General features: G+C 44.5%; 1 protein-coding gene across 1 annotated transcript; it reads left to right on the top strand.

The window, feature by feature from the left end:
- Window positions 1-57,020: 57,020 nt before the first annotated feature.
- Window positions 57,021-118,590, top strand: SDC2 (syndecan 2). Its single transcript, XM_076329376.1, has 5 exons — window positions 57,021-57,297; window positions 106,825-106,936; window positions 113,993-114,126; window positions 114,935-115,070; window positions 116,337-118,590. Exons 1-5 carry the CDS (start codon window positions 57,238-57,240, stop codon window positions 116,498-116,500), a joined length of 606 nt encoding a protein of 201 aa, XP_076185491.1. The 5' UTR covers window positions 57,021-57,237; the 3' UTR covers window positions 116,501-118,590.
- Window positions 118,591-120,741: the final 2,151 nt, after the last annotated feature.

Here is a 120,741-nt window from a genome sequence, read left to right as displayed (position 1 = left end):
GCCCATAAATCTGAGGTTGTAGTAAAATTTGGAATAGCCAGGAGTTAAGTTTTTTCACCCTCTGAGAAGAACAGCTAAGAGGCAAGTGTTGAGTTTGTAAATATCTTCTAAAGGGTGGGAAAATACCTGATTAAATGATTTATAAGAGCCACCTCTCTCACAGGACAGTGCTTGCTACATTGGAGAAGGCTTTTTTTAATGTCTTCATTGTGATCAATTAAAGCATTAAAAATACTGGGAAAAAACTGAAGCATTGGAAGAAACTTCCTTCAAGAAGCAACACTTGAAAAATGTGGTCCTTTGTAAGCATGGGGCTCTGCTACTTTTGAAGGATCACTCTTTATTTTGTGTCTTGGTAGTTGCTGTTGTGGGTAGAACTGTAATCAGCAGTGTCAGGGTAGGGCCAAATGAGCCAGACGGCTTCATTTCTGCTCAGTCGTCCTGTGGCACAACTTGCACACTATTTTGATAATATGATTTGGCACAGACTGGAAACTAGAGCGAAAGGCTGGCATGGTACTGATTGAAATGGGTATTGGTGTTCGTGCCTACTTTGATGTCTGAGTGCTCACATTCAACTACATCCCATTAACGTGCCCATAGGCCTAGGGACTACTCTCCTGTGCCACTGTTTTCCCACTGGTATTTCTCCATCTGGCCATGCTGGAGCACTGTAAGGACTACACCATCAGGGGTGGGGGTTTAACCAGAGGTATCTGAGCTGATTTTAAGCCTCGTATGTTCAAAATACCTGTTGCAGTACTCCGTCTCCCTATCCCTCCAGGTCTGCTCTGCCTTCTTATCTACCCATTGCCACCACATAGGTTTGTTCTCTGGAGCCCTGGCAGGGACTGGTCCTACTTCAACAAATTAAGGTAGTTCCCTAAAGGTGCAGTTTCACAGTTGGATGGAAATGTGTTTTGGACAAACACACATCCCACATTACTCACTTTGCTTTTGCTTTTTGCATGGCTGGTCAGGAATTGAGAACATACATTGTTATTCAAAGAAAGTGGAACTAGAAAGCCACAAGCTCTTTATACACTGGGCTGAAAGCACAAGACTGACCAGCCTCCTAGCTTGTGCCCAGCAAGTTACATGGTCTGTTATCTGTATGCCTGCTCACTCATCTGTCAATGCTGTGCCTGTGGCTGCAGGTGTAGCTCAGGTGCCTCCCCCTGTGCTGGTTTCGCGTGTACCAGCCCCTGCTGAAGCCAGCTGATATTCAAGCTCTGACTGCTCCCAGCTCTTTTTGGAGTTAGTGATACACCTTTCACACTTCTCAGCACATCTGGGTCCAGGAGGGCTTACTATTGAAAGTGTGAAGATAGATAGTAGGCTTTCAGGCTTTCTCACATTTTATATGGTACCAATCAGGCCAATAACCTGCCGGTACGTGAGAGTTCTATGCATAAACCACCAGGCTGGCTCTAGAAACCCAGTTTGGGTCTTGAAGAAGTACTCTTACTTGTTTTTTCTGTTTTCTGGAGGATTCCGGACCTGCTGTTGCCTTTGTACAGTTTGCTGTACATCAGCAGAACATCACGAAGAGCAGATCCTGCACAAATCCTCTGTAGTGTGTTTTTCACCTCTCTGTTCACTCTGGACAGCTGCTCAGCAAAACTTATCAAGTTCCCTCATACTCTAAAGATGAGTCCAAGTCATGGTTATCTCAAAGGACTTTGGATATTTTGGGGATCAATTTTTATTTCCAGCTCCTTCCTATGTCTTTAATTTGGACTGTATCTTCTTGTGTTCCCATCACCTCTCAGTAAAAGACCAGGATTAGTCTCTCATGCTTGGACTTTGCTTCCCTCACAAAGGAGCAGTCCTGCCCTCAACAGTCTAAATTATATTATGGTAAGACCAAGCAAGTTTTTACTTCAATTCAGACAAAAAGAAAGTCTGGGAAAGAATGTAAATTGTAAACATTGAATTCCTATAATCAGCAACAACATAAGTGCCAGACTATACTAAGCATACACATGGGTTTAATTTTCATAGTTTTCAGGGATCTCAGTTTGCAGATGATCATGAAATAACCGGACAGCTTATTTAATGTTTTTTAGACTAGGGGAATTTACAGCAGTGGCATTCCTATGGCCGTGATCCAAAGTATGTTCTAGAACTGCTGTGCCCTCCAGTTCAGTATTTTGGTGGTTCTTGCTCAAAAAATGCATAAAATACTTGTGTGTATGTATATATACATATAAATCTACCAGATGAACTTTCTCATCAAAACGCTCAGGGCCTGGTTGAGTGTAGTCTCTGTGACAATGGCTGCTGTGCGCCTGGACACTTGGAAGCGTCCAAATCTGTATGTACCTCTATAATGTCCAGGACAATAAGCATTAATCTCAGTTACAGCCCCTAGGTGATGCTGTAACACAAACACACAGAGAACGTGACCTGGATTTTCAAATGTTGCTTCTAATTTTGGGCTACTGGCTTTAGCCACCCTGGCTCCGTTTTAAAGACTTCGTAACTCCTGTTGACTTTAATTACATGTGCCGTACACACAGCCCTGCAAAGTGCCTGTGTTGTCAAACTTGCTGCAGAACAACCAAAGCAAAACAAAATCAAATTAGTAGCTTTGAGGAGGCTTTTAATTAAAACCTTAAATGATAGCTCTAGTCTTTGGAGGGCAAGAGCGAAAGGCTTCTATTTCGGTTCCTACCAAACACAGACTACCAATTTGTTGTCTAAGTACCTTCCCCGTTTGAAGGGAGCACTACTCTCTCCAGAGGATCTTTGGGATGAAGCTCTGGGCAGGATTCTTCTGGCTTTCCTCCTGTTCCCACTGCCTTTTGTGTAGGGCATTGGGGTGGGACAGGGTGACCGCTGTTTGAAAAGGTGGTTTGGTTTTTGCTCCCAGGAACTCAGCTGGAGCAGGCCACAGTCTCCAGTGCTGCGCGCTCGACTGAGTTTCTGGCTGTAGCCATGAAGCCGTGAGTTTACCTGCTTGCTCAGATGAGCCCGTCCCTCATCCCTGCCGTCCTGTTTGGGAAAGGGAAGCCACTGTGTGCGGATTATTATTGCTTCATGTCTTTATGTGGCTCAGAGTTTAGGATGGTTCAGTATGTTTCAGTAAGTGTTCAGAGAACTTCATACCGTCTGCAAAGAATTCCCATTTTTCCAGTAAGAGCCACTGATTTTTTTTTTTAAGATTTGGAAAATCCTGTTAGTCACAAACCTCAACAGGGCACCGACCTGTACCAATTACTATGACTTCTATCTGTTAACACTGAGATGTTCCTATTGGCTTAGGAATAAAACCTCCAGATCATTTAACTTGCATGTGGCCAGCTGAGAGAAGAAATTGCAGCCCTCATTCCTTGCAGGGGGAAACACGGTGTCCTTGCTTTTCTCAATCCAGTTCTGTACAGGGTCACCACCGGTAGAAACCTGTAGCCTGACTTCAGTACTTGCTCTCACAAAACTATTACTGGAGAGCAAAAATAAAATACAGTGAAAAATACCACTAAAAGAAACATATTTCCATTAGTCAAATAAATAATCTGGAAGAAAACCAGGACCTTTTATTAAATTAGCTGAGACATTTAGGTTTGGGTGTTTTTCCCTATGTATGTGCTGTAAGAGCAGTAGGTGACGCATAATGATGATTACAACTTTTTAAATATTCCTATTTCTGCCCATTTGCTGACTTTGCCATATTTGGATCCCCGATCTGGATCTGTGCATTCCATTTGCCCACATTTAAAATGCATTTGGAATAGCAGGACAGAGATTGGGGCGGAGAAACCAGATAGAGCTGAATTGCAATTTCCTGGTGACATGTTCTCTAAACATCCCAAAATATCTCTCAGGGTGACGTGTTCCGCTTGTTGACTTCAGGTTTCAGCAGCACACACCGTTCGTTCAGTCCCGGTGCTTTTAACAGGGATGGTAACATGATTACCAGTAATGATCTTTCATGCTGTAGTTTTCTTCTCGCACTGCTTCCATGTTGAAGGAATTTCTTTGAAACAATGCATAGGACATCATTGCAAACTTGATTGGGGGGGTGGCCAGTAAGTTCATGTTAAAGATTAGAAATGGGGACAAAGGGTAAGTGACTTGTCTACAATTCCTCAGGAAGCTGAAGGCAAAGAGAAGAGTAAGATCCCAGACCTTTGGTTCCCATGCTGTTACCAGAAAATTATCATGGGACTTGCTAAAAAAGGGCTTCTGTAGTAAATCCAAGAATGTTATCTGCATCTCTTAATCCCTAAAAATGAAAACATACTGTGTTACACAAAGAGGGAACAGGAGTGAGGTGACACCCTCCCTCCGTTCATACATTCTAGTCTTCATTTTATTTTGCTGGCTTACTTCAATTTACCTGCCTTTTCCAATGAGCTTTCATGACCAACACCTTGGCTGTTGATTTAAAATTACTAACGGTAGGTCAAGACATGTAGGGCAAAGTAGAAGATCTTTGGATCTCCAAGGCATGCTGGGGCACCGTGGTTCTGAACCAACCTGGTGGCTCTCTGCTTTTCTCGATAATACTTGTACATTTGACTTCCCAAGGGATGAAACACGCAGACCATTTTGCCTTCTTCACAGTTCACCAAGTCCAGCGATCCTGGTTGAACCAGGGCTGCAAAAGGGACAGCAGCCAGAGGTTGGGAGCGGGGTTCTCACCCTGTGTTTGAATCAGAACCGATTTCAAAGGGAAATCTTAGTAATTTGGAAGACTGTTCCTCCACATACATGCAAAAATAGCAGCTGGAACTGTTCCAAAATAAATAACATGACAAACAATGTTTTGGTTTCATGGGCTCCTTGCTGCTTGTTTGGGCACATGCAGGTGCCGTACCCATTCTCCCTGCAGAGCCGCACTCTCCTTTGAAATGCTCCACATCTGTCTTGAGGTATGAAATTATTTCCGACCTTTTGCTCCTCTCGGGTGTGTCCATTTCTCATGAGCCAGAATCAGTTTTGTCTCTCAGCTTACTGCAAGGTTGTCCTTATTGTGGGCTTCCATAATGGCCATCACTCTCTTTTTGCTTATCTGACCATCTGACTCCTAGCAAGCTTCCAGAGGACCTTTCCAAGAAAAGCTGCTGTGATTAGCTGGTAGCACAGTCCTCCTGGGTCTCTCTCAGCAGCAAATCTTTCAAATTTAGCTCTCATTAGCTTGGTTATGGAGATGACTATGAATACTCCTCATGCATCACTGTCTGTTAAAACTGGCATGGAATCCAGGCCAAGTACATGGGCCACGACTCCATGCCGAATAACCACGGTATTTCCAAGCAAATGCTGACTCAGAAATACACTGCTATAAATACACTTGGAGTGTCAAGCACTGAAACATCAGTTGCCTCTCTGAAGACCTTGATGTCTCCAGAGCCCAGAGCTGGGATAAGGTAGGAGTTTGGCCACCACATAAATTTAAACTTTTTCTTCTTTTCTGATGAACAACAAACACCATGTTGTTGCAGAGAAACCTGTTTGCTGTGGGTTTGTGTGCCGAGGCACGCATTGCCTTCTTGCACCTGCATGAGGAAACTGTAATTTGTAGAAATGGGTGATTTGGCACAGTCCTGCCACTAATACCAGGGCCTTAAGGCCCTCATGGTTTTGGTTTTGCATTTATCAAAATTGCTGGGTGAGCTGATGACCTTTGTATTATGCTGTTTTCCCTGTTTTGTAGAGCAAGAGTAAAGGAGATGATGACCCAAGTGAGTTTGTACCAGGCTAAAAAGTTTCAATTTCTGCTCTTTAAATACTGTTCTTAAACCTGTCCAGGCCCTGGTGTTTGCTTCCATCAGCCACGTTCTTCTGCCCTGACACGTCAGAGATCTTTCATCAAGGACTAATTACTTTTTGAACTCGCTAGGTGGATGCCAACCATTTTACAGTGAAAAGAACAAGGAACCAAAATACAGCTTTTCTTTTGGAGCTGGGTTCCTGGCTCATCTCTATCCTTCCATCTAATGTGATCCCACAAGGCTTCAGTTTTCAGCAGGTGACAGAGGTGTCCTGATGACAGTCTGGTTCAGCCTCTGTGCTGCTTCACTCACAGTTATTTTTTACCCCTCTCCCTCAGCAGCCGTATCACTTTCCCCAACGCAGCAGCCAGCCCCTCCCCTTCCAGCAGCAGGATGGGATGCCTGGATTCGTCTCCACTTGGGACAATGGATGGGAGAGGCTAAATTAGGTGCAGAGTCCCCATAGGCTTCCTTGCCAGTCAGTAATATTCAGTAGGCACTTTCAAAGAGCAAGGCAGTTTGTAGATGGTTTAATCACTCTCTGGAGTTGCAGGTGACCTCCGAAGGAGCCTCCACTGCCAGCAGCAGGGATGTAGCTACACCAGCCTTCTCATTGCAGCACCTTCTGGAATCGCCTAAACTACAAGGCATGAGTCCAGGCCCTTGTCCCGTGTTGCTCCACTGGTTTGAGCCATCCATCTCTTTTCCCTGTTGGTCCTCACAGTGTGACGCTGTTTTCCAAATGCAGAAATACTGTACGCCAGTGATGGATAATTCCCATCCGATGGGATGGGAATTATTTGTCACCCCTCTTCCCGATGGCACGGTGTGCTTTTAGGATGCCTCTGATACTCTGAGCCCATTACAGGGTCAAAAAGGAAACAAAGGGATCCATGCCGGAATGAACGTATCGTTCACCTGCTTTCTTACAGGACCTTCTAAATTTGAGGCTGTTTTCCTGCTAGTATGATAAGCGATATTCAGCATGGGAAAAGATAAGAGACAAACCTTTCTTTCTTTCTTCTCTCAACTCTCCCAAGCTGTAATTCATATTCCCCAGCTTCTTTCTTCAGGAACTAGCTGCAGCTGTTAGAAGAGGGTTAAACAATCTCACTAGGAAGCAGAGAACTTTATCATAGCTAAGAAGGATTAGCACACGCGTAATCCCCTTACAAAGCCACTTGCCTTCCAATTCCAGTGCGTAAAAATAAAAAAAGGGTTGGATCAATGTTATTTTTCTCATATCTAATTCGAGAACAATAGAGCGCATTAAGTAATTAAAATGTTCACCTTTAAGGTGCTTAAAAGCAAGGCTGCTGGCAGATATATATAATTAACTCCAGTTAGGTGCTTTTGCCTGTTTACTTCAGTTAATTTATCTAGTGTGGGGTCTTTGGGCTTGGAGCTTTATTTGGAAAACATTTTGTTGTTGCATAAGGTAGTGCAGTGGATAGGCAGGGACCAAAGACGGAAACATAGGAAAAAGATAATTTACTGAGCCAACATATATGCTAATATAGGACATTTCAGGTCCTCTTTCTTATGCCATCTGCAGATGGTGGCAATTTGTCTTTTGTCAGAAGTATAGTTCTTAATAGGTTGGGTAAAATCACCCCAAATGTTACTATTTTTCTTGTGTTGGACCATTCATTTTGCTTGGGTTTTATAAGGTGTCTTAAAAAAATCTGACAGCACTGGGAAAACAAACCTTGGGGAATGATTTGCAATGATTTATTGTTTGGATGTTACATGTGAATGGGTGACTTTGCAAAAGAGCCCACAAATGGTTAGTGTTTATGATCTGGATAAGACATATGGGAGGCTGGAAGATAATGACTGACACCAGGGAGGAGGTGGATATATTATTATACTGATGTTGTGTGAGCGCTGTAGAGGAAGTGAGCCTTTAAAACGTGAAACCTCCAGCACTTGAAATGATAAGCAGTGCCTACAGAAATCAGCTTGTGGGATCTGTTTCTCTTGCTAAGCTGCCTTTGAAGGTTGTGGGGTTGTTTTTCTTTCAGTTCCCCCGGGGAAGTTTTCCTGCCTTTCTAGTCTTGCTTGCTGATCGGAGCTACACCCCCGGATCTGTAGGCGTCTGTATTCCTGTGGCAGGCTATGATAAAGCCCAGTGGTTTTTTGCACAGTATAAATGATTGTACTTCCCTGTAGGTCTCGAGTTCAACAGCCACAGGAGACTGAGCCTGTCAGCAAATGAGCCCTTCATGGCTTCTGCTTTCTCAGTGAAGTGTTGGTTTCATGGCTCCTGACAAGTGCATCTCAATATAAAAATCATGTGTGCAAGTTGACTTTTTTCCCCCTTTTCTTTTCCTGTGGAAAACTTTTCTTTGCCTTCCTGTAATTACTCTCTTGCTTAGGGACTGGGGACTAAACACCCGCCTGCCAGCTCCCCTGCCGAACCCAGGGCTCTCCCTTCCCTCCAGGGCACGTACTTTCAGTGACCGGTTGATGTTCAAGTGGCCTTGGACAGACTAAAGATCCTGAGAAGCTCTTCCATCACAGCCTGCTTCAGCCTTTCCTGCTGTCACCGAGCTGGAATGAGATGCGGGCAGCTGCTGCTCTAGGATAAGGCCACCAAAGCTGGGGGAGTTTTACCAGAGATGGATCCATGCATCCATTTAAGTGAACCTAAGGCCAAGTTACTCAGGTTACCTATTTACGCCCATGATTTACTAGGTTTGATTCAAACAATGACCTAGAACACTGCCTTATACTGGAGACAATCTGGGTACCCAACTCTTTTAAACCCCAGTTTCTCACCTGGGGGGGTGTTGCTTTATGCAAGGCTGGCACCTGGCCCCTGTGACACTCGATTGATATTGCAGCTCAGTATCTCCAGCAATATTAAACCTACCAGCTCAACAGGGACGACAAAATCAGCTCCCCCAGCCTACAGCCACATAAACGCCTTTTCCTTGCAGAGCTGCCACTGCCTTCCTGAGCCGGCCCGGCCGGAGCACAGGAGCCACCATGCCAGGAAAGCACAGGACCTGCTCTTCCCGCGTTGCCGTGGAGCTTGCACACCACCGGCACTGTGGAATGCCACAGCCCAGCTGCCACTCCTGCTCTCATCTGGTGGCCAGGCACTTGTATGGAGCCTTGAAACTCAACTCGGGCAACATGCTCAGGGGTGGAAAGAGGACAAATCCCAGACATATGGCATTCGCCTTCTTTTCTATCCCCTAATCTTTCCTCCGGCAGCCTGTATTTGATCGCTAGCAAGTCCACATCAGCTCATCAGCTCTCACAGTGTGCCATGAGTATCTCCAGCTGGTCCTTGCCAAATGATGAAGGAAGTTGCGGAGCTTGGACCTCATCAGAAAGAACCCTGGGCCCCCCTCGGCTTCCCTGCTAAGGGATGGAGGCAGCGAGCGGCATGCTCAGCCGCTGTCTCAGGCAGACAGGCTCTCCCCAGCCCGGCACACACAGCACCACATCAGCGATGGGAAGTCCTACCAGGGAACCCCAAACCAGGCTTGAGTTGTTCTCCAAACCTGCCGGAAGCTGCAGGAAAGAAACAGGGTCTTGTGTCCACCAAGCACAGAACCAGCTACCTCCAGGGGTGGGCAGTGATGCTCTGAGTGCTGGATAAGTACAGCCAAGAGCAGCCAAAGAGGACACGAGCTCCAGAAATGCCTACGTGAACAGTCGGGACAGAGCAGGAGCTTTAAGGCACATCTCCAGATGAGAAACTATAGACCTTGAGAGACTGACTCGGAAATGGGACAAAAGGTAGCAATTGTGTTTGTTTATCATTGTAAAGATCTGCCTCACCCTCTGACTTCACCCTTCCTGTTTCAGATGGGTCACCCTGACCTAAATTTCAGACAATATTTTTGGATTTCACGGAGCCACGATGAAGTCTGGATAAGGAAGAGCACAGAGGGCTTTCCTGGTACGTTTGCAAATGCAGGTGGGCTTGGATTCAGGTCTGGAGAACAATGTGGTGGAAAAAGTCCTCAACTGTATTTCTTTCTCCTGGAGTACAGTGTTTTCTTTACAAACCCCTCCGTTACAGAGGTGGCCGGTGGCAAGTTGCAGTGGTGTGACTGAAAGGGCCAGTACGGGAGTGTGTGGGGCTACGGCTGGAGAAATCTGACCTGGGGTTTCCCGTTTAAGCTAAATCTCTTCCTCCCCGACAGGGATAAAGGTTAACTCAGCTGTGCAAACTAATTTATATTCAGCTGCACATGGCTGTAAACTGTACTTCTTGTTCCTGACAAATATGAATATGGTATTTGCTCTGAAAATTCACCGTTTCTCATGCAAAATCTTTCCCCTTGCCGTTTGTGATGTAGAGTTTTGCTTGGCAGATGGACAGCGCAGGAGGGTGGCCAAGCTGCGTGGGAAAGAGTGAGTGCCCAGGATACGGGGTATCCTCTTTTCCTCTGAACTCTTATGCAAGTTTTACTCAGTTAATATGGTGAAATGCAAATGGAAAAAAAAATGTTCTTCCAAACTGTTGAGTGCGAAGGGAAGACATCCTCCAGTGCGAGGATGGACAGTGGTGGATACAGCCCGTGATAGAAAACTTGTTTCAAGTAGTTTTCAAGCTTGGAGATTGGATTTAAATAAGGGAGCTGTCAGGACTCAGAGCTGTTATTGAAAGGTGTAGCATATTTTTTCAGCTGCCCTCCCTGTATTGCTGTGTCTTTGCTCTGGATGTAAGGGCCTGGCATACAGACTTTCCTAACTAACTGGAAAGAAGGACCCACCTTCACTCGACTGATGGTTGTTACAAAAGAGCATCCATCATGACCAGTATGTCACAGGACTCATCGTACAATTTTTGGTAGCCTTAAGGGAGGCATATCAGACACATCTCTCAGTTACTCAGCCAGCTTTGCCACTGTCTCAGTCTGGAAGTCACTCCATGAAAAATTTTTCTAGGATTTGAAAATTTAATTTTTAAAAGCTTTCCACTCTCTCCCAAAATTGGCAAGTGCTGGCACCCTCTTTTTCTGGAATTATCATCGCTATCCTGTAAAAACTATGAAATGACCTACATAATGTCAGTCAGACAAACTGTTCTAAGAAATTTCTGCCTGAACTTGGGAAATAATGGAAAACCTCTCCACGTGAGTATTTTATGTTGCAATGTCAGAAAATTCATATATGTGTGTGTGTGTGTGTGTGAACATTTGCAAATCATTTCCCTTGCTTTGTGAGCTGGGAAAATAATGAAGAAAAATTATTAGATAATATTATGCTGTTGGCCACAGAGGTGTTTCGAGGTTATTATCCAGCCTGTTGCCCTCAGCACAGAAGAGCTGACTTTACATTCTGCCTGTTCCCAAACCCGTCACATTAAACACAGGACTAAACCACAGGCGCAGAACTGAGGAGCACGGGAGAAATGGAAAAGCTATTCAAGAAGCTGGCAGTTGACCACGGGATCTTGAAAAATTATTTCCTTGGATTCAACAGAATTTCTTCTTCCCCCGCTCCAGACAGGGCTCTGCTAGGAGACAGTTTGGGTCACTGTGGTTGAACCAGTTGTTGAAATCCCAGCCAGCTCCTGAGCGAGCGAAAAACTAATCAGAAACTGCCTTCAGCAATCTCTGCTTTCCCGAGCACCGCCATCTCCTCGCCCAGGCAATGTGCTGCCCATCACCAAATCAACAGGCAGCTTATTCCTCCTCGGGCCTCGAGCACGTGCCTCTGTCTCCTGGCCCCATGCTGTGCCCTGATAGTAAGACCCCTTGGTACTCATTTAGCAGCACACCCATGCCTCCAAATGTCATTGTCCCTTAGCATGGGGATCTTACCACACTGGTAGAATCACACCTACTAGTTTGATGAGTCCTGTTTGAGATGAGATGATCAAGGGACGTTGGGGGGGTTTGTATCAGCATTTTAAGACTCCAGCAGGTCAACCCTTGAGGCTCAGTTGCAGCAGAGCATCTTTAGGATGCATGTCAGGGCTAGGGCACCATTTTCAAAAGCACCACAGGCATGAGGGGCTCAGCTGGAAAGCTGGAGGAGAAGTCTAATCTGAGAGTGTCTCTCCAGGGGTACCTTTATTCAGCCAGGGAAGCTCTCCTGATACTGGTATAGCTCTATTGCAAAAGCTCGGTGGTCTACTACGCTAGTAACAGGAACATGAGCCAAATCAGCTACACCAGGGAAAAGTTTCTGATGTTCCTTGGTTTACCCACTAGCTTTCTGCCAGCACAACACTATTGACCTAGGACCAGGGCTGTTTGCAGACCTGGCCAACAGTCATGGCTGGCTCATATCTTTGACAAAGAGACCAAGGGGCCAGGAGGCAGAGTCACTTGCTCCAGGCTTTGATTTGATGATGGGCAGTGTATTGCCTGGGCGAGGAGGCGGCGGTGCTCAGGAAAGCAGAGCTTGCTGAAGGCAGTTTCTGATTGGTTTTTAGCTCGTTTAAGAGCTGGCTGGGATTTCAACAGTAGGTTACAAAAGCTATTCAGAAGACCTCAATTCTGTCTGCTCCTTCGCCTTAGTGTTAAGTATGGCTACGCACCCCAAACACCAGCACCAGCTCCAAGGCAACCCTGGGTTCAAAGGCTGAGACAAAATTCAGGTTCTTGAAGTACAGGCTTTCACTCCCGTTAGCAGTTTCTGGCAATGCCATCCCCACATCCTCACCTTTAATCAAATGCAGGACACTTCAAGGCAGAGGGACGACAATGCGTATCCCTTCTCTGTGCCACTGCTTGCAAGACCAATCTGGATTAAAAGGGACCGGTGTTTTCCTGGTCGGCTGCCCACCCTGGCTCCCTGCACAGGTGTCCCTGCTGTGGCAGAACAGGGCACTGCGAAGCCACTCTGTCTCTTCCAGCTGTACAAAGAGCTGAGCTCAAGCTTGCCCTGCCATATGGCTCTGATTCTAATCCTGTGGAAATGGCAGAGATGCGGAGGCTGGACACGTGGTTTTAGCAGTTTAAACATAAGCCCAGCTAGGGCTTACGCTGAAGTCCTGGCCCTGACATAGCAGCTGACATGAGGATACCTGTGGCTGGCACACTTGGGGTCCTTGTGCCGCAGAGGTGGCCCCAGCTGAAGCCCTCCAGCAGTCCTTCTCGCTCACATGTGCTGCAAACTCTTCTCCGATGATTAGATAAGAGGAATTGCCCATTTACTTTCGTTTCAGTTGTGCGTGACTGGATCAAAGGATGTACTCTCTCTTTGCTTCAATTACACATTTTGGTCTAATGTAGGCCAGATGGCTATTACATCTCAGCCTTTATATTTATTCATGGCCTTTCTATTTAACTTTCCTAAAACAAATACTTACTCATAGGCGTATATTAATTCAGGGACAAGAACTGACTCAATCGATATGTTGAGGTTAAGTTTCTATACCACAATAGGTCCTATGTACATAATTTCTATTTTTATTACCCCATTGCTAGCCTCAAATATATGAGCAATTTCTTTAAAGAGTTTACTTTGGCTTTTTCCTAAATTTAAACAAATCACAGCTCTCCTGATTATTAGATTTACAATATGCAGATATTCTTTCATTGACCTTTCAGTTAAACCCTTCTGCAAACTTCGGCTGAATAGTAGTAAATTTGCAAAAATACCAAGGAGTCCAAATGTTTGACAACATGATATTGCACCACCTCTGACTGTGGCTCGGGTGTCCAGCAGAGGATAAAATTTGTTGACAAATTTAAGTGCAATCCTGCAACCAACGTGTAAACACAAAGAGTGGAAAAGCTCCAGAGACCAATGAGACAAGATACCGAGACTTTTTCAGTTTACATCATTTTTCAAACTGGAGCTGAAGGTTGGGTGCTGTGAATTGACTTAGATGCTGCTGGTGGAGAGCCGAAGGCAACACCCGGCAGGAGGTGTCTGAGGAGGGGCAGTGCCCAGCTCTGGGCTCAGCAGCGAGATGGGTGCGTGTGTCGGAGGCAATGTGGGAAGTCACTGATTAATCTGTCTGGCATTTGATTTGGGCTTTTGATCCTTGTTTGGATAACGGGATTGCAATTCCTCTCGGTACACTTGCCAGAAGAACATCTGAAACTCAGCTGCAGCCAGGCAACAGACTTTCATTTGGGATAATCTGATTTTAGCTTTGGTGATTAGCTGCTCCATTGTCAATGGCCAAATCTAATTGTCATTGTAGTTTCTCTTCTGGAGCCAATACGTGCTAATGTCTTACAAGCCGGGTTTTGCGTCACGCCTTCTCTTCTCAAGCAATGTCTCCCAAGGCATTCGCAAACAGAGGGGAGGTGATTTCAGACCTAAGCATGAGGAAGCTGGTAGCAATCACTTGTCAGTTTTTCTGTTGCATAAAATGGACACAGTGAGCCAACTTTTAACATTCTGGGCATTAACATTGGCCTGAAAATCTTATATATATAAAAATATATCTATATATTTAGCATTCCTAATATAAACATACTTTTCATGACATATGTTAGATGAAGTTTTCCAGAACCAGATTCTCTGCAGCATTTTACACACGTATTTTTATGTGTGTGAGTGACTGCTCCAGAAATCAGTGTGAAACTGGGACTAGATGGGTCTCCAAGTTTCACCGGAGATTTTTTGTTTGTAAAACAGTTTCCTCCAGCATTTGTTTGTTTTAAAAAAAAAAAAAGGATGGTGAAACAATTTATGACAGCTTTTCCCTCCCCTGCCAACCCTGTTAAATCAAAAAGCCAGTTAGAAATCTAGAGTTAACTTAAATACAAATCCTTATCCTGGGAGGAAAAGGAGACAGCAACAATAGTATCAGGTAAGTTTCTTCTAATGCCACTTTCCTTTTGGTTGGACTTCTGCACCGAATGAAGCTTTAGGTTTAGATTCGTAGCCCAGCTTCCAGGCTTACCGGCTGCTCCCAGGAGAAACTATTCCAGTCTTTTCCTTGGCTAAAAGCAGAAATAAAATGTTGTGATGTCTCGGTAGGGCAGATGAAAGACAGTCTGCTCTGTTGCATGTGGTGGTATAGCATTGCTAACACCACATGTGTATGAAACAGCACCTGTACAGTGCCGCTCAGCAGCCTTTGGACTCTCCACCCATGGAGCTCCCTTTGGGAAACCCTTAAAAGCTGGTTAAAAGTCACCCCCAGTCCATGCTTCAAAGAAAACCCCAAAAAACCACACGTGAGAAAACAAGTGCTTTCTAATGAAATTACCTCAGACTAACTGGAAAAGCGGGAACAGTACGCAGTCACCCTCAATACAGCGACATAAGAGTTTGCCTGCACAAATTAAAGTCCATCCATCTGTCAATATTTCTCCAGTTTCTAGGCCATCGGTGTGCTTGCTTATCCCCAGCTCTGAGCCGCGCCAGCCGCCGTGGGCGAGCACACGCTGTCTGCGGCTGCCGGGATGGATGGAGGCAGGACCTGCTGGGCTGGGCGCTGTCCCCACCAGCCCGCTGAAGTTTCTAGGTGGCTAAACCACTCCTACCCCGCTGCTAACAAACTTGAATGAGGCATCTTGTTTGTTTATAACGGTGTGGGTAAGGCTGGGACTGGCCTCAGGTGCTTGAACCTAGGCAATATTTTCCCCATCAGTTGGGACGTGCGCTCCCACCAGTCCCCCGTCAGCGTTGGCTGCCACAGGCAAGGGTCCATCAGTTTTGGTGGCAGCATGTGCAGAGATGGTGTGGGAACAAGAGGGAAAAGAGGAGAAGATATGGGATTTTGAGGGCTTATGAGATAGTCTTTCCAAAGGAAGGACGGGGAGATTGTTTCACTCCAAAACCCCCATTGGCAAAGGACTCAGCAAACTGTAGCTTGGCTTCAGAGTCACTGTGCATGCCCTGGGCAGTACAAATACTTTCAGTCGCTGTGGCTATAAGAAGAACTGTTAATTAGCCAATTTTCTGGGTAAATGATAAATACATATGTTACGATAAAATCTGACCACAAATTTGCTGGTTAGAATTTCTGTCCCTTAAATAAAATCTTTGTGAACATGTTTTCCAGATCCCTCCCCAGACTTACCCATGCCAAACCACCCGATACTTTGGAGGGCGTAGGCTCTCGCGGGGCCAGCAGCACGGGAAGACAGCACAGCATTTTGGGTTACTCTCACCAGTCCCTGCATTAACAGCTGAAACCTTCTGCAAGAACTTGGATTACAACTATTTGGTGCATCCTGCACACACACCTGTAATGATTGCACAGAAATTTAATAACCGTTAATGGTGTTGAAAAGAGGAGCTAGGTTTCTTACTGTTTGCTGTTATAGAATGCTTGGATTCACTTTCCTTTATTGCTATGATTTTCTTTCCTCTGTTTTAACTCAGCCCCATGGGCCATCTTTAGCCAGATTACTGACAACTGATTTAATCGGTGTTATAGGGATGAACTCTGAGAGAGTCTGATGGCATAGCGTGGAGCTGGCAACCAGTCGTAACATACACCACTAAATTTTCCTTGTCTATTTATTTTTGTAGTGTTGAGTGACAATGCTCTTCTTCATAAGTGGATTGTTTCTGGACAGCAACAGGATGCTACACAGCTTTGAGAGTTTGTTATTGTTTTTAATAAACATCACTGTAGTGCCAGATGGGAATTTAACTCTTGGTTGGAAATCAAGAGACCATCAGTCCTACACCCAGCTTGGCTGGACAGGCTGAGCCAATTCTTCTTTTGGGTACCTCTATGTGGAATAAGACAGTGCGAGCGCAGCGCTAAGGAGCCGGAGACAAAGCAGGTCATTAGAAGCCACGTGCAGGGTGCTGGGGAGTGGACTCTGTGCTGGGCCAGCTTGAACCTAGGGGCAGGTTTGACTCCTGGCAAGGTGTTGGCTGGGGAGAGCGATGTATGCAGGTGGCACTGAGTCAGTGGTGTTACCAGCTCTTCTGGCATGAGATCAGTATCTAGGAAGCATTAATTTTAGCAACAGAAAGTGACTTTGTGTTAAGGGGAAGTACACAGAGAGCTTTGAGTAAAAGGCACATGACTACAAAGGAGGGCGATTACTTCCGAATTGTGAAATAAATGAAAGTGGCTTGTATATTGTCTTTCTTTGGTGGTACTTATAGACAGCAGTTGCACAGCAGCACTTGAGTTTCCTCTCTGGAAATATGCTGTAGACCACAGGAAATTGCTAAGTCTAAATAAACAGGCTTATTAACTAAATAGGAAAGCTACCAAGTCCGGACTCCTTGTGATCACATTTCCCATTACATTCTGGTAACTGTTTGAAACTCAGGCAAAAATCCTGAAACTTCAAGTAGCTGGAGCCACGTGGTCTGTCTCTGACTTCAGCACAGCTGCACGAGGATGTGAAGAGGGACTGAAGCGTTGAGTCATGCAGCCTTACTAATAGATATCTCGCCCAACCTTCACAGCGTGGGATCTCAGATGGCTCTGAGAAATTTTGGATTGCAACTCTCCCATTTCCTCGCCATTTTCTCACTTCCCTTACCTTGTTACCAAGACTAACTTTACACTGCGGAGCTAATTGCTGCTGGCACGTTGGAATGTGGTGCTTGTCATGTGCCAGAAATTGCTGCAGCTGAGCATGCCTGCTTCTGAAATCCCACCGAAATGACTTGACTCACCTGGGAAACGCTGCAGGTAATGGCAGGATTGTATTAACTTAATACTGCCATGAGGGGAAAAACGAATCCCACGGAGACAGGCACAAGAGGCTGGTAATAGCAACTGCTGCCCACAAGACATATTGGAAAAATATCATGCTGAAAAAATGTTGTTTTAAAGCCATTTGATTCATTGGTTTCCTCCTTGGAAATGTAAAAGAAGTGGAGAAAAATACCCTAGAAATAGAACAGAACTAGGCAATACTCAAGTTCAGGAATAAGAAGGAACCTTTTGCTACCATAGCGCAAGCGAGGATTGACTAGATCCCATCATCAAAGGTTAATATCTGAAAATGGTACTGGCCAGCACTTCTGTAGCTCTGCACAACACTAGAAATCAGCTGTTTGATGCTGCCAGCGGTCCTCTGGGAGTACAGCTGGTACTGTACAGATGGAAAAATATAGAGCCTATAGCTTCCTAGGAACTTGGGGCTCCCAGGTCACTGAGAAGTGGTCCAACAACTCATTAAAGTCCTTTACTAAATGGATCAAGCTCCATCTTAAAACCCATCAGCTTCTTTTGTCCCCACTGCCCTGACTGGGAAGCTGACTCACAGCCTCCATGCCTCTAGCCTTGGGTGACTAGAAAAGGACTTACAGACAGCAGTTTCCCAGGCCTTGCCTCGGTAGGCTGGAGGAGCCAGCCCGACGTGGTCCTGTCTAGTAAGAGGAAACTGGGGCAGCCAGAAAGCCAGAGGGGTGGGAATGCTTTTCAAGAAGCTCTTGAGGTGTCGTTCTCCTCATTACCCAGGTCAAGGAGCTGCCCAGCTGTGCTGCATCTCCTCTGACCGTGCTCCCGGGTTTCACTCTTCCAGGTGCGTGCTGCCAGCTCCTGCCTTGCTGCGAGTCGGGATGTGCCTGGCACACGCACCAAGGCCAGGAACGGACGTCCTCCTGGTTTGGACAAGTTAGATGCGGCCTGCTGCTCATTCCTTGCATTTTTCCCAGGCTCAGTTCATCCTTTCTGACTGCTGATAGCCAGAACTGAACACATACCTCTGGGTTACATCTTACTAGCGGCTTGAAAAATAGTATCGACAATTCCCATTTCTACTGGAAATGTCTCACTACTTACTGCACTGTCTGTCACATTGCATTGGTGATTTATAGCCTGACAATAACTGAGGCACCTACATCTTTCCCTTCCTTTATTCCTTTTAATTCCTGGTTTATTGTAGGAATCCTCATTTGTTATCCTTGAAATCCTGAATTCCCACTTTTCATTCCACTTCTTTAAGTCCCATCTGTTACCTGTGCCTTCAAAGTCACCTCCTTCTCCCCATCTAATATCCCATTCCAACCTGGCAACGTTCTGGAGCTCTATGTCACAACCAGATTTTTTTAAGCCACTTGTGTGTTTTGTGTCAAGACCATTTATGAAGATACCAAAAAAAAAAAAAAAAAATCAGTTCTCAGTCTAATCTCTTAATTCTCCATTCATACTTTTCTGTTACCTATTTGTAAATTTGCAAATTTGCAAATCAACTCCTGGCTTCATGGCTGGTGCCGTCATGAGGATTTTGGCTTTTCTGACAACGGGACATTCTTGGGTGACTACAGCCTGTTAGGGAGGGATGGGATCCACCTGTCTAGAAGAGGCAAGGGAATCTTTGGCAGCAGGCTGGCCAGCTTGGTGAGGTGGGCTTTAAATTGAAGGACTCGCGGGGCGGGGTCCAAAGTGGCAACTCTCGTGCCATTGCAACCAACTGGGGAATAAGCCAGGCCAACCAGAGCAGCGACAAGTGTTCCTTAGCTGCCTCCCAAGATGAGAACCAGAAGACCAACCACCTCAAGTGTATGTATACCAATGCACGCAGCCTGGGGAAAAAACAGGAGGAACTGGAGCTCTGTTCCCAGTCAGAAAGTTATGATATCATTGGAATAACTGAAACATGGTGGGACAACTCACATGACTGAAGGATCGCAATGGATGGCTATAGGCTGTTTCGTAAAGATAGGCAGGGAAGAAGAGGAGGAATCGTCGCATTCTATGTGTCGTGTTTTAACTCCAGCTGGCAACTAAGCACCACACAGCCGCTCACTCACTCCCCCCACAGAGGGATGGGGGAGAGAATCAGAAAAGTAAAAGTGAGAAAACTCATGGGTTGAGATAAAGACAGTTTAACAAGTAAAGCAAAAGCTGCGCATGCAAGCAAAGCAAAACAAGGAATTCATTCACTACCTCCCATCGGCAGGCAGGTGTTCAGCCATCTCCAGGAAAGCAGGACTCCATCACGCGTAACGGTTACTTGGGAAGGCAAATGCCATCACTCCAAATGTCCCCCTCTCCCTTCTTCTTCCCCCAGGTTTATATGCTGCACATGACATCATATAGTATGGAACATCCCTTTGGTCAGTTGGGGTCAGCTGTCCCAGCTGTGTCCCCTCCCAACTTCTTGTGCACCCCCAGCCTACTCACTGGTGGGGTGGTGTGAGAAGCAGAAAAGGCCTTGACTCTGTGTAAGCGCTGCTCAGCAATAACTAAAACATCCCTGTATTATCAACACTGTTTTCAGCACAAATCCAAAACGTAGCCCCATGCTATAAAGAAAATTAACTCTACCCCAGCCAAAACCAGCACACTATGTTAAGGAGAACCTTGAATGTATAGACGTCAGCTATGGCAATTGTGGAAGCCCTATCAAATGCCTCTGGGTCAAGATCAGAGGGGTCATCTCCAAGGGGGATCTTACAGTAGGCATCTGCTACTGACCTCCAAGCCAAGACGATAAGGCCAATGAAGCAATATTTGGGTCACTTAAGCAAGCTTTGGGTCAACAGAACCTGATTCTTATGGGTGACTTCAACTACCCAGATATTTGTGGGAAGAACAATACATCAGCTCACATGTCATCCATCAAGTTCCTGGAATGTGTAGAAGACTGCTTCCTCGTACAAATGTTAGATGTGCCAACCAGGAATGAGGCACTGCTGGACTTGCTACTCACAAACCAAGAAAACCTGCTTTGTAATATCTTGGTTAGTGATAGCCTTGGCTGCAGTGATCACAATATTGTGCCATTTGGGATCCTGCTGAGCACACTGAAGGTTAGTACTAAGACAAAGGTTTTAGATTTTAGAAGAGCAAACTTCAGCTTACTCAGAGCTCAGAGTTGGGAGGGATTCCATGGGAAGCTTCCATGGAGGATAAAGGAGCTAGCAAGTGCTGGGAGTTTTTCAACAACACTCTCCTGGAAGCACAAAAACAGTTCATCCCCTTTAAAGGTAAGGGAAGTAGGCAGAGCAAGAGACCCCCTTGGCTTAACTGCAAGCTTCTGAGTCTGCTCAAAACCAAAAGAAAAACATACCAGAGATGGAAAGGTGGATGAATACCCATTGAGAAATCCAAGGGCATTGCCAGGGTGTGCAGAGATGCAGTTAGAAAAGCAAAAGCTCAGCTCGAATTGAAATTGGCCAAAGATGTCAAAAACTACAAGAAAGGGTTGGTCAGGTACATAAACAACAAGCAGAAACAGAAGGAAAATATTGGCCTGCAGTTAAACAAGAGAGGTGAATTTGTCACCAACAATGCTGAAAAGGCAGAGGTTCTCAACACTTTCTTCACCTCTGTCTTTACCAGCACTGTTGGGCTTTTTGTTTGGGAACAAAAATCCAGGTTAATGCACAGACCCACCATCGGTGAAGGAAGGGCTGGTATGTGAGCTGTTACAGGAGCTTGACCCCTACAAGTTGATGGGCCTTGATGTTATCCACCCAAGGGTGTTAAGAGAGCTGGCTGATGTTGTTGTGAGACCACTCTCCATAATCTTTGAGAAGTTGTGGAGATCTGGACATCCCAGAAGACTGGAAGAAGGCTAATGTCACCCCCATCTACAAGAAGGGCTTAAAGGAGGATCCAGGAAATTATAGGCCCATCAGTCTTACTTCAGTCCCTGGGAAAGTTATGGAATGAATCCTCCTGGGGGCTATCACAAGTCAAATGAAGCACGTGACTGGGAAAAGCCAGCATGGATTCACCAAGGGCAAATCGTGCTTGACAAACCTGATTGCCTTCTACGACAAAGTAATCTGCTTGGTTGATGTGGGGCGAGTGGTGGACACTGTCTACCTGGATTTCTCCAAGGCTTTCGATACAGTTTCCCACAGCCTCCTCCTAGAGAAACTGATGTGTTATGGTCTAGACAAATGGTCTGTGCGGTGGGTGGGGAACTGGCTGGCAGGCCACACCCAGGGGGTGGTGGTAAGTAGCTCCTTTTCAAACTGGCAACCTGTCACAAGTGGGGTCCCCCAGGGATCGATATTGGGCCCAACGCTGTTTAATATCTTCATAAGTGATCTGGATGATGGGATCAAGTGTACCCTGCTGAAGTTTGCTGGTGATACCACACTGAGTGGGGAAGCGGACACTTCGGAAGGGAGAGCCACCCTGCAGGAAGACCTGGACAGGCCGGAAGAGTGGGCTAACAAGAACCTTATGAAGTTCAACAAGGACCAGTGTAAGGTCTTGCACCTGGGAAAACATAATCCGGGATTATGTGCAGCACAGGCTGGGATCTACCCGGCTGGGGAGCAGCTCCGTGGAAAGGGACGTGGGGGTCCAACAAGCTCAATATGAGTGAACAGTGTGCTGCTGCGGCAAAGCAAGCCAACAGGGTGCTGGGTTGCATCAACAAGGGCATCAGCAGCAGAGATAAAGAAGTCATTATCCCACTCTACTCAGCGCTTGTCAGGCCACACTTGGAACACTGTGTTCAGTTTTGGTCCCCACTATGCAAAAAAGATGCGGACAGGCTGGAGAGGGTCCAGAGAAGGGCCACAAAGATGGTCAAGGGACTGGGAAGCCTGCCGTAAGAGGAAAGGCCGAGAGAACTGGGTTTGTTCAGCCTTGAGAAAAGAAGGCTTAGGGCAGACCTTATCGCCATGTTCCAGTATTTAAAGGGTGGCTACAAAGAAGATGGCGACTCCCTTTTTACAAGGAGTCACATGGGAAAGACGAGGGGTAACGGGTACAAGTTACTCCTGGGGAGATTCTGACTGGACACAAGAGGAAAATTTTTCACAATGAGAACAATCAGCCATTGGAATAATCTCCCCAGGGAAGTGGTGGATTCCCCAACATTGGACACTTTTAAGATTCAGCTGGACAGGGTGCTGGGCCATCTTGTCTAGACCGTGCTTTTGCCAAGAAGGGTTGGACCAGATGTCCTTGAGGTCCCTTCCAACCTGGTATTCTATGATTCTATGATTCTATTTCTTTCTCATTGAGATTTCTCATTGAGATCCCCTCTTCCCCATTTCAACAAGTAATTCCCCTTGTGTCCTCCCATCTGTTGGTTCACTGAAGTCCAGACAGATGAGATCCATGATCTGTAAAATTTCCATCATCCATATGATCAGCTCCTTATTAAAGAAAAATCTCTACATCTACCATTTTATCCCATTTTCCAGTTACCTCCATGCTTGTAAATACCTTTCCCCACAAAAGTATTTTAAATTGTGCAGAGCCTTCCAGACTGGACTTTATGGGGGTTAGGGAAACAGTCTGGGGATTACCTAGATTGTTTTCCTCTCTGCTCCCTTTTTAAATATAGGGCTTTCATTCTCTTAATTCACAAGCTGTCCAGTGCGGTTCCTGATGTGAGGGTTTTACTACAACTCATCACTATCAAATCTTCACTTTCGCAGAGGAGGTCTTGGAGGAAAACTTGAGCAGACTGATCTCTCCGAATATTGCTTCTCCCCTGATACATGATAATCATCAGATATCATTTGATAATGCAGGTGGCTAAATGATACAAAAGGTGGATTGACTGAGCATCTTGGAGGAGATGTCTACACCCTGCAGGGAAAAGACAAGGCACAGAGCGGGTGGGAAAGGGCATGGCTCTGTCAGGATGGCAGGGGGCCAGCCAAGAGGCTGCCCCAGGTCGCCTTCAAGCATCTGCCGCTTCTGCTTGTTGTCCTGGGCTGAGCTGTGCTGGAGACTGATGTGCCTGGCCCTGCGCCATCCCATGCAGCACATGGCCGTAGAGGGCAGAGCCAAGCCCTGTGTCGCCAAATGAGAGCAAGTCTCTGCCTCTGCCAGGGAGGAAATGAGTTCAGGCCTTAAAGCTGACAGTGGCAGGTCACTCTTCCTTCGTGGAAAGGAGCTTTGATGTGCAGCTATCTCTCTGTCCAATTAAGAAGCAAGGCTAATGAGAGTTGTCCTGCCAGAAGGCTGCTGGCCATTGCCTGGGCCGCTGCACAGCCCAGAAATGCAGCTCTGGGGATGAACCCGAAGGGACTTGGCTGATGTTCACCTAAACACCCTGCAAACCCCTCCAGAGTCAGCCTTTCTTTAAAGAGCTGGATCTTGACATTGATTCCAAAGGGGGTTTGAATCACTTGAAATTTTGTATTACAGCCACGTTAAGCTTGAAGGCAGAAGTGTCCACGAGGGTTGTTCAAATGCTATTTTTGCTTCTGCAAACAAAGGAGCCCTTGATACCAAATGAGTGACTATATCCCCCAAGTATGCTGGCCTGTCTAAATATGGAGATATTAGTAAGCATTTATTTTCATTGTCTGAAAAAGGAGGAATTACTGTTTCCATTTTTTTTCTAAATTTTAATGGGGACAGGAAAAAAAAGCCTTTTGGACAAGGACACTTTTTTATTTTCCCAAGAAAAATTACTTCTCTGTGTGCAATACTGGCCTTGCTTCTGCAACAAAAATATTCTTTCAGGATATTTTGATTATGTCCCTTGGGGGGACATCATCATCAGCTGTTTTCCAGATGTTTTAGTCTTTCTTAATCATACTTTCTCACTAGCTGCAAGATCTGATTCAAAGCCGAAGAACGTCATTCCATCCGGCACAGATCTTCTGAGTCTCCAGGAAGTGTTTGGTTTTTGCAGCTTACAGACACGGATTTAATTAAAAGATAAACTGAAATAAATCTATTTACAGCGTAGTTATACATATGACACACCATTGGCAGTCTAGAGCTACCAGCATTGCCACTAGGAGATATACGTTCAGGAGTTTCTCTCGTGTTTTATGCATCAGGTGGAACTTTATAACTCTGCCCTGGGGAATGCAGGGTGCCTTGCTATCCTGAATACTTGCTATCATCAGAAAATGTTCTCACCTTGCTGCCCACCTCTTTGTCTAGGTCATTTATGAGTCTATTGAACAGCAGGTGCCAGCACAAATTGCAAAAGTCTCTTGGTGACCTTCCTCAGTTGCAAAAAGGTATGTTTTGTTTCCTCTCTTGTAACCAAGCCTGCAGTTTCCCCAGGGCTCTGGTGAGGAGTTTTGTCAGAAGCCTTTGGTCAAGGAGCCCCGGCAAGGCGGTCTGATTCTCTGCATCTGCCAGGAGTCAGTGCGCAGCAGTTCCTCCACCAGCTCCACGACGTAGGGATCTGCCTTTACCCCAAACACCAGACTTTAGCTTTTGGATTGAAGTTCTCCATCAGAAAGACTGTTTTCCCCATTGCCCCACTCTCTGTGTAGTCATTTATTCCTGCATGTAATAGAGGTAAACTGCTCCTTAATCAAAACCGTACCCTCCGCATTCATTTCCTATTGTATAATAATAACAACTCGTTGTATACTTGCGCTCTTAAAAGTAAATTGGCTGTGCATGTCTCAGGAAGTTTATGCAGGGCCTTGTTCGGTGGGGTCCAAGCTGTGAATGAGGCCTCTGGGATCCCCCTGAAAGCCTAACGTGCAGATGACAGCCCTTCTGTGCGACTCAGATCGCGTCTGCTGCACACATTGCTATCCTGACATTTTCCTTGCTCCATCGAGGGATGTAGTCCCCAACTAGCAAAACAAAATGTAGGAGAATTTTTGAAAAATTAAGCTCTGACTATTTCTAGAAAAGCAGGTTGGGGATTTTTTGGAAAAGTAGGTTTTTTCCATTATTTTCTGTAAAAATTGAAATATTTTCTTTTCGTTGTTCTTATATTATTCCTCCAGGAATCTTTGTTTTGAGGCATGTTGAGTTCAATGAATTTCTCTTGTTTTCATTCATAAAGGACCAAGTACTACAAACACCTGAGCACGGCAGAGCTTTATGGGGAGCGGACACATACAGCTTTGCACGCACTCTCACTCTCTGTTAGCTTCCTAGAAACTTATCAGCCGATATTTTTTTTTTCTTTCAGAAGGGAGGGGGAAAAAAAAGATCCTGTCTATGTGGACACTGAAAATAAATATTTTTTAAATGGATGCCAAATGTTAGGCTAACAACCTTGAGAGCTTGGTCACGCCTCTTAAAAATGCAGATGAAGGGAAAACTCTCTAAGAAGTTTCTCCATGTTTTACTCTGGATTTTCCCAGTTATCGGACTCCTGGGATTTGCAGTTTTGGGAAGAAGGATGTGGTGTGGCCCCTTGGTTTCGCGGAGCCTGAGAGCGCATGAGGTGTCCTTTTGCCAGACTGAAGACAAGACCTACCACCTCCTTCCCACTCCCCCATCCCCTCCACTGGGCAGAGCACGGCAGAGCGATCACAAATCGGGCTGAGGTCACGATGCCACCAGCGTCCCGGGATGAGCTGAGAAACCCTGGCGCTGACTGTAATCACCCACGTGCCTGGGCTGGGGAACTGGCTGGGAAACATGGTCCTGCTGGGCTGGTCTCAGCTAATGTGGTTGCTCATGTTTCTCTTCTTTTCCTCCACCATATGTAGACACATGCGAATACCTTCCCAAGGCTCATTACTAGCCTGTTCTGAGCACACGCATTGTCAAGGTTTCATCCTCCCCAGCCATCCCATCGTTTCTTTCTCTTCAAATGCATGTTGCCAGCCAGCTGGGATAGTGGGTCTTATTTGTGTGTCCATACCTCGGCTTTTTGCTACTGCACTGGGATTGTGAACCCATCCATTCTTGCCTTCCCCATGACAGAATCAGAAAGGAGAAAAGACCCCAAACACCAACATTCTCAAAAATATAAGGTAGAATAATTATTTTTCTGCCATTTATTTTTGTCTCCAGTCTACCACTGCCATGGGAGGAGAAGCCCGCAGAAGTGGACAGCAGAGTAGGTGGCTTATGCGAGCCCGTGCACAGCTCCCATTACCGCCAACCTACCTCCAGGGGCTGCAGAGTCCCACAGAGTCAGAAAGGGAAGTTTTCCTGACGTGGGAATGCCTGAAATTGTTTGGGCACCTGCTCACATACTTTCACAAGTCTCAGTTAGGGGGAGAAAGAACCACAAACCACAGGAAGAAAACATATACATTGGAAAGTAAGAATTACTGGGGGATTTTTGCTTTTGCAAAGGAAGTGGATGCAGGTAAGTGAAGAAAGGAATGCAGTTTCTAATTTCTTGACATTTGATTATTCAAGTGCATAAGAGGTACAGCAAAAAACTAACCTGCAGCTTGGCAGAGTACAATACCATTATCCCATAGGAAGCATAGGCCATTTATTTTGGTGCTATCTCTTTCTGATTTATAACTCCCATGTAAACTCTGTGCAGACTTCACAGAACAGGACTGTGGCAAGTTCAAGGACTAAGGTCTTTACTGTACAGTTACATTAAAACAAACCTCATATTTGCCAGGGGCAGCCTCCAGTTTGTTTTCATAAAGAGGAAGTGCAGTGAACTTCTTCATGGAGACTTCACTTACGATCTTCCTCATTTTATTTCCCCTTCATCTTAAAATAGACCTTTTAGGCTGAAAGTTGATGGTTCCACTTTGTACATGGAAAGCATAACAGAACAGTGTGAGATGAAATGTAGAAGCTAGTCCAGAATGACGCAAGGAAGAAAACAGCTTCAGCTGCAAATGCTGAACCAGTCAGGATGTGAAAATCATTTCTCCCCTTCAAGCCGAACAAAAACATAACTGAAAATATCATTTCTGGGCGTCATGAGCAATAGTCCCGGGATCAGCTGTAAAAAAAAGGAAATTGTTTAAATATATGAAGTTTGTGTTAGGAGCTTTTGGAGGGCAGACAAGAAGAAATTATTTGCTAATCGTGCCATACATTTTAGAGGTTCTCCTCATTTATTCTAGTCACATACATACGCACTGATTCTTTTACTGTGAAGATCTATTTAGCCCACAGAGAACCACATTTCAATGTGCATGCATTGTAAAAACACTATAGGAAGAGTGTTTAGTGAACAGTTAATGACTTCCTTAAAAGGATAATACAGTTAACAGTTCAGAGGATGTACAGCTAAATATGGCCTTTATAAAACTTAGCAGATTCCATTAAAAAACAGACGTGCAGGAAGTGTCTAGTTCCTATTAGAACTGATTGTACACAGTTGCATGGGAAGAAATAAATTTAGTGTACAGAATTTTACATCACATCCTTTGAAAGCACTGAAATTCTCTGGGGTCCACAAATCTGTGCATCTGGTCCACATACACATACGTACACACACAAACAATTAACTGGCGTGCAATTACTTTAAAGGAAAATGTGCATCTAGAAGTCAGAGCCTACACATCCTGAAGTGAATGGCAACGTCCTACTGACAGCAGCAGCCCTGGGTTTGGTTGCACCCGAATCTGTAAGTTAGGCTCTCCTCTTATTGATACTGCACTCACCCAGGGGGACTCCATGTCTGTGCAAAGGAGGGGGAAATCCTTGCCTGTAATTTCTGTGTTAGAAAAGTCATTCCGTTCTCTTTGATCTAATTTTCTACTTTGGAAATTAAAACAGAGCTAATGCCAGGATTTCCTTCATTAGATTGATCATTTATTATGAACAGCAACTACGCATTCAATCTTACTCAAGTTAACCGATTTTATGGGATTCTGCATGTTTATTTTCAAGGTATTTTCAAGAAAAAGATCTGGAGCCATAATCATCTAGCATTGAAAGACGGCTGTTCACAGGAGCCTGAAAAACCTTTCTCAACTGTATTTGAAATGATTTTTTAATTAATTTGCAAGGACATCAGAGAATCAATTTGCCTCTAGCCACAGTTCTGACGCCAGCAGGTAAAGCCAAGGAAATGACCCAGAGAGCATCAAGACAAATCCTCGATGAAATCCAAGGCAAAATTGCCTTGGACTCAGAACTGGACTCAGAGGATGTTCATGGACCCAAACCTGTGGTTTTTATTCCCATCAACACTCAGTGAAGCTTCGAGCCTGTGCTGTGAGGATGCCCCAGCTGGGTTCAGGACCTGAGGAGGAGGGAGGTTTCAGGCATTCGGGCTGCCTGTGGACAGTGTGGGCTCTCACCTTCGAGCGGTCGCTTGGGCTGCTCTGCAGCCCACACTGGGGACAAGAGTCATGCGGGGCTTCCTTGCTCCTCATGCTGCCCTGTGGCCTGGGAGCTGAGGAGTCATCAAGGAAAGAAATATTTAAAACCAAATATCCTTGAAACCCCTTACTCTGCAGCACCCCAAAATAATCCCCATCCTTTGGTGCCCAGTCCATCATAAAGAGAGACGTTAAAAATTCAGATTGACAGAAGAAAGCAGCAGCCATCATACCATGGAAAAGTTCTTCTTTGGCAGGTTGATAACGACGTATCTCCTGCAGCGAATTTTTTTTCATATTCTAAGAAGAAAATTAAACCAGTGTGGCAGGCCCATCTGGGCTCACAGTACCAGTAAGCAAGAGGGAAGTGAAAAGTATCACTATTGCGAAGGTTTAAAAAATGAAAAGAAGAGGACTTTTTCATTGTGACGTCTGGGTTTTATGTTGTATTTTTATTACTACAGATGGTTTTGTGTGGAATACGATGGCTATCCTGCTGTGTTGGAAGAATTATGTTCAATTTAAAAGCCTGGATTTCCAGTCTACAGGTTTTGTAGGAAATAAATAAACAGTTTCACACAGGAAATGAGCGGAAGTCTCTCTGCGGCACACAGCATTTACAAATCATTGATTTGTCGTCTGATATTTAATGGACTACTTTGCATTGAGAATATGGAGACAAGAAGTGAAATTAAGTGAATGATACTGTCCTGTACCTGCTACCAGGGCAGAATTAGTCTTTGCTCTGACCAAAGGTGCCTGTTCCAGCCATGACAAGTCCATTAGCCAGCATACGGGGCTGTTTCCATTGGCATCTGCTGGCTTTGGTAAAAGCCTGCACAGTAAAGCCTTCCTCCATGGCACTAGCAGGCATTTCTTTAAAATGATGTTACTTCAAAGCTCTGGGATCATGCTATGTTATGAGAATTCAAAGCAGCAGCAGAACATTATTGAACACCATGCCTAACTCATTGCTATTATTTACCATGTGGTAAATATTAAATATTACTAATAAATATTATTATTTACTATGGATTTCAAGAGCCCCTGAGAGCCACAGGAAAAGAGCTGCAGCAAATTTTTTTATGTTCTTCATAACTGTTGCCTTACAAAGCCTAAACAATTCTCCTGTTTAATACTACCCAAGCAACAGAAATGTTCAGTAACAGACATATGTATCATTTTGTACAGTGTTTCTTAGAGGATTCCTCAGTTGAATTTATCAGGTGAGGACAAGATATTGCCATGTTAAAAGTATGACCTCCCTACATCAGCTAACCCGTGTTGCTTCTTGGGACATCAGTAGATTGGAAAGAAATTTTAGTTTTACCCATTAACAGCAGCATCAAGCTTTTAATGAGCAAGCTTGTCTTCACAAACAGCACTGACAACCAGCTTCCTAGGAGCCCGTGCAAAATGAGTGGCATCCCCAGCATGTCTTGTCGCATTCCTTTTCCAGCTCTGTTGAAATGCTTGGGCTATCAGCCGCTCTACCTATGACTTCTGCATAGTTTGTCCTGAGCTGGAGTGATACATTTATGTATTTACATATATAAAAATATAGGCAGGTTGTAGAGGTGTTGCTTAGGAACCTCTTTTAGCAACAGAATTGGCAGAGATCTGCTTCTGCTGAGTCTGAGTCATAACTACTTAACAAGGGCTAACGTGAGCCACTGCACGAGACAGCAACTAGCTCTGGCGTGACTCTTGTAGGGCTGTCACCAGCTTCTTCCTTGCCCTTCCCAGCCTAACCAAAAGCTTACTAACATTGCTGTTAGCACAACAGAAGTCCTAGCACATATGAAAAACCTTATAATTTGTGATATTTGCCCAAGATGTCAGTGCAAGCTCAGGAGTTTCTTGCCTTTTCCTCCCCAACATTGGCATTTCTGGTGTGATTCATGCTCCTGGTCCAAGGGCAGGCAGCAGCTGCCCCAGTCCCATGGCAGCGTTGCTGCCATCCACAGTCCTCTGTCATAGCTTAGACCTGTGAGGTTTCCCCGGTGTCGTCAGGGAGGGAGTTCATTAGCTCAGTTCTGTAACGCCACATCGCATCATCTTCCCAGGCACAAGGACATCTGGACATCTTCCCAGTGGCCACGACTCTCTCTGAAGCCTTCTCAGGCAGAGTGGCTGTCTCAGCAGCATTTCCTCCCCCTCTCGGGGTCTGGAGAAGTTGACACTTTGCCCACCCAAGGTGACATCCTCATACAGTCTGAGCAAGGTCCCCCAAGCACTTTCTCCATTTTCAGTGCAGGAGTTGTCCATCTTCTTTCCAGCTGATGGTTTGTTCATCCTGTCTTGCATGATTGTCTGTTGCTTCAAGCCAGCAGCCCTCTGAGCGGACACACGACAGCCACCCTCCAGGCTCATGTCATGCTCTTCACAACGCCCTTGATCTGTGGAGAACCTGTTGTGTCCCTTCTGTTTCCTACAGCTCTGTGTAGGGCAATGTGGCTTTTCCCAGCGTGTACCATTTGGTACCGTTTCTGTGTGCAATTCCAATTGAGGCTCCCCGGACTCTTCTGCCTGATGCCTCTTTTCTGACAGAGCCGTGGGGGTGCCTGCTCTGGTTGCAGGACCAGGGCAACGCCCGTCCTCTGTAAAGTTAATTCTACATTGAATGATTTCCTTTGCCTGTCACAGGTTAAACCTGGGGCTTCCAGCTCCCTATTACAAATGTCTTCAAGACACAGGTCCTCTCAGTAAAGGTGAAGATCAGAAAAAGCCGGTAGAGGTAAGTTTTATCTTTATAGCAAGGACTGAAGAAAAAAATCATAATTGTCACCTGAAGTGGCTTTTTCTCACAGCCATTTTTATACATTAATGCAGTGACGTGTTGAGAGCCATGTAGTTACACCACCACACTATTGCATTAACACCACCAAAGAGCCATCAGCCAGCGGTCTTCTCTGTAGCAGTGGTGGATCAAGGGGAGGGTCAGTCCTTCAGGACATGCCCGTGTTACCCTCTGGCAGCAGGAGCTGAGGGAGGCAGCCTCGCAACTCACATTGTCTCTTAAGAGCAAACCCTTGGGCTGACTGCCTGAATGACTCTTAGGCAAGGTTTAAGATGACCCAAGTGATGTAATCCTAGGAAAATCTCAAGTATATCTTCAGGGGAAGGGTATTCTCCAGCAGCCCCAGCAGACAGCATGGGGGCCCATCCCTCTTCCAGACTAATCCACCAAGATTTTCCTGAATCCCCCCAATTCACCTGGACACTGAGGCCACTACCTTCTATCTTTACCATGCCACCACTGTTAGCAGGCCTCTTTTACCTATGGAGATGGGCTATACCTTCTCAGTTATTGATTTGGCAAAGCTGTGGGACCACAAAACACCTTCTAGAGGGCTGTTTTCCTAAGAAAGGCTCCAGCAAAAGAAGGATGCAGCCAGGCCTCAGCCAGGCTCAGGGCACCTATACCTGGCTGGGAGGTGCTAGGTGGTAGGAAGGCTTGGGAGATCACACAGAGGGCTTGTAATCGTGCCTGTGACCTCCTTGGAACCAGCCACAGTGGGTGAAGATGTTGACTAAAGCAGTTGTTGCAAAGCCAACATAAAGCAAACTGCCCATCTGAGAACACCTGTGAAATGGGATGAATAGAAGGTGCTGGCAACTGGTGGTGGTCTGTACAGCAGAGGCTGTCCCAGCATCCCAGGCTCTGGGGCTTGGCTAAGGAGAGGCTGGTACCTGAACCAGAGCCTTGCTCTGTTCCCTGAGGAGCTCCAGGAGGATGAGAGGAGCAATGTCTGAGGTCTCCCCCAGAGACTGTATCCAAAAACCAAACCTACGTGCCACCATGAGTCTCCACTGGCAGTTTACTTGAGAAAGAGGTTGGAAACGTGGTGCAGCAACAGACCCTGACTCTGATGGCAGATATATTGACTGTGCATAAAGTGCGGTCATCTCTTCTGTCTTCATCTTACTTTTATATTCACTCTCTCGCTTATAATCCCTGAATAGAGCCAGCCTTTGCTAGACTGGGAACATAAACACATATTTTTATGCATATAAACTCAAGGCCAAAGCATGTGGCCATGAAATTGGAGACAAACAGGACAAACTGTCGCAAGCAAAGAGATGGGACCCCCACTCAACTCCTCAGAGGCCACTGGCTCCCGCGGGGACTAACCAAGAGAGAGGTGGCACGTCTATCCAGCCACCCTCCGGACGTGCCCCAGGACCAGCAGCAGTATCAGCCCTCACCCCAGGATGGCTGGGGCTCCTCTCTTTGCAGCAGCCACCCGGCCTCAGTGTCCTCAGCCCTGTGTGCCTGGCTCCTTGCACCTGAGCGCAGGCAGCTGGAGCCGCGCTTCGCCTTCACATTTCAGAGCCCGAGCACACACAGGGTGCCGAGGGTCTCCCTCAGGGAACTGCTAATGACATTAACGGGTGTCTCCAAGTGGAAAATAGCTGCAGCAATGCAAATTAGAGGCAGATCAGCCACTCAGGTGCTGCAGCTGCACTTCTGGCTTGTCACCCACACCAAATCCCCAGGGAGCATGTCAGGTACAGTCCTGGTTAATTACTGGTGACATCTGAGCTTAAGACGGGTCAAGCCCTAGCCCTGCCTTTCTCAAAACAGGCTTAATAATTAACTTCAGGCTGGATGAGGAGAAAATAAATGTTAACTAATAACCTTGATTTCCTAGTATACACAAAACCATTTTTTTTTTAATGTTGGCTCTGCTTGACTTTCTATTTGCCTGGGAATCACCAATCTGATGCTTTGCCCCCTTCCTGCAGTTTTATACCAGGGAAGGACAGAAAGTCTGGAGTGATGAATCAATGACGCGAAGTGAAGTCGGAGACGTGCCCAAGTCAGCGGGTACGTGGCCGTGCTGACGGAACCGGGGCTTCTTTTCTTCCCCTTACCTTATGAATTAATTTGCCATCATGTCAGTTCAATTGTATCTAAATCGGCTTCTTTTCTTCTTTTTTTTTTTTTTTATGATGCACTCTGCAGTGTTTCGCATAGCCTGAGGGTCTCGAATGGCATGTAAATGGATATTGCCCTGCAAGCTGCATTCTGCCATACAATCGCCATCATCTCCTAAGTCTTAAAAGCCAGAGCATGATGTGAATTATAGGCTTTTCTTCTCCATGTGGGGCTCACAGCTTATAGTCCTAAATTACATTTTGTCAGCCTGTTAACAAAGCAAGATAGAAGACCATTAAAAATAAGCTGCAGTTATGTAAGTGTTCATGAGTATCTAAATATTAATGTCAGGACTCTACATAATGGAAGTGCTCTGAATAATCCTTTTTAGCCTTTGTAGTTTAATCTTTATTCATATTTTATCCATTAGTTACCTTTAAATAGCATGGTTCTTTTGATAAGTAAGAGGCTGTGAATAACATTCACTGAAATTTCAACATTCTTGTCTTTCACTGCTGCAGTCGAAAATGACTGTATTCCTGGGGCCGCTTGGCCTTTGCTATTTTAATTGCAAATGAACTACACAACCTGCAGCAGTTTAAACAACAACAACAACAAACCAAAACAAAACCAAACATCCCAGTGCCCATCTCCTGACTCTATCTACCGTCTGCAGAGGTATTTGAAATCTCAGCCCACTCGCATTATCAGTGCTTAAATCATACCACTTTTCTACATGGTGTTATTTACCGGCTTCCAAAGCTTACCAATAAAATGCTGCCTCAATGATGTCAAGGTGATGAGATAAAATGATAAAAGGCAGGAATTAGAAGCTTTCATGCTGTGCCTAACTAGCTGCCAGTGTCCACAACTGATCTATTGTGTCAGTGAATTGCTGGGCTTGGCTGGAGGCCCCAGCGGTGGGCACCACATACGCTGTAGCATCCAGCTGCGGAAGAAGAGGGTTTCATTTATTTTATGTGTTCTCGACACAGTAAAATCCCTGACCTACCAGGGCTTTCATCTAAAAAAACATACATGAGCAATACCCGAATGCAAGGGGTGTAATACCTGCACATTAAAAAAAGGAGCTGAGGTGGTAATTCACCATGTCATGGTAGCAGGCTGGACCCTATGCATGGGCAGGCAAAGCACCTCCTGGAGCCCAACAGATCCTTCTCCTCCCGTCCTCCTTACCTGTCAGCACATCAATTTACCGTATGGTAGCTGCTCTGCCATGATGAGAGGCACGTGCAGGCTTCATCCTGCTGCATAGGCAAAGCATGTGGCCACCAAGGAGGGCTTCCCCCTGCCCACCACCCAGTGCTCTCCACCACGGCACCTAGAGACGTGCCAAGACCCCTGCTGCTACATGAGGGTTTCTGGCTGGAGGCTTGGCATGGGAATGCATGGGAAGGAGTAGAGAAGGACCTGGATGTGGCCAGGGGATGGGTCTACGGGAGAAGAGCTGAATTTGGCTCACGGCCCCATTTGCAGCTCTCGCTCGCAGCCCCCCACGGTGAGGACAGAGTCTGTGGGGCGGTGCTGTGAGCAACTGGCATCGAGTACTCATGGTTTTGGTAAGACAAAAATAAATTCCATAAATACCCCAGCCCTCCATTTCTCAACAAATGCAGCGAGAATCTCATTGCTTCAATATTTTGTAAATAACTGACTATATCAGCTGGTTATAAAGTTTTGAAATCTGTTTCCAAAATGCTCAGTAATTTGTTTGTTAATTTGGATTGCACTTACTTAAATAAAAATAGCCAAGCAAGAGGGATTGAAAAACTGCAAGAGGACTTCCAGTGGGAGAACTGATGCTGTTTAACTCACTCCATCATCATTGCTTAGGGCCATAGCCTTTCTCGTGTTCCTCCAGTGCCACAGGAATGCCATGCAGCCAGCTGAGAAACAGCTGTCATTAAGGAATTCCTCACCATTAGATTTATGGACAAGGATATTTTCTAGGTTGAGACACAGTCTCGTGTCTGAAGATCCTATTGTGAAAGCTTTGCCATTGCGGTTGGGTTTCTGAGGAAGTTGTGACAATGATACGCGCTGATGAGAATGCACTACACGCTGCTGCCAAATGATTCACGGTGTCACACTGGAGCCTACTGCAGAAATAGCTACTGGTAGCAGAGAGCATCCCAAACTCTGGCCTACAAAGCAGATCCTACAGCATGAATCACGTGGGAGTGATTCTCTCTCCTTACTTCCAGCTGCTCAATTGCTTAAAAGGTTGCTAAAAATATGACTGTTGCTTAATATTACCCTTATATGTAGTCTTTCTGCAATATCATCTTGCAAGCTGTATGGGGAAATCCTCCCACCCATGTGACAAAAATATTTGATAACTCTTCAGAATCTAAATTTTCCAGGGGAGGCATCCACTTTCCCTATTTTAAACACATCCTTCCTCGTTTGGTCGAATGAACATGATCATTAGCTCATCAACGAGGTGAAAAGGAACCCTCAAAAGAAAACACACCCAAACCCTCACTTTTTGTTAGCCCCGAAACGCGCTGGGGGTTCCTGCAGTGCGGGGAGGACTCGAGGGGAGGACTCACTGCCAAGCTTTGCTTTTCCACAGCCTCAAAATCATGCTGGGCACTGGCGCTGCCCAGCCCTCAGTGGAAAGAGTCGTGGAGCAGCGAGGGGGCACGGTGCGTTGCTGCCCTGCCCCCAAATGCCTGGGATCAATATCACCCTTTTTTTGGAAATATCCATGTGGATGGCTGGTTTTATGTTATATCAGGGCTTCTGTTGATGGTAATAACTTTAAATGACAATATAAATTTTCACTCTTATTATCCAGGCTCTCTAGAGCACCCTAACATCCTGAATTAAAGTAGAAATAATTAGGAACCATTGCAGTTTCTAAATGTTATTTGATTTTGAATACCGATTTTAAGAAAATCAATGACAAATAAAAACTCAGTGCTCTAATTTTTTCTGCTGAGGATTTTGGGCCGCTAACTGAGCACTAAATCAAGGCAGCATTCAAAGATTTGGTACTGTAATGGGTGACACTAAACATTTTTTCAAACTTTGCAGAGGGGTTGCAAAATGAGATATTTTCACAGTAAAAACCTAGAAACTATTAATTCATACAGTACTTGCACAAGGTTAATATTTTCTTTTTACGTTTGTGTGTCCACACGTGCTCCTACACAAATGTATATGCACACACACAAGGTTAGTTGGTAAAAGAAATCTACATTTTTAATATACATTTTAATACCCTGGGTGCAGTTTGCTATGAATGGTGGAATTATGTTACTGACACTTTGACAGTGTTCGGACCACTGTCAACGGCTACAAAAATCTCGTGGAAGTTTGATGAACTGTAGAAGAAATGTGTCTTTGCAGCAGAACGGCATTGTTTTCTGTCTGTCGCTTTCACCTCTTCTCTTTAAAATACTTCAACCATCTAATCTGGGATCAGAAATGACACCGTGTCACTTAAATTGCCAATCGCACAAAACAAGTCCTGAATAGGGAGCGGATGAAACAAAAAAAGTTGGTGCACAACCCGTAATCTGCAAATCATCTGTCCAAGCAATTCAGTGACTGCTTACAAATAACAAATACATTGGAAGAAATGGGTGGGGGCTCATAAATTGACCTGATAACCATCATCCAGGGCGAAGTATTCACAGCCCCCAGCAACAAGTACCTTATTATCGTGGCAAAATTGGAGTGTGGTACCTAGGAAATACTTCTAGGAGAGTCTGCAGTGACCTTTCTGGGATGTCTAATATTTTGAATTGGGCAAGGTTTTTGCGGTCATCTCCTATGAAGCTCTGATACCTCCCCGATGTGCCCCTGCCTTGGGGAGCAGGGCTGCGGGAGAGAGGACAGCCAGCCACCATGTGCTTCAACACAGCTGAAAGCAGAGGAAAGATGATGCTTGCCCCGCGCTTTTGGATGTTTCCAGCACTGGCCAGGAAGTTTTGCTGGGAAATGCTGGCAAAAAGGTACTGGAGACTTTTGCAGGACACACTGGGAGGGACGGCGAGGGAGGAGGGATGCAGGGAGAGGTTCAGCGGCGCGGCCATGCGAGCAAGAGCTATTGGCAAAGCAAGGGCTGAGGCACTGTGCCTTCTGCGTGGCTCTAACCCACACCCCAGGGCAAGGAAACTGCTCCCTTTCTTATCATCATGTCTTACACACTGTCCTGGTTTCAGCTGGGATAGAGTTAATTTTCTTCCTAGTAGCTGGTACAGTGCTGTGTTTTGGATTTAGGGTGAGAACAATGTTGATAACACCCATGTTTTAGTTGTTGTTAAGTAGTGCTTACACTAGTCAAGGACTTTTCAGCTTCCCATGCTCTACTGACTGAGAAGGCTGGAGGTGCACAAGACACTGGGAGGGGGCACAGCCAGGGCAGCTGACCCAAACTGGCCAAAGGGACATTCCATACCATGTGACGTCATGCTCAGTACATAAACTGGGGAAAGCTGGCCGGGGGGGGCCGCTGCTCGGAGACTGGCTGGGCATCAGTCGGCGGGTGGTGAGCAATTGCACTGTGCATCACTTGCTTTGTATATTCTATTATTATTATTATTATTTATTATTATTATTTTATTTCAATTATTAAACTGTTTTTATCTCAACCCATGAGTTTTCTCACTTTTACCCTTCCAATTCTCTCCCCCATCCCACCGGGGGCGGGGGGAGTGAGCGAGCGGCTGTGTGGTGCTCAGTTGCCGGCTGAGGTTAAACCACGACACACACGGCCTGTAAAAAGCATACGTGAAGAAGCATGGAGTAGTTACGTTTTTCATCAAATGCTGTATGCATGCCAGAAATAGGCTTTAGTTCTTTGCTGGCTTCCAGTTCATGTTAACAAAATACAGTGAAAGCGATTGCTGAGCAAAGGCAGAACTGGAGCGAGCCACAGAAGGTTGAGACACTGTGAAAAATGAATGGCATCCCTGCCCTGCTACCCAGCATGAGTGTGGGCTGCACGGTACCGCTGGGGTCCTACCAAGTGCAATCACTGACCAGGCATCACATATTTTCCACCTCCCTAACCGAAAAAAAAAACCCAATTTGCTATTTTCTCTTTGAAATCCTTGGAAACTCTGCTAGAATAAACTCTTTAATCCTGTTTGAATAAGTGTGATTTTATATTCTCAGTGTTTGCTTTGCATTGCATTACAAAACCCCATAGCCACTCACTTGGAAAAATGCTTGTGGCTCAAATATGTTGAATAGCTAAAAACAAACACTGTTTACTCTTCTGATTGAATTAAAAGCATTTTATTTAAAGAGTTTACAAAATCTTCTACATGTAATAGGAATTCACTGCAAAGTTGGAACAGTGTTTTTAGGACTTTTTGAAATCATTGCCGAGTAATCATGGTAATTTGATTATGTTAGCAAGACTGTTTAAAAATTCAGGAAATTGGGTCTCTATTCAGTAAAATGAAAATAGGTTGTAGGAAAGAGATACTCAGGCATTAAATGCTACAAGACGTTCTGCTGTAAATTGCCAGATGTTCCCATGCGGCATACTGAACGTAGTGAAAAGTTTTGATTCAGGATTGCAACACGCTGTACGGAGTAATCAAACCACCCTCGGGCAACGGGTTGAAACTCCTCATACCCCGCTGGAATTATCCAGTGCAGCAAGTTCCCATAATCTCCTGGCTCAGTGCATGGAAGCGGCTCACACAACCGACTCAGTGCACACGTTTAGAGTTTGTCACTTTGGGTTTCATCAGTCTGTGCATGTGCTTGGCAACAGATACCGGTTCTGGACAAACGCTGCTCGTTGGAAGTCTTGTTTATGTGACTGCATGCCCTGTGCTTTGAGTTCACCTTCTGTACCTGCCCTGCCTGCATGCAGGAGCTGCTTAAAATTAAAATTGCTGTGAAATAAGTCCTGAGAAATTCGGCTTTTATTGCATTTTTCCTGGGGTATGTAAAACTGTGGTGGAAATTCATCAGATGGTAGCAACCATACAACCATGTTGCATAGGTAATTCTTGGGCACAGCAGCTCCGATGGCTCTGGATGCCTATTTCAGCTTGTTTAATGATCAGAAGGAATTTTGGCGACATCGCTGGGGTTACACATTCACTCTTCTTTTTTCAAGAAATGTCATGGGATTGATCTCTGACCTGGAGGGTGACACAGAGGCGACCTCCACCTCTGACCTCCCTTCCTCCAAAGGACCCAGCTGAGTGACGGTCAGAGCAGCAACCCGCCAGCCCTGGGCTGCTCTGCAAGTGCTGCCCTCAAGCACAGTGATCTTGAAGCAAATTTTCCCACTTGCCTATGCTTCAGTTTTAGCAGCAGATACACTGATGCAGGCCAGTCCTTTCCCCTGGAGCTGCCAGAGGTCCCTGGCAGTTTGGTCAGGATGTATTGCCACAGGAGTAACAGGAGGATTTTTTTATGCAATAGGCACAGTTGGAGAAGATACCCCTGCACTGCGCTCACTGTGGTTTTGGCCCCATTTCCAGCTGGGATAAATAACAGAGCTTCTGGGAATGCTCTGCACCTGCACGGTGTCTGGAGGGGCAGCACCAAGGGCAGGGGAATGCCCAACAGGAGAGATGTGGTGGTTTCAGCTGCCCTCTTGAAGACACTCAGGATCTGGCGTTGGTACTAGAGGGTGAGTGAGGACTATATGAGCTGGAATACCACTGAAATCCAGAAATCACTAAGAAAAGGTGATTCTTCCCTGGGATAGCTGTGGCCATGGCCTGCCTGGGTGTCCCTTGAATCCTTCTTGCTGGTGTCCATTTCCATGGGAGGCTGAACCTTTCTCTCCCCTCAGGTGTACAGATTTTGGGAACCTCTGCAGGAAAACCTCCCATTTCCCTTAAGTCAGTGTGTCATCACTTGTACCTTCCCCATGTCCACCGTGGTGTGAGCAGGCATTTCTGCTCCAAATGATGCTTGCCCACTCTCTCTAATCTCAGTTTCTATCTGTTTATCCCTCACTTTTGGGAAACTTATTGTGAAGCTGATACAGATGTGAACCTCCACCCACTAGGTCATAACTCTGATGAAAATGCCTACACCATTTATACCTCCCAAGGGTTTTTCTTTAAGCACTCTTATCAGCAGCACATTTGGGATCAATTTCAGATTTTCATTAAGAAGGCATACTCCTTATCTGTTATATTGTCACTACTCGGTACATCTTTTAATACTCTTCAAAGAGCAGGTCCAGACTAGAAATATGTGATTTTTGTAGTATGTAGAATACCCTTTAACAGTTTCACCACAGAGTTGTATCACGGTGGGGTTACTTTTCTTATTCCTTTTTGTTGCTGCTGTGACCATAAACTCCAGCAAACTCTTGTGAGAGGCACACAGGCAGGGAGGGCACCCCAGAAGAGCACGCTGGCTGAGAAGGGCAGGAGGCCCAGTCTCCATGGCTGTTTTCATATTGTGCTGCACCGTGGACCATGCAATGCCTGGGCGTCAAAAGTGCAGTTACAGAGGCAGCAAAATACAGCAAGAACTTACGAACACGAGTGTAGCTGCATGTTGCCGTCACAGAGAGCTGGGGGTGCGGGGAGCTGCTCTCGGACGTTGATGTGGAGGAAAGCACCATCATGTGGCATTCGTGGAGTTCATCCATCCTCTCTCCTGCCATTGACATCAACAATTCAGCAGGTATAAATTCAGGGTATGGGAGTCTCTTTAGACAGAAAGGACCTGTACTAACCTGTAGTGGAGAAGGACTCCCTGCAGGGGCTTGCCTGGCCATTGCACGGCAAGTCAGATCCTCAGCCAGCTACAGGTGGAGGAACTGAGTCCATCTTGGTCTCCCTCCTTTCCTGTAGCCTAAACCCAACATTGATCCTGGCAGCAGCTCATTCTGTGCAAAGCTCTTCAGCTGCCAGTACCTGAGGGGGTTTGAAATCAGGCTAAATGTGCTCATTCAGTCTTGTCTTCTCCAGGCAGGACTGACTGCAGGGGTTGGAGCCATGCACTGCCACTGCCCAACGCCATGACATTAAGGACTCGGCACTTCACAAAGCCCTTTGAAGGCGTTGGTTATACAGTGCTCCTCGGGCACAGAGCGATATGCACGCAGCTTCTTATTGATGTGGTGCTGGAACACCAAGAGACAGCAAATTGAATTTAGCTTCTTAATAGCATTTATTTAGATTTGCTTTAGTAACGGGCAAGAATAAGGGCCTAAGAGCCCAGGAGACTATAATCCTTTTAGACATTCAAGCTCCCGAGCAGAGTGAGGTGAATCACCAAATGTCATGTAAAAGACATGAGTGACTCGGGACTGTGCCCTGACCACGGGAAACGCAGGGAATCCTGTTGCCTCTGAAGGAGGCGAGCAGATGACGGCTCAGAGCTGTTTTCTCCCCTGGCTTTTGGGTACTACAGGGCTTAAGAACAGGGGTCATAAAGACAGGGACTTGACCAGCATGAAAATTAACTTTCTACATATCTACAACAAACTGTCTCTCTTTTACAAAAATTTTGTGAGAAGCAAGGGAGATTTTGCAAAACCCATACCTTGACTATCAAGGCTTGAAGACGCAGTGCTCTAAGCTGCTGGAAAAGTGTCAAATCCCTCAGCAACATATTTATCAAAATGTTTAAGTGAACTCTTTGTAATATGAAGTGGAGCTAGTATCCTCGATAATATGGTTTGTTACCGAGTTAAATAATAACGTAGGATTTTTGAAGCAAATCCACTCTTAGACCCTACTACTGTCACTGTGTTTTTTCATCTCAGGAAATTCTGGGGACTATAACTGGTGAGGATTTATTTCATTGTGTACTTCTGAAGAAAAATCCATGTTAGAAAACAAGGGCTGGAGCTGTGACAGATGGTGCTTTTCTGGAGAAGAAATTAGTGTTTAATAAAGATTGTAATAGTGTGAACCAGATGTTCATCTCACATTTTATCTTTGAAAAGATTTGGGAGGATGCCAGATAGATACATATGTGCATCACAGATCTTGAAAAAATACACAACTGGATCCCCAGGGGCTCATTAAGGGAGGAGTAACTTTCTGCGAGCCATCAAACTCAACTGAAAAAGCAAGGCCTGTTTAAGCTGTGACTAAGTATCTCCCAGGAACTCCCTTTAACCTTTCACATGGACAGAGCAGCACTCCAGAAGAATAAGGGTAGCAGTAATCTGGTTTTCCAAGGAAAATGGTGACTCTAGTTTCATCAAGGATTTTGGAAAATAATACTTAACTAAATAAGGAAAGCTCATAATGAAATGTTACTCTTATCGGGCTTTGTCTAGCTCTCCACTGCGATGCAGAGGTGAGTCCCCGGCTATACAGGACAACATTTTCAAGTGCCCTAAGTATTGGGTCTTCCAGCAAAGCACGGCTATATTTATTGTGTCTGAATTGCTCCTGTTGTGTGACAGCCTCCAAGTCTTCAGTGAGCTGTCCCAATTTCTTCCCATGCAGCGGACAAGTGCTCCCACCCCTGCTCTCTCCACCTGCAGCTGAGCTACCCGAAGGCTCAGCCTCATAGTAGGTGTTGTTATATTGACCTTGTTTCCCTTTTGCATTTACAGTAAACAAGTCCTTGATTCCAACCAAGATCTCCTGCCTTACTATCTTCACTTAGCAAAAATACACCTTGCTGTAGTAAAGGAGCTCTGGATGGATAAATGCCTACAAATGCCTCTCCATGCCGCTTGCAGTCCCAAGCCAATGAAGCTCCCGTTGGTGTCTCTAGGAGTCGGATGCGATCCCTTTATTTTTAGGTGGAAGGTCATTCCCAAAAGAGCATGTGCAGTAAGTACCAATGATGGCAGCCGTGTTACTGCAGTTAGAGCAGGTGCCCATCATAGGATGTAGTATTTATTATCAGCTCCTGTTGTTACTGTAAAAGCTGTAAGCTCTATATATATATCTGTGAAAGGTGAGGTTAATCAATGACCCATAAGGTGGTTATTTAGCATTATCATCTCTGTGTGTGTACATGTGTTTATCCACCTGGGAAAAATCCGATTAAAAACGCAGGTGGCAAATATTTCAGCTGCAGCGCAGCCGTGCAGCGCCAGCGGCTCCCCGCAGTGCTGGAAGCAGCGTCCCGAGAGCAGGCAGCGCCGGGACAGAGGCACCAAGGCACCCTCTGAAGCAGAATTACTCCTTTGGTTGGGCTGCAGGCCTGGCTCTTGGCTCCTCGTGGGGTGGGGACAATTCAAGGGTGTTGTCCTATGTCGGGGGCCCGGCAGCACCCGTGGCTGCTGACCTGGGAGCAGGGGGAGCTGGGAGCCCTGTGGCAAGAGGCTGCTCCTCCAGCAGCGGCTGCCGACCTGCTTCGGTCCTTCCTGCTGCAACAGCAAGAGCTGTTCTTCGTTCCCAGTTTTTGGAACAAGGATTTTGTCATAGCACTAAAATAATGACCAAGGGACTGTGTGTTTTAGTTAAGCCTGCTGTGATTTCGGGTCTCTTTCCTGCAAGTCAACAGGGAGACCAAGTGGGTACGTGCAGGAGGGTCTCCATTATGTTGAGGGAGAACCTCTGAGTTCCTGCTGCCCTCCTTTAGCATATCTCTGCAAGCCTGCCTCAGCATCCAAACAAACTCAGAAAGCAAGAATGCTCAAATTATGTGAGGCACATTGGAGAAGCACATGGGAAATTATCTTACCTTAAGTCAACAGTGGACATAATTGCCAGGATCTTTTTTCTGGGCATGGCATTTGTACTTCTGCGTATTGCTGGGGGATTCAATGTCATGGCCATTTTTGCTGTCAGACCTCAAGGTGTACTATCTGAAGAACTTTGCAATATGCTTTGTATAAACACAAGAACTGCATTAATTAATAGGATTTTAATTAAGAGGATGAGCTACATTGTGCACACTTAAATTGCTTTAGAACTGATTTACATCAATTTCTTTGCTATTAGTCAGTTGTAAATCAATTAAATATGTCCACACAGAGGACCTGACTGGTATAAAACGCAAGACTGATTCACAGATTGCTTGTACTTACATTCCAGTTCAAGGTCTCCTCGCAGTGGGGCCAGACGCTATCCTGTAAACAACACGCTTATCTTTTCCAGCTTATTGTTTTCTTGTGGCTCAGATACAAAACTGAACTACTGTCATGCAGTTGTGGAGGAAACGCTTTAGCTTAAAACTCTCCCACCAGAGTTCATGCTGAGTTGCCTCACCTTGCAATTAGGTGAGGAGTGCACACAGATGATTATTGACTTTTATGGGGGCTCAGCTGACGCAAGGTTAGTTACTTAACTCATTTGTCTGCTGAAGCCCTTGAACTAAAATAAGGTTATTCTCACTGACAGCATCTTTTGTGCATGCAAAAGCACACGAGAACTCATTAAGGACTTTATTCTTTGAAATTCTTAGGAGTCACACCAAACCCCCATGGCTGCTAAATGTGTCCTTCCAGAGTTGGAAGTTAATGAATTTAAAATGTTGTTCATTACAGAAAAGAAGAAAGAGGGAAAAATCATAAGTGTCATTATCTAACATTAGTGAAGAATTTGGAAGGGAAATAAAGATATTTTTTTCAATGTGAAGATATTTGCAAGGTTTTCCAGCTTTCCTGTGCTACTACAGAAGCATTGCAGCTTGTACCGTCAAGCCAACCCTACTTCTGTGAAGAATTTCATAAGAATATTAGAGTAAAAGCAGCTGCGATCTCTGAAGTGAGGTTCACTTGAGAGAGAGCACACCGATATTCAGAGCCTTCCAGCACAGCTCAGGAACACAGGCTCATTGCTGACCAAGGCACAGCTAGCATCACTCCCAGAAATCAGCAACATCATCTACCTAAACCATCTGCATATCTCTAAGGCTTCAGAAGGACAATGTGATTCTCCTTTGTGCCCATTGCCAATTGTTAACATGGGAAAGTAATACCGAATTTAAACTAACTGTTCCAAACTGTCCAGACATCCCTCTCTGCTCGTTCTTGCTAGTTGCAGTTGTCCATTATCCCCGATCCTTGTTCATGCAACTTCTAAACAGAGAACCTTGTGGGACAGAAACAACAACTTTCCTTGTGCCTAAAGAGCTGTTGTAGCATTTCAGGGGAAATGTCTAAGCAGATAATTTGAATAGCACGTGTGTTTACGATTTTCTTGGCCACAGAAGACCTCTTCTTCACCTTTGTCCCAGGTTCTGTCCTGAAGAACTCCAACACTGTCCAGTGTCCCTTGCACATTAATACGCTGGCAGGGCCAGCTACTGCAAGCCAGCATGCAGAGGAAGTCACTCGCAGAGCAATCCCAATGGCACACACATGGGAATTTTCAAGGGACTTCTGTTACTCATATGGGTTGCCATCAACAAAACTGGGCCTTTATGATAATGTTTATGACTGTGCCTACTGCCCCACATGAAGAAAGAGGGGAAGGAAGAAAGCACCCACCGTCTGTGTCAAGGTGCAGGAGATAATTCCCACTCCAGTGCATGTTACTCTTTTTTTCTCCCCACTGTTTGCACCCTTCTCCCTCCCTCCTATCCTCCCATTTCCTTCCGCCACTACAAAGCCCTTCAAAGATCAAAGTCATCATTGACCATGAGTTTGCACAATGTTTCTGCTTCGATGCTGGCTGAGAGCCAGCTGGCATGTGTTAAAAACCATCATCAGAATCTGTTTAATTACTGTTCCCAATGCAGTATTTTAACAAAACACTGGAACGGACACAGTTCCAGCAAGCTGATGCCCAGTGATGGGACACTGCAGCAGTGCAGCCGTGACTTTGATGTTGGCTGTTTTAATTATTTTTTATTTCATACTATTAATCCACTTTTTGGCCTGCTTTGAAAAGTTGTCTTTGCAAACACAGCAAAAGCAGATCTCTCAGATTTTCCCCAATTAGGTATAAATTTATTACTAAAAGAAGTCCTGTGTAGATTTGGACTCAAAATATATCACTCACAAAAAAAGATGCTCTTTCTGCTAGGGCTCCCCCCACCTATGACTTGCTGCTGGATAAGGACACTCTCCTGGCTAGCCTTGGAGCTGAGGGTTAGCACAATGATCGGCTGCTCCAGGCAGTGCTTGCAATTAATCCAACTGTTAATGATATAAACCCGTTGCAGCTACTTCTAAGCCTTTTCCTGACCTTTGATATATGTCTTGACTTCTGGTCCTGCCCAGAACCACTGAGTGGTTCCTCTGGCTCACACCTTCTCTGGATTCTTCCCCAATCCATGACCATGTATTCTTGCTGCCTCCGGGGGATAACACACAGCACAGGGCAGGCCAGATGTGCCCCAGGTAGCCAGCGGTTACCTGCATTGAAGGACCTCATGCTGTACATCCCTATAGCCAATGGCACACACTTCCCTGACACCCACGGTCTCAATCACTTGTAGTCAGCCAGCCTGGGCACATGCCACCCTGGTGAGCAACGCAGTCTGGCACAGAGGTGCTCACAGCTACTGCTACCAACCAAAACATCTACCCTCCTCAAACTGTGCAGCTGGACACCCTGCAGGTCATTCCCCAGTTTGTGTCTAAGACGTTGCACCTCTGGTAACTCTGCCCACAAGCCTCTGTGGTCACACTCACTTGATCAGACTTGATCTCCTTGACTGGAGAAGGAAAGATCCAAAAAATCTGCGGGTGTATCATCTGCACTATTGCCCAGAATTATACCACAGGATTGACAACCACAACACTCCAACCAAGTGCAGCCAGACCATGGAAACGCAAAGACTACATGGGGCAGGAGAAGCCTGAACTATCTGGTAGCAGAAGAGCATCCAGGCCAGTGTGCAAGGGAAAGGTGACAGCCTTGCTGTGCCACTCAAGCTGGAAATGATATCTGTAAGGCTGCAGCACAGTCCACTGAGAGACATAATCGGGGCAGTCTCTGGCCAATGCACAAGTTGTCCCTGTTTTGAGGAGTGAGACTGTGTTATCATGACCACTTTGACCACGGCCAGGTACCTGTCAATCTTCTTGGCACCCAGGAATCTGAACTGCAAGTGCCCAAGCCTGGCTGGGGATGACAAGGCAAGTCCTGCAGCTGAGGACGTTGCTGTCCTGGCAGACACATCCCACAGCCAAGGCCGTTGCTGTCCTGGCAGACGCATCCTCCCGTGAGCCAGGGAACCACTCCTGGCTCTGCAGTGGACGGCCTCTTTGGAAGCTCAAGGGACTGTGAATAATCCTTTTGAGCTCCTGCCACCAGTCCCAAAGTATGATCAGTACGCAATGACGCCAATGACATAGTCTGAACCTTCTCCCGCTTCGAGTGGCTGGGTTTGAACAACAGTGACAAGAAAAAGCCGGGATGTAGGGGACATTCAAAAGGACTCTCCTTCACACAGATCCTGTGACAGAAATGCAGTCATCCCAACAGATGACAGGACAGTGTTGCACACAAGTCGTGTTAGGGACATACTGTCCTGGCATACCCACCTTTTCCCTGGCTCATGTGACAAGTGCATCTTCTTGTCCTGCTTCCCACAGCCTGACGCAGACCTCAGCCCTGAGAAGCCTGACTCCCAGTGTCTTGCTGCAGGGCTTTTGCCCATGCCCAAAGCAAAAGGAAGATGGGGCAATTATTCATCCTGCTCATCACTGCTAAATCCTGGGGCAAAAATGTGCCTTCAAGATCTCCAGGATGCAGGACTGGGATCCTCAGCATCCAGGGTCCCCCAGGAGGACACAGCACATGCGGTGGCTGGGGCACACAACACTGTGTCCTGTGATGTGGTCATGTTTTCACTTCTCACTGATAACTCCTCTGCTGTTCTTTCTTGTGATTTAATAAGCTTCATCTCCTCCATGGTGGATTTGCTGGAGGGTTAACTGCTTGGGGCTTTTGTTCAAAAAGACATCAGAAGCTTCAAATACTCAGTCACCCTATCTCAGCAACTGGGGTCTGCAAAACTATCTGGGGATTATCCTGAGGATGAGGGTAAAATCTTGCCCTTGGAGAGGTCAAGTGAGAATTTTATCATAGATTTTATCATATCCCTGGAGCTGGGATTTCCCCCAGTGAGATTTCCAGCACTTTAAATGGGTGTTCAGTTAGAAAGACCGCACATGATGCTGTCAGACTGGTGTTTAGCTTTTCTGCTTCCAAGCCTGGCTTGACCTAAGACGAGAGCTGGCAGTGGAGGGGAGGAAGGGGAGACAGGCTGGGCAGGAAACAGAGTCCAGTGAACTTTTACAAACCTTAAACAACTGCAGTTGGCTGGGATTCAGTGTGTGAGATGGACCAAGGTTCAGGGTGATTTATTTTATCTGGAATTGTTTCACGTCTCTGGATGTAATGTGTGGGGTTGGCTCCCCCTCCAAAATAAAGTAGGCCTTCCGAAGAAGGCTTTCAAAACGATCATCCATTTATCTGTAGTGCAGCATTTGCCTTCTCTGCATTCACAAATTTGGAACTAATTCCCTGTAGGACATAGCATTTAATGAGTTTGTCTCCTGAGTTCTGCAAAGCATTTAAAATCCTTTTGATGGCATTTTCTCTTTAGTAATTAATGTCTTATCAGTGAGTTTTGCAGAGAACAATGGCCTGATTCTCCTCCGATGCCATTTTACATCTCTGTAGCTTCACTGACTACAAATGAGTTACTCCTGCTTTGCATAGTGTGAGAGGAGAATTAAGACCTTAAGCCCACCACTATTTAGTCACATGTTTTGAACTAATTTTCTCTCATTCAGAATTTGTCCTTTGCTTGCAGCCCTGCATAATTCCCGTTTTACAATCATTAGGAAGCTGGTCATTATCAAGAATGCGTGTACTACCCTTTGATTTCAGAAACCCCAAATGAGGGATGCTCCAGCCAGGGGAAGCCCCACACCACGTCGTCTCATGGTGCTAAGTGGTGGCTCTTTTCCTCACCTGTGTGATGGACTTCCCCCGGGGACTGCTCTACAAGCACGGAGGGACACTGGTTATTATTTCATTTCACCGCTAATAAGCAGCCTTTTCTACGTACCTGATGAGTTTGCAATTGCACTCAAAAAAAGAAAAGCCTGTAACATGAAAATGAAGCTTTTTCTCTAGCATGAAAAGTCCAGCTGCATTTTCTCTTAGAAACAGTCAGACCATAGACTCTCCTTGTACTGCAGACTAATTTGTTTTGATGATCACAGGATGTATATCCTGAGATTGAAATAAATACGCTGAAACATGTATGACCTGGACACATCTTTATTTTATTCTTTTGGCTCCAGATCCGGTTCCATCCTGAGAAGGTAAAAACACCACCAACAGAGAGAGAAACAGAAATGCAAAAAACCCAAATAGCTGTGATAAGGCTTGACATAGACAGATGCTCACTCGCTGTTGGAATATATGTTTATTTTAAATATATTTATATATTTATATCTGAACAATAAAGTATGAGCAGGCAAGAGGTAGCAGACACTGTTTTAAAATACTTTCATCAATTACACACAAATCTGGACTAATTTTGGCATGCTCAGTATATTATATGGGCAAGTCCTGCAGTATCTGTTTACTCCCATAAGTTAGGAGGTGATAAGTGGTGTCAATTAATCCCAGTGATTTTTTCGTGTCTGCAAGCATTACTCATATGGGTACAGATTTCCAGGGCCAGACAACAGAAATCAGTTAACCCAAGTGGACATGCATTATATTTTAAGAGTAACATTAAGAAAACCTTTGCTATAAAAACATTTAAGCTACAAAGCTAAGTGCTCGGAGTTGAGAAACATCAGAATTAAGGTTGTCCTTGCAGCTAATGCCTTATGATACCATCTTTAATTACAGTCGTCTTTGTCATTGTCTCCATAGCTTTCAACTTCTGCAACAAAATGCTGCATGGATCTTACTGACAACATTATCTCTCACTACACAGGCTGATATATGCTGATCAGCCAATGCAGAGTGTCGGGGCAGACAGACATCTTCCCATCGCTATTTGCTGACGGCAGAGGAACGTGGAGCCTTACGTCCGGTGGTGGTACTTTTGAGGTCTGGAGGAGAACGCAGTTGCCCAATGATGGGCAGTTATCATGTTGTCTTCAGCAGGACCGTCTCCCTCCCCTTCTTCTCCTGGCCACCCCAGACACTGCATCGCCCTGCTTTCTGCCCTTGCTGCCCCTGCATGTATCACCTACCGTAGGTCTGATGCCCTAGCGCTCGCCCCTCTGTGCCAATGCCTCCCTCCACCCTCGCTCTTGGCCTTCTCCCACTGTGCTGCTCCCCCCCCCCCATCTCCCCTCTGCCTCCTCACTCTCCAACTCTTACAACCACTGCCCCTCTCTTTATTCCTCCACGAGTACATCAAATTCCCTTCTCTTCCCCCCTCGCTGCGCAGGCACACACAGCAGACCTTGTCTCGCAATTGCCGAGAGGAAATCTACAGCCAGCCCTTCTATTTGGAGACCAACCACAGAGAGATTTCTGTGGCTCTGAGCTGGAACATGCCCGGCCTAGATGGGATTTTTAGATGTCAGAATTTAACAAGTCTCTACCGAGCATGTGCAAACTGCAAAGACAGTAATGCTTAGACATGGTCCAAATTTGGGAATAATTTCCCAAATGTGTTGAAAAGCAAATTTCTGGTGTTTGGTTGACTCCTTTTGCCAAATTTTTGCTCTTTGCTTCCATGCACGGAGGTAAAACATCTTCTCAGAGAAATGTTTGAAGGAATTTGGTTTACCATAGACAAAATAACATACTTTCTCCTAACCTTGCTCTTGGATACAGATGCACCATTCTTGATAAAACTTGCAAAACAAAAATAAAACGAAACAAATAGAGTCAGCCGGAGGCCGATACCCAGCATAGGAAATTTCAGCTTGATGCATTAAACTTTGGCAAATGTATAAGCAACTGACAAGAAGATATAATAATGAAAAAGTGTTGGGAAATCTCTGCACCTATAATTCATAACTCCTACACGTTTTAAGATAATGGAAATTACTCATGTTCATCAGGAATTGAATAGATGCCTCTGTTATTACTTGTATTATTCAGTTAGCAACAGCAGCCAAGTGTATGTCTAACTGACTTTCATTAACTTCAGCAGTATACTTGGCAGAACTAAAATCTATTTCAATTCAACCCTTCTGTATTTTTCTCCTGATGTACCGCATACAAACCTTAACCACGATATCATCTTTTGGGATAACAAACTAAATCAACAATGCATTTCATTTGCAGGGATCATCACGTATGAGACACTTCCAGGTATGCAAATGTCTCAGGCAAATATTGAGCCATGGCTCTAAATGAAACTTTCAGAGATAAAGAATTATCTTTTGTATTTTAAAGGTACATTTTGTCCTAATGAAAAGAAAGAAAGTGTAATAGCCTTGGCTAGAATGGCAGAGTGGTAAATTTTACCCTGTTCCGGAGGCCAGCACGAAGTGACACTGAATTTCTTACAGCAGTTAACATCCGGAGCCAAAGCTGGGAATATAATGTTTCTTTGGCCAAATTTAATAATTTTTTGGTGATCCTAGCTGTCAGTATTGTGTCATTCGCTTTGCTTACGGTGCTTGGTAGGCATCTCCCCTGGAAAAGAGACCCTCAAGTCAGGAAGATATTTGAGGCACATATTTTACATTTAAAAGCTTCAGCAACTTGCTGAATAGCAGGGGATAAGACCTGCTCTAGGAGCGCTGCCAAAGCCGGACTTTAATGCCAGGTGTAAAGGCCATCTTTGAATCTGGATGAGTGACTGGTTCAGATGTTCCCCTCTAGGCGGGGGCCACGACTTTCTGAACGTAACTCTTCTGGAAAGCTGGCTAACGCCATTCTTGCCAAGCAGGAGATTACTCCAGATCCCCCCTGCCTGTCCCACCTGCAGCATCCCCCTCTGCAGCCATCGCTGGATCAAAGCCCCCAGCCTAGGTTTATCTCTCTGCCTCTTTGCATTGATACTCACTCCTTTTGTTGCACAACGACAAACACAAACTAGCTCCATTTTCAGGCTGCTCCTGGACTGCTTCACCCAACCCACCATCTCTTAGGAGGCTGCTGCTTGTGCTCTGCCCGCAATGCCAGCCTTTTATTTTCTTCCTTATTAGGCCTCCCTACCACTATTCTTTTCCAGAGAAAATGAAAAAAAAAAGGTTTGTTTGCTGCAATTTTTTCGTTGTCAGTTGTTGCCCAGCTAAGTGGCAGGCCAAGCTCAGACTTTCTGTTGCTTTCATACAAAGCCCAGCATTATAAACCACCTTATAAACCACATACAGTCCAACCGTATGGCCCCGGCGGTGCCACAGCAGACACAACAAGCACTGGTTGCTTAATGGTGCCCTTAGCTCCTGTCATCCTGTTGTTTCAGCTATCAGGGAGCGCCCGGTTCTGTGCAGACATATTTTGTATTTCATATCTAACCAAAATAAACAGACAGATGGAATAAAAAATAAATAACCTGCCTAAGTCTGTGATTCAGAAGCTGCATAACAGAAGAGGCCTTTGAATCAAAGAGAAACAAAAATGTCCCAGGGTATTTTGGGGATGCTTAGAAGAGGTACCCTTGGAACAAGAGCCTGTTGAAGAAGGATGCATGTTCATATAATTACACTGTTAAGAACTGATGCAGAAAAGAACCATTCAGTGACGTGTTACCAAAAATTGCTGCCACCTCTCCTGTGGTTCAATGGTCCCATGAGCACCAGTCCCATCCTACCACATCCCTGAATTCAGATTATAATACAGAAATGAACACGACTGCACTTGCAAATATTTAGTGAGACATTTTTATAGAAGAGATGGGTAGTTCTACTGTTTTTAAATTAGAAGCATAAAATTTGGGAGTTTGGGGATGTAGTAATAAATCTCACTCTGAACTGTCCTACCGACATATTTTAGTAAGTTTATTTCAGATCATTGCTGGCATGGGTTCAGACAGATTTAATGTCAGCTGCTTTCTTCCTTTTCACAGGTTCTGCTCCTCTTTCAGTAAGCTATTTGGGAAAATTTGCCACCTCTTATGACCTTTGAATGTGATGCCAAGACTGTCCCATCCTGGGCACAAATACAGCCACCGATCATTTGCACAACAAACATCAGCTCCAGCCAACGCCACCTCATCACCCACTTGACTGCAGCGTGAGGCTCAGAGTTTTGCTGTGTTCTCTGGTGCTTTGGGCCAAGCATTCTCAATCATGCCTTGTATTATTGGCCAAATCTTAATGGAGAAACGGCATTATTAGGAGCTCTCCTCCCCACGTAGATCTCTTTTGTTAGCCCTGCTGGTTGTGCAAGTCACCTGGAGGACTTGGCCATGCAGAAATGAATGCTTGGGAAGCACTCGGGTACTTGTTAAGCACACTTATCCTTAGCGGTGCCTTGGCAGCCATAGGCTGGAAATCTTGTTCCCAAGATTTCCAAACTTGCCTTTTGCACAGCTCCCATCTCTTTCTAACGATGGCTCTTCCCTAAAATTCCGGTAACTCCATGGCACATCCCACTAAAAGGGTCCTGCAAAGCCCTGTCTGTGCTCTGTGGTACTCCTAGCTTTAGAAATGTTTGCGTTTGTGTGAAGTCACTTGGTGCTTTGACTGCACAGTGCAAATGAGCCAGAGCCGGGAACACAGGCTACAAATCCAGGTTTATTTCCCCCTACGAGAGACCCAGAGCTGAATTTTCAGATTTGGTGGACATTTGTGTTATAGTTGGGGCTTTTCTGTAGTTGATAACCACATTGCACATGCTACACGTGAGGTCCTCTTGCATCCTTCCAGCATACAACACATTTTGTAAAAAAATGGCCTTTGGTGAAGTTTGTCCCTTAATCCCACCTTAATGCCACTCCAGTCTGGCTTGATTCGACATCGGGGTTGTGATCGGGTGGACGGTGCCCGTCGGGAGGGCTGGGGAGACTTGGGGTGGCACAAAGGCAGAGCGGTGATCGTGGCCTGACAGTCTGCATCAGAAATGCCCAGGCCTGAAGCTTTCTCTTGGCAGCTCTGTCTCATTACCTGGCTCCAATTACCCTCTCATTGCAGTTCTTATTTCGTAATTCCTTTGGGTTAAAAAAACTTGGTTTCAGCTTCGTGCTGAGCTTTCCACTTGCCTCTGTCCTTATAAAATCAGGGTGACGAGAGAAGCAGGTGGCTGTGATAAGGTAGCGCAGCCGTTCTCTGTGGGACCATGTGTGGAAATGCTGCTACTGCAGTACGGTGCTCCCAGCCAGAGGGCTCAGGAGTGTGGGGAGGCAGCAAGTGGGTCCCAAGACAATCTTTTGTTATTTCTGTGGCTTACAAGGGTTATTTCTTTCCTCTACTTTCCTCTTCACACTCATTTCTATCTTTCCAAATCATCTGTCTGGCTTCTGGTCTTCAGTTCTGCTCCTTCTAGTATTAGTGCATGTGCTTATCTTCCTGCTTGGCATCAGAGATTGCCCCCACACAGGTTTAAGGATGTGTGTAGGCATTTGGAGGTTTTGCAGGTCTTAGCCCCAAGTCCTTCATGGGCACTGCCCATACGGACACTCGTGGTCCATGAGGAGCCCATTAGCTGCTGTTGTCTTTGCCTGAGGAAGGCCTTCCCTTAGGTGGTTGCAGATGATATTTCGGTCTTTGATAGATTCTACCGAGTACGTAAATCCCTGATAATCATGGATTGTAACATGAAAGAAAAAGTGAGCTTGGTTTATTTATTAAAGACATGCCTGAAAGGTCTGAATGCTAAAAAAATACCCTACTGTAGTAAATCACCTGCCCTGGTGTCAGACCTGGTGTCTGACAACCCTTAGGATGCTTCCTGTACTCAGCTTCTCTGTCTTCACATTTGCTCTTTTGTGTTATTTGTTTCTAATGTGGCGTTCACTTTTCCTGCTGTTAGGGATCCTGCCAGCATAAGGAATGCTATTTCTGGTTTCCGCTTTGACTTGGGGCAAGTTGCAACCTCTTTATTTCTCCCATCCCTGCAGATGGGGGTGCCTGTAAGACCCCGTGCCTATGTGAGGTCCTACAGATTAGGCCCAACTGGAGTTTTCCTCCCTTTGCTTCACTGCACTTCACTCACCCACATCAAACAGCGCTGAAATTGTTGCTTAGCTGGATTGCAATCTTGCTGCCTACCAAGGAAAAGGATACACAGTATTGGGTCCTAAGTATTTGCAACATACTTTGAAGGAGGAGGATTATATTAAACAATCTGTTTAATATAAGGAATATATTAAACGATCTGTGTGTGACACCCACAAGGAGCAGACCATTGAAAATCTGGTAAGATTTCAGTGGGGAATACAGCCTAAAAATCAATGACACGGCATGTCCGGAAAGTGGATCTAGAAATAGCAAGTGTGGTAACTGTTGAGAGGTATCACGTTCCTGGGACTGGGTCGCGCGCAGCGAGAGTGCTCCAGGCACGGTTACCTACCCCTCTGGGGACAAGGGTCCTGCCACTTCTCAGCACAGAGCCAGCCTCTGCACCCACACCGCACAGGGATCTCCAGGGATGCGTGTTTGCCTGGGAGAGGCTGGGAAGGTGATGAGTGGGGTGAGGGATTGCTTGTGCCAAATTAAGTTTATTTTATTTTCTTACATGGCATTCCTGTTTTGATAGGAAGGCAACCAGAGTGGGAACCAAAGGTGGTTGGGATCTCAACAGCACCCGTCAGTCAAAGCGCTCCACAGAGCACAGGGCAAGCAAGGCAAAGGGTGTGGAAAAACATCTGCCTGGGAAAACATCTGCCTGGGGGATCTCCCTGGGCTCTTCTTGCCCTCTCCAGGGCCGGGGTCCTCTGAGAGGGATAGGTTTTGCTAAAACAAAAGAGACCATCATGTTCTTGTGACCATTTGACTCGGGCTATAAAACGCTGCCTGCAGCCTTCTGAATTAAATCACAAGTCGTAGTCTGCAGGAGAGACAGATATATTTCGCTTTCCTGGTTATTGCTCCTTTCCCATGTCCAACGACTGATGTAATATATGGACACGTTCAGGAGTGGACACATGCTGGCATAGGCAAGTATATCGGGCTGAGGCTCCTAAGCTCTGCAATACCACCATTTTCCCCAGTTGAGAAATACCATGGACTAGTCATAGCAAGACTTCTTGTTTTGGCTTCTGGAGCACACATTCTTGGGGCTGTCAATTCTTGCACTATTTATTTTGAAGACATAGCTCCTGGATCCATGTAACCAGGTGCAGATCGCAGCCCTCTCTGGCTTGCCACCCCCTCGCCCCTAAAAGTTTCTAGTCTTCTTGCCGAGGGAGAAAAGCCCGAAAAATTGAACCGTGGGGCAGAAAGCCAAGTGGGGATCCAAAATGGACTGGCATTTTGCGATATCCCCCTTCCCCGTCATTTTTAACTCCCCCCAGTCCTGTTTTTTCCGACACTTGATGCTGCCACCCAGGCTAACGCGGGAGGGTGGCGCGGAGCAGCGATGCGAAATCCGGCGGCAGAGCGCGAAAAACACGCGGCAGCGGCCAGAGTTCCCTTGAAAAGGGGGAGCCTTTCCACGTCCCCGCTTTTATACCGGGCCAGCCCTCGCTCGGTCGGCCCGCGGCGCTGCTCATGTTTTCCACTGGAGGGGGGAGGACGAGAGAGGGGAGACCGGGGCGGAGGAGGAGGAGGAGGAGGAGGAGGAGGAGGAGGAGGAGGGGAGGGGGGAAAGTTGCTTGAATTTGCGAGGGGCGAGAGCCGGCGGCGGCGGCGCGCCGCCTCCTTCCACTGGCTGGGGGAGCTGCCAATCTGTGTTGTAATCCTGCAGGAATTTCTGCGGGGTTTAACTGGGAGCCGCGCCGCTGCCGCCGCGCACTCGGGGCGGAGGGAGGACGGCGGAGCCGGCAGCGCGCAGCCTGCAGCCCGGGCGCCCCAGCGCCGCGCAGCATCGGGCCCGCCGGGCAGCGGCGGAGCGGAGCGCGGAGAGGAGCGGAAGGAGCGCGGCGGGCCGGAGGGCGCCCGCGGCCCTGCCCCGCGCCCCCCCGGGCGCCGCCGCCCCTCGGTTTCTCCTTTGTGCCCGGCCCCAGGCGGCCGCCGCGGGAATAATGCGGGGCGTGTGGCTAGCGCTCACCGTCAGCTTCGTGGCCTGCGCCTCCGGGCAGCCGGTGAGTGCCGGGGCGGGCGGAGGGGAGGGGGGGCGGCAGCCCCGCGCGGCGCGGCGCGGCGGGACGGGACGCGACGGGACGGGACGGGGGCGGCCGCCTCGGCTCCGTCTGCCGAGTCGGGGGCGCGCAGCCCCCGGGGCAGCGGGCTGATTTGCGGAGGCATCTGTTGATAGCTGAGCGCTCTGCAAACAGCCGGATCCTCCCCCCCCAAAAAAAAAAAAAGAAAAAGACCCCCTAAAACCGACGAAGCCAAGCGGAGCACCCTGCCGCCCTCCAGCGAGCCTTACCCGAAGTTTGCCGCGACGACCCCGCCGCCTGCCGGCTCCGGAGCCCCCCCGGTGCCTCTTTCCCTGCTTCTCCAGGTGGGGGGGCTGCCCGGAGGCCGTGGGGCGCCCGAGGGGCGGCGGCGGCGCGGGGTGATGTCTGGGAGCCCTCGGGGCGCTCCGTCCCGCGGGGCTTTGTACCCGTCCCGGTCCAGCGCTGGGAGCCGCGTCCGAGCGGCCGCCCGAGGAAAACGCCGCCTCCGCCCGGCTCCGCGGGCGGTGAGACGGGAGCGTCTCCTTGCAAAATCAACCCGCCCCGGCCAGTCGCTAAAAAGAGCAGAAAAAGCTGTAACTACCCTTGGCTGCGCGGCTCGGGACCCGCCAAAACCTTCGGGTACGCCGCGCTGCTGCGCCTCTCCTTGCGCGGGTGCGCAGCGCAGCGCGCCTGCCGGCCAGCCGCCTGTCCCGGCCGCGGAGCCGCCGCTGCCTAGTGCCGGCCGCGCGGAGTCCGAGCCTGCCGCTGGCCCCGCCAGCCCTTCCCGCACGGGCTTGCTGCGAGATGCTCGGGATAATGCCGCCGTTGACACTTTTTCCGCGCCACAAGTGTATTTGCTAACCGGGGACCTCTGCTTAATGCAATTAACTCGGTTGCCGGGATTGGTACCTCAGGAAAAAGCAACTCTCCGGCGAAGCGCTCCCACCCTTTCGCGGCACGGAGCTGGTGAAGGCTGGCCAGAGGGTTTTAGTCTTTTCCATCGGTGGATCTGAGATTGTCTTGAGGGAAGGGGGCATGCAAATGACACGGTTGCAGTGTTTGGACAATATTAGGAAATAATAAATTGAGGTTTCAGTATGAAATTGAAAAACCGTGACAATTTAATCCAATTAAAATGAGCTGCTCCACTGAACTAAATAATGTCACTAGCTTGGGTTAACTTTTGAAGTTGTCTAGCTATTGCATAAATTAGCCCAGTCACAACCTTCGTGAAAACTGGCTCATCATTAGGGATTTCTAAGGATACCATTGCAAAACACTTTTCTTAAGGACTAATTAAAAAAGGGTTGTGTAGAACACCGACTCCTGTTTCCGCTAAATATAACTGCACTGCAGAAACACCCTTGGCTAATGAGGTACAATATACTTTAATTTTATAGAAATGCTGTTATTATGAAGTTCTCTGATGGTGTAGTAACTATTAAACTGCCACAGTAATTAGTAAAGTATTAAGTTTTATGGTTTTTTGCCTTAGGATGAACATGCTGTGGCAGCGTGAAGTGGGTTGTCGGGGCATATTGGGGCAGCGCAGTTCAGAGGGCAGAGGGGAGAGCAAGGCGGGGGGGGAGCCTGCCTGGCCCTGGTGCAGCGCCCTTGCTGCTGCCAGAAAGTTGTGAAGAGATTGGAAAAGTAAAGGGAGGGTGGGTTTTTTCCTTTTCTCCCCCCTCCCCCTTTTTTTTTTTTCTTTCACTGTGTCTGGCAGCAGGTACATGGTCCCTTAGAGTAGGATTTTGTAGACTGGTCTCTGGGAAAAGATAGATGCCAAATCTGTCATCTCTGCAGAAGGCTGTCCTGGTTGTAAGAGGAATTTTATATGGATGCTTAATAAAACCTGCTAGCTCTCCGGAGCACTGTCAGGTAGTTTCAGCTCTAAATTTTTCTCCTTTGTTTGATTCTGCTATTTAGTATTATTATTACCTAGGCAAAGCTGTAAGGTAAAATTCTCATTTCTGATAAAGTAAATTATCCAGGAGTTTTTTGAGCAGGGGAGGGGAAGGCAGCAGGAGATTTTGTTTCCTAAAGCAGTGAGTTCCCTGTGTTCGCTTCACGTAACCAGCAAACCCCTTTATTGGGGTGGACCAAGTAGATGTCAGAGCCGTGTTAAAAATGTACTGGAAATGAGACCTGCCACTGAACCTGGGAGCGGTTTGTCGGTGCTGGGTGCATGCTTTGTGTGCCCTGACATGGGCTGTCGCACCGCAGATGCGCTCCGGTGCGCCGTGCCAGCTCCCCTGGGGGAGCAGCCGTTTGAGGACATGGTGGGGATGCAGAGGGTGAGGGGCAGCCCGACCTGTCCATGCCAACTTGCGCGTGGTGGCAAGCGTTGCCCACATCAAAGCTGGTGGACCACAGCCAGGGCTTGTGGGGTGATTTGCTGCCATCAGTGCAGTGTGCAGTAAGACGTCAGATTAGAGTGGGGTCCGGTAACCCCGGCGAGCCTGGAAGGACATGGGGGATTCACGCAGGCTTGGCTGAATGGCAAAAAATACGCTTTTTAGCTACCTTGAAGGTTTCCTGGTTTGCTTTTAGGAGAGGGAAAGACAGCGACTTGAAACCGCTGGAAAGAAAAGGCAAACTCTGTAAGTGAGAGGCCTGATGTGCCTTTTAAAAGATTGGGTCCGGTCCTGATGATAGCGGGAGTCAGTTCTTGCTGATTTTAATAGCACCAGAGAGCAGCGCCAAGCATCCAGCTGTACTTGTCAGCTCTCATTCGGAAGAGGCTGGTAAACCTTTCCGTTTCATCCTGGTTCACAGCAGCAGGACAAATGGTTTTCTAGAGCTTGTGTGATGGTCTAATCCTCTCTGCAACCCCAAGCGCGTGTTGGGAAACTTTGCTGGCTAGCAGGTTGTTCTGCGTACCGCTGCGTTATAGTGCTGCTCTCCTAACAGAAGGTTAATCGCAGCTCTCCTCTTCCTCAGTGATGTTTCTGGAGTCTGGAGACTTTGCTTCATGTCAGCAATGCGTGTATGGGGTTGGTTTTTAGGCTTTCAGTAACATAGAGCACTGGGGCATCAACATCAACTGGGTGGTCTTTCTGGTTCTTCTGTAAGCGTCTGAGCACTGATTTGTTGGCATAAATGTAGTTATTGAAGGATGATCCGAGGGTAATATTTGGTATATTTTTCAGAAATATTTAGTATATTAGAAACACGATGCTGTAATTTTCCTGCATTTGTTTCTAATGGTTATTTTGGTTTTGGAATTTGGAAAATTAATAGTGTGTTGGAGAGGAGGAATGTTGTTTTTTTTTAAAAAATGCAGCTAGACTTTGGAGATAGTAATTAGAGGAGAAGAGAGAAGAAGGGCTGAAGATAGGTGGCGTTTCAGATTTATATGCTGTGCATGTCTCTCCTAAGCGTGTTAAATCTGCATTGCCAAGTAAGTTCCAAAGAAAGGTAGGAAATTTTTTAGTCTTGATTTATTTCCACCCTTCCTCAACTCACGTGAGCTTTTTCTTCTCACTGTAGAATTAATAAATATCCGTCCATTGCTTTTTGTGGCTTGGCAGCGCCTGGAATCAGCCAGCAGCATCTGCCATGGCTGCTTCCCTTGCTCTGGCTGAACATCTGGGTGCTCCCATCCAACAGCTGCCTACACTGCCGTGCACTGGAAATTCGGGGGAGCTCTGGGTTTTGCCACCAGTCTCGGTTATTATGATTCTGGTGCTGCAATGAAGCCGCCCCTTAACAGGAGCCACTTTCTGGGAATAGGTTTCCCTCCCAGGTTAGCTTATCTTTTAAAAATTAAAGAACAGATGATTCTTGACCCGAGATCAAACACTGAAGCAGTTTCTCTTTTTAATATCTTAGCCCTGAGGTCTGCATTGGAACTGCGTTAATATTCAGGCCTAAAGTGCAGAGATGTTTTCTCTGCATTTTTCTCTAGATCCTTATCGAGGAAGTAGATGAGAGCCTCGTCTTCAGGAACAAGTCGGGACAAATATCTCGGGGTTTGAAGTCGGGTACTGGGATTGTGTTCTTGGGCAGATGATACCTCTGTAGTAGGTTTGAGGCAATTGCTGCAGCTAATGGGATAAAGATGGTGGACTTTGGAGAATGAGCCGTAAGCTTTGGGTTTGTTTGAAGTTTTGATGGATCTAAGTCTCTGTGGTCCTATTCGTAAGTGTAATCTCAGGATGACCAGATCAAGGCCTAATTTCTTAACTAGCAGAGGTCAAAGCCTGATTTCTTGGCTAGCAGAAGTGCAAGTTATGAAAAGCCCCACTTCAAACACACAGCTATGTTCTAATGCCTCCGGAGGGGATGGTGGAGAGCTACCTGCCGTCCTTGGTGGGGAGCATGGTGTTTTGGCAGGGAATCCTGAGCCTGGAGAAGAGCTTGTTCCTCCCTGCAGCAGCTGAGCTCCTCGCGGAGCAGCCGGTCGTTTGCAGAGCTCTCCGTTTTGCCCTGCTCTTCATGGCCAATTGTCTTTATAAAACGTCAAGCAGAGGCATATGGATGGCATTTATTAATTACATTATCTCACCAAATTGACTTTTGCCATTGACCAGTTTAAACATTTTCTTTATGGCAAAGAATTACAAGCTTTAGTAAGGCTCAGTGGCTGAACAAAGAGCTCTTGTCTGGTTATGGAAAAGTACTCTTTTGTCTTCTGAATAGATTTGACTGACTATGATTTTTAACAGAAATGTTGTGATTGAGACTGGCAAGCTTATTCAAGGCCCCATGTAAGACCCTACTTGAATGTAAGTCATAAAGATGCCCTCTGTGCTGCCGCATTTGAGAGAGGATGCACAAGTCATGAGCAAGCAATTTGGTCCATGTTCAAGTTGTTTTGCTCTCTGTGCTGTAGCAAGTATGAGAGAATTACTTCAGGTTGTTCTGCGAACAGCTTGTTGTTTGGTTATCTTCGGTTCACGCTTACAGGATGATAATAAACTGCTATCTATAATCTTTTCAGGACTAGTAATATATTCATAGGTTACATGGCACTATTCAGTGATCTGGGAACAAGATTTCTCTTGCTCACATTGAAGTATAATTGGCAATCTCTCGAGTAAAGACTGCGTTAGTGTTTGACCCTGTAATAATGACAGTTCTCTGTATGTATGTTGTTTTCTTTATTAGCTCAGCCCTGAGGGATGCTTTCAAAAGCATACTAGATATTTAGGCAGAAATACAAAATACATGTAATCCTCAAAGTATTGGAAAACTGATTGCAGTAGGAGAAAAAATAGCATTTAACAACCATTTGCAATAAGTTCTTTTGCACTGAACAAATCATTTTTGTTGACGTCTCAAGTAGGGGGTTCATTTAAAGTGAAATAATGACTAATAGGGCGGCGATGAATCTGCAGAACTTGGCCTTGTCTGTAGATAGGCTATTAGTGTGTCACGTAAGCCGTGCTTAACTAAAGCCTGAGTTGGACACTCCATCTGAAATCACTATTCTTAGTTTATATATAAACAACTTCTTCAGAAATCTCCCTTCTAAACTAAATTGTTTTGTTCTAAAGGTGAATTGATTTGGGGAAGTTCAAATAAAAAACTGTTTGGCTGTGTTTGAGTTGTGAGCGTGAAGATAAATACATACTTTGTACTTCTATTAATGGTAAGGAGACAAAGGGGCTTGTAGAAGGTCAAACAGCCCGTGGTATATGCAGGAACTGAATCAAAATGTTCAGAAACCAGCATTGTGATTAACAACCAGAATGTATTGTCTGTATTTAAATATTATGTTGTCAGACATGTTTTGTTCCTGCTTGATTAACCATAATAAAGCATAATTTTCTCTAGAGGTGCTTCCACACTAATGGAGGTCGCTTGTCACCTTTCAATGATCAGTGTGAAGTGGCCCATCCTTATTTTTTGAAGTGTATTTCAGAAGTGTGACTGTAATGGTCTCGCAGAGCTGTAGGAAACAGTGCTGCTAAAGCTATATAGCCTGGGAGGTGAAGTAGTTCTCGAGGAGCAGTCGGGTGTATGACCAGTCTGGCCTCAAGACTAAGGATGTTTCAAGAGAGAAGGAAAAATTCAGTGTGCTTGCTGCCACATGAATGAATAACCTAACTAGGTCTTCCATCTCTCCTACCTTCCCCAGGATCCTCTCTGGTATGTCTGCTCATGTCCCTCCATTAGTTATGTCGGTAGAAGCAAGCTTTCCTCTTTCTCTGGGCTGAGCTGCATTAATTCCAGCTATGATGACTCTGGGGTACCTGCAGGAACAGCTGGCTGGACACAGCAGCTGGAGGGCACAGCTATGACCAGCCAAGCCCTGTGTGCTTGATCTCTTTTGGCTTTAAGAGCTGAGTCTTGTTTGCTTTTTGCACTGGGGTCTGCAGGGGAAGGCTAATAATGGGTTTGAATACATGGCATATCTTGCAGGCTGTGGAGAGGAGAGATGTCCAGGAGACAGATTCTTCCTTTGCTGGGTTGTTTATCCATGCTCTCTCTGGATGTGGACATCCCAGAATCAATGTGTCGCTTAAACTGATTACCAGGTGAAAGCCTCCACAAAGCCTTTCCTTTTGAATCCCTTTCAAGTATTGTGCAGTTCTGCATTCAAATATGCAGGTATGGAGGTGTGACATTGATAGTGTTCTTATTATTTAAAATGGAAACCTGCAAGGGAAGCAAAGCGGAAGGGTGAAGCTCGTTCAAAGTAATGGAAATGCATCGTCATTGGGACATCCGAAAACCAAGCTTCTGTTGAATATAAATTTGTGACATTGCATAAATAAAAATAGGTATGGCTTAGCCCTATAAATAATAATAGTGTATAATTCCTGCAGCAAGGATGTGCATAAAATAATGTTGCTGAGAAGCAAGATTCTGAGTTTTCTGTGGAAGGAGGGCTGCAGAACATCCAGGTCCTGTCCTGGCTGTGGAACTGCGTCTCCTCCCAGTCGGGAGCTCAGGGGCACTTGGTACTTGCCACTGGTGGCAGTGCAAGCACAGTGAATGGAAGCGTGCAGCCAGGAGAAGGAGCATCCATGAACAGGGTATGTGAAATTTGGTTATGTTAGTAACTGGCTTGCATAAGTCTCATTGTAAGAAGGTGAAAAGTTCTCAAGAGCTGCAGTGGCAGCATGCAATGTTAGAAGATTAATGCTTTAGGATCAGTAGTGGCTTAAGCATCTGTAGCATGTGGAACTCACAAATCTCTTTCTCCGTGCTAGAACAAGAAAGATGACTGGTACTGGAGGTAGATAGGAAAAGTTACTGAAGTGCAACGTATATTTTCTAAATTCTTGTCTTTGGTGGAGTTGCTTATAATTTTCCAGTCATGTGCTCTTTGATTATTTTTTATCTGTGAAGGCTGATTTTTTTTAATGTAACATCTAAAATGCCATGAAACAAGAATTCTTGGAGTATGTTTGAAATTATGTGTTCATAGAGACTGTCTTCCACAGAGCATTCAGCACTGAGCTCTCTGCAGCTGTTGCAGTTCTAGCTTGGAAGGTCTTTTAAACTTTGTGCGTGTGTGTGTGTGTATATTTTGCATAAATCTTTATTCTACATAGATCTCTATTTTACATATATTTTTATTTTATATACTTTTGTGTGTGTGTCTTTTACGAAAGGCAGTGTGTCTTTCAAGTGTTAGGAAAAGAAATGCCCTGCAGAACATGAGGAGGACTCCCAGTTAAATAAAGAGAACAAAATTGCTCTCAAAATTGTCTTAATAATTCTCCTGGCCTGAATTAGGACGGGAAGAGCAGCTTCTCTGACCTTACTTACTAGGAAAAAAAAGCCTTAAACAGAAGATGGTCTTTACAAATGGTTTTCCTCTTGTTTCTCCACTTGTGATTTAATATAGCAATTTCGTAACAGTTTTCCACCCTAAGTATGATTTGATCCTCCATAGCTCCCACAGGTGCTTTTGGTTTGATTCTCCAGCACAGCCTTCCCTCTGTCCTCAAAGCCCTGGTAAGAGGACATGCGTGGTCGTTGCTGCAAAATGTGAATGAGTTGGAAAAATTTTGTTGTAAAGAGAAAAACTGGGAATAGTGGTTAGCATAGGTCTGTACCTGGCCTGGCCAGGCTGGGAGGTCACACCAGAGCTGTTGTGACCCGAATGGACTCCTGGCTCAGCTGAAATTGTCTGTCCGTGTTGCAGCTTGGGCCAGTTGAATTTGCCTTTTCCTCCCTTTTGACCAAAATGCTTTGGTGGACACGTCTGTCTGCTGCGTGAAGACGTGGCAGAGGTCTCCAGAAGTTTCCAGAGAGTTTGGCAGTGAGCAGGAGGTGGGTGAGAAGGCCCTATAGCAAACCATGAGACGGTTTCTGCTCTTCTGGTAGGAGCTGTGGTCCTTCCCGCGGAGCAGCATAGAGCATCTGTTGGCGTGCAGAGGGGAGGGATGACATGAGGGCATTGAAGAAGCGGCAACTCTGAAAACTGACTATAAAAAATATACTGATAACATTTAACAGCCTTATCTCCAACCTATTAAATCATGTTTGGATACCTCATCGCCGCTTAATGGCCTGACTGCAGGGTTTGAGGGTGAGGAAAGTAGGTACCATGGCCACCTGTTAAAAGCAGACTTACCTCCTTAAAGTGTGCAGGTACAGGGCATTAAAGTTGAGTATGACTGGCTGTCTCCAGTCGTGCTGCCTATTGGAAATGCTTTTTTCTCTGGTGGTGTTTAGCCCAAGCAGCCATGCCCTGTTGAAGAGCAGGGCTATGTTCTGCAAGGGGGGATCTCTGTGCCTTTGCCTAGGCTCAGGCTCAGTAATAAATAGCCTTTTTGCTGGGGTGGGGAGGCAGAGGTGTGCCCATGCCACCGTGCTGGGGCTCACTGGACAGAGGGAACTTCTGAGCTCCTGATAACGCAAGAGCTTTGGGTCTAAAATGGTTTGAGACAGTACTCTTAATAGTATTGCTGTGCTGAAAATGCCATTTCTTGTCTGTTTTCTAACTGTGGGGCATTAGAAAGGGGAAATGACCTTTCTTTCCTTTTGTTCCTGTTCTTACTGTGATTCACAACCTGAAAAGCTTATTCTACCCTTGGCTGGTTTGGGGTTTTGTGTTTTCACTAATGCTGCTTTCTTAACCATATCTCTCCCACTTAAACAAGAGCTGGTGACTTGGCAAGTCTCTTCTGGTGTACACCAGTAATTGGTCTTCTGCCTGGTGGCATAAATTGTCATATACCAAAAGCCAGATAAACTTAATAGGGGTGAAGGTTTCCTGATACTTTTTTTTGAGAACCGTGAATCTTGTCTGTGGGTTAAAGAAGTCTTCTGGGCTTCTGAATATATAGTAATGCTACCAAGGTCACGTGCCTATCATTTTATTTTTTGTTTTTCTGACCTTCTCTATCTGCATAGGAAGAATTAGGCAGCTTTCGGTCATGACAGAAAAATATCTTAGTTTGGGAAAAAAATGAGGTGCTTCTAAAATACACAGATAGGAGTCTCTGTGATACTTTCTCACCATGTTACCTCTTGCTGTTTCACATTAACATCTGAGGATCCTATCTCCACTGGTTTAAATGTAGAGGCATTTGACTTGAGGAACCTGAGGAAGACTGAGGAGAAAACTACTTCTGGCACACGCTGTCAGTCTCAAAAAAAGTAGGCAGGATCCCTTGTCATGAAGATTGTGTCTGTACAGAGTGTCAGAGCTGGCACAGTTCCCGTGTAGTAGAGTAGCTCACATGGCATTTCTGTATTTGTGATCAGAGATGAAGGGGTCCTAAGGGAGGATTAATGAGAGTATTTTGGGGGTTTCTCTGTGGCTTCCTAGAGATGCACAGAAAAAGCTAATCGTGCTCTCTCTCTTTCTCTCTCTCTCTCTCACCCGCTCTCTCGTTATTAATTCAGCTAATCTAATTGGAAAGCCTCCTTAGAGCAGTCTCCGGCAGCTAGCTGTAGCAGCTGTACAATTAGTAGTGTCACCTAACGGGAGAGCAAAACAAGGAGCGGTAGGAAACTGGAGGTGGATGTTTCTGTGTATCTTAACAACCCTCCCAACAGCCAAGCTTGCTAGAGTGAACTCAGCTGTGAATTTTAAGAGCTTAAAAAAAACCAGGAAAAGTCTGAGTTTTTAAAGACTTAAAATTCTGAATGCCTCGATTTTCTTACCGCCAGTCTTGTTACGCTGTTAAGCTCCACAAAAGGTGGATTTGACCCCAGAGTTACTGTTTTGGCTATATAACCCCCTTTTACTCCTTGAAGCATTCAGTTTTGGGGTTTTGGCATTGTTGTAGTTAACTTACAGATTAATTTATTAATGAAATTTTACACAAACATGACTGGATGTGGGGGCTTGTGGGCTCTATTGCCCATTCCTCGAGGTGTGAGCCATCAGACTGCGTGGGGAAGAGGTGTATAATTAACTGCTTTATATATCTGGGGACAGTTCTTTGGCCTTTGCCCTCCCAGCCTGACTACTGAAGTATGCTTTATTTGGGGATTACCCTGAAGCCCATTAAGAGCAGGAGCTGGTGTGGAGGACAGCATCAGCCCCGGGGCTGGCCGTGCTCCAGCAGGGCAGGAGGTGACGGAGCGGGTGGCAGTGATGCTCCCTGGCCACATGGTTCAGGGCTGTACGTAGGCACCAGAGGGCAGAGACAGGTTTGCATTTGAATCACCAACTTGGCACTTTCCAGCTTCACATCATTAATTACCGTGATGCTAATGTCATTTAGCTATACATGTATATTCAGGGAGTGTTTAGTTAAGAGTATGTGTGGGGCAAGTAATAATTTTGCAATCCTTGCGGAGTTATGTGGTCATCATTTGAAATGTGTGACCCATGGTTAGAAAGGATGGGTTTTGGAAGTGCTATTAACCGAGTGGCATATGTCAGGGACTGGAAAATGTAGGCTATTTATAATTATCCACAGGTGGAGAGGGAGGCAGCAATGCACGGTACTAGTAATAATTATCAGCAGTATGGAAGTTCATCTCTTAAGCCGTTGGGTCTAATGCACTAAAAAGTATTTGATCTGAAGTCTGGCACAGCCTTCAGATGGAGCCGTTCAAAGGCGTCCTGACCTAATTTCGCTGCGGAAGTGTGCGAGCCTTCCTCATTCCCCTAATTTCTTGCAGAAGGTTTCAATGATAAAGTCTTCCTCCCCTACACGTGCATATATTTTACTGCAGAGCATTTGAATAAAAGCAGCCGTTACAAGCCAGGTGGTAAATATAGCATGCAGCTTAACAGAAATGACCTTCAATTAAGCAGAGGCGGGCCCTTCTCCTGCGCTTTGCAGTTGTCAATTAGTTTTTCTTAAGACTTTTTTTTATTTGCTGGGTCTTTTTGTGACTAATTGCAAAGCCTGAGGTGCAGTGCTGGCTCTGAGTGTATGAGTAAAGACTTCATGTTACGTTGAACATCTCTAAAATGTGAAGCAGCTTATAAATAAAAGTTTGCTTTCTTTTCTAGGGAAATAAATCATTAAATTATAAAACATTGTCCACAGAGCTGTGTAAGTTTATCAGTTAAAGTATATAGCATAAGTGCTTTGACTTTCCTTTGGATAAATCAAAGCAGATGTAATGACATTATGTCTTAATGGGCTTTTGTCTTCAAAAGAACATGGGGAGAAAATAAGTCTATGTTTCAGTGGTGCTACGATAGAGCGTACTGCAGTGATGGGTAGTGCTCCATGTTATTGTCTGCGTAGGTGTAAACTGTTTTTATCAGAAGATAAAAACAAACAAAGCAACCTGAACTGAGAGCTTTTAAATTCTGTCTAACCTGTCACTTGTACATTTTCTCATGCCATTATTACCGCAGTGGTGGTGTAAGACTACCGGTTTCCTACCAGAAATGTTGCTTTTTGTTCAGTGTGGGTTTTTTGACTTGTGCTAATGGTATTTTTGAGCAATGCTGTGCAGTACATAGTAACTATAGTGCACTTAATTGTAATTTCTATCTTAAGTTCTTTATTTGCTCTTTTCCTTTGTAATCTCTTGTGCTTCCAACCTCATTAGACTGATTTTTTTTTTTTTTTTCTTTCTCCCTGCTGCTTTTTTGCTGTCAGGCAAGCCAGGTAACTGTTAGCATTGGCACTGCTCTTCAGTCTCGTGTTGCAAGTACAAGATCCAAGAGCAGAAGAAAAGGTAGATGAAAAACTGGGCCTGCTCTGGTCCTTTGCCCACTCTCAGGAATCCTTCTGCTCACTCAGCTCGCGGTTGTGAGAAGGGGGGAGTGAGGAGGGGATGGTTGGGAGTGACCAAAGTACTGGCAGAGCTCCTGGGGGGGAGGAGATGCTGGATTGTTGGCACGTCTTGGCCAGACCATAATTCAAGGAAAAACCTGGAGGTGACTGGTCTGGGGTGGAAAAGAGTCCCTGTATCAGGGATACTAGCTCCATCTTTGACTCGTCAGCTATGGCTGTTTGACAGCACTGGAGCATGAGAACCAAGTGTTTAAGCAGACGTGGATGATTTGAGCACTGCATCCCTTATCCCCTTTGGTTTTTGGAAAGTGAGTGTGTGGAGCCAAACTTTGCAGCTTGGCATTTCTGCTCTTCAGGTTTTCTTGGAAGCCTTTGTATTCTCCTCTCAGACTGGGGAAGGATGGGAATGGTGGGTGCAAAGTGCTGATGAAGCTGGTGCTCCTCCTCTGACCGGCAGCATCACTTCAAAATTTACTTTTGCACGAATCACCATTTGACTGTTTAAGTGATCAGTAACTGCCCTCGCTCAAAGGGAGGGGGAGCCGGCTGAAGTTAGGATTAGTTGGAGAAGTATCAGGTTTCTGAGGGCACGATAATCAAGGTGACAGCTGCTTTCCGTATTCTATACTGAAACAAAATATCCCAAACCCTTCGACAGAGCCTCACCAAATACGTTAACCTCAGTGCTTTTACTCTTTCCACAAGTTGGTGGAATACTTAGCACTGTTGGCTAATGAAATATTGGAGCGCTAATCTCTTTCCATGGATACCAGAGGAGAAAACGTTGAGTATTGCTACCCTGAGAGCACAGGCGTATGCTTGCACCAATGAACATTTCCAAGGCAGGCAGCGCAGGGAGGGAAGCGGTTTCTCCCTGGGGTGCTTGTGCACCCGCTGTAGGTGCTGAGTGTGGTGGGGGGGGAGAGGAAGGGTGGGCTCCAGCGCACCCGGGGGGATTATCTGTGGGTGCAAAGTGTGCAGCAGCTGCTGTCTGGATGCTTGCTTCTCCATACCCTGCATGGTGAGCAACCTGTTAACACAACCCTTTCTCCCTCCCATCCTTTCCGAGGTATTTACACTTGCCCGTAAGTAACCATTTCTTTCTTCGGCTATTTAAGCTGACACACCTTGAGATACTCAGGAGTGAAAAATGGGAGGTGCTACTTGAAATAGCATTGATGTGCTGTTCGGGAGAAGCATGTTTGAGGAGCAGGCTATGAGTCCTCTCTGAGCTCTATTTATACCTCCCTTCTAATAATACTAGTTGATTTATTTTATTTTTGAACAAAACCTCCTGTGGGTGTCTTAGCTACAGAAAAAAACAAAAATACCTTGCTGGGTTTTGGGTGCAGTTTGTTTCCAGTGATGAAGGGCAAGCATGTGTGGGGAAGAGGTTTATGTGAAAGAATAAGATAAATGAAGACCACGAGAAATTACTAGTCCTGGGCTTTATTGTGGGATTGTGACTGAAGTTTTAGGAATCATCCTCTAGTAGAAAGTCTTTTCTTAATAGGTTCCTCTTCAGAGAAAACTAGTCTTAGGCTTGGTTTTTGGATTGCCAGGGCCGTGCTCCCGGAGCAGTCAGAGGGCTGTAAGCCCTGGTTTCATTCAAGGAGGGAGGGGTCCTTTTCCCAGGCCTCTGCGGAAGGGTCTGCTGCAACAGACAGCATCAGAGGTTGAACTGGGAAGCTTGAATCTGTAAAGACAACAGGGATGAGAGATTTAAAAATTGTGGCGGGGAAAGGCAAGAATAATCTTCTAATTGCTGAGCCTCACTGTACAGAAAGTGTAGCTGTAGGTGCTTCATGCCGACTACCACATCCCCTTTCTGGTTAGGACAGGCAAGAACAAGGAGCAAAAGGACTCTGAGAAAATCAACTTGATTAAACTTGACTCACACAGGTCTGATAAAGTTCACCAGGAGTTTCACCGAGTGCATTTTAAGAGATGGCTATTAAAGCCTGAGGCAGGTGGAGCTGCAGCAGGAGGGAAGGTGGGCAGTCTCCAGCTGCAGGATTTGCAGGAGGCTCCTTCCCCCCCATGAGCTCCCTCCATGCAGCCCTCCTGTTCCACCGGGCTGCCAGCATGACTGGAAACCTCCCCTTTCCCTGGCCACAGAGCCTTCTCCAGCTTACGGAAAAGCATGTCTGTGTCTCACTTCATTTGTGGTCAATGACGTGAAATGTTTCCAGAGTTGAGAGTACGCGCTGAGCAGTGTTGCTCAGCTCCCGTCAGGGCGAAGAAATGGGGTGAGAGTTAAGGTATTGGTAGAGCATGAACTCTGTATTTCCTGGCTTGCAGCTGCTTGGTTATTTCAAAGGACCTACTTTATCCTTTTATCTTTTCTCAGTCATGCCTAACTTAGGTGAAGCCTGTGCTGTGTGGGGACCGTGTTGGAAGACGTGCATTTTGAAGCGGAGAAACTGCTCAGTAGTGAGGAAGCATGAATATCTGACAAACAGCTTTTCTACCTCGTGATTTTTACTCTTAGAAGGTCTGGAGCACTAGGTGCCCCAATAACAAATCTCCCATGAGCAGAAGACTAAGCAGCGTAGGCCACAACAGCCACGGTTGCATCCAGGCTTACCCAGGGGGACTGGGTAACCTGAACCCTCGCAGGAAGGATGGCTGGGGTGTGCCAAGTCCCCACTAGTGCAGCAGAGATCCCACATGCCTTTGTTTTCAAAATTCCTGATGTTTTTTTTCCTTACAATGCAAGTAGAGGCTGAAACTAAGGATGATCTCTTGCATGAGGTGGCAGCTTCTTCCAAGGGAGAAGGAACAAACACCAAGGAAATTAAAGGGAGAAGTGTTCCAATATGAATTTTTTAGGGCTATTTTGTTTTCTTTTTCCATAATTATTTTTAATCCTGTCCTGCTGGCGGTGTAAGAGGCATCGGAAGAAGGCAGTGTGTTCATTAGGTGTGGTGCAGAACTTGTGAAGCCTGACCAAAATGAATAGGCTTCACTGGATGGGCATTGAGTACATACTCTGGAAATAACTCCTTCATTCTCTCTTGGGGTTTGGGAGATGAAGGGGGACTTTCTTTCAGCCTTCCTACTTATTTTAAATAATATGCTGGCATGCCAAGCAGAGCACGATTTATTTTTTCTGATGCTGGGAGAAGCAGCCCATGATTAAGAAACTCTGGCGGTTTGTGACTCTTAGTTTGTTTTCTTGTATTTTTGATGCTTGTGTTTGTATGCTAAGGTGTTCACAAAAGCATAAGAAAGTGTATTTTCGGGAAAGTTGTGAAATGGATGACATTTTCTGAAAGGACAGTGTGTCTCTTTTGGCAGCATCATGGTCAAACAAGTAAATATGTGTTTTGGTAAGGAGCCTAATTTTGAAAACATCTATGGATCTGTCCCATCGTATCTTCCTTAGTGTGTTTGTAATTCCAGGCAGTCTTGGAAACACCACAGATGTCAAATCCAAGTATTTCTGGTTGGGTTTTTTTTTCATATTTCATGAATTTAAAATTACTTTTTAATTCTATGATAAAAGTCTGGATTGCTGCACAGTAAATACACTGGATTTCTAGTATAATTAGCACAAGTTAGGGATGAAGTAGCCCGGAACTCCAGTAGTGGTGTCTCAGCACTTTCTCTGGAGGAAAAGGTAGCCGAGTTCATTTTTAACCTCTCAGCTGAAACTGTTGCTAGCAGAGTTTATTTAGGCATTTGTATTTCCGATGTGGAGGGATCTGCCCTCAATTAATGAAAAATGTCAAACCTTCGTCTGCTGAAAATTTGGTAGAGGGGATGGAGTAATGCTGTGCTGCTGCTGCTGATTTCTTGTGGGTACGGAGGGCATCGAGAAAGACAGGGAGACACAGGGAAAGAGGAGAGAAGAGCCACAGTATGATTTTACATGCTGAAAATCATCCTGTGACTGCTCACAACCAACTAACGCCATTCCAGAAAATTATGCATGCTTTGGAAGCGGCTGCAGCAACGGATGGAAGAGGGGCAGCTTTCCCTGAAAAGGAGGAAAAAACCCCAAGAAAACCCATTTGCTGTAACTTTTGATTCCTTCTGCTTTTGTTTTTGTTGGGTTTTGGTTTTCTTTTGTTACGTGGAGGATGTGACTACAGTCAGTAGTACTCTACCCAAGACCCACGTGAAGCACTGACGGAGAGTGAGCGGGTAACTGGCACCGTCGCTCCCGGCAGAGGTGCCAGGAGGTAAAGGAGTTGCATCGTCTTACCAGTTCCTGAGCCGCTCGCCTCCTCCAAACCGGTGCGTCGTCACGGAAGCATGATAGTGTTGCAAGTAACGTTGTGAGAGGTGAGGGCGAAGGTGATTTATTTGTGGGACTCCAAAAAGATGATCTGGGGAAGTGGAGGTGCGTCTGCTACTGTAGCTGCTCTTGTGAAAGCAGAGGACCGCTTTCACTAGGAGAAGCGGGACAGAGTGGCAGATTATTCAGGTGGAAAAAACCCAAATACCTCTTACAGTATTCCACATCTGAACTGATGTGAAAATACACAAACCGATATGGCTGTTATGTCAATACTTCAGCATAACATAAGAAATTTCTAGCTCCTATTGCAACACCAGCAAATCAGTTACTGCTTTGTTCTGCTCATGTGCGAAGTAAAGTATTTTATCGGTTTTATCTTTGGAAATCTATGTGATTCAGGACTTTCAGCATATGAATTAACCAAGTTAAGGGTTATGCATTACAGTGCATATGGTTATAATGCTCTTACATGATGAAAATTAGCTAATATTTTTTATGAGCTGTTAAAACTTATTTAGCTTTTATCTAATAAATATTTATTAGCTTCTAAATATCAGTCATTCATGCCTGATAAATGAGCTTCTCCAGGAGCCAGCTTCAGCTGGGAAGGCATCTCTCTCCTGCCCTCTCTGTACAGTTCTACATTAAGTGACGTCTCTCCCACCTGCTGCTTTTTGCCTGCGGTTCAAATGTCCCTTTTCAGTGCTTGTCACCGAGTCTGGATGGAGATGTGGATATCTTGCACTTCCCAGCACTGAAAAAGGGGCCAGTTCTCCAGGACAAATCCTCTTAGAGATGTGAATTCGTTTGCTTCGCAGGGAAGATTGAAATGGATCATCTACTCAAGCGATGCTGTGATTTCTCCTTGGGAATTTAGGTGGATATTATGCATGTCACACAGCTGAGCTTCCTAACACATTTTTCTTTTTAAAATACGCTTTTAAATGTCAATATACTCATCTCTGAAGCTTAAGCATCCAGAATTGACAGGTGTTTTTTTAGGACTAGACAGTCTTTGTGGAGGGGCAAGTGGGAAGGCAGCATTAAAATAAAGCATTAGACTATTTGGGATTGCTGGTTCAGCTTTAGTATCAGGGGATGACAAGTCTGGGTGTACTATGGATGCCATTTTCCAGGGCACTGTGGGCCATGTGAATACATGTAGAGTTCAGGGTGGAGGCGGCAGGATTTTCTACAGAACGGGAAAACAATAATTCATCTGTATGCATTATAGCTGTTTGATGGCAAGGGCAAAACTCCATTTATATATGAAAGCATTGTATTTTACAAGGGGGGGAAAAAGGCAGGACAAGGGGGAGCTAAAAAGAATTGTATTGGTTGGTTTGTTAAGAAACAACAGACTAGGTACAAACACACCAAAAGAAAAGATCCACCCTGAAGTCTAACTGATTTTACCATGATCAGTGACGGCCTAGCAGGCTAGCCTCAAACAACAGCTTGGGATATGCTGCTGGGTCTTTTAAAAATAAATGATTGGTAAGTGGTATTTTGCTGATGCATTAAGTGGCAGTTTGCTGCAGAATTGCCTTGGGGAATCAAAACAAGTTAGGGACTTTACTTTTTCAAATGTAAAGTTTCTATTGCCTAGCAGTTCAGGGGTTTCATGCATCAGCATGATCTGCACGGATTATGGAGATGGATTTAGTTATATGCTTTTACCATTTTAAAAAGTCAACACTTCTTAGCAATTTTGTATAAAGAACACTAGATACTGTATTCATTTCCTTTTCAGTCAGTGTGTTCTGGGTGAGGTTTTATTTATTTTTTTTAAAGAGACCACAGCGTATGAAGCTTTGAGGTTTAAAAGTAACTTTTAAGGATGTAATTACAATGCAGTTCTCCGCTGCTTTACACTTGTTTTGTAAACTGTCGCTATGCAGCTGAACTTACCCTTTGAATGAAGCCTTATGTACCACCAGAGTTAATATTTAAACCAAACCACCCGCTTAAAATTGGCTACCCATTACCCCAGTTAGATTAAATTAGAAACTCAAGTAAAGTGAAAAGGTTCTTGTTTTATAGCATGAGCCGCTTTCCCACCCTCAGGCAGCAAACTTATTTTAAGTCTCCTACTCTGAAGAAAATAGAGTTCAGTCCTCCAGCTGCACATGGCTGTCTCAGCGCTGTGAAAATAGAAACCGGTGCTACCCCAAATGCATAATTCATCCCATAGCTAGCAGGCATTCATGCAATATAGTAAATGGCGATGGCTCCTTTGAGCGTGCCGCGGGTGAACAGCGGCACCGGGGCTGCGGTGCCTGCACTCGCGTGCCCGTTCCCAGCTCAGCCTCTTCTGTCCTGCGCCTGGTGGGAAAGGTGCCCTAAGGATGATGCGGGCAGCTTGGCAGCCTCGCCGGGACATACAGGGACCCTTCTGGTTTTGGCGAAGTAATGGCTGACCTTGCAGCCACTTAAGTTATGGGGAAACTTAACCTGATGTTGTCTTGGTTGAATGCAAAGCAAAGAGTTGTAGAAATGAACAGACCTCAACTTTGCTGGTATCCTTTGAATGAAAATACATTGCTTCAAGCTTTACAGAAAATGGTTATGTTCTGAATTTGTATAGGAAAAAGCAGTTTTGTAAACTATGTAACTGCTGTGTGATGTATTTTTCTTCCTTTCCTCTTGTGCACAAACCAGTACTTGTTTCTTCCACTCCTTCGCATCAGTGCTACTTGTTACTGCCATCAAAAATGGAGAGTTGGGATCAAGATTGTGTTCGCTGTTGGATGTTCAAGAAGCGCAGCATAAAGTAGCTCATGTTAATAGTAAACTTCTCCTTGTCTGCTTCTGAGCAAAATTCTCTAGAGCATTTCTTAATTTCCATTAAGAAATTTGGGATACTCTTGCTTTTACTCTTGCTTGTATCTGAGCAAATGCCATCAACTTGAGTGAAGTTTGTGTTGTAGTAATTGGAGATCTTACTCCAGCATACGGAAAAAAAGCTGTAGCTTTGGAGACACTGAAGGATGGAATAATCTCAGGGAGAAAGGGGGATACAGAAAGGTGGTGGTGTTTTTCTTACAGAGTGAAAGCATGACAAAGATAGCTAACCTGTTCTTTGTTTTGATAATAGATACATACACATCTGTTTCTCTACTACTTTGATTTTTAGAGGAATAAACATTGAGCAATGAAAATAAATATGGTATGTCAGAGAAAGGTAGAAGTTTAGGTGGCTTCTCAGCAAAGAGAGGAAATGCTTTGAAGTCTGTCCTGTACAGGTGCAGAGTGACAAGCACGCAAAACTTTTCATTCATTACAATGCCTTTCAAAAGAGATTTTTTTTTAATAGGCTTCTCCAAAGTGATTCTTAAAAAAAAAAAAAAAAGTAGTTCCTTACTTGCTCACAACTCTCTTCACCCCTCTGCCAAGCCATTTTTTAGCTGTATCTCTGTGTACATGTAGGATGTAGATTTGGCAGAACTTCATTTATTTAGGAAAGGAAAGTGCTTCGGTCATGCTAGGTATCCATCAGTGACTCTGATGGATGCAGAGAAGTGTTGACTGTTTCATGGTTACGGCTTGACAAAATTAATCCCCAAATTAAGTGGATGCTTGAACCAGTGGGAGAATGGCATTCAGAGAAGTGTGGCCATCTTAATTTCCCAAATATGTCCCTAGTGCCAGCAGTGGGGTGGGCAGCCCTCCTGCCTGAGCCCCACTGCCAGCTCCCTGTGGGGCTGGTGCCCCAAGCCCCCCGTGGCACCTCTGCAGAGGTGAAGAGGGGCTGGGGTGGCTCAGAGGCTCCCCGGCTCTGCTGCCAGCTGTGTCCTTGCTGGGGAGGAAGAGGGATGGGCGTACAGCTGGGAGCCCCACACTGCCATGTGGTCCCTGCTCGGTTGCCCCACTGACCCTTTCCTCCTACTGTACCTGAGGGTCTGGGCTGCCCCGCTGTTGGCGTGTGATGGCCACATGGGATGAGTGCTACCTGGCATCTGCCTATGGGCCAGGGGCCATGGCTTGGCCACGTGGCCTCAGTAGCTGAAGCCAAGCTGAATCAGGAGGCTTGAGGATTTCAGTCATCAAGGCAGAGAAGTTGAGCTGGCAGCAATTCCTTGTTGCAGCAGTCAACATCTGTTAGTGCGTGTGCTTTGCTCTGCTGGATGATGGTCTTTTTTTTTGCTGGGATTTAGGACAACTTCAGTCTCCACTTTACTTACGGCTAGATGCTGCTGAAGAAAGTGTTTTGGTTGCATAACACCAAACAGTGGTTGATCTATCACCTCACTTGTCTCTCTTCAGCCTCCGGTGATTGTCGACCTTTAAATAAAACTTTGTGCGACTGTGATACAGTTTATGTTGTGACAGGTATAAGCTGGGCTCCAGCTGGGCCTTACGTGTTAGATATGTGCAACAGATGCTGTCTGGGGAGGCTGGTGGTGATGTTCAGGTTAGATGGATCCCATGCATTACTCTTTGTTACTCTTGCATCTATCTCATTTTCTAGGACCTCTTAATTGTCAATAGTGCCAAATAAAAAGATCGTAGGGGTTTAAAGTGCAAGCACGTACTTGTATGGTGTCCTAAAGTATTTTAGAGTTGCAAATAAGTAAATAAAACAAAAAATTAAGAGAACTTGTATTTTCAGAGCAGTCCTTTACAGCATGAATTAAAAAAAAAGAAAAAAAAGCAAATTGGATGCAATCCACGACTTAAGCACATGCTCCAAGTTAAGCACGCTGAGCAAGCCCAGATGGGGTCCCTGGTGGGACTCCTTTTTTTTGCATAAAGTGAGGCATGTGTGGGGACATCTGGTGGGGGTCCAAGCTCAGAGTTACAGGTTGTGGGCAAGCCCTAGTGCTAGCAGGGCACTGGGCCAAAATTGACCCAGTGTGTTCCTTGGAGGGTTTGCTGGCTCTGTTAAAATGCTCCATGAAGTGGTTTCACGGTTTTGGATTGATCCAAGACAGGCCAGAGCATGCTCTTGTCTGCTGGAGATCTGTTTATTTATTTATGAACTTACAAAATAATGTAGTCCATTTTAGTGCTCTGGGGGGAGGAGAGAGTGGTACAAAATTCAGTATAAGCACCGAATGGCATGAACACTTAGACTAAGACTGCACAGGTTGCTTTATTCTGTACTGTATCTCAGTGAAAAGACTGTGAAGGAAGCAAAACCCACCCAGTGGTGCGTTGGGAGGAGCAGCTTGCGTAGCCCAGGTTGAGCAGGAGGAGCTGACAAACTCAGAGAAGAGGCAGCTGGCTGCCTTGCAAGTTTGTCCTAGGAACCGTTGCTTCTTTTAAAAAATAAAAAATGAATCAAATTATATATACTGAAGGCAGTGTATGTGCTGTGTTTGGCAATTAAAGTTAGGAATGTAGTTGAGAGGGGGGATGCAGATCACTGCAGACAAGTGTGGAATTGTCTCAGTGGAAAAGATGAGTAACTCCAGAAGAGCCTCCTGTACAAGCAGCTCACTTATTTTGGTCAGCCCTTCAGAGGGAATTGAAACGACAGACATTTGTGAGTCTTGACAAGTTTCCACCATGCTAACTGTAAGAAAGGATGTTTCTTCTGTGCCTCACGTGAAGGAAAGCAGTGGTTGTTATTGCCTGTGTAATTCTGTTACCCGTCATTCCTAAGCGTGACTGAAGCACAACACGTGTGCGATGTCCCCGTTTCGGTTAAGTAATACTTTCCATCCCAAGCTCTCCTTGCAGACTTATTTGTGAAGCACTCTTGTTTTTCTTACTTGATAACTGGCAGTTGCCTGCTCTTCTCCCAAATCCTCACCCCCGCCCCAAACTCGAACTACTAAGCAGTGTAGGGATAAACCCATGGCATCTTGCCTGTCTCTGGAGCTGCAGCCCGGGCCTGGCTGAAGCCCAGGCTGCTGGATGGCCACCGCCTTGCTCCTGCTTGAGGATACTCCCCGCGGCATGAGCAGTGGATGTTTGCAAGGGCTGGAATCACACTGTAGCGCCTGGGAATCTGCAGCTGTAGACTTTGGTCTAGCGTTGAGTTGGCCAGCTCGTACCAGGTGTAGGTACTGGTGTAGCAGTGCAGAGGTTGTGCACATGAACCTCAGTGACGTTGCAGAGCTGGGTCCTCCAAAGTTGATGCCACATGTGACACGTGGACTGAGGCCTTAATTCTGTTCTTACATACCATTCCTGGAAGTTGTTTATATTTCTGATTCTGTTCTTTGTTTCCTGTCGGAGAAGCTTTGGTGTCGTGTCTCATATAGATCAGGCACAGATGAGGTCTAGTTTATTGGGGTGGGGTACTTCGCTTGAAACTGTGCTCACTCCTGTGTCTCTCTGAAGCTGGTTGCTGTGCCCCAGGACTGGGGAGCCGGCAGGATTTGTAGGCACGTACCCTGTGGTGAGTGCAGTAAGGTCATACCTCTGAAGGCTGTAGTCAGTTCTGCTCTGTTCCAGAGGATCTGGCTTTGCCAAATCCTTCTTGCTCTGCCGTTAGGGCTGGCAGATGAATGTGATTAAAAATAGATCTGGCCGCTAACTGTTTGAATTCCCAGGTGGCTGAATTTCCATGTATTAGGACTTTCACCATAATTTATCCACTTGGGGTGTATTAGTGATGAAAAGCCGCCTTTCTGCAATCCCAGTTTTATTCATCATGTTTGGTTTCTGCAGTTGCTCAGCCTTTATGTCACTCATCTTTGCTAGTAGGTGGCTTTTGCTGCTGTAAAATTTGAGGTACTCTGTTGAAGAGAAGCTATACTGGGAAATGACACCTTTATTACACCTGCCCTAGTATATCCTTTCCTTCCTTTCTTTCTCTCTCCATCTTTCTCATGTTACTTCAGCCTCAGAGCTCAGGCGATGAGGCCTCCTTTGCTCTCTGTTAGTGAGGCCTTCCTCCCGTCTGAGGAGTAGCCGGCAGGCAGCGACCTGTACCTGGATGCTCAGACGTTACACGGCAAACCCTGGCCTGGGTGTGCGAGGTGCTCGCGGTGGTACCCACTTCTCCCGTGGGTGGATCTGTATGGTGATGGAGGGCTGGTCTTCCCCTGAGGCTGCCTTGCCAGCAGTGAACGGAGGGTGATGTCTTGGAAAGCAGAAGAAACTGATGTGGGCTGCATGGCAAAGTGTTTTTTCTTTTTGGCAGCTCTGTTTTATTGGACTGAAATCCCAGCAGCCATGCTTCGTGCATGCCTCTTGGGGAAGCAGATTTCCAAATCGTATTGGTGCAGGGACTTGGCTGGTGCCAGCAGTCGATATGACCTGTATTTGTCCCTCAAGGTGTGTGACACCTGCTTGTGTAATGCTGATAAAAGCAAAATACGCAGAGGAAGTTTTTTCCCCTCCCCTTTTCCAAGTGAAGCTTCATCTTTGGACGTATCTCCTCTCAGATATGCCAAGGCAGCACACCTCAAAAAAGGTGTTGTGTGAGTTTGAAGACACAGTATAATCTGCAGTGTGGGGTTTCTGCTAGCATGTCACCTCACCCTGCTTCGCCAGCCTTTTGAAGAACTTGACAAGGAAAGTATAATTTATAGTTTACGACGTTTATACAGAAACAACAGTATTTTACCATAGACCCATATTTTTCACTCTCTTCCCATAACTCGCCTTAAACTGCTCAATTTTAGAAAGTGTATGCATTATAAAGTTATTTTTTCTGGGTTTATATCCTTTACGTATATTCTGTGGGAAGTTTTTATAAAAATATACTTTTTTTTTAATGTCGTTAACTTTCTATGTCATTTTCTTCAGCGTTGTACGATACTGAATGAACATTCCTCCTGTTTCTTGAAGCATCTTGCCTTTGTTAGTGTATAATGTTTCTGCAATTCATTAAGCTTTATAAGAGTTTCTTCGTAGTGAATGAAAAGAATTGCAGGTATTTCAGGAATTTATGAATAGCTATTTCATAATAAAAGGCTAATAAGAGGGGAGCATTTTTTTCCTGGTAATCTGAGTTTCAAGAGAGGTGAGTACTAAGAGCTCAGTGTTACGGCCTCCTTGCTAAAACTTGATACTTCAGCTGTATAAAAGAAAGCTGTAGTCTTCAGTGAGATTGCAGAGAGATAAAAATACAGATCTGTGCTGTGTCAGAGTATTTCTCACCACAGCACTGAGTGAGCACTGAGGTCTCTTTATCTAAACCAGAAGTGACCACAGTGTTGCCTTCAGCATGGCCAAGAGCTAAGGTAGAAGGAGGGGGACTGGATAACAAGTCCCATTTGAGCGCCTGTAAAAAGTAAATAACTAAATTACTTGCAAATTCTATAGTATGCTACATGTCTGTCTCTGGTAAGGAGTGTTAAATAATTCTGATTGGGAAAGACATCTCGGGATGACCATTTTACCTTTTAGAAAAGTAATTCTGCTAGGTTTGCTTTGCTCTATATAGTGAATTGCGGTAGCTGCTGTGAGAGCCCTTCAATCTTAATGCCTTCCTTTTAGGAAGTGGTATTGCTAATGGGAAGTTGTACAGATTAGGTTATATCAGTGCCTGGTTTCTATCAAACAGCTTGGCAGGAATTGCTGCATTCTCTGCTAATAGATTTGGTCCTCTAACAGTGTATCTTTCTAAAAGCAATCTCAAATGAGATGCTGTAATACGACTTTTGTTTCATGACTCTACTTAAGAGTATTGCCTTTAAATCATGGAGGCTTATTGTGCTTCAGTTTACTTATGTTTAATTTTTAAGCAGGGATTCCCTTGAGCTAGGTACTCAGTTTTACTTAAGGCACATAATAAGGTAAGTATCAGATGTGGATGATTGTTTAACAGCCATGGATTTTCACAGTATAATTAAGGTTAATGTTTTCCTAAACTTATTTAGTTTTGTATCTTTTTCAATTAGTGTCCAATATAAAAGATAGGTTTGTAGGCTACCTCTGTTCTCATTTTTTTTTTTCCTAATGTGATTTAATTATTTCTGAGGGGGAAAAAAACCTCTCTGGTTGGGCTTCAGTGTTTCAGCATATTCAGAGGAATATGCTAAAGCCTGAATTTGGCTAAACATTTCTTTTTCCTCTCTCATCAGTAATGATCAGGAACAGGTTTCCATAATTTAAGGCTGCTTCTTCCAAGGGCAGTAATATTACCTGTGCTGTGGGTTCAACCCACACAAGGTGGGTTTCATTATAGATGCTGAAAAGGGGACATCTCTCAGTCAGTAGTTCCAACAAAATAAAGGTCTTATTTCCTGTTGTCAGAAGCAGCCTTAGGATTTTGCTGTTGGGGAAAGTTAACCCCAAATGAGTAAGTCTGAATTTACGCATAGTACTTATGCTGTATCAATTTTGAAAATAATGCTCATTCCTTCCTAAAGTAAGAGACATTGCATTTAATGCTACTGGTTCAAGGCAGTATCAGCAAGACACAGACAAATCTTGCCCATGTATTTGAAAGCAGTAGAAGCATTTAGGTGATGTCTTGCTTCACACAGGAAAAATTTTAGGCCCACATAATAGAGCAAGTTTAAACTGGGAACGTGTTTTCTGCTTTAAAAGAACAGAACATACATAGAGTACACAGATTGCTAATGACATCTAGTTACCTGTGACTGTTGTTATTGCAGCAACTATGCTTCATGTGAAAATCAAGGAAATTTAGAAGTATATGCAAGTTTTCTAAACAAGATAAAGATTAAAAAACCCGCTCTGTCCCTCACAGCCCGTGTTCTGATCCTCAAGCTGTTGTGAGGAGTTTGTGTATTGTTTTCTGTTCCTCACAAGAGGTACTTGTATTTAAAAGAAATTAAAAGCCCCTCTGGGAATGCCTGTTCTGTAGGAAGCTGTCAAGGCTTTCTAGTTGTATATGCAGTAAAGCTTACGTGTTACTTGCACAGAAGTTAATTGCTCCTATGTTTAACTTAATCACAGACCTCAAGCATAAAAAGGAATTAAAATGTGGGACTTGTCCTTCCTTGGTGGCGGCTGGATTTTGTGTGAGAGGGTTTTTTGTGTGTGGGTGCGTCTTATGTACAGAGCTTTATTTTTTTTCTAAAATTGTCCTTTTATCCCCTTTAGAATTATTGCAATAAAGCAAAATGCCTATTTTTAACAGAAGTGAATGCAGTATGGAGTACAGTCATGCATTTTTTTTTTTGACTGCCTGTACAAATTACATTCTGCATACCGTGCTGCAGTGTGTTAGCAGGCAGTCTGATTTATGGTTGAAGAAAAATACCATTGCTAGTGTTTTTGAGAGCCTGGAAAGGAAGGAAATAGGTAGCCTTTCTGGTTAGCTTTCAGTGGAGTGCTCTGAAATGCTTGGCCTTCAGTCAAGAAAACAAAAGCCCTCTTGTTGGTTTATGAGGTTTTGGGGTGTGCCTACACCCTAAAAATGTCGTAGTAGCATTTATTTTGGAAGTTTTATTTGGAGCTTTCATGAACACCTTGATGAGGAGGGGAGAGCTACTATCAACTCCCCTGCCTGGCCAATTTCTGGCTCAATCCAGCCAAGAGGGAAACATTAGTAATAATGCATCAGCTTTTGCAAGTCCTGCCTGGACCTGTCTTTCTGGCCTTGAAGAAAGAATGAGATGTTCACCAAGATTTTCTGCTAATCTCTGTATAAATGTGGCTGGTGATCTGTACAATGAGAAACTGGAAGTAGATCTACAGGTGTTTTAACACAGGCAGCTGGTAATGCTTCACTTTGCTGTTTTCAACTGCCCATCTAACGTAAGATCCAGTTCAGGATTCCAGCATGCAAGTCCTTTTTAACATCCTTTGAAGACTTGCCTTGGTTTTGCAAAGGGACCACGTGGCTGAGAACTGCTGAAAAGCTACATGCAAATCTGTGCAATCACCTTGTAGCTATGTGCACCAAAATGATAGTAAAGCTTGCTCCAAAACAGAATATTTTCTCCAGCTCTTACGCTGTAGGTACGACTAGTGTGACATCTTCTAATCCCATGCCTGTGTCTACAGGCATAAGACTGAAAATTATTTTCTGTGTAGTTGTGGAGCCCAGGGCTGGTGAAAACTCTGATCTCTCACTGCAGAGCCAGGACAGCGCAAGCCTGGTGAGAAGGGTGCCCTCCTCTTGCCCACCATGCCCTCGTTAGCTTTTCACCATGGCAAAGGGGAGGAGGATTGTTCCTTCCAGAAGAAGCTGTGGCTGCTGTAGCACCCTGCGCTCCCACAGCCTCTCACATGGATGTGTCAGAGGAGGCAGGGGATGAGGGGAACTTAGTGATCTGTAGGAGAGCTCAACAGGGTGCTGCACAACTTAGACGTGCTCCTTCACTGGTGCAGGAGCTAATGATGGTTCTCAGGGTCTTTCCCACAGCAGCAAAGGGAACCAGTTTCAGCAACTCTAAGTTGTGGTGAGGACGGCAAAGATTTGGGTTCTTGGTTTTCTAGTTAGTAGAAAAATTGTCTTAATAGATTTGTGTTACAAAGACGTTAGTGTTCTTTTCACTTCTATAAGCAACAGGTTATTTAAATTAGCTTTGAAGGTTTGGAAACTTTCTTTTTCTGTGCTTGGCACTTTTAGTTAAAAAAGGCAACCTGAGAGAAAAAATTCTTGAGTATAGTTCTTGTATCCTGCGTAATCGTCTTGCACACATGGGATACAGAAGTCTGCACTGACATCTGCTGTTGTGAGGAGCATCCGGGGGTTTGGCCCGGACCTCGTCATCCGAGGAGTTTCTAGGTAGTGTAAATGGACTCTAGAAGACCTGTTGGGTGACACCCTGGAGTGCTCTCCAAAGCTTGCCCTGCTGCGCAGGAGTTGCTGTCACTGAAGGGTGATAAGCCAGGCTTCGCTCATGTTATATTCAATACCTGTGTATAGGGAGTGTGTGCTGAGGTTACAAAGCTGAGCGTTCCAGAAGTGTTTCAGACATCTGTGCAACCTTCATTCAGGGTCCTTTGTCTTGTATGCCACAGAGCAGTCCCTGATTCGGAGACAGCCTCCTTCTGCCTGCAACTCCTGCCCTCCCAGCATGGGACAGAGAAGACAAATGATCTTAACTTTCTGTGCCATTTGAGATACCTTCTGGCACTGGGAGGTCCGCACAGTCCTGGAAGGTGCGATGGGACCTGCAGGAGACACATGTCCATCTGGAGCAGGAGGTGGGGACAAGGCAGGGTGCCTGAGGCATCCCAAGCAGTGCTACGTGCCTGTGTTTAGGAAGCTTAACAGGGCTCCCCTGGCTGCAGTGACTAGATTTCCACTGATTAAAATAGGATTTTGGACGCTGAGCTCAAGGCAAATGCCTGCCTAAAAGTAGGTGTCTTTGAAGCTGAATCCCTCATGTTAAGCCTGGCCCTCTGGGCGGTTGGGGCTCTCCAGGAATGGGTTTTAAATTCTCCATGCTTGTTTGTGCTTTTTCTCTTTTCCTTTTCCCCTATCGCTGACGAACAGCGATGGTACTTCAGCTTGGGGCCAGGAAGCACACCGATATCCTGTAATTGCCTCTCAGACATTAGCTGGGAAGTTGCTTTTGTATAATTGTCTTGTTTTGTTCTCGGCTTGTTTGTTCCCACAGCGTCCTATTACATTAGGACAATATGTCCCTCAGAAGGTTTTCTAAGTCACTGTAGGGTAATTTCATCTTGCTGACCAGGACACCATTGTGTGTAAGTGCATTATATGCAGGTATCCTTAGGGGGTTTTCATACTGTGTGGGCATTTATCAATAGCCTGGCTCGAAAGAGAAGAAGGTGACACAGGAGTAAGAACTGGAGTGCTGTCTTATGCTGAGGGAATGGGTCCTTATTGTCGGTAGGTAGAATAGGTGTATAATGACCAGAAATTTCAAGCACTTTTTAACACAAGCACATCTCACATTTACAGGTTGGCCTTAGGTCAATTTTTCTGCTATTCCGTAATTGATAGGTATACAATGCTCTTATTGAAGAGCATTAGATATACTTATGGTCCATGAAGGATTTAGTAGGTAAAATGTCACTAAAATGATAATCAGCATGTTTAACGGCAACAGTTTCCTGCCATGCAATTCGGGTTTGATTCTTTTCACCGCTAGCAAACTCCATTAGTTTCTCATTTCACACCTGGGAGATTTCTGATGCTAACTGTGTTGCAGAATTTCAAGAGGCTGTCTCGCTTTCGTTCGGATGCCAGTCTTACTGCCTTTGTTGATTTTAGGAATGAAGCTAAATTTACATACAAAAGAACTGTGAATTTTGAACTGGTTTGACTGGTTTCTGCATGATAGATATGGGGTGTTTAATTTTAAGCCTTAATAGATTACACTTCATTCTCATTGTGCATGAGAAAATGAAGTAAAATACACAGTCTGCAGGTTTTACAAACCATTACATCCTTCCGAGATAGCGCAAGTCTGAATAGTTGCGTATCTTGTGGATTTTGATTATTGTATCGCAATGCAGCTACTCCTTTGGTTTCCATTCCTCAAAGCAGCACATGGAAAATCTTATTTCTAAAGCATTATGTTCAGCGTGCATTCTCCTGTACACACTGGATGGCACTGAGAAAGGATCTGATACATGTTGCCATTCATTTAATGACTGTACAGGGTAGAATTAACAACCGGAGGAGAGTTGCAGTGCTCCAAGTGTGGAACAATACAACTTTCACAGCAGTCATCAAGTGACTATAAGCAGCATAAGAAGAGGTAAAAAGTCTACCTGGAAGAATTTTTTTGGCACATAGTTCTGTGCTAATTAGCCAGCAGAATTGCTTTTCTGTACAGCCAGGTCTGCACATTTAGTTGCATGACAGTGATGTCTGGGTGCTTGTATACTTCAAAGCCAAACTAGCTGCTGTTGTACATGGCCAGAGAAATACAGCAGCTTCTTGCTGAAAGAACTCTGCAGTCAGGAATTATGCTGTGGTTGCTTTTTTTTTCCCTTCCTTATAAAGCATCCAGAGAAATGAGTAGCCGCTGTCCCAGTCCAGGGACGAGTCACCTACTTGGTCGGGTTATACTGTGTCATTACAGATAAACAGAGGTCTCTTATTGGAACCATCAGCTGCAAAAGTATGGGTCTGCAGCCTGAAGTCCTGGGGTTTGGGGTTTTTTTCAGTGCGTCTTATGGCAGCACTGAGATACTGAGGTTTCTTTCCGAGTCTCGTAAATGTGCTGTTGTCACAGTAATTGTTCCCTTGGAAAATGCAGAAGATCTGCTGGCTTTACAATGTGCCTTTCTACTGTTTTATTCCAAAACTCACTCAGACCTACTGGAACCTGATGTTTTAGGTGCCATTTCAGTCAGAGATTGACTCCCTTGCTTAACATGTGTTGGAAGGACTTTTCAGCTGTTAACTGTTAACTGAGGAGTCTGAATTCAGACATAAGAACAGGACTGTGAACAGCCCTCTGGAGAAGTATACCTCTCTCCATTGATCTGTAGAAGGACCTTTTGGTCCTAAATTTAGCTACTCTGATTTGAAGTAAAGTTAGGTACCTGAAATACACAGTGGCTTTCTGTCTCCCCATCTCCTTAGTCTCATCTGAGAGTGCCGCTGTATTAAAGCCCTGAATTGGATAATCCAGCCTGAGTCCAGTGGGTTCAAAATTACAAGTGAAGTCTATTTGTAGTGATGATGCTAATTGTACAGAGATATTGAGAGGGAAAGGAGTGTGCATATGACTCTTTAGGGACTCACTTTGACCCTTTGCCTCCCTGGGCCAAGCAGAGAGGGACACAGAGAGTAGGAGTAGATGCAGATAACGTTGGAAAAATACTTTAGGTTTCATCCAAGGCTGATGTTGGGTTTTAGGCCATGGCACTTTTCATCAGGCCAGCTGAAACCCCCAGCCCATGCAGGAGGCACTGTCGAGGTTGGGTGGCTGCAGTCAGCAGTAGACCTGAGCACCGGCGCTGTGAGGAGCAGTGCCCTTCTGCTGGGCTCCTTGTCCTGACCAGCTGCCATGCTGGGCACTTGCCGGAAACTCAGAATTTATTGATGAATAAATACATGGGGCAGGAGCTGCTTTGAAACTAGTTGTCAGCTGAGAGGTGTGAAATCGGCAGCTGATATCCCTGTTATGGAGAACTGATTTCACTTTTGCCACGTCTAAATTGAATGATGTAACTTGTGCATTTGTGAGACAACCTGTCCGCCCACTCCAGATAAAGCAAGGGGCTCCGCCACGTGAAATCTGGCTTTGGGGAGGGGATGAAGGGGCAAACAGGTGATGGATGTTAGTCATATGCTTTATATACCATGTCAGAGAGCACTATGCAACAACCTATGCACGACAGAATAAAGGAATATGAAAAGGTTCAGCATTGACCCACTCTGGATGCCATCTCTTGCATAAGAGGGATGGCCTGGGCCTGTCGACGTCCAGCTGGGGCAGCAGGGTAATCCGGGTGTGACCCCGTCACAAGGTGCACTGAGCCTCCGGGAGCTACCTGTCTTTACCTCTGGCCTCGCTCCAACCTGAATTCTGTGCGTGGGCCAGAGTGCCCACGTCTCCTTCTTGGCCTTCCCCAGCTTAAATGAAAACACCTTTAGTTTTCTTGAGCAGGACGTCAGCTGCTGGCGTGCATAGCTTTTGCTGGCAGAGTTCGTGTAGCTCCGAGAGCAAGGGACACTTACATCTTAACCAAAATGTGTCAACACAGATTATGTTGTTAAAAGAAGTAAGCCTTTGAATCTCCAATGTGACAGTTGTAATCCCACAGTCATTACAACACCAAGCAACAAGTCTGAAAAAGATGTCGAGTTCAATGCTGTTGCTCAGGACAGCTTCAAGCCGGAGCAGCCGAGCTCCATGGGTGGCACGGGACCACAGCTGGGTGGTACGGGACCACAGCTGTGTCCTGTGCTGTCTTCTGAGGTGCTGAGGTTTCAAAGAGTGGGAGGATGAGGGCTCTGATGGGATACTCTGCTTTGCTTTGGCAAGCCCTCAGGATATTTATTGCAATAATGCATCCAGAGGGGAAGTAACATGGCAAATAGCTGCCATAACTGGAGGTTTCACGGTATCTTCTGTGCTTTGCTTTGAAAAAACAAGCCTGAGACTTGACTTGTGCCAGGATCACTGTGAACGCAGACTGAATCTGTGTTTAATTCCTCTTTAGCATTGGAGTATAAACAAGGAGTATGTGCCCTGGAAATTTTTCCAGCTGCTTGCAGAGAAGCAGTAATGGAAGCTCAGCGTTGAGATTGATTGATTACTCATGGATTATAGAGCAGCAATTGCAGACAGTTTTACTGTTTAAACACTGCTTGGTATTAAACCACTTTTATAGCAGACTGGAAAGGCAGATGTCCATTTAATCTGTTTGGCTCCTTCAGCACTGCATAATGTCATGAATGACAACCTTCTCCAGCAAAATGGAAACCTTCAGCTGCGTGACCCAGTGGAGTAGGCTTGGAAGTGAGGGAGAAGCTTCCTCTTCTTAGTGACTCCTTTGGCGAACATGAGCTTTAACTTTCAGATTATAGGGCTGATTATAAATTGATAATAGGATATGATATATCCTAGGATATATAGGATACTATATATCCTGGTTGTAAATCAATAATAGGATATTAAGTTGATTTCCTAGGATAGTATAAGGTGGAGAAGTGGCGTGAGGTATCCTAAACTATCCCTTTATTTGAATCTTATGTATTGGTTTAAAAAAGAAAAGACAAAAAAAGCAGTACTACTGCAGCCTGACCCTCAGTGTACAGACTATATGTACTGAGTTTTTGTGGTCAAATCTTTAAGTGCTGCTTTTATACTTCAGCAAACGCTGAAGGACTGCAGTTGGCTGTTACAAACCCAAGCGCTTTCCATTTTGTGTTACCTCTGAATCACGACTGTAATGAGCACCGAGGGGGGAACAGCACCAACCCCCTTTTATCTCTGCAAAATGGAGTTTTGAAAAACCAGGCCCCGTTGGGTGGTCAGTGCTTGCTGGACTTGCTGCAGAGCCGGCACAAAGCGGGCTGGGAGAGGTTAATGTCCAGCGGGTGCGTGCCTGGGGACAGCTCACTGGAAACTTCACCTCAGCTTTCTGATGACAAAATGAGGTTTTTCACTCTGAATGCAAATGGCGTGCTACTTCAAACCGGCCCTACTGAGAAAGTAATGAAGAAAACGCTGCATTGTCTGTAAAGGCAGGCCACGGCTTGCCCGGAGGGTCGCCTTTGGCTCCCGGCACCGTTTGCTGCCTGCCTGAAGCCGGTGGCTGCTGAGCCAGTGCGTGTGATGAGTGGCAGCATCCCCGGGGCCCGGTGGCTGCTGGCACCATGTGTGGCGGGGCAGGTGGGACAGACCCGTCCCTTTCCCTGCCCCTCCACAGCCCACGGTGGAAGATGGAGTGACCTCCAAAGAAGATTTCAAGAATATTAGACTTGCAGAGCGTGGCCTGGCCTTTCTTTTTAAAAATTGTAAACAGGCTCATGAAGGAAATGGTGTTTGAACAGAAAATAAAGAGCGAGTCCTGGCTTCCCGGCAGGCTTTGTGGCAGACGGGGCTGTTGGCAGATCCTCCTGACTCTGCCCTCACCCTGGTAATTGAAAACTGAGGTGTTATCCCGCAGCTTTGCACTGTGTTTTGGGGGGTTTATGTCACTTCTTTGGTGTTCTTCCTCATGACCGTTCATTTTTTCCCCTTCAAACTAATTTTAAAAGAATGAAATGGAAGCTTGTTAAGCCTTTCAGTTGCATAACTTGCTGTATCTGAGCCGTAAGCCAGTAGTAATCTGCTCTCCCAGCCCATCAGAGACTTCCCCAGGGGACTGCAACACGGGCCTACGTGTGTGCACACGTAATTAATGGAGGAAAGACAGCCCGTGCCAGGAGCTGGACCAGGGCCTTCGGTCTCCAGAAGGGCCTGTGCTCTGTCAGGCTGTTAAGTGAGCAGTTTCAGCACAGCAAACTCTTGGGGTGCGAGTTTATCTTGATAAGCCAATTTTTCTGCAAGTGAAGTGCAGCTGTGTGTTTCACTGGATGAGTGTCATTAGTTTTTGTGGGATGTGTCTGGTATGGACTCATTTTTTTAAGGAAATGAAATGAGCTGATGACTGCTTTATCCAAATGCCAGTAGCTGTTGCTTTCTTCTGCCTAATGGTCTTTGTTTATCATGTTGTTATGAAGTCGAATGAACTTGAGTGACTTTTAAGAAGAGATGTCAGCTACTGACATGAATTGAGTTTTCAGCAGAAATGATCTTCACCTCGTTTCTCAAATGCTTCCTAGTCACTGTCTGCCTTTATTCAATTATTTTCCCCGAAAATGGCATATGAAAGTCTCTTTCTAGAAAATCTCTTCTGTCTGTTCAAAGTGAGTAAACAAATGCTGCCTGCTGTGATGTAACATGTTGCTATTCCCTCCTTGCAGTTGTCTTCGCCAACATGCTATAAAAAGCAGCCTCCATTTATGTTATTTGAAGAATTGTATTTATTGACAAGTTCTTGATCTAATTTGCTCATGTATGTTTATCAGAAAACCTTATTTACACACTTCATGCCTGCCCTGTGAAAAGAGGTTTATTCTTGATCAAAGTGTCTAATTTGAGAAGAACTTAAATGCAATATTATTGCGTGATAGAAAACTCCTGTACGCTTTCTACTAAAACCATATTACAGGCACATTCCTCTATCTAGCTGTATAGATGCATATGTTAAAATGTTCTTTTGCATTGCATTGCTCTCATTGGAAACACAGTCCTTGACCGCTCTGTTTTCTTAGATACACATACGCAAGCGTACTAGTAATGTTGCAAAACTATTCTGTGTTGTCTTGCTGTGGCAGATCTGAATGTCTTGCCGTATGGTCTCCCTAAGCAGAGTCTTTACACCTCCCCTCTTTGTCCTCAGATTTTTTTTTTTTTAAGCTCCCAGAACCTAGGGAGGTGAGCAGGTTTGTGTGAGGTCAGGTCTATTAAGCAGCTGACATCCGTTACACTTAGGCTGATGAAACCCCTTTTTCATTGGTCCGAGTGCCGAGTGACCCTTTTACTGAAGCAAACAGAAACAGGAACTAAGCAGCTTTCTAATGCCATCAGTGCAGCAATCTTTTTTATTGCTTGCGGAGAAAAACCTGTGGTTTAGTAACTTTTGTTACTAATCTGGGGTTAGCCTTGTAAAGTGCAATTGCTTTGGACGTGTCTGCAATGAAACCTTAAGACAATTTGTCCATTTGATTGGCGGCTATATGGAGCAGATTATGTGCTGTATTTTTAAAGCAGAACTGTCGGAAATAAGGTGCAGATAATTGGAATACATTTGTGCTTTATCTAGAATAACTCAGGGTTGACAGGTTACTTACCCATTGTGTCCACTATTTTTGCCAACACTTAACCGTGTTAAGTAGCATAAAGATGCCAGTGCTGAATTAGTTTCTTCCATAAAACATTACTTAAAAGGTGTTCTTGTGGTACTTGAAAACTTTCCTGAATTGATAACTTAGAAAACATCTGTTCTTCCCATTCATTCCACAAGGTACAGGTTTAACAAGGAATTAAGAAAGTTGATCTAACATCCCGGAATAAAATATCACTAGCAGAGATTTTGTGGAGTCAATTTATATCAGTTTAAATCTTTCTTTTACCATTCTCCCTGGGCAGCTTCCTCTGTATGTCTTGGCCTTCAGCTGAGAGTCTAGTTATCAAGTGTGATACAGAAGTTGGTATCAAATCTAAATCTCTCTGTGCCTGTGTGGGCTGTCAGTTGGGTACATTTTATAGCGTGCCCTTGGACTAAAACAGGGTAAGTCTTAGTAGTTCTGATGACACCAAGGAGTGGTATGGGTCACTGGCCACACAAGCTTTCAAGATATGAAACTTCAAAGTAAAAGGACGAGCAAGAGTTGCTTCCCCAAACAGGATCACCCCATAAATATTTTTCGTAAGTAGGAAAGTAGAAGCAGCATGGATGTGGTTGCTCGACTGTGGCTATTCATAAGTTACAATCCAAGGAAGACCGCTGTGCTAGCACTGGCCTTCTCGGTTGATACCTCCAGGCATGAGCTTGCAGAAGACCGTGAGATTGCTTTTTGATGTGTGCTGATATATGTCAGGTTGAGGTTTGCTTTTCCTACCATGCCACAGAAATACGGTCCTCAAGCTGGAGACCTTTATCTGATAAGGGATTTAAGAGTAAAGCAGAGTGTTTGGGTTTTGAGTTTGAAGTATGAGAAATTTATCTTTCTTTTTCTTCTTCCCTTCCTCACCTCCCAAGCCAGGTGATGTGTTTTCTTACTTAGTAGGTAAATACACTTGCTAGCTTCTGTTTCTCTATTGGGGGGGGGGGAGAGAGAGAGAGATGCCAACAAGGCAAAAGAAAGTGTGCAAGTTAAATAGCATGGTCCCGAAAATATGTGTATTTGGTCTATTTTGTCTGCTGTGCATTCACATTGCTCCCTCTCAGGAGGTGGCTTAGGTGCGTAGCCAGATTCCTGGCAGCAGGGCAGTGATCTGTAGGATATTAGAAGCATATCAGGAAAGTGGAGGAAAAAAAGAAATAAAAAGGGAACTTGACAGACCCCTTTCTGGTTTCTGCTTAGTAGAAGCTGTTTTGTGCTGTATTGTAAGCAGTGCTTTAGCAATAATACAGACAAAGCCTAACAAAGAGACTTGCTTGCTGGCAGAAAGTTGCTTAAAATAACTTACAGAGGATAAAGAGGCTGCCCAGGTCAATAATGCTGTGAAATCCTCAATGTGTAACAGCTCCAGGAGGTTTTGTAGGCATATGGATTTTTAAAAGCTTTAGACCGTTGATAAGGCAGTAAGGATTGTAGAGTGCTGCTAACCTTGTATTGATGGTGCTAGGACAGTTTTATGAAGATTCAGAGTTCGGCTATAGAAATACTGAAATCTTTGTTGCCTTCAGCAGAACTCTGATTTAAAGTATGAATGCTAGAAAGAAAGGGTTGTTCTTTGTTAACAGATACTTAATACCATTAAGAGTTTTTGTTGTATTTCACTCTTTAGTCAGAACTATTACTGTTAAAAATGCTGTCAAACAACTTACCTGGCTTGCTTTCCAATAAATCAAGGGAAGCTAATTTATCAAATGCAGTGTAATTTATCCCTACCTTCATTATGAATGTAATTCTTTTGGTTCTAGTTTTATGTAGCATTATTTTTGAAACATCAGCTAAAGGTAATATGAAGCTTATTTCAGCCAGTTCTCATTAAAGGTAGCCACTCATGATAACTGGGAGAGATTATGTTATCAGTTCACTAACCCTTCCATTAAAGCAGCAGCTTTCTTGACCATGCTTTAAACCAAAAAATCGTAACGTGCTGTTTGAAGGTTGTCCCTTATGTAATTCCAGTTGAAACTTTTAATTTGAGAAATTCCTATATGTTCATCTTCAGAGTTGTTTGATCCATGTTCTGCCACATCCACATGCACAGCTCATAGGGAGGGAGTAGCACAGGGGAAAGGGGCAGGAGCTGGGGTTGTGGTGGGGAGGGGAACCTCTGTAGAAAATCAGGTGTTGGCCTTTCTACTGCTTGTGGAGTAACTCTTATTTTTGTGTACCTTGTAGTACACGGTTTCAGCTTGATGCTTTCTATGTACGTTTGTGGGTTTTTTTAAGAGCAGACGTATGTTAGATGGTTCTTCTCAGGAATATGAATGCATGTTAATTGTTACGGTGTGTGGAAGTGTCTTACAGCAGGTATGGAGGCTCACAGCAGGCTGCCTCACCGAGGCTCTGCCTCGTTTTCTTTTGCTGTGCAGTTTATATGGGGTCAGCCAGCTGCAAAACTGCATGGGGAGAAATTCCTAACAATATAGTTCAAATTCTTTTTTAGTGGTTCTGCTCAGTATATCCACCTAGTTTCCGAATGTAACCCTGGGCTGTATTTGTCTTCAGAAGAAATTGTCCCCTTGGTTCCCTTGCCCAGTCCGATGCTGCACTGCAAGCCCCAGGGAGCCGCCAGGAGAGTCAAAGACAGAGGGAGGGCAGGAGGGAAGATCCTTCCTTCTTGCCTCGGCCCCACCTGGCTAGGAAGTTGGCTGGCGCTGCAGGCAGGATGCTGTGTGTCCCCCCAGCCCAACCTGTCTGTCGTCTTTGGCTGGGGAGCCAGGCGGGCTTGCGTTGGTGATGCACCAGTTCCTTCTCCCTGGTGGAAGGAGGGGAGTCGTGCCTGAAGGGCAGCATACCAGACAGAAGACTGCTCCTGAAGCCACGTAGCCTGTACAAGCCGCCATATCTCTGATTTCACTCAACTGCTTTTATAGTAGAAGTTATTAGAGTGATGTTTTATCCCATCTGAAGTAAACTCATTTCTTATCTTTGTATGCATCAAAGAGGATATGAACACCAAGCCTTTGTAGCAAAAATTCAGTTAAGTAAGATGAGATCAGAGTGCCGAATCCAACAACTTAATCTTGTAGACCAGTGAGATGAGTGGGTGTTAGACCAGTTGGCACCTGGAAACAGCAATAAAGTCATCTTTGTTGTCTTACTGTGTGAGGATGTGGGATATGAAGATGTATCTCACAAGGATGTACCTGGTCTCTCAATGCTTTCTGTGTTTGCTCTCTGTCTGAGAAGACTATACCAGTGGAAAGAGTAGTGGTGATACCATTTATCCTTTTGGCCACAGAGATTATGGCTTCTGGCCTAATTTAACCAAGTTTTGGATTTACCAGTGCTTTTCCTGCCAGAGGACAAACTGATCCCCTAGCTCTCTGCTTCCAGCCACCACCCAACAAGTTGGAAGTAGTTACCTGAATAAATGAAGTTGTGATCGTTTTCATGGACTGGCGAAAGAAGTCGGCACATGCAGCATGTTCTGCTGGCTAATGCAAAGTTCACATTGATCTGCAGTTCAGTTTGCATTTTGCATCATTAGACAGTACCAGTTTTGAGCAGAAAATCTTCTCTGTCAGCACCCAAAGTAGTATGAAGATGATGATTTGGGGTTTTTTGTTTGTTAGTTTGTTGGGGCTTTTTTAAGATATTTCTTTAAAGGTTGATTCTTTCCTCTTATGTTGAGTGCACAGCCTGCATATTCTGTTGTAATGAAACTGAGAGTTCTGGTACAAAGCTTTTCATTTAAGCATATTTAAAGCTTATTTGAGCTCTACTTTCCTTAAGTAGGAATCTAGTGAACCTGCGATATGAATGTGTTACCACCACCATTAGCCTCAGTTCTAGAGGATCCAGGATTCCTCTTCATTTAGAGCAGTTTATGACCATCTTCTGAAATACGTTGCATGTGTTTGTGGGAGGAAGTTCCTTCAGCTAATTGCTACGATAGCACACAATTTTAGAAAGATCAAACAGATTTTAGATCTACCAGTAGCCTTTTTTCCACCTGTGGGGAGCTTTGGTGGGACGTCACCAAGAGTCTGCTGGCTGCAGGTGGCAAACAGAAGTGTCCACTGAGACATTCGTGGACCTTGTTGTTCAACGAATAAGTCCCTATTGAATAATAGATTATGCATTCAAGAATTGGAAATGCTCACTCCTTAAGCTGTGAAGTCTGATTCCTCCTCACCTTTGACAGACTTCAGTTGCCATACATAACCTTTGCTAGTAATATTTAATTGGTGTTTAATGTAACTTTAATAATATAGTTGGTTTATATGTAATTTCCCTCTTTATGTGAAAGGAATGTAATTGATTGAGACAGTTTATCGCCAATTCTTGCTACTAATGGCAAAAATATCTTAATTTAAATGATTTCACGTTAGTCGATTCTGGGTTCCTCACATGGGGTTATTTTGTTGAAATCCACGAACTGGAAAGGAATCAATATGGGGCTTTTGAAACTAGTGGAGGTTTGCAGTGCTCCCAGTACGATTGATTACAGCTGCTTTTGTAGGGCTTTAAAAAGAACAATCTGTATTAAAAACATCATTCTTTGGTATTAGCTCGAACAGCTCCAAATAGGTTTCCATGGGGGCTGCCCTGCAATTTGACCACTTCAAGGGATTGCAGTAATCACCAGTGGGCCAGGGCAGCAAGGCAGAGGAAAGGCTATTAGGTGGGGAGTTATTGGCATGCATGCCAAAGAGGTTACCCTGGCAGCTTTAATCATTCATCCACATTCTCAAGAGGAGGGGGGAAAATGTAAGTGTTAGTTCTTCTGATTGATTAGGAAAAAGGATCAGTAAAGCATGAAAGGAGAGGGGAGGTGGGCGTGGAAGAGCCAGTGCACGTTAGATTTAAAAGCACTGACTGGGGCAGGTACGTGTAGTTATGACCTCTATACCAAAAGCTACCTGCATCTCCCGTTACTGTCAGGCTTGTGACTGGTGATTCAAAGACAGGCTAACCTCTTCATTCAGCGTTTTCAAAGAAGCACATTTAGCTTCTCGGTCACGGCTGTGCCTTAAATTTAACCTGTCTGCACATGGGCTGGTGTGTCCTTAGAAAACTGATCAGCATTTTGAGCTGTGACAACAATTTGCATGGTGGTTTTGATCCTATTTTTGGTGAAACCGATGGGTGCTTTTTGGAAAACGTGCAGAAAATTGCTATGCTAATTGAGATAAATCAATCTGTGATGCACATAGCTGGCTGCTGGCTTCTGATGCTGTTTCACCTGCACATTGCCTTTTAATATTTCAGTCTGGAGTAGCGCTTCAGAAGCTGATTCAGCTGTAGCCCTTCTAAAATAGTTTCCCTGTTGTATCATGCCTACATTAAAGGCAGAGTTGAAGAATAAACTGTTCTTTGCACCAATTGATGGCTTGGCATGAAAGCTGAAAGGGCTTTGAATCTTTTAATTTTGGGATTCCCAGAGAAACTTTGGTATTAAACTTCTGCTTTTACGTAGGAAACAAGAATTGCTGTGTACTGAACCCTGACTGTTAAGCAGTCTTGAGGTTTTCAAAGTGAAGGAGACAACTAAACTGCAGTGTTCAGTTCTAGGTTTCACATACAAGGAAAGACCTGTTGGTGCGGAGTCAGGGAATGTGATATAATATCAAATCAGGGGGTTCACGTAAACAGCACAGTAGCGCTGTTTGCTTGGGTTGGCATATCAGATTTGCCCTGCCCCTCTATCATTCCTAAGTAATAATTTTTGAGTCGGAGTAAGTTTATGTGGGCATTGGGTTAGGAAGGTCCCTTGGTCCTAAACTGTAGCCTGCGTGGAGGTGATCTGACCGTGCAGCTCCCCAGCTGTAGGTCTGGGGAAGGACCAACAGGGCTGGTCCCCTCTTGAGCATGGGCTTTCAGCATGAATTGCTGTAGAACCGCAGGAAGCTTTCATTGCTGGATAAAGAAAATAAAATGCTGCGGTTTCATATCCTGTGATCCAGGTAGCTTTTACTTGCTGACTTGTGAGATGAGGCTGTGGGACTTCTTCTGAGGAGTCTCTGCCCAGGTGAAGAACTGCTCTTCACTGGGGTATAGCGGTGGCAGAGATCCACAGAGGTAAAGGTTTGTTGTTCCAGAAAATTCTTCATAACTGAATGAAGATGTAGGTATCTTCTGCAGGGTAGATGATGAAGGCGTCTTTTGTAGGGGCAGACCCAACTATGATCTTGCTGAGCTAGCAGTCCTTTAATACTACTTCGTGTGGGCTTGAGCCTAGTCGGATAGCTTAGGAGGACTGTTGGGTAGCTGATGAGGATCTCTTTTTGTTCATTTACTAAATATCTGTTGTAGCTGGAGAGCATGGAGCAAGTGGTTTGATCTGTCCTTCATCACAAATAGTGCCATTGGTACTTGTGCATAAGGATAGAAAGCTCTGCCTGGTCTTGCTGCCGTGCTTGCTTGCCTCCCTCCTGCATCTTCATACAGCAACCTCTGTCCCACCCTGGGCAACGCAGTTTCTGGACAAGGGATTAGGTTAATAGACTGAAGTTTGGTCTCTGTGTGCATCTAGTACATAAATGATGCACAACTGGAAATCAGACTCTGTGAAAAGAAGTGGAAAGATAGAAGCTTATTCTATTGGAATTTACCTCAATCAGGCGAGAACTTCAGAGGACGTTTATCTTTCTCCTCAATGCAGGACAAGCCTCAGCTCCAAAACTGTAAGCAGACCAAAGACCCACTACACAGATCTGTGAGCCTTTATAATGGGAAGAAAAACATTTTCAAATAAGCTCGAACAAGTTCTCCTGTTATCATTTTAAGTTCTGTTATCACATAACGTACCATACGGCATGTAATTACACATTAGGGAATATTTCTAAAGGCACAGATGACTCTCAGAAAACAGGCACACAAGTTTCTATGACTTCGTGAAGTGTGTGAACTTAAATCTATCAACTGCAGCACAGTAATTTCTTTGGTGCGTGGCCCTAAGTGAACAGTAGCTGACATGGTGGTGGCTTGTTGGTGTCTGCTTACCCCGGGGGGCTCTTTGCCTTGAAGCATTTCCCTGTGAGCACCATGGATGTGGTGTATTTTCTTTACTGCGAGCCATGACATAGACTGCTGAAATGCCTGACACCGGCAAGAGTTGTTTTATTAATGCCGTCCCTGTCAAATATGCCTCTGTTTTGGTAATTAGTCTGGCGTAACAGACTGTGCGCATCTTAAAAGCCAGCATATTTTGACTCTTGGCTCTGACATGAGGCAATCTCTGTAAATCAGCTCTTTTGGTAGACTCCTCTATTGTTGAATGCTAGCAGTAGTAGAAGCAGTTTGCAGTGCTTGTGTTTATTTTGGGCTCTCCGCCTTTCCTCAGCAGCCACAAGCAGTCAAACCCTTTCTTTATCTGTCGTGAGAGATTGGAGGCCTAAAGCTATAGTTTTGTGCAGCATCGGGAAGTTCTTCTACATGAGGTACAAGGAGCGTGAATAATCTTTCTGGCATGCGCTCCAGCCGCGGTAGCGGCTCTGTGCTGCACCAGACAGGGTCTCAGCCTGCTGCGCTGCTGCTGGTACCGGTGCTGTCCCCATGGGCAAACACCCAACTTACAACGCTAGTAGGGGCACCTGTTCAAAGCCGATTTCCTCTTCCACCCTTACCTGAAGAAGGGCAGCAAATGTCTTCTAAGGTATTTTTAAACATACCTTTGGAAATGAGCCCTCCAGAATGAGTCATGGCAATCAAGGCTTGTTATTTAATTGGCCAAAGCCAGCGGTAGGGGAGGCGGTGGCTTTCGCAGATTTGGTCCAGGCAGTTCCCATAGCAAGACTGATTTTTCACGTTGGGCACGCAGATGAGCGGCAGGACTGGCACAGAAAGGCAGCAGCCGTGGGGAGTGCTTGGAGGGTTTTAAGCCGTTCCGAGGTAAAAGTGGGAGGTGATAACCGTGCCAAAATCATTCGGGGGAAATGAGCAAAACAGATGTTGGCTTCTGTATGAAAACCTTGTTCTCAAACTTCCAAAATTCAGTCTGGGGCCTGTTGTTATGGAAAGAATATTTTTGCTGTGAACACAGTTACCCAGACCGTGGTGTAGGGCAGCTTTCCTGCAGCCAGTAACCACTCCACTAACATCACCGTTGTGCAGGCAGTACGGTTTCTCCAAGGAAGAAGATGGGGATTCCTTAGACTGTTATGCTTAAATTACATCACTAATTATTAGCAGTTTATTTCTCAGTCCCACAACCGCCCACCATGTGCCTCCCACTGCCGCTTCTGCCGAAGGCCCCACCACAGTTAGCACAGTGCAATGAAGTGGGGTTTGCTGGGAAGAGTTTGGCCTGTGAGTCCGTAAAAGTGGCCACCAACACCTTGAAAGGAAATAGTGGGGACTACTTCTTTCCTTCCCTTTTCTTCTGTGCCCAGCTGTAGGACATATCAGTGAAAGTAAAGAAAGGCATCTGTAATAAGACAATTAGTGGTAAACATGCCTTGTAACATAAAATCCTACTTCAAAATTACGTGTTTGTAGCAGGGTACATGTGGGCAGTGTAGGGATGCGCAGGCTGAAGGAGGTCAATGGGCACTGCCAGAGCCAGCAGATGCTCACCTCTGGGAACCAGTAACACAACGGGAAATGGAAGGTGGATACTCTTCTGGTTAGCACGTTTCTCTGGGAAAACCTAGTGCTTTGAGGTGTAAATCCAATTTCCAAGTTTAGTGCTTTATAGAGTGTTTTTGTCTAAAATCATGACTCTATTCCTGGACAAGGTTAATGAGGTTTTAAGGGGACAGTGTCACCAGTGAAATAGCTTTCCTGGTGTGATGAGGGAAGGCAAAGAAATGGCGATCAATGACAGCAAGACGCCTGCTGGCTTCGGGGTCGGCAATGCTGAGGTCTGTTAGGACTAACTCCTTTTGGGTGGCAGATCATAGTTCCTTTTGCAGGAAGCCTAGGGGGAAATACAGCTTCTCCTTCACACAACTGCCTTTTCTCCTGCCTTCAATGGGAGTCTCTACAACGGCCCTCGGGCTTTAGATGAATGCATTCAGGTAGTTAGCTTTCCAAAAATGGAGTGTATATGAAGAATACATCACTTTAGTGAACTCAGACTCACCAGCTGAACGTGCTTTTATACAAGCACTAACAAAACATCATTGTCTGTTAATAGAAGAGGAAAATCTGTTTTCTTTCTCCTTCTTACATATAAGATCTCCACCTAATCAACAGCTGTAATGCTTGCAAATTTTAAGAGCCTTCTGGGTTAGATATTTGGGATATAACATCACTTTTAAAATATTAGTCTCTGGTTCTATGCATACTAAACGGGTTACATATAAAAGACTTCCATCTGGGGAAAAAGGGAGGCAATGTACCATTAATAACCCAGCTGCAAACCTCAAATTCTCTGTCCTATACATATACCCAAAAAGGCAGAAAACAGAAATTTGAGTGCATCTGTAAGTAATAAAATGTTTCCTTCCATATGTCAGTTACTCATCGCTCTTCCGTCTGAGTTTCAAACAGCCAGGATAGCCATGGTAGACATTACTTCTTCACTGCTCCTCACACCAGCTTTCTTGGCTTCATCCACGTGGCATAAAAGTCTTTAATGTCTTCTTACTCCTAAATCATCCCCATGCAATGGGAGGACTGACTGTAACAGCAGCACTGGAAAAGGGAATGGCTATTGCAGGGCACTTGGTGCTTTTTTTTTAAATGAAGTGCACCATCCTTTCCCAACCCTCCTATTGTCTGGAGATTGTTTTCAAGTTTCTGCCATTGTAATTTTGATGAATAATTTATGCCTTTCATGAGATGATGAGTCAGAAAAAGTTTTTTTTGCTTTGTTTCCTCTCTCATTTAGTGTCAGAATGAGAGCTTTTTTTATTAAATATATCCTGGATGATCTAAATTTATTAAATTGCAAATCATTAAAAATGTAAGCTTTAGTAAAATAAAGACTTGGAGATTTCAAATTCAACATATAAGTGGTATGGAGTATCTTTTATCTAGTACTTAATGGGTGCTAATCTACACTACATCCATGAGATTTAGATTTATGCCAGTGTAGTCAATAACCAGACAGGAATCAGTGATCGTTGGCATGTAGCATGTGAAGTATTTAGGTCACAGGATTTTGCAGCATTATATTCTTGGAATAAAAATGTAAGTGGGATAACAATGATGGATGAGAATGCAATCTCTGTCAAGAGGTAACGAGCAGTTTTTGTGGCTTCAGGGCCAGATTAAAGTACTGATAACAGAGACATTTTTGCCTGGTGTTCCTGCCGTTTTAATAGATCTGAAAATAAGGCTGTTACATAAAAGTGTCATGAGGGCCCTCATTTCAATTGTTAGCCATAGGAAATAATCCCTTAAATATTTGGCCTTCATAATAACTAAAAATAGACTTATGGAGTTAGAATTTGCAAACTTTTTTATTTTTCCTCCTAAGCATATTAAAGTGCTAGTACAGACCTTTCTCTGTCCAAGCCTAGTGACACAGACTTGTTTTTCCAACTTATCTTTTGTGAACACCCTGGAAGTAGTCCACAGGCCCCCATGGATTCCCAGTTGACAAGTGAGAAAACATTTCTAGAGCAAGTATTAAATCAAATTTATTTTTACATAGCATACAATTGCAAAGCGTGGCTTCAGTGCTTGATACTCACTTAAGCACCATGAAGTATTCTTTTATTTTCATTAACCACCTCTCATTTTTCTAAGCTTAATCTTCACAGAATTATTTTTAACAGCTGTGCATTTTTGTTAATTGTTGAGCTTTTCTTTTTATTCTTAACCTTAAGGCAGTTTTCATTCCAAGTGGACTAAGGCAGCTACATGCTTCTGAGCAACTGGGAAAAGCGGTGCAAGCTGTGGGTGTAGAGGGGGTGCCCCTACCCCAAGTCTACTAGCCAGCTTGCAAAGAGAGTCTGTTTGGGGACAGTGCAGTGCATTTGTCTGATGCAAATGCCCGGGATTTTTAAGCCAGGGTATGCTTCTTTATGCCTTTGGTTTGAGAGGGTGCTTGTGTCCTGCCCAAGTTCCACTAAAGGAAAATCATTCGTACTGGAAGCAAGCTGAAGCAAGGGGCTCTGGCCAGAGAAGCTGCAGAGCATCTTCCTCAGATGGAGCTTGATGTCTGATCTGAATGCATTTGGGGTTCACTGTACCATATATTTCTCCCTATAGTAAATATTGTACTGGATCTATAAGACTGTGGGGAATAGTTTTCTCATTCTGATGGAGTTGTGCCGTCCATAATACTAGGTATTAAATAATGTTTCACATTGTATCCTTTGCATCCCCAGAATAAAATACAATGGATGCTAAAATTGCTGCTGAAAACTGCCCAGGCTTTTCTTCCATTTCTGTTCCTCTGTTTTCAGCTGGTTTAAATCTTGAGAACATCTCAGCATAGCTAGAAATGAAAACTTTTGGCGGCTGAAAAGCCATGATTCATTGAAAGAAAGGGAACAAATATGATGGTGGGGAGCCTGGCTGACCAGGCGCTTGCAGCTTGGGCTGGATTGGGTTAGCTGCTCAGCTGTCTTACAAAAACTGAATCTTTAGAAAAACTGTCAGGGATCATTTCTGTCTTTTCTGACTCCTGTGAGGCTGGAAAGAGCAAAAAAAAAAAAAAGGGTTGTTTGTTTTGGAGGGGGGCATTGTTTTGGGGTTTTTGTTTGGTTTTTGAATTCTACTAAGTTTGCTTCTAATATAGACAGAAGTGGGAAATGTCCTAGGGAATAAATTGATTGGTAAGTTCATATTTTTATTCAACACTAAAAATTCTGGGCACGGATGTGTGATGCTTCTGTTCTCATGCAGACTAATTTTCATTCACTAACATTTGCAAACTCGGGCTGTTTCTCAGCTGTTGCCAAATGCCAGTGACAATTCCCATTGTTAGGAAATTTCTCCAGGTAAGTCTCCCATTTTTTTCCCAGCATGGCGTTGGGTAATATTTACTACCTCTGATACCTTTTGAATACTGTATGCCTTTTCTATGCTCGTGGGCAGCCACCTGCATTTCCTTTTAAATATGTTTTGTTTTTTCCTTCCTGATATTGAGGAGTGGGCTGTTTTGTACCACGATTGTGGCTGAAAGTAAAATGGGGTGAAGTGGCTTGGTCCATTGTGGCAGCCTAATCAACAGCAGGATATTTGTCCCGTGACAGGGAGTTGTTTTCCTATACGGAAACAGTCTCAGCTGCATCTTAATTACAATACCACCTATACACCTACCGAGCCACTTAATTCCTTTAAAAGATGGCTCCAAAGGAAGGCCTGAAGTCATTTGATGGTGACCACACATCGTCTTGAATTTCTGCTTTGGATTGCAGCCAGTTCCAGGCAGACCGTGTGAACTAGCAGCAGCAGCAGATGAGAGCAGGCCTCTTCTAAACCTGTCTTAAAAACAGGGCTTTTTTTTTCCCCACACATCCCACAGGTAAAAGCTACCGTAGCAAGAGTAGACTTTGACCAAGTATCATGTTGGTTTTCTTTTCTTCTTTAGAAGAAAAACAGAGTAACACTGTTTTAGTTCAGAGCTGTTCAGAGAAGTGTCAGGTACCCCCAGTGCAAGGGTCTTTTGCTCTGAAATACTCTAGTAATCAGGATGGCCTTTCTGCTTTCCGTGAAGAATATTTTTTTTTTATTTTAGATCAAACTGAAGAGCAGCTTTCTGCTGTGAAGAAGCTTAGAAGGTTGGAACAGGAATCCATTGCCAAAAGCCTCCTGAAAAAAAAAAGTCACAAATGTCTTCAACAATATTTTGTAGACCTCTGGGAAAAAATCTACCTCAGAAAGTTAGATGTGGGTCTTTGCATACAGGAGTTACCCCTTTCACAGTTTGGTACCCCTTTAGGAAAGCTACAGTGAATGTTGTATAGAATAAAACGGGCAGTCAATGCCGTGCAGTAAAAAGTAAGGTGGAAACCCTTGGGACTCAGAGCAGCAGGTTTGGGCAATTACATGAGATAAAGAAAAGACTCAATTTGGTATAGTATTGCTTTTTGACTTAAAACTCCATTTGCAACTGTCATACTTTTTTCGACAAGTCGTGGCAAATGTGTGTTCACAGAAATGCTGGTAAAAGTAATAGTAGTAATAGCGGCAGGTACCTTCTCAGTCATCAGAGATACATGGCTCCTTATAAAGGACATTTATGCTCTGTTGAGAAAGCACAAGCTGCTGTGGAGGAAGGCAATTTCTAGTCTTTCAAAGCCTGAATTGTCAATCTAAAAGGATGACTGATACCTTGTTCTATTACCAGCTCATTTTAGCAGAATCTCTCTTTAGTGGGGAAATACTTGCAGACATAAAAATGTGGTGAAAGTCACAAGAAGCCAACTTTTTAGCCTGTTGAAGCTACAGCTAAACTTTAGGAGAGATGTGTTCATTTAGGAATTGGAGCATCGTGCCTGACCAGAATTTTGGAGATGTGCTGTCTGATCCAGCTGGAAATGTCATAATCCTTAATCAACAGCACTGTCTTGGAAACATTTGTATTCTGTAGTCCCAGTTCTTCATTCTAACTTGTAAAGAGTTTCGTGAGGTTTGGCTCGATGTACATCTGAGATGGTTTTTGATATGTGGTCTTGTCGCTTCCCATTTGAGATCAAATGACAGACTTCACGTGACAGCCTATAGATTTGTATATTTGAGATCTTGACAGAGGGCTTCAATCCTGGGATTTGCTTCTTTGTTGTTACAGAAGCTCTGCAGAATATATTGCAAATCCTATTTATTCATTCATGCTTGTAATGAGATGAAGTGTGATTTGAAGGGGGCTTGCTTCCTAAGATTGGGTGGTTTCTTAGTTTTCATTGTGCAGCCTTGGATATTTTTTTTATGCTATAATTTTACAAATTTCTTCAACATCTTAGATGAATGTGTTGCATAAACTGAAAGTATGAACTGTTCAGTGTGCCATCATGACCTTTGGAAATGGGAGCGAAGATTAAGAGACTTCTACGCTGGAGAACTGTTATCTTTTTAACCATTCCCTCTTATCTGTTTTCCAGAGAGCAGATTTGACCTCTGATAAAGATTTATACCTTGACAACAGCTCTGTTGAAGAAGCATCAGGCGTCTATCCAATTGATGATGATGATTATTCTTCTGGGTCAGGTTCAGGTGAGACAACATGTCACAATTTGATTTTAAAAAGTGTAAGAAGTAATGCAATTATTTGAGGAAAAGCTGTGCAGTTTTCCTGTATAAGTTGGAGATGATACTTTCAGTGAGTACCATGAGTGCTTGGCTCTCTATTTAGAGAGGACTGAGCATCCCTGCGGGCTGGGTTTTAAATATTAACTTTCTGCTATTTTCTCTTACTCCTTAGTTGCATCATTTCACTGTGGTATTTTCTGTCTTCTGTCCCTCTGGTTTCTGGGTAGATCTCTCTGGAGTTTAGAAATAAGGATTAGAGAAGGCTTAGTTTTCCCATAGCATAATGCTAATTTAGTAGTCTGTAAGAAAACATAGCAGCAGCAAACTTGTTTTCTCTTATATGCATTCAGGTTGACGTAAACATTGTGTCCACTTCTTTTTTGTTGTTGTTCTTTTAAATTTGGAAGTCTAGATACTGCCAAAACCATGACAGTTTTCGCTGAGGTAATTACATCCATATAGTGAATAAAGAAAACATACTGAGTTCTCAGACTTAAACACTCATTAGAGGCATGTAGGTAGCTCATCATTTTTCAAAAAACTGTCAGTGAAACCTCATTAATCATGTCTCTTAGAAAGCCTCTTTGTGGAGTGTCTTCTAGGCTAGCTGGGAGGCTCCAGCCATTAAAAGTTAAGTGCAGGATTTTATGGTAGTTCTGGGAGAGAAATTTCCTTATTGTTGTGAGCATTTGCTGACCTGTTGTGGAAATCCCATTTATTTTCCAAGTGTGTTACTTATTTGTTTATTATTGTGCTTTTTGTAATCTGTCATTTGGTGTTTATATATACTTGTGAATTTTTAAAGGGTGAGCCCTTCTTGTAGCACCTTGTCTTTGTTACCTTGTAAGCCACAGCTGAGATTTTTTCGGATGGGTTTTTGTTTTTTCTTTCTTTTGGAGGTTCAAAGATACGTTAAAATGAAGTCTGCAGAGGTCTGATTGTGCTGCCAGGCAAATCCACGCCCATCAGTCATTGGCACCTGGGTAACACCCTGCATTTTGGGAGTCCTCCACAGGGGGAGTTTGACGTTCCAATGTGATCAGAGGCTTAATTGGACATCCTTGCTGTAGACTTCTTTGAGGGGAAATTTAACATTTCATTTGAAAAAAAAATTAACAAGTCAGTGATTTTATCCAGTTTCCAGGACTGTCTAAGGAAAAGTCTTATCTCTGAGAAAATTGCCCTTTCAGTCAGCATCCCATTCTGTTGGGCCTTCAGACGCTGGTGACTTTGTAAGCTTCAGGAAAGGAGATAGGCTGACAATAAATAGCGGTATGGAGAATGGTCTGTTTTGGTTTTATTTCATCTTTCTGTGGAGTTTGGCTTTTTCTAATACGGATGATTCAAAACACAGCCCTGCTTTTGAAGTGGAAAAGACTATACAAGAACTGGCTTCAAATTTTATTAACCCATCTCAGTGGTAAAGGCGGAGCCAGAAGGACAGAAAGTACCTCTAGACTTCACCAACAGTAACACCTTGGGTTTCTCTTCTCTCTTTTCCTGTGCTCAGCCTTGAGCCCTGGGTGAAAGATGGAGTACATAACACACACTCAATGCTACCTCTGGCAATCTCTTTCTTTCCTACAAGAAAGCAGGAAAAGCCTCATTGTAGACTGAGACTAGCTGGATGCCCCTCCAGAGAGTTCATGTGACAGTACCAAAATCTAATTCTTTTGAACAAAGGAAGAAGTCTAAGTTCAAATAACCTTCTAAGCAATCTGTGAGCCCAGTTTTATTCACTTAAGAAAAAAATCTCAAGAGGGAAGCAAATTAGCATCCTCTCCGCCCTGCTTATCCTATACTTACTGCTGTCTCCATTTTATGAAGTAGAAAGTGTCCTGCAGACATACCAATGATCAATTTTCCTCACATTATGTTGAATATGTCTCTTTTTCCTTGATACTCAGTGATGTAGTGTTCCTAGCAGGGAGAGCCTTCCCACTCAAGAGTGGTTTTCTTGCTATGTAATTCCACTCCAAGCAAACAGATCCAAGATGACAACATGCTGACTCCTTTCCTTGGTATGAAAATTGTTAGCTGCCACCAGGCCTATGGAGATAAACAGGAATTGTCAGCACCACCATTAATGCCCTTGCAGGTCTGCAAGCAGCATTAACATGGACAAATGTCACTATAAGCATGACACATTTCAAACTAGAAATTGGCTGATGGCTTTTTATAAGGAGAAAAAAAGGTGATGGTGGTCTGGTTTTTTTCCTTTCCTTTCATAGCCTCTTTAGTCTTCATGTACGTTCAGCTACTGATGTTCATCTGCCCAAGTGTTCAGTCCGAATCCTTTGGCCAACAGTTTCTGAAGGGGCCGTGCCTGCTTCCTGATTGTCCTGTGTCAATATCAGAAAGTCCGTAGTGAATTCATTAGTCCATTGTTTCCTTCTTGCAGTCTCCATCTCTGAGGAGATGCCTCAGTCTGTCATCACCCTTTTTAGTGTGGGTGTTTGTATATCGCATAATAATAAAAGAGTAAATATAAGTTTTCCAGCCTATATACAACTTGAAAAGCTTTTATAACTACTGTTGCTTTTTCTTCTGGCATAAAAGATCTTAACTGAGCCCTGTTCTTGCAGGTACCTGGAAGTAGCTGCTGAGCAGCATGACTACCCTTATGTTAAGGAAAGCCACCATCTCAATCAGATTTATCTACACGTTCTTTGGAAAACTGTCTGATTTCTTGTGTCTTCTCTTAAGTTACTCCTGGTAGACAAGTCTATGCGATATATATCAGAATCTAATGCAGGTTTTCCTTCCCCTTCTTCTCTTCCCGCAATGTAGTATTTCTCAGTCAATAGCTGGAGTTGAGAAGGTTAGCTCAGGATGAACTACGTCTAGACTGACATTGTGACTGGGGACTGTTCTTGGAGGAAAGGTATGGTGGTGGGGCTGGAGCTCCTCCAAGAAACACAAGAGCAGATCTGCTTTGGCTCTTGACCTAACGGGAAGCCGAAGTTGTGCTCCAAGGCTGGAAGGCAGTTCAGGAGTCCAGTGGCAGTGTGGCGTGGGGCTGGGTGACTGGCGGTGGCTGGGCTGGGGGGCCATGGTTCTAGGTGGGGGAGGCACAGGCGCTCTCTCAGGTGCTGAACAGGAGCTGGCACGGGGGCCATGGCTGACACTGGATGCTCCTGGCCCTGGTGGCAGTGTGCCCGGCAGGCACCCCAGGTGGGGCGACACACCCTCTCCTGGTGTGCGTCCCCTCCCGTGGTGCAGACAGCACAGCAAGTATTCATTTTTCTACTTCCTAAGGTCCCACTCATATGTGCCTTTCAGATTGGCTTGGAGCAAGAGATTCTTCTGTCCACCTGCTACACCAGCCCCAAGCATGCTTCATGACATTAATTGCCTGGTTCTCCAGGTCCTTTAATGTAAAAACCTGCTGTGATACTGTTTGAAAGTGTGTTTTTGGTTGTGCTGGACAGAATCTTCAGTATACTTCAGTATAGTTAGGACTCTTCCTTCTATTTTCTTCAAGTTTTGTTGTTTTTTTTTCCCCTCCTCAGGTGAGAATTATCAGAGACACAACATCCTTGCACTGTCCCCATTTATTTCAGCTGCAGTTCCCTGATAGGGCACTAGTATTATGTTTACGGTGTCATCTCTGGTTGCCTAACGCTGTGTTGCTTAAGGGTTGTGTTGGGGGCTTTTCATGTGAATGGGGGTGAGATAAGCCAGCTAAAAATTTGTCATTCTGGTATGTGCCACATTGATGACAGAGATGGAAGGTGGTGAAAAAGATGGTGGGTATGTCTGTGCCCGCCTTATGACAAGTTTGCTTGTGGTGGTAGTAATCCCAGAGTGCGATGTGCAACAGCCGACAAACATGATGACAAAAGATAGGGTGAGATGATTGGATTTGTTTGGTAGGAAGAGTTAATCACTGGCTGCTTTGCAAGTAAGAGTGCTAACTACTGCAGGCTTTTTGTAGTATACAATGATTTAAGCTGACACAGTTTTGATTTCCTGACAAGTTTCCTCAAGCACCAAGAGTGTGAAAGAGCATTTGCGTTCCCATCATCCAAGGGGCAGCTAATAGACACATCAGTGAGGGCTATATTAGATATTTCCAATACTACAGCACAATTTAGAGCTATTTTGACCACTATGAAGACAGCAGTTGGGCATCCTGAAGAAGTTGCAGTGGATAAAAGACCGTGTGTGATGGTTGAGACCTCTCAACTCTTTACCACAGAGATCGCTATGGGTTTAATTACTGCAGGGTTTTTGCGATGCCCTCACTAAGGGGGCAGTATCTATTTGTAGAGGGACTCAAGGCAGTTGATACCCAGCACTGTCACCCAAGCTGGCCAAATCCAGAAACCATCTAAAGAGACAGTGATACTTTCAAGAGGAAGAAGTAAGCTCTTACACTGCAACCATTTCACAGTATTCCTCTTAACAACCTAGTTGGAAATTATGCTCATGACACTCTGTAGGTTTTTTCTTTCCAATCCTATTTGGATTCAGGGAGCGGGGTGGTTCTCTTTTTTTTGCCTTCTAGGGAATGTGATACTCTGTAAAATGCTATTGCTATGTTCTGGAGAGCATTAGAGAGGTTTTTTTGATCCCTCAGTCCTATTTACGGGTAATTCTGAGAATACTACTGTCAGTTTAGCAAGGGAAATGCCTTCCCCTTGTTTAGACCTACTCCATGCCAAGCAGAGACCTGTCTAGATAATGCTAATTAGAAAGGAGGAACCATGGGGATGTGTCTGAGCCGGTACCTGAGTCAGGCCTAAATGATAGGTACCCCGATGTTTTTGGGATTGTCAGGATCCCCTGAGGCCGTACACAAGAGGAGTTGGGTACCTTTGGTACAAATCTAGCGACTAGTCCAGGAGTTAGATTAGTCACCCGTTTGTTGAGGGACCGGAGATCTGCATCCTCCGTAGCCAGAGAGGTTCAGACCTGTAATGCTCACCATTTTATCTGGCAGACACAACTATTGCCTGAAGCGAAGGTGGCATTTAAGGATTTGGAGGAGCAGTTGTGATTAAATGGAACTGATCATTTCATAAAAAGAAGAAAATAAAAGTTCTGTACTCTCAAAGTGTGTTTTATCAGATCTCTAATCTGATCATCAATTTTAATTTCCTTGACTGTGAAAGTCTTGTGTAATTTGGAGGAACTTTGGAAGGTAAAGCAGGCTGAGCTATCCATTGGGCCCTTATTTCTCAAAAGAAAACTCTTGAGGCAAAACCAGAAAAATTTTCCTGTTGGATGCCTTTCCTCACCTCTGCTTTGAAGCAGGATGTTGGCTTTTTGATCTTTGAGTAGCATTTCAGGAAAATACCCAATTCTTGTTGTGAGGTCTTTATTCTAGAGGTTGCCCTGTAATTTTGGTATCTCTGAAGGTTTTTCCAGTATTATTCTGTGCCGGTAGCTTTAATGTAGTAATTTTTTTAACGATTCCAAATTTTCTTTTCTACAGTACAGAAGTTGTTTTAGTTATTGTCTTGTTAATACCCTTCCTTTCAATGCAAAATGTATATAATTCTTGATCGTGAGTTCAAAACTTTGTTATTGCGCTTGTATTTTCAGCCTGTTTTCTTTCTCTACAAAAAATAAGATAAAAAGTCAGTTTGGAATGAGTGAGTCATACTATTCTGTTGTAAGAGGATATATTTTTATTTGTTAGGAATTACTCTTACTCACATTTGCTGGATTTATTACCCAATAGTTACTTGGGTAACCGGTGTCTGTAATGAGCAGAACACATTGAGATTCCTAGGGAGTGGTCCAAGAATAGGTCGCTTCTTTTCCTCTTTCAGGCCTTGCAATAATTTAGTCTCTTGTCTGTGTCTTCGTTCGTCCAGTATCACTAAAGGATATTTATTAGACGTGTCCATTACTTTATTCTGAAGGAGCCTTCGTACTCCAGCAGGGCTTTGAATGTGGAGGAAATTAAATTTAAGGTCATCTTTAGGGAGTTTTCTGTCCTTTTTATTTCAAAAGAAAAAGGCTTCTGGAGTTTAAAAACATGTGAATTCCTAGTGACTGAAACATAAAGTAATAGCAATCTTCCTGTAGATAGAAACTACTTGGTTTTTTATGTTTGAGGGTTTAACAGATCTGCTGTAGAGGAGAGATTTTGTTGTTGAAGCAGTGTGTTACAGGGAAAAACTGTTCAGTTCATGTGGTTTAAGTAAAGTCAGGAGAAAGAAGTTTATTGATTGATTTATTTATGATATGCAATTAACTGGCAATCATTGAACTATACTTTTGGGCTTAATATCAGCAATACAACAGATAACTACAATACCAGACACTTAAAAAATGGTAACATGCAACTACAAATTTCCAACCCCACTTCTGTAACTGATCCCAACGTGTGCCACACACACACACACACAGATTTGTGCGCACACACACCCTCCCCTCTCGCAGGCCGTGGGGTGTGCAAGCTCCCCTCAGCTGGGTGTGCAGGACCTTCTGACCGCACACCCCCGCTGTGGGAGATGCAGGTGCCCCCAGCTCCATGTGATCCCAGGGCCCTACCACCTCCTGCCACCTCCAGCAGTGCCCCCGTGGCGGCCGCTGGAGAGCTGGAGGTGGCTGCTGGGGGCACCCATGGGGTGGGGGGTGGCACTGCCAAGCCCCAGCAGAGCCCCCGGTGCCACAGGGCCACGTCAGACAGGGTCACACCAGCCGTGACAGCTGCCGCTTCTATTACAGGGTTTCTCCCCCCGTTACAAGCGTTTATGCTTTTTTCATACTTCTTTTCAGGCTGGTTCCTTCTGTTTCAAAAACATCGTGCTAATTTCCTGGTTACTGCTTAATCCAGCTGATGGCTCCCCTTCCTCTTTCATGGGATCACGTGGGGCCAATATGCCCCTGGCAGTTTGGGGCACACTGTTGGCACTCGCATCTTTATCTTAGCAGGCATTGTCATCTAGGCCATGTGCCTAGGGTGGGCTGCGCAAGCACCCCTACCTTCGTGTCATAATAAAAAATGTAATTGGTCTGGAAGAATTTCACAGGTCGGTGAAATGTCACTGGTTTTGTCTCCAGGTGCTGAAGAAGATGAAGATAGTGCAGTGATAACAACATCCAGAACACTTCCAAAGTTACCAACAACTAGTGATGCATCTAGGGCTGAGACCACCACGGTGAAAATGCAGACCAAGGTGCCTGCACAAACAAAGGTGCGTGGCTGGAGAGCAACACCATTTAAAATGGTTCCACTGTACCCCACTGATAGCTTGATGTTAACTTTATTTGATTTATATGGATTAAAAAGCCCCCACAAACTTTACTTAATGCTACTGCAGCCTGGTAAATGAATACAGAGCTGCCTAGTTTCATTCCTACTAGGAAGTCTGCGTAGGGACATCTGGATTTCACATGAAAGAAGAGAGAGATGCAAAAAAGAATATCTCATTATACACAAGACAGTTTCTCATGATACCTTTGAGTCTGAGCTGTACTTTTTTTACATCTCTCAAAGAGTTATTAGAAAATTCTACATGAAACTTCCCTTCTTAAAGGAGAATGTTGTGTGGTTGGGCTGTAGATTGAACACTTGCCAGGTTCCATTTAGTATTTCAGTATTTCTTTCTACCACCATCGGTAATATTGTCTAAGTTACCCTCAGAGGCGTTCTAAATACAACATACCTGATGTGCTAATTTCAGAATTGTTATTTCATTCAGGGGCCGTTATTCTGATAAACACAGGCAATATTTAACAGCTGTTTGCTAAATATACTTTTGGGGGTTATAAACTTGTGGATAGTGTTTTTCATTCTGACATCGTGACGACAAATAGATCCAGTTACAATGTCTAGCACAGCTTTCTGCGGTCAAAAAGCTTCCCATGTGTGGTGTTTGTGGGTATTGTGAAGTACACACATGGAGCCACAGCTTCGTGGCTGCCCGTGACAGGCGGTGACTGTGCCGACGTGCGGTGCACCCTGTCTGTAAGCGATGCTCTGTTTTTCTTTTTGTGCCACAGTCACCTGAAGAAATCGATAAAGAGGAAGGGCCTGAGACAGATGCCAAGAAAAAGAGCGATGAGCCAGGGGACGACACGGACGTGTTCACTGAGAAGCATTCAGAAAACCTCTTCCAGAGAACAGAAGTTCTGGCAGGTGAGGTGTCATTTGCCAAGGTCCATCTCACCAGAAATACCACAGAAAACAGAGGGGATCCATATCAAATAATGCAAATTCAACGTTTTTGTTTTCTTGATAGATTCTTAAACACATTCATGGGGGTAGCCAGTGGTTGATTTGATGAGAATGAGATGGGCATCTTCTGGAGTTATTTAATAGTGAAGTCTTGCTAGTTGATTTGACGCCTGCAAGTTCAATACTGCCTGCTGAATATCTGGAGCTTCCACAGCTCAGAAAGAGAGTTGCAATTTGGATTGATGCTTGCAGTGCAGAAATGTATTTGTCACCCATGCTCCCGAGAGCACATCGCTGTCTGGTCCGTCTGGTGCAGATGGACGTCGCCTGGGAGGAGCTCACGGCAGGGGTGGGTGGATGGGTGGATGGAGAGGGATAGATGAGCGCTGTCCTTAGGATATAGAGGGTCTGTTTCCATGCATAACCCAGGGAGAGGCAGGCTGGCCACCAATGTTTTCACGTGGCTTTCCTACATGTGCGGTTTTTTTGGCATAAGAGCAGTGTTTACAGGTATACTTTTCCCTCATGTCCTTGGAGGGGGTGTTGGGAGCCATGAAGGTCACACAGTTTGGACCGCATCTTCCTCTGAGCAAAATGTGAAATAGCCTTAATATCCACATCAGTGGAAGCATGCGGGTTTGCTCTTGAAGTCTAGTTGGAGATGATACTTTCTACACACTCACAAGTACATGATGAATATAATGTCTCTGTTCCTACAGCTCCATGAAATGTTTTCTCCTATTACTCATCAATAGGAAATTCATTTCAGCCTAGAGTCAGAGTGAAAACTAATGGAGAAAAGGGAAAACCCACTTCTTAGCTAGTGTAACAAAATAGTTCTTAAATAAAGGCTGAAAATGTTAACTGTTGAAAAATGAGTTTGAAGGAAACTTAAATGTTGTTATTATAAATGAAGACAACTTTATGTTCTGGCAGTATGGGTGGCTTTCTTAATTGAGGTTTTGGAAAATTTTTAATAACTTTTTTAGAACTGTGGTTTGTTGGATCACTCATAGGTGGAACGTCCTTTTAAATGATTGCCTTCATAAACACAAACAGGCTTTCTGAGAATATATTTCAGGATACTAATATCAAGACAGTTGCATAATGGGAGCCTTTTTCTCTAATTTGAAAGTAATGGCAAACTCATTGTGCGAGATGAAAAAGAAACATTGTGCTAAACTTGTTTTTCCGGCATATTGTGAATCTCTGTTTCTTTGATTACAGCTGTTATTGCTGGCGGAGTTATCGGTTTTCTTTTTGCAATCTTCCTTATCCTGCTGCTGGTATATCGCATGAGAAAGAAGGACGAAGGCAGTTACGACCTTGGTGAACGTAAACCATCCTGTGCTGCCTATCAAAAGGCACCTACTAAGGAGTTTTATGCATAAAATTCCTATTTAGTGTCTCTATTTATGAGATCACTGAACTTTTTTAAATAAAGCTTTTGCATAGAATAATGAAGATTTTTTTTTTTTTTTCATTAAAGAGCCAATACGGCACCTTTATGATAAAAACCCATTGTATTTAAAACTTTTCATGTATTCCTTTAAAAAATGTAAAATTAAAACTTAACATTTGCAGTGTTCTGTGAATAACAGTGGCAAAGCATTATTTTATAAAACCATTGATGTTCACTGAATCATTTAAAAAACTTTATGCATAAATATAAAATAATGAAAATTATTGTTTTATCCTATGGTTCAATGAAAGTTGTTTAATTTTTGTCGGCATGTCTCAGATTGATCTTACAAGTTAGTTTTTATTTCATTAATTTATCTGTTTCAAAAAAATGCCTTTTTGTAGTTGTCATGGTGCAATTTGTCTTCAGATACTTCAGATAACAGTAACTTTTAGTGTAAATGTAATTTTTCAGCTATGTAAACTTTAACCTCCACTTTGTATAAATTTAAGTGTCAGGATATCAATTTTACACTTTGCATTGTTTCTCAGTGTACCTGTAGCTTCAGTGAGATTTGTAACAGCAAATTAATGTGTAAAATTGGATTATTACTACAAACTCTATAGTCGTATTCTTACTAAACAAATCTCCTGTAAGGAAGATTTGGAGTAAGCTACTGACAAACCTAAGCAAACCCAAAGACTCTAACAGTATTTTGAGAAGTTGCTGCAGATTTCTATGGCCACTGTATTTGTTAATTATTTGCAATTTGAAGGTACAAGTAGGGGTTTAAATTTATGTTCTTTAAAAATGCATTTAAGTTGTAAACGTCTTTTAAAGCCTTTGAAGTGCCTATGATTACATGTAACTCGTCGCAGACTGGTGTTAATGAGTATATAACAGTAAAAGAAAATGTTGGTATTTTATAAGCACAGACAATTCTAATGGTAACTTTTGTAGTCTTACATGGATAGACATAATTGTAATTTGGGAACATAAACACTACTGAATAAATCATGTGGCCTAATACTGAGAATTCCATTGTGATATACTTTTATATGCTTTTCATTTTATGTCTACTTGCTTATGTTTTAATGTCACAGAGTACATTTAGTAGATCTTAAAAATCCAGACCCAAAAAAAAAAGGCTGTTGATCAGGCTGATCCTCGGACCAGATTTATCGCTGAGAAAAGTGGGAAAGTTTAAGTCTTGCATCTGGTGTATGAGTTATGAGTCATTCGACCTTTGCGTTATATTTAATGTCAGTTTTGACACAGACCTGTTCTTCCTGCAAATGTTGTTTTCCGTACTGTAAAATTCAAAGGAGTACCCGGTTTCATTTATTGTGTATATCAGTTTTTGATTTGTTGTTCTGGTTTGTTTTTTCCCCGGCCTTTTGGAGAGTTTTGGTTTATTCTGCTCGGACTCCAGCAGAAGAGTTGAGACAAGTGGAATATCTTCGTAAGAGAAGAAAGAAATATTCCAAGTAGAAGAGAAAAGGCTCTGTTGCTTAGACCGCAGATAGGTGTTGGATAGAGGGGCACATGGAGAAGACGATAGTCTGCCTCCTTATATTATGCTTTGTAACAGACAAATGGCTTCGTCTTCTGCTCTGTTAACCTCCTCATTTTTTATTTTTGAGATTTCCAAATTATAGGTGTTCAGGACATCAAGCTGAACTGCTTCTCAGAAATGGCAATGTATTGTAAATAAGATCTGGTAGCTCTTCAGATAAGAGTTGCGTAACTTGTATTTGTTGCTGTCCCAAGTTCAGTGGTCATTTAGGAACAAACGAATGCTATCCTGTGCTAAAATATTTAATATATTGCTTTTTAAATTACTTATACTTACTGGCAAGTTTTTCAAAGCCATACAAGTTCAACAAGTAAAAACAGGGTAAGAATTTAACAGGTATATCTTATTGTGCAATATTTAGTGAAATTCAATTAGTAAAATAACTGCTTGAAATAACTGTGCCAAGAAAAGAAAATTTCTGGCAAATGCTGTGCCACTGCTGTAAAAAAAAGCATTTGTTAAAGTGCCAAAATAAAGTCTTCCATGCCTAAACTAATACTTTATTTGTATAGTCTGACATCCAGTTTTTTGAAGCCCACTTTGCTTAAGGTAGTAGATCTGAATTTTCTTTTAAGAGTGCAATGAATATCGCTGTAAGTATAGCTGTAAATATTAAACACCAGATAAATTGTCTCCTCCTTCTTCATAAGCAAATTGATGTTAAGAAGCTGTTTTCTTTTTATTTATAAATGTTAGGCTCTGCCTGTATACCTAATGCACAGGACACTTTATCCAACGTAGACATCTGTTGTAATGATGCAGGCTACCAAATACGCCTGTCGGGTTCCTCCTGCATCTGCTTACAAGCAGAAGCAATGGTAAAGTTTCAGCTCTATTTCACCACTCGCCTTTTTTTCCCCTACACATCCATTATCCACTCTGTTATAGGCAGAAGAGGTTTAATGCTTCAGCTATGTACACGGACTTAAAGTATCGCAGTCCTCCCACCCTCCCTAACAAAAACCTGAAACTTCTTTAACATGCAATGGGCACCACAGTAGCATTTATCATCTTGCGATCTCTTTGCCTTTCTCTTTTCGGTGCCAAACCATACTATTAGGGAAAAATTCTAGCAGAGCTATCATCTCAATTATAAACATCGGTTCAGTTTTCATCAGCCTGAAAACCAGGCTGATGCAGACGCCCGGCTTCCAGCAATGCTGTTCAGAAGAAATGGGCAGCTGAATGCACGTCTCCTACACTGAGCCCTCCTAGCACGAGTTGGTCTTCGGTTTTGCTTCCCTTTTGTTCTCCCCTTCCTGGATGCGTTTCTAGCAATACTCTGGCTACTCGTGGATGTTGCTGGGCAGCTGGGAGTGCCGGTGCCAGGCTGCGGATGCTGCGCCACATGCCCGCAGCCAGCAGCGGCATCTGTACCTCTGGGATGGCTTTTCCTAAAGACCCTTGGCTCTTCTCCTGCTGTGGCAGCTCTGAAATTCCTCAGCAACCTGATCTGGTGCCTCCTTGTGATTGATAGGCTCTAGTGTTTATCAAAATGCCATTTTGCTTTGATCTAGTCTGGGTTATAAATGGTTACTTCCTCTTAGATTCTTTGCAAATGAAGCCTAATGCAAGTAATGTAAAGCTTATGTTAAAAGTAGTCTCTCGCCTTTGCTTTATTTGTGGAAAAATAACTTCAGGAGTTGAGTTCCTTGTTCCTCTGCTTGCCAGTTTTAAAAGTGAATTGTAGCTCATGTTTACAGGCTGCGTTGCTAGATTTTTCTTCACTTTGAGCATTGCACTTCATTGAAATAGGATAAATTAAAACCAAAATTGTTCTAACAAGAGAATAGCATATTTGTAACTTTGGCTAGTTGTTGCTCTTTTTTTCCCTTGGAGCTGTGTTTTGAAATGATGGTGGAGTGCAGTCCTAAATGACAGATACTATTTTTAAGCAACATAGGGAATACAGGAAACTTTTGTAAGGAAAGGAGTATCTAGATAAACATTCAACAAAAACTATTGGTGTGAGGGAAATGATGATAGCATGCTTAGTATTACATTCTTTGTTCACGTTAGCAAACAAGGAGAAGGGGAAAAGGAATCTGAGGGGAAAAAAGATCTCGAAGGAAACTGTTTTTACAGATGGAAATAATATAGCTTTTTTTTAAAAACTTGCAATCAGTTATATTTGTTACTTAGCACTTGCTTAATCAGACTGGCATCATTTCCTTTAAGGAATTTGCAATATTATTGTCCATTTTTAATGAGCTCTAATACTAGTTTTGTTACATTTACGCTCTTGCCTGTGTATGACAGAGCTCTGAACCTTGGTGTGAAAACTCCGTGCTGTGAACTTTTAAAGCATTGCCTCTCCAAAACTTTCTTCAGGTTGAGGAAGCACGACTTTGCCGTACAGTTTGTCTGAGAAAAGATACAGCAAGTGTCCCCCTCCCTGGCACATATTTCGGTCCTGGGGTGGTTCGTGGCTGGAGCAGAAGAGCGGTTTTGCTAAGGAACTGGAGCGGGAGAGGGGGACGCTGACATGTGCGTTTCATTTCCTCCTGCCTCTTGGGCTGACCAGGCGCTGGGTTCAGCTGCGTGGGTGGGAGTGGAGGAGCTGTAACCCAACCCTGCCAGTGGAAAAGATGCTTTGCTGAGATTTTTTCCCCTGTGAAGTAAAGTAAATTGTATATTTTTTTGCTTTGAAAACA

This window comes from Aptenodytes patagonicus, chromosome 2 (genome assembly GCF_965638725.1).
Source record: "Aptenodytes patagonicus chromosome 2, bAptPat1.pri.cur, whole genome shotgun sequence".
In the NCBI taxonomy this organism is placed as follows: Eukaryota; Metazoa; Chordata; class Aves; order Sphenisciformes; family Spheniscidae; genus Aptenodytes; species Aptenodytes patagonicus.
The sequence above is the reverse complement of the archived record's forward strand: the minus strand, read 5'-3'. Positions and strand labels throughout refer to the sequence as shown.

What these genes read in the sequence shown, in the direction of transcription:
- SDC2 (XM_076329376.1), top strand. Translation starts at nt 57,238, where the DNA reads ATGCGGGGCGTGTGGCTAGCGCTCACCGTCAGCTTCGTGGCCTGCGCC. An exon ending in CCTGCGCCTCCGGGCAGCCG is followed by an intron (nt 57,298 to 106,824) that starts GTGAGTGCCGGG and finishes TCTGTTTTCCAG; the next exon opens with AGAGCAGATTTGACCTCTGA. An exon ending in TTCTTCTGGGTCAGGTTCAG is followed by an intron (nt 106,937 to 113,992) that starts GTGAGACAACAT and finishes TTTTGTCTCCAG; the next exon opens with GTGCTGAAGAAGATGAAGAT.